The sequence below is a fragment of the Lolium perenne genome, chromosome 5 (assembly GCF_019359855.2).
Source record: "Lolium perenne isolate Kyuss_39 chromosome 5, Kyuss_2.0, whole genome shotgun sequence".
Classification (NCBI taxonomy): domain Eukaryota; kingdom Viridiplantae; phylum Streptophyta; class Magnoliopsida; order Poales; family Poaceae; genus Lolium; species Lolium perenne.
This window is the reverse complement of record NC_067248.2, coordinates 121701031-121845209: the sequence shown is the minus strand read 5'-3', so window position 1 is coordinate 121845209 and position 144179 is coordinate 121701031.

The window sequence follows — 144179 nt, the reverse complement described above, 5'->3', positions numbered from 1 at the left end:
TAACGGACCTTCTCCTGGTCATTGCAACCAACCGTGTTGAGCTTTCGCTCAGTGTCCATAAGCCAATCTTTTGCGTCCATTGGCTCGGGCGCGTATGCGAAAGATATAGGCTTGGTGTTCTGGAAGTCTGCTAAGGTGACTCCCGGATTCTCGGGTCTCTCCACCCTGTTCTGTTGCAGCAACTCTTGGAAGAATTTATTCTGCTGCTCCAACGTAATACGTTGCCTCTCCTCCACCAATTGCATGTACTGGACGAAATTCTGCTGCGTCATGGGTGGTGGTGGTGGAAACTGATTCCTGGCTGCTTCATCAGCCTCTTCCTTTTGCTTTGCTTCGCGCTCCATGCGCTGCGCTTCGGTCTCCTCTCCTAACGCTCCCGACATAACCCCCTAGTTCTGCAACACAAGATGATACTCATAATTACTCCATGCGCAAGTTTTCTGAGCTCAACCTTGTGCACAGAACTAGTCACGCAATGGAAATCAAGAAGCAAATCCAAATCATACAAAACATATACCATGTATATACATACTTAAGTGGTCTTATTACAATACTCAAGTCGATGTGAGTATGCAAACTCACTTATTAAAGTATATGTACAAATTTCTACAAATATTACACACTACAATACACGTGGTACTTGTGTATTGTAGTCCAGCCTTCCTTGGTGGACTCTAGTCGATCTTCACTCCCGGTACATCCCAGGCTTCCATCCGGTCGAACGAGTCGTCCTCCTGATAGACTCTGGAACATAAGGTCTCCCCGTCGGCTGGTAGTCAGAATCAGATGATGATCCTAGGGAGAAATCAGTGTTCACAAACTGATCGTTGAGTGCATCATAGTCCACCCATCGGGTGTACTCCCCTGTAGCTCCACCATAGGTATTTCCATCATTCGTATCCGACTCAACCTGTGTCGGATACCCTCCATCAACTCCTCCATTACTGGGATAACTCTGGTTCTGGGTCGTGGCGTCATCATTCATCTCCCCATCATAATACACTGAAGTACTATGAGTTCCAGTATCAGATCCCCAACGCCAACCCGTGGAGTTCTCTATAGGAGTCTCGGAACGCTGATTGTTTCCGGATTCCTCTCCACCCTCATATCCCCCATAGGAACTACCAAGATAGTTCCCAGGTGTAACGGGTGTAGTTTCCCGCTCAAGAGGATCAATACTAATGTAGTCACCAGCTGAGTAAACTGGTGTGTGCACCACATTCTCCATGGGTTCTTTCCCCCCAGTCTCCTCCTTGGGTTCAGTAAACTCCTCTAACATCGTATCAATTGCTCCCGTCAAATGATGGTTCAACTGAAAGAGAAATGATATTAAGTTGCGGCTATTGTCCATGTATTTTGCAGCTGCTATTGGTTTGCGTTTAGCATATTTGTAGTGGTTAAGCATGGGATCCTCTTCCTCCTGATTATGAGGAATGTGGGTGAATTCGGAACCCATAAGCTCTTTCGTCTTATGCTCCCGAATATCTGTGATGGCTCTCATAACGGCTATATGATAGGCTGTGTTGATAGTTCTGGCTTCACCTGCTGGCATTACTACGCTCATTCCCAAAGATTCGGGAAGTCGCAGTCCTACCCTACACTTGGCCAATACAGTACCATCGTAGTACATGTATTTCCTTACTTGGATCTGGGGATCACACCCAAATTCAAGTAACATGGCACGTAGAATATCTGCAAGTCCTCCTTCATATTCGCTCAGTGTGGAATCCATCACTTTCACGTTTCGTCCCGGACGTGAACTTGCCATGTTGGCTGTAGAAATAGGAAGATTATAAGATTAGTAATTGATGCGTGTGGTTGGCACGTCCGTTGGGAACCCCAAGAGGAAGGTGTGATGCGCACAGCGGCAAGTTTCCCTCAGTAAGAAACCAAAGTTTAATCGGACCAGTAGGAGTCAAGAAGCACGTTGAAGGTTGATGGCGGCGGGATGTAGTGCGGCGCAACACCAGTGATTCCGGCGCCAACGTGGAACCTGCACAACACAACCAAAGTACTTTGCCCCAACGAAACAGTGAGGTTGTCAATCTCACCGGCTTGCTGTAACAAAGAGTTAACCGTATTGTGTGGAAGATGATTGTTTGCAGAAAACAGTAGAACAAGTATTGCAGTAGATTGTATTTCAGTAAAGAGAATTGGACCGGGGTCCACAGTTCACTAGAGGTGTCTCTCCCATAAGACGAACAGCATGTTGGGTGAACAAATTACAGTTGGGCAATTGACAAATAAAGAGAGCATAACCATGCACATACATATCATGATGAGTATAGTGAGATTTAATTGGGCATTACGACAAAGTACATAGACCACCATCCAACTGCATCTATGCCTAAAAAGTCCACCTTCAGGTTATCATCCGAACCCCCTCCAGTATTAAGTTGCTAACAACAGACAATTGCATTAAGTATTGCGCGTAATGTAACTAGTGACTACATCCTTGAACATAGCACTAATGTTTTATCCCTAGTGGCAACAGCACATCCATAACCTTAGAGGTTCTTGTCACCCCTCCAGATTCACGGAGACATGAACCCACTATCGAGCATAAATACTCCCTCTTGGAGTTACAAGCATCTACTTGGCCAGAGCATCTACTAGTAACGGAAAGCATGCAAGATCATAAACAACACGTAGATATAACTTTGATAATCAACATAACAAGTATTCTCTATTCATCGGATCCCAACAAACGCAACATATAGAATTACAGATAGATGATCTTGATCATGTTAGGCAGCTCACAAGATCCGACAATGATAGCACAATGGGGAGAAGACAACCATCTAGCTACTGCTATGGACCCATAGTCCAGGGGTAGACTACTCACACATCACACCGGAGGCGACCATGGCGGCGTAGAGTCCTCCGGGGAGATGATTCCCCTCTCCGGCGGGGGTGCCGGAGGCGATCTCTGGATCCCGAGATGGGATCGGCGTTGGCGGCGTCTCTGGAAGGTTTTCCGTATCGTGGCTCTCGGTACTGGGGGTTTCGTCACGGAGACTTTTTATAGGCGGAAGGGCAGGTCAAGAGGCGGCACAGGGGCCCCACACCACAGGCCGGCGCGGCCAAGGGGGGGCCGCGCCGCCCTATGGTGTGGCCCCTCCGTGGCCCCTCTTCGTCTCTCCTTCGGACTTCTGGAAGCTTCGTGAGAAAATAGGCCCCTGGGCTTTGATTTCGTCCAATTCCGAGAATATTTCCTTACTAGGATTTCTGAAACCAAAAATAGCAGAAACAAAGCAATCGGCACTTCGGCATCTTGTTAATAGGTTAGTTCCGTAAAATGCACGAATATGACATAAAGTGTGCATAAAACATGTAGATAACATCAATAATGTGGCATGGAACATAAGAAATTATCGATACGTCGGAGACGTATCAGCATCCCCAAGCTTAGTTCTGCTCGTCCCGAGCAGGTAAAATGATAACACAGATAATTTCTGGAGTGACATGCCATCATAATCTTGATCATACTATTTGTAAAGCATATGTAGTGAATGCAGCGATCGAAACAATGTATATGACATGAGTAAACAAGTGAATCATATAGCAAAGACTTTTCATGAATAGCACTTCAAGACAAGCATCAATAAGTCTTGCATAAGAGTTAACTCATAAAGCAATAATTCAAAGTAAAGGCATTGAAGCAACACAAAAGAAGATTAAGTTTCAGCGGTTGCTTTCAACTTGTAACATGTATATCTCATGGATATTGTCAACATAGAGTAATATAATAAGTGCAATAAGCAAATATGTAGGAATCAATGCACAGTTCACACAAGTGTTTGCTTCTTGAGGTGGAGAGAGATAGGTGAACTGACTCAACTTTGAAAGTAAAAGAATAGTCCTCCATAGAGGAAAAGCATCGATTGCTATATTTGTGCTAGAGCTTTGATTTTGAAAACATGAAACAATTTTGTCAACGGTAGTAATAAAGCATATGCATCATGTAAATTATATCTTATAAGTTGCAAGCCTCATGCATAGTGTACTAATAGTGCCCGCACCTTGTCCTAATTAGCTTGGACTACCGGATCATCACAATGCATTGTTTTTACCAAGTGTCACAAAGGGGTACCTCTATGCCGCCTGTACAAAGGTCTAAGGAGAAAGCTCGCATTGGATTTCTCGCTATTGATTATTCTTCAACTTAGACATCCATACCGGGACAACATAGACAACAGATAATGGACTCCTCTTTTATGCATAAGCATATACCAACAATTAATAATTTTCTCATTTGAGATTTGAGGATTGTTGTCCAAAACTGAAACTTCCACCATGGAGCATGGCTTTAGTTAGCGGCCCAATGTTCTTCTCTAACATATGCATGCTTAACCATATGGTGGTAGATCTCTCTTACTTCAGACAAGACGGACATGCATAGCAACTCACATGAAATTCAACAACGAATAGTTGATGGCGTCCCCAGTGAACATGGTTATCGCACAACAAGCAACTTAATAAGAGATAAAGTGCATAATTACATATTCAATACCACAATAGTTTTTAAGCTATTTGTCCCATGAGCTATATATTGCAAAGGTGAATGATGGAATTTTAAAGGTAGCACTCAAGCAATTTACTTTGGAATGGCGGAAAAATACCATGTAGTATAGGTAGGTATGGTGGACACAAATGGCATAGTGGTTGGCTCAAGTATTTTGGATGCATGAGAAGTATTCCCTCTCGATACAAGGTTTAGGCTAGCAAGGCTTATTTGAAACAAACACAAGGATGAACCGGTGCAGCAAAACTCACATAAAAGACATATTGAAAACATTATAAGACTCTACACCGTCTTCCTTGTTGTTCAAACTCAAAACTAGAAATTATCTAGACCTTAGAGAAACCAAATATGCAAACCAAATTTTAGCATGCTCTATGTATTTCTTCATTAATGGGTGCAAAGCATATGATGCAAGAGCTTAATCATGAGCACAACAATTGCCAAGTATCACATTACCCAAGACATTTATAGCAATTACTACATGTATCATTTTCCAATTCCAACCATATAACAATTTAACGAAGGAGAAACTTCGCCATGAATACTATGAGTAGAAACCAAGGACATACTTGTCCATATGCTACAGCGGAGCGTGTCTCTCTCCCATAAAGTGAATGCTAGGATCCATTTTATTCAAACAACACAAAAAACAAAAACAAACCGACGCTCCAAGAAAAAGGCACATAAGATGTGATGGAATAAAAATATAGTTTCAGGGGAGGAACCTGATAATTTGTCGATGAAGAAGGGGATGCCTTGGGCATCCCCAAGCTTAGACGCTTGAGTCTTCTTAATATATGCAGGGGTGAACCACCGGGGCATCCCCAAGCTTAGAGCTTTCACTCTCCTTGATCATGTTGCATCATACTCCTCTCTTGATCCTTGAAAACTTCCTCCACACCAAACTCGAAACAACTCATTAGAGGGTTAGTGCACAATAAAAATTAACATATTCAGAGGTGACACAATCATTCTTAACACTTCTGGACATTGCATAATGCTACTGGACATTAGTGGATCAAAGAAATTCATCCAACATAGCAAAAGAGGCAATGCGAAATAAAAGGCAGAATCTGTCAAAACAGAACAGTTCGTATTGACGAATTTTAAAATGGCACCAGACTTGCTCAAATGAAAATGCTCAAATTGAATGAAAGTTGCGTACATATCTGAGGATCATGCACGTAAATTGGCTTAATTTTATGAGCTACCTACAGGGAGGTGGACCCAGATTCGTGACAGCAAAGAAATCTGGAACTGCGCAGTAATCCAAATCTAGTACTTACTTTTCTATCAACGGCTTTACTTGGCACAACAAAACACAAAACTAAGATAAGGAGAGGTTGCTACAGTAGTAAACAACTTCCAAGACACAAAATAAAAACAAAGTACTGTAGGTAAAAACATGGGTTGTCTCCATAAGCGCTTTTCTTTAACGCCTTTCAGCTAGGCGCAGAAAGTGTGTATCAAGTATTATCAAGAGACGAAGTGTCAACATCATAATTTGTTCTCATAATAGAATCAAAAGGGTACTTCATTCTCTTTCTAGGGAAGTGTTCCATACCTTTCTTGAGAGGAAATTGATATTTTATATTACCTTCCTTCATATCAATAATAGCACCAACAGTTCGAAGAAAAGGTCTTCCCAATATAATGGGACAAGATGCATTGCATTCAATATCCAAGACAACAAAATCAACGGGAACAAGATTATTGTTAACGGTAATGTGAACATTATCAACTTTACCCAAAGGTTTCTTTGTAGAATGATCAGCAAGATTAACATCCAAATAACAATTTTTCAGCGGTGGCAAGTCAAGCATATTATAAATTTTCTTAGGCATAACAGAAATACTTGCACCAAGATCACATAAAGCATTACAATCAAAATCTTTAACCTTTATCTTAATGATGGGCTCCCAACCATCCTCTAGCTTTTTAGGAATAGAGGCTTCACGCTCTAGTTTCTCTTCTCTAGCTTTTATGAGAGCATTTATAATATGATGCGTGAAAGCCAAATTTATAGCACTAGTATTAGGACTTTTAGCAAGTTTTTGCAAGAACTTTATAACTTCAGAGATGTGGCAATCATCAAAATTCAAACCATTATAATCTAAAGCAATGGGATCATCATCCCCAATGTTGGAAAAAATTTCAGCAGCTTTATCACAGTGAGTTTCAAAGTAGTTTTAGTAGTTTCAGCAGTTTTTCGCTTTGCATTAGAAGTGGAAACATTGCTAACACCAATTCTTTTATTATTATTAGTAGGAGGTGCAGCAACATGTGTAGCATTAGCATTACTAGTGGTGGTAATAGTCCAAACTTTAGCTACATTCTTCTCTTTAGCTAGTTTTTCATTTTCTTCTCTATCCCACCTAGCACGCAGTTCAGCCATTAATCTTATATTCTCATTAATTCTAACTTGGATGGCATTTGCTGTAGTAACAATTTTATTATGATGATTCTCATTAGGCAAAACTTTTGATTTTAAAAGATCAACATCAGCAGCAAGACTATCGACTTTAGAAGCAAGTATATCAATTTTCCCAAGCTTTTCTTCAACAGATTTGTTAAAAGCAGTTTGTGTACTAATAAATTCTTTAAGCATGGCTTCAAGTCCAGGGGGTGAACTCCTATTATTGTTGTAAGAATTCCCATAAGAATTACCATAGCCGTTGCCATTTTTATAAGGATATGGTCTATAGTTGTTACTAGAATTGTTCCGGTAAGCATTGTTGTTGAAATTATTATTTTTAATGAAGTTTACATCAACATGTTCTTCTTGTGCAACCAATGAAGCTAATGGAACATTATTAGGATCAATATTAGTCCTATCATTCACAAGCATAGACATAATAGCATCAATCTTATCACTCAAGGAAGAGGTTTCTTCGACAGAATTTACCTTCTTACCTTGTGGAGCTCTTTCCGTGTGCCATTCAGAGTAATTGATCATCATATTATCAAGAAGCTTTGTTGCTTCACCAAGAGTGATGGACATAAAGGTACCTCCAGCAGCTGAATCCAATAAATTCCGTGAAGAAAAATTTAGTCCTGCATAGAAGGTTTGGATGATCATCCAAGTAGTCAGTCCATGGGTGGCAATTTTTAACCAAAGATTTCATTCTTTCCCAAGCTTGAGCAACATGTTCAGTATCTAATTGTTTAAAATTCATTATGCTACTCCTCAAAGATATAATTTTAGCAGGGGGATAATATCTACCAATAAAAGCATCCTTGCATTTAGTCCATGAATCAATACTATTCTTAGGCAGAGATAGCAACCAATCTTTAGCTCTTCCTCTTAATGAGAAAGGGAACAATTTTAGTTTAATAATATCACCATCTACATCTTTATATTTTTGCATTTCACATAGTTCAACAAAATTATTAAGATGGGCAGCAGCATCATCAGAACTAACACCAGAAAATTGCTCTCGCATAACAAGATTCAGTAAAGCAGGTTTAATTTCAAAGAATTCTGCTGTAGTAGCAGGTGGAGCAATAGGTGTGCATAAGAAATCATTATTATTTGTGGTTGTGAAGTCACACAACTTAGTATTTTCAGCGTTGGCCATTTTAGCAACAGTAAATAAAGCAAACTAGATAAAGTAAATGCAAGTAACTAATTTTTTTGTGTTTTTGATATAGCAAACAAGATAGCAAATAAAGTAAAACTAGCAACTAATTTTTTTGTATTTTGATTTAGTGCAGCAAACAAAGTAGTAAATAAAACTAAGCAAGACAAAAACAAAGTAAAGAGATTGAGAAGTGGAGACTCCCCTTGCAGCGTGTCTTGATCTCCCCGGCAACGGCGCCAGAAATTTGCTTGATGCATGTGGTTGGCACGTCCGTTGGGAACCCCAAGAGGATGGTGTGATGCGCACAACGGCAAGTTTCCCTCAGTAAGAAACCAAGGTTTAATCGGACCAGTAGGAGTCAAGAAGCACGTTGAAGGTTGATGGCGGCGGGATGTAGTGCGGCGCAACACCAGTGATTCCGGCGCCAACGTGGAACCTGTACAACACAACCAAAGTACTTTGCCCCAACGAAACAGTGAGGTTGTCAATCTCACCGGCTTGCTGTAACAAAGAGTTAACCGTATTGTGTGGAAGATGATTGTTTGCAGAAAACAGTAGAACAAGTATTGCAGTAGATTGTATTTCAGTAAAGAGAATTGGACCGAGGTCCACAGTTCACTAGAGGTGTCTCTCCCATAAGACGAACAGCATGTTGGGTGAACAAATTACAGTTGGGCAATTGACAAATAAAGAGAGCATAACCATGCACATACATATCATGATGAGTATAGTGAGATTTAATTGGGCGTTACGACAAAGTACATAGACCGCCATCCAACTGCATCTATGCCTAAAAAGTCCACCTTCAGGTTATCATCCGAACCCCCTCCAGTATTAAGTTGCTAACAACAGACAATTGCATTAAGTATTGCGCGTAATGTAACTAGTGACTACATCCTTGAACATAGCACTAATGTTTTATCCCTAGTGGCAACAGCACATCCATAACCTTAGAGGTTCTTGTCACCCCTCCAGATTCACGGAGACATGAACCCACTATCGAGCATAAATACTCCCTCTTGGAGTTACAAGCATCTACTTGGCCAGAGCATCTACTAGTAACGGAAAGCATGCAAGATCATAAACAACACGTAGATATAACTTTGATAATCAACATAACAAGTATTCTCTATTCATCGGATCCCAACAAACGCAACATATAGAATTACAGATAGATGATCTTGATCATGTTAGGCAGCTCACAAGATCCGACAATGATAGCACAATGGGGAGAAGACAACCATCTAGCTACTGCTATGGACCCATAGTCCAGGGGTAGACTACTCACACATCACACCGGAGGCGACCATGGCGGCGTAGAGTCCTCCGGGAGATGATTCCCCTCTCCGGCAGGGTGCCGGAGGCGATCTCCTGGATCCCCCGAGATGGGATCGGCGTTGGCGGCGTCTCTGGAAGGTTTTCCGTATCGTGGCTCTCGGTACTGGGGGTTTCGTCACGGAGACTTTTTATAGGCGGAAGGGCAGGTCAAGAGGCGGCACGGGGGCCCCACACCACAGGCCGGCGCGGCCAAGGGGGGGCCGCGCCGCCCTATGGTGTGGCCCCTCCGTGGCCCCTCTTCGTCTCTCCTTCGGACTTCTGGAAGCTTCGTGAGAAAATAGGCCCCTGGGCTTTGATTTCGTCCAATTCCGAGAATATTTCCTTACTAGGATTTCTGAAACCAAAAACAGCAGAAAACAGCAACTGGCACTTCAGCATCTTGTTAATAGGTTAGTTCCAGAAAATGCACGAATATGACATAAAGTGTGCATAAAACATGTAGATAACATCAATAATGTGGCATGGAACATAAGAAATTATCGATACGTCGGAGACGTATCAGTAATAATGCATCATAATAGAGATAATAAAGAATTATCGCACTAAAACATATGATTGTTGTATTCTCAATTGAATATACACCATATTTTTAGAGAATTCTTTACTAGTCCTATTTGACTCCTAACGTTTGGTCCCATTTACTAGGTTCCAACCTAAGGTCAAAGCTTTTGCTCTGATACCAACTGTGGTGACCCTGCATAGCACTGCATGTTGTAGTATGCCAGTCGTTGATATAACATTCACGAAGTACCATTCCACAAATATTACATCCCTCAGAGTAGTACAACAGAACATAGCAGGTCCATAACTCATTCATTTATTATTACAAATATCATACAGATATCGTCTCGGAGTTCCTCTTGGGTCCTAAGAGGAGTACTCCTGGGTTCGAGGCGAACCCAACTTAGCTTACAATATAGATGTCTCATTAAGTTGTACATTTATTCTCTCGAGCAGCTAAATCCTAAGAGTTCGGGCTGCTCGGCTACTACTACTACTTGATGTTCTAGGCTTGATCTCCTCCGGAAGCCTCCCCGGTTCCGTAGACTATGAGATAGTCTACGACTTCAACACCTCCAGAGAGGTCTGGTTCTTCATAGCCGATGATCTCGGCTCCTTCAGTGTGGTCGTAGTCCTCCTCCAGACGATTCAGACAATCTAAGCAAGGGATTTAAGATTGGGATGAGTACGAGCGTACTCAACAAGTTCATTATAGAGAAGAGGTGTTTAATGCACTAGCTACGATATTAGACCAGAAAGTCTAATACCAATGCAAGTTTTGATAAACATTTTTTCAAGAGATTGCTTCTATTTCCAAGAGCTATGTCCGTCAGCCTTCACCGATTTACTAGAACTTTATGGAGCTCCTTTCCGGCCGCGTTCGCAGTTCCTTATCCCGGAACAGGGAGTGACAGTTCATGGTTCTTTACACTCTGCAGAGGTGTGTTGCTTTACCCATAAGAGATCTTAACCTTGGTGCCAACTGATGCCTACTTTCCCCCTCCTTTCCTGTAGACAGTGTTGGGCTTCCAAGAGCAGAGGTTTGTAGAACAGCAGCAAGTTTTCCCTTAAGTGGATACCCAAGGTTTATCGAACTCAGGGAGGAAGAGGTCAAAGATATCCCTCTCATGCAACCCTGCAACCACAAAGCAAGAAGTCTCTTGTGTCCCCAACACACCAAATAGGTGCACTAGTTCGGCGAAGAGATAGTGAAATACAGGTGGTATGAATATATATGAGCAGTAGCAACGGTGCCAGAAAATAGCTTGCTGGCGTGTAGTTGATGGTGGTAGTATTGCAGCAGTAGTAACGCAGTAAAACAGTAAACACGCAGCGATAGCAGTATTTAGGAACAAGGCCTAGGGATTACACTTTCACTAGTGGACACTCTCAACATTGATCACATAACAGAATAGATAAATGCATACTCTACACTCTTGTTGGATGATGAACACATTGCGTAGGATTACACGAACCCTCAATGCCGGAGTTAACAAGCTCCACAATAATGCTCATATTTTAGTAACCTTTAGTGTAAGATAGATCAAAAGACTAAACCAAGTACTAGCATAGCATGCACACTGTCACCTTCATGCATATGTAGGAGGAATAGATCACATCAATATTATCATAGCAATAGTTAACTTCGCAATCTACAAGAGATCATGATCATAGCATAAACCAAGTACTAACACGGTGCACACACTGTCACCTTTACACACGTGCAGGAGGAATAGAACTACTTTAATAACTTTGCTAGAGTAGCACATAGATGAATTGTGATACAAAACTCATATGAATCTCAATCATGTAAAGCAGCTCATGAGATCATTGTATTGAAGTACATGGAGAGAGATTAACCACATAGCTACCGGTACAGCCCCGAGCCTCGATGGAGAACTACTCCCTCCTCATGGGAGTAGCAGCGGTGATGAAGATGGCGGTGGAGATGGCAGCGGTGTCGATGGAGAAGCCTTCCGGGGCACTTCCCCGTTCGGCGGCGTGTCGGAACAGAGACTCCTGTCCCCGGATCTTGGCCTCGCGATGGCGGCGGCTCTGGAAGGTTTCTGTGGTTTCGTCGAACGCCTCGGGGTTTTCGATCCAGGGGCTTTATATAGGCGAAGAGGCGGCGCAGAGGGCTTTCGGGGGCCACACCATAGGGCGGCGCGGCCCCCTCGGCCGCGCCCAGGTGTGGTGTGGGGCCCCAGGGCTCCCCTCTGGCGGCTCTCGGGTGTTCTGGATGGTTACGGGAAAAATAGGAACCTGGGCGTTGATTTCGTCCGATTCCGAGAATATTTCGTTACTAGGATTTCTGAAACCAAAAACAGCAGAAAACAGGAACTGGCACTTCGGCATCTTGTTAATAGGTTAGTTCCAGAAAATGCACGAATATGACATAAAGTGTGCATAAAACATGTAGATAACATCAATAATGTGGCATGGAACATAAGAAATTATCGATACGTCGGAGACGTATCAGCATCCCCAAGCTTAGTTCTGCTCGTCCCGAGCAGGTAAAACGATAACGCAGATAATTTCTGGAGTGACATGCCATCATAAACTTGATCATACTATTTGTAAAGCATATGTAGTGAATGCAGCGATCAAAACAATGTATATGACATGAGTAAACAACTGAATCATAAAGCAAAGACTTTTCATGAATAGCACTTCAAGACAAGCATCAATAAGTCTTGCATAAGAGTTAACTCATAAAGCAATAATTCAAAGTAAAGGCATTGAAGCAACACAAAAGAAGATTAAGTTTCAGCGGTTGCTTTCAACTTGTAACATATATATCTCATGGATATTGTCAACATAGAGTAACATAATAAGTGCAATAAGCAAGTATGTAGGAATCAATGCACAGTTCACACAAGTGTTTGCTTCTTGAGGTGGAGAGAAATAGGTGAACTGACTCAACATTGAAAAGTAGAAGAATGGTCCTCCATAGAGGAAAAGCATCGATTGCTATATTTGTGCTAGAGCTTTGATTTTGAAAACATGAAACAATTTTGTCAACGGTAGTAATAAAGCATATGCATCATGTAAATTATATCTTATAAGTTGCAAGCCTCATGCATAGTGTACTAATAGTGCCCGCACCTTGTCCTAATTAGCTTGGACTACCGGATCATCACAATGCACATGTTTTAACCAAGTGTCACAAAGGGGTACCTCTATGCCACTTTGTACAAAGGTCTAAGGAGAAAGCTCGCATTGGATTTCTCGCTATTGATTATTCTCAACTTAGACATCCATACCGGGACAACATAGACAACAGATAATGGACTCCTCTTTTATGCATAAGCATGTAACAACAATTAATAATTTTCTCATATGAGATTGAGGATATATGTCCAAAACTGAAACTTCCACCATGGATCATGGCTTTAGTTAGCGGCCCAATGTTCTTCTCTAACAATATGCATGCTTAACCATAGGGTGGTAGATCTCTCTTACTTCAGACAAGACGGACATGCATAGCAACTCACATGAAATTCAACAATGAATAGTTGATGGCGTCCCCAGTGAACATGGTTATCGCACAACAAGCAACTTAATAAGAGATAAAGTGCATAATTACATATTCAATACCACAATAGTTTTTAAGCTATTTGTCCCATGAGCTATATATTGCAAAGGTGAATGATGGAATTTTAAAGGTAGCACTCAAGCAATTTACTTTGGAATGGCGGAAAATACCATGTAGTAGGTAGGTATGGTGGACACAAATGGCATAGTGTTGTTTGGCTCAAGGATTTGGATGCATGAGAAGTATTCCCTCTCGATACAAGGTTTAGGCTAGCAAGGTTGTTTGAAGCAAACACAAGCACGAACTAGTACAGCAAAACTCACATAAAAGACATATTACAAGCATTATAAAACTATACATCGTCTTCCTTGTTGTTCAAACATCTTACTAGAAAATATCTAGACTCTAGAGAAACCACTCATGCAAACCCAAATTTTAACAAGCTCTATGTATTTCTTCATTAATGGGTGCAAAGTATATGATGCAAGAGCTTAAACAAGAGCACAACAATTGCCAAGTATCACATTACCCAAGACATTATACCAATTACTACATGTAGCATTTTCCAATTCCAACCATATAACAATTAACGAAGCAGTTTCAACCTTCGCCATGAACATTAAAAGCTAAGAACACATGTGTTCATACGAACCAGCGAAGCGTGTCTCTCTCCCACACGAGCATTTATTCAAACAAAAACAAAAACAAGAAACATACAGACGCTCCAAGTAAAGCACATAAGATGTGACCGAATAAAAATATAGTTTCAAGAGAAGGAACCTGATAATTTGTCGATGAAGAAGGGGATGCCTTGGGCATCCCCAAGCTTAGACGCTTGAGTCTTCTTGAAATATGCAGGGATGAACCACCGGGGCATCCCCAAGCTTAAACTCTTCACTCTTCTTGATCATAGTATATCATCCTCCTCTCTTGACCCTTGAAAACTTCCTCCACACCAAACTCGAAACAACTCATTAGAGGGTTAGTGCACAATAAAAATTAACATATTCAGAGGTGACACAATCATTCTTAACACTTCTGGACATTGCATAATTCTACTGGACATTAGTGGATCAAAGAAATTCATCCAACATAGCAAAAGAGGCAATGCGAAATAAAAGGCAGAATCTGTCAAAACAGAACAGTTCGTATTGACGAATTTTAAAATGGCACCAGACTTGCTCAAATGAAAATGCTCAAATTGAATGAAAGTTGCGTACATATCTGAGGATCATGCACGTAAATTGGCTTAATTTTCTGAGCTACCTACAGGGAGGTAGACCCAGATTCGTGACAGCAAAGAAATCTGGAACTGCGCAGTAATCCAAATCTAGTACTTACTTTACTATCAAAGACTTTACTTGGCACAACAAAACACAAAACTAAGATAAGGAGAGGTTGCTACAGTAGTAAACAACTTCCAAGATACAAATATAAAATAAAGTACTGTAGCAAAATAACACATGGGTTATCTCCCAAGAAGTTCTTTCTTTATAGCCATTAAGATGGGCTCAGTAGTTTTAATGATGCACTCGCAAGAAATAGTATTTGAAGCAAAAAGAGAGCATCAAAAGGCAAGTATGAAACAAATTTAAGCCTAACATGCTTCCTATGCATAGGAATCTTGTAAATAAACAAGTTCAAGAAGCATAACGCAACAAGCATAGAAAGATAAAACAAGTATAGCTTCAAAAATTTCAGCACATAGATAGGTGTTTTAGTAACATGAAAATTTCTACAACCATATTTTCCTCTCTCATAATAACTTTCAGTAGCAACATGAGCAAACTCAACAATATAACTATCACATAAAGCATTCTTATCATGAGTCTCATGCATAAAATTATTACTCTCCACATAGGCATAATCAATTTTATTAGTAATAGTGGGAGCAAATTCAACAAAGTAGCTATCATTATTATTCTCATCAAGTGTTGGAGGCATAGTATAATCACAACAAAATTTACTCTCCATAGTAGGTGGTACCAAAAGACTACTATCATTATAATCATCATAAATAGGAGGCAAAGTATCATCAAAGAAAACTTTCTCCTCAATGCTTGGGGGACTAAAAATATCATGCTCATCAAAGCCAGCTTCCCCAAGCTTAGAATTTTCCATATCATTAGCAACAATGGTGTTCAAAGTGTTCATACTAATATCATTGCTACTAGCATGCAAATAAGGTTCCATAGGTTTTTTAATTTTCGCATTAAACCATTCATGTCTTGACTCAGGAAATAGTACAAAGAGCTCACAGATGTTTTCCATTATGCCTTACTAGTGTAAAACAAGAAACAAAAAGTTGCAATTGTAGGATCTAAAGGAAATAGCTTCGAGCACAAACACAATGGCGCCAGAAAAGTACTTTACCTGGAACCGAAGTATGAGTGCCTTTTACCTTTCCTCCCCGGCAACGGCGCCAGAAAAGTGCTTGATGCCTACTTTCCCCCTCCTTTCCTGTAGACAGTGTTGGGCCTCCAAGAGCAGAGGTTTGTAGAACAGCAGCAAGTTTTCCCTTAAGTGGATACCCAAGGTTTATCGAACTCAGGGAGGAAGAGGTCAAAGATATCCCTCTCATGCAACCCTGCAACCACAAAGCAAGAAGTCTCTTGTGTCCCCAACACACCAAATAGGTGCACTAGTTCGGCGAAGAGATAGTGAAATACAGGTGGTATGAATATATATGAGCAGTAGCAACGGTGCCAGAAAATAGCTTGCTGGCGTGTAGTTGATGGTGGTAGTATTGCAGCAGTAGTAACGCAGTAAAACAGTAAACACGCAGCGATAGCAGTATTTAGGAACAAGGCCTAGGGATTACACTTTCACTAGTGGACACTCTCAACATTGATCACATAACAGAATAGATAAATGCATACTCTACACTCTTGTTGGATGATGAACACATTGCGTAGGATTACACGAACCCTCAATGCCGGAGTTAACAAGCTCCACAATAATGCTCATATTTTAGTAACCTTTAGTGTAAGATAGATCAAAAGACTAAACCAAGTACTAGCATAGCATGCACACTGTCACCTTCATGCATATGTAGGAGGAATAGATCACATCAATATTATCATAGCAATAGTTAACTTCGCAATCTACAAGAGATCATGATCATAGCATAAACCAAGTACTAACACGGTGCACACACTGTCACCTTTACACACGTGCAGGAGGAATAGAACTACTTTAATAACTTTGCTAGAGTAGCACATAGATGAATTGTGATACAAAACTCATATGAATCTCAATCATGTAAAGCAGCTCATGAGATCATTGTATTGAAGTACATGGAGAGAGATTAACCACATAGCTACCGGTACAGCCCCGAGCCTCGATGGAGAACTACTCCCTCCTCATGGGAGTAGCAGCGGTGATGAAGATGGCGGTGGAGATGGCAGCGGTGTCGATGGAGAAGCCTTCCGGGGGCACTTCCCCGTTCCGGCGGCGTGCCGGAACAGAGACTCCTGTCCCCCAGATCTTGGCCTCGCGATGGCGGCGGCTCTGGAAGGTTTCTGTGGTTTTCGTCGAACGCCTCAGGGTTTTCGATCCAGGGGCTTTATATAGGCGAAGAGGCGGCGCAGGAGGGCTTCTGGGGGGCCCACACCATAGGGCGGCGCGGCCCCCCCTCTGGCCGCGCCAGGGTGTGGTGTGGGGCCCCCAGGGCTCCCCTCTGGCGGCTCTCGGGTGTTCTGGATGGTTCCGGGAAAAATAGGAACCTGGGCGTTGATTTCGTCCGATTCCGAGAATATTTCGTTACTAGGATTTCTGAAACCAAAAACAGCAGAAAACAGGAACTGGCACTTCGGCATCTTGTTAATAGGTTAGTTCCAGAAAATGCACGAATATGACATAAAGTGTGCATAAAACATGTAGATAACATCAATAATGTGGCATGGAACATAAGAAATTATCGATACGTCGGAGACGTATCAGCAACCGGGCAGCTTTACCGTCCACACTTCCTTCGGTGTGAGGCCCGATATAAGGTCTAGCCAATCATGTTCCTCCGCTACCTCGAACACCCACCCTTTGTTGCATGCCCCGACCCTGGGTCCACGCCGGTCCCATTATTCCTGTAGATTTCAAGGTGGACCCCGACCACGACGACAGTGCTGGGCTCTACCATACACTCCTACGCCGGTAGCTGCAACCCATCATAGACCGCAATACCGTGGGGACTTAGGACTCCCCAACCTCACCGCTTGCTCCTTCGGGCGACAAGTGTACTACGGACTATGCCGTGGGGACTTAGGACTCCCCAGCCTCACCGCTTGCCCCCTTGGATTACAAGTGTACTACGGTAGAGCGCATCCATTGATGAACGAGAGGTGGAAACACTTTTGACTATTCCGTCCCACTCCGGATCTTATGGTTAACACGGGTATTACGACACAAGAATCACTGGCGACATTTGTTGTTTAATCCTAGATGGATATAAACCCTTGCAATGGAACCTCCACCATATCAACACAATCCATGGTTCCATTGCCCACCACATAGTCATATTCATAGTTATGAAAGTAGTGGTTTTGGTTTTTATGCAATAGTGATAATAATAGTACTTTGCAAGTAATTTGATAGAAATACTCAAATGACATGAGCAAGTGATGAACTTGCCTGAACACTGCAAAGTTTTGCAGTTGGATGGTGTGGACTGACCCTTGTCCTCTGTCTCTGAAAAATAGCATCATTGTCCGATAAAGGGCAATGGTTAAAGAAGCAATTATGCATGCTTTCCATTTTTAGGGTTTGTTTCCCCCCTTTCCGATGTCTTATCATTTTATGTGAGAGGTATTTACTAAGAATAATTTGGAGGTTCTCTATTTAGGGTAAATACAACCTTGAAATATTGTCAAGGTGTTTTTATAGTCCAATTACATTAATGGACTTATTTTCTTTATTGAAAATAATATGTGTGATTTAAATCATTATTTAATTCATCAAATTAAGACTTATTCTTAATTATCTTCAAAAATTCTCTTTGATTTTTTATTTGGATAGAGAATTTTATGCTGATTGATTTTCATATTTTTAATTATTTTTTTAGAGCCATATTCTATTTTCTAAAATTCTTTGAAATACTCACTTAAATGGTATTTTGGAAAATGCCCAAATTGCCCTCGGGCCCACCTGTCAGGGTGAACCCGAGTGGGTTGGGCTCAACCCAGTTGGCCTGGTCCAGCCCACTCGGTCGCCCTCCCTTCCCCTCTCTCTCCCTCACGAACCCTAATCCTTGGGCTCTGGCGAAGCGCGCGTCGCCGCCCCTTCGCCGAATTTTTCCGGCCGACTCCGGCCATCGCCGCCGGCGAGATGGGGTGCGTCTGTACCGCCGTTCTACGGTGCTTCAGATCCACCGCGCCGATTTGCTCTTCGTCGCCTCTTCGTGTCGCCCCCAACCCTTCTGCTCGTCTGGCCGTGGAGATCCACGGCGATCTCGTCGCCGCCGACGTTCCTGAAGCCGTGGCGCCGCCGTGGCTTCGCCATCGTGTGCGCGAGCTGCCGCGGCATTGCCATGGCCTGGCTTGGCCTGGCGCCGTCGTGCTTCGGCGCGTGCTGCCGTGGCCTCCATGGTTGCCCGCTTGCTCGACCCTGGTACGTTCGCCATCACTCCCTCTCTCTTGTGTGCTTGTTCTTCTTCCTCCTTCCTTAGCTCTGGTCACAGCTTCTCCTCCTCGTGGAGAGGATAGCCGTGCTCATGCTGCTCTGTGGCCGTGCTTACTGCTGCTGCGCTGCTGCTGTGCTGCGTGTGCTGCTGTGCTGCTTATGCTGATATGCTGCTTGTGCTGCTGTGCAAGATTGCTAAGCTATGTGCCTGTGAAAGCTTGCTTTACTTGCTAGAATTCTTCCCTGTGCCTCTGTTCTTGTTTCTATGCTTGCCTGACACTCATGTGTATTCATATATGCTTCAATGGCTTAATTGCAGTATGCAATTCTTGCAAATTTGCAAGTGCCTGAGCTTCTGTGGCTAGTTCTTGTGCTCAAATTCATGAGCATGCTCATCTGAGCATTACTGTTGGCTTATTGTTATGATTTAGTGATGAGCACTAAGTGCTTTACTTGTTTATCATGATCCAGTGGTACATCATGTATTTGATGTGCTTCTGGATACAATTATAAGTTATCCATTTGATTATCTGTGAAGCAATTGTTGGTTATGTGTAGCTATTCAATTATCTGGTTCATGCTCTGCTGCTCAGTGATGCTCTAACATGTATTGGCATGCTATAGCAAGCCCTGATGATCATATGATCATTTCTTGTGTGTGAATTAGTGGGTGCCCCTCTCTGTGACTCACTGGTGCTCATTCAGTGCTATATGTGCTTCCTACAGACTTAGTCTGGGTGTGCTGGTGCTTGTCCAAGCCTCAGTGACTGTGTGCAATGATCCTTTGGATCATCTGCAAGACCCTGCATCGCAGCTTATCCTGTTTCATTTATCTGCTTAATTTGCTTTGTTATTTGGATAAATGATGTGAATGTAACACGCTGATGATCATATCAATTGATTTACTTGGGCTAGAGGGATGCCAACAATTGTTGGGGACCCTAGCCCATTCTGAACCCACTTGGGTGATGATGCATGTGTAAGGCTTAACTGTTTGGATTGGTTGTGTGGTTGAGGTAACCCTGACAGTAGGTTCTTGCTATTAGGGTGGCTCCCACCAGTGTTGGCTTTCTTTGATGAATAAGTGCTCACTGACTATTCACTTGGTGATTTATCAGTGGTTTTGGTGTTGATAAACAAGATAGGAACATGTTGCCTATCGGTCTGATGGTTTAGCTAGACTGTTAGGTGCTTGGTGAATCTGGATGGCTACATAGGATTAAATCCATGCTGGATTTCTCTGGTTGTGACACTGTGTTGTCACAACCAGTGTTCCCTGGTTTGATTTCCTTCTAGCCTTAGTTGTATTTGCTGGCACCAATTGGTTTAGCAACCAAGTGATGATACATCCAGGGTTTCATACCCTTTTTGCTTATGTGATGCATGAGTATGCTTAATTATGAGCAAAACCATGGTTTGCTCATGATGCTTGGTATACCTCACTCCAGCTCCTAGAATTTGGTGTTGGTGTAGAGGGTTTGCTTCTGTGTTGATCTTATGGTTGATTTGCTTGCCCTGCTCCTCCTGGTGAGCTTGATGCTTGATTTAATTCAGTGGTGTGATGGAGCAGGTTGAACAGTGAAGCTGTTCTTCCTGTTCTAGCTGTTCTTGGTGTTCTTGGTGGCTTACCAGTGCAGTTCTGTCGATGGCAATGGTTAGGGTTTACTGTGGAGACTTTATATGATCTCCACCTCCATCTCTGGTCGACAACAAGGCCTGGCAGCCTGTTGTGACTCACCAGCTGTGTGTGTGTGGTGTGCTGCATGCACACTGCTGTGTGAGCAGCCTAGCTGTGTGTGTGTGCTAGTGCTGTGCACTTGGACTTGGTTCTGTCTGTGGCATGGATCTGCTCGGCAGAGACTTGATCATATCCTCTTCATTTCAATTGTTTGCTAACCTGCCAAGTGGCTTTGCCACTTGGCTTAATACTTTGATTGTTGTGTATGTGTGCAGGAATCAAGAAGATGCTCAAGATGGACTCAAGATCATCTTGATCAAAGAATTCATGAAGATCACAATGTAGTTTAGGACATTTAAATAACTTGTAATTTTCCTTTTTCAATTTCTATTTCATCAATTCTTGTAATGTGTTGTAAATTTCTTTATCTATTCAGGATATTGTAATGACAATGTAATATGTGTGTGATTATCAATAAAGCTCAAGTTTTCCTTAATGAGCTTAATGTATTTGTTGTATTACTTATATTCTGGCTTAATGATAATTGTTTGTTAAATTATCTCAAATTTGAATTATGTGATAACCATTTGATGTTTGAATTTGAAATTCAAATTCAAATTTGGTTTGAATTCATTCAAACAACTTAACTTGTAATTCAATCCTGCAACTTATGATTTCAATGCAATTTCACTTCTCTCTTCTCAAAACCCTAATTTAGACAAGTAGGAACAAGTTCTTCGCACTCTCGGAACCCTAACCCTGTAGGATGTCGAGAGAGAGAAACCTATCCCCCTTCAATGCAATTTTCTTTAAAAAGCGCGAAATTTCCTCGGAATTTACCATGCAATGCACATCCCTTTCTAAAATCTACCCCTCGATCGCCTCTAAACCTGGGACATTACACCGTCGTACCCCTCCTGGAACTTGGGGGTGCCTGTGAGTATCTTCCAACAATGAGGGAAGGCAAAGGTCTTTTCTCCATTGACCGATTTGTACCAATCCAAAGCTTGCCACGCCTAGAGCAAAGCGAGACAAGAACGATAAACATATGTGCAAACACCGAATGAACGAGTTGAGGTTAAGAATCATACCAAGTCCTTCATGCCCATGCCGCTAACGGGTAGCCGCTTCACGTGATCATACGCCGCCTGGAATTTGTTGCATTCCGTTTGAATTGCTCCCCACCTCTTCTGGAGCGATATGTCGCTGCGGTCGCTCTCAAATGGCTCCTGTCCGTATTTGCGATGCTCATGAAAGTATTCATAGATCCGGCACCAGAATGCGGTCCCCTTCTGCTCGGCACCCGTCAATGCATCTTGCCCGATGGTCAACCATCCTTCGACCAGCACCTTGTCCTCCTTCTCCGTGTAGTTCCTGGTTCGTTTGCTTACGCGGCGAGCTCGAGCTTGTGCAGCTGCGGCTTGCGTCAACTCCTGAGCGAACAACGGCTCCTCCTCGATGTTAATGCTGCCGGGACAGGCAGTGCTGTCCTGATGTGTGTCAACGGCAGGCGGCTGGGGAGCCTGCTCGGTCGAAGCAGAGGGCATGGTGGTCGGCATTGGCTGCGTGTACACCGGAGGGGCCTGCACGGTGGACAAATCGTCGAGCAGGTTCCGTGCGCCGGCCATCGCTGCTGCTCCCATGTTCTTGGGGCCTTTGGAGTTCGCCGGCGCACGGTTCAGGTCAATGGACGAAGGAGACGGCCCCGTGAACGACTCGCCCACCTCCGGTGACCCATCCCGTGAAGGGTACGCGTACCGCGCCGACTGCGTCCCCAATTCGTGCGCGCCGGGCGTGTACCCAAACGGGGCTACCGGCAGCGATGTTGACCTTGGAGGAAGGGGCCGGGTCACGGACGAGGACGAGCTCCCCCCCGAGGCCGTGCCGGCGGCAGGGAGGATCAAGTGCTGAGCGAGCGCATGGTGGCCATAAAAGAGCATGGCATGCTCTTGCAAGACGTCTGCCTTGGCCTCCGTCTTGAGTTGGAGAAGTTGCTCCGCCGCCCGCTGCCGCTCCTCCGCGGCAGCGATATCCCTCTTCCTTTGGTCGAGCGCCCTGCGGCGGTCGGCCCTCTTCTTGCTCTCGATCTTCCTCTGCTCCGCGGTGAGGTCGGGCTTCGCCTTCTTCGTCGCCGGCCCGGGCTCCACGACCACCGGAGCGTCCAGTTGAGGAGCCTCCGCCAAGGGAGGAGCGGCAACGGCCGCGAGCTCTGCCTCGTCTCCGATGGTGGCGGTGGCAGCGGCTGTCGCTTCGTCGACCATCTCTAGGTTTTGGGAGTGGAGTGGACTGGGTGTGTTTTGGGAGACAGACAGGCGGGCCAGGGGCGGACAAGGGGAGGACGCGAGCGACCAGCATCCGACGTCCGCGGCCACGCAAACTCGTCCCAGATTTGGGCCGGGTTTGGGTCGTCCCGGACGCGGCGGCCATCCGTTTTAGGGATAGGTCCGCGCGCTGGGCCGCGTTTTTGTCCGGCTCGACCCAAACGGACGCGCGGGCACGGTTTGGGTCGCGCGGTTGGAGATACCCTAAGAAGACTTCCATGACATAAAAAGCATCCTTTTTTCACTGGTCCCTGGTCATGCTGCGACCAACACGAAACGCTAGCAGCGGACCGTGCTCAGACGGAAGGCCTCCATGACAGCAGCGACATCCCTGCCCATCTCGACCGTGATGCAAATTACAGCTCGGTCGGTGGTGACCCAGCAACACCACAAGCCTACTAGCGGGCACTCCCATGGCTTGTCTGTTGTCGTGGGCTAGTTTGCGACTGATCCAGCGACAACCACTTCCTTTTTTCCTTGTTGTTGTGTTGGATTTATTGGTTAACAAAACATTTGATTCGATGTTGTTTTCCTTTGTCCAATTGATAGATGACAATTAGACACACTACCCCTGATTTTTTTCCTTCTTTTTTTGGCATGTGAAATTGTAAGGGCGTCTATCTCTTTATTTAGGAAAGTTATTCTAAGTTAGTCACTAGTGGTAGATTGGCATGACAAACTGCAAGAGAGTGGTATTTTGGCACTTTGGTTTTCAAGTGTGGTATTTTGGCACTTTCGGTTTTCATGTGTGGTATTTGGCTATTCTATCCAAGTTAATTGACTTAACTTTGTAATTTATCTAGACTAGATACATTTATATTTAGATAAAATTGAGTTAATTAATATGAATCGAAAGAAGTACCTGTAAGTTATCCAAGATTGGCTCATAAAATGAAGCCAAGAACTAAATTTTAGGCTAACCAAGAACTAGATTAGCATTCTGTCGATCCCTTTCCCATCACCGTTAGATCTTGTGTCAATATTGTGTGAATAGACCCCGCCTTATGCTTACCTGCTCCCTAGTTCCATACAGAACTAATCATGAGAGAGAGGGAGAGGGAAAATACAGCGAGTCGACGATGACAACGGGATGATGCGGCTGGCGGTGATGATGAGGAATATAGTGAGTCACCCGTGATGCGGCTGACCATGACAGAGACGATGAAGGAGAGAAAGAAAGTTAGGGTAGATTGGTGGTGTTCTAATGTTGGAGAAGATGTGGCCCCTCACCGGACTTAGAAGAATAGCAGGGTGACAGTTGACCGGTGGAGTTGGGGGTGGCGGTGGGTCACGAAAGAGGATCTTGGGGGCGGGGTGGGGCGACGAGGTAACGCACCATCCGCGGGAAGGGAGGGCGATATGGTTGATACATCTCTAGCCGGCCTCCAAATAGCCACCCCCAATAGGGCGCCGGAAAAGAATTTTCGCCCAACGGGACTCTCAATACGTCCAATTGCTTGGCTTTTGGCCTAATAAGTTGACCGAAAAACGGCGGTCGGCAGGCAGGGTTGACGTGGCAGCAACACGAAGCGCCAATCAACTTATTAAATGTGTGGCGATGTTGCGTCTTCCGCACGTTGCGATGGCTTGCCTCCCAAAAGCTGGTGTAAATGCCTCTACCGACCACCTATAACCACCCCGGCTAGTATATAGACACAATGGATGGCCGCACACAATACCTCCACTCCCCCTCTTTCGTCATCGCCCACAAACCAGCGCACCAGCACCCATTAATCACAACGACGAGGCTGGAGGCATCGGTGGCTTCAAGCCATGAGGCCTCATTATCGAGGGGCAACAGTGCTCGCCAAGAATGGTGTGCTCGTGTTGCCGAACATGCACCTCCACTTTGGCTGGAATATCGGCATGATGGAACTCTTCGTGTCGCCTAGGTAGAAGGAGGCCAATTGGAGGTGTTGATCCACAAGAGACACGCTGCTCTCAGCGAGGCGGGGAGGGTGGACCCTAATTTGACGACCAATGGTGCCCTTCGACCAATGCTATTCCACCAAGAATGTGAAATGGTGTGCTACGATGACCTCGCTCCTACTAACCAGTTCAACCACAGGCGAAAGGAGGGAGTGGTGGAGAAAACATCAAGGGTGTCCTCACCTTCTACGGTTACAAGGCCTTGCGAATCGTTGGCGGTGCACCACTGTCGTGATCCTTGTCATCATGCACACCACCAAAGATTGAACCATCGTTGCCACGACCGTCAATGCACTAGGCATCGACATCTTGCCATCATCGTTGCAGCACTTCACCCCTCATCCAGAAGCAGGAGTGGATGTTGCATCGGCCGTAAATTCTCCTCAAGGCGTAGAAACCTCGGGACACTATCGCTTCCATGCAGCGGATGCATTGGCTTCTGGATATCAAAGTTGAAGATGTTGTTACCTTATCACGGTGGCAACATTGCCTTCATCACTTCGAAGTCATAGCTGCACTCACTATCGCATGCCCCCTCTTCCTTCGATGCCTGAAGAATACACCTTTCTCGCCGCTAAACAAGGTGAAGGGATAGCCGACGTCATGACTCTTGAATTACAGGGTGGTGAAGATTACAGTGATGACAACAGCGAAGATGACTAGGGCCACGACGCGCTGGACTACAACACGTTCCATTGGTAGTTCAGCTAGATTAAGTTTTATATTAGGTTTTAGTAATATAAAATAATTGTTCAAATATGTAAAAGATCTTTAATAGGAATGAAATTAGGTGCTTTTTGAAATCTTTCTTTCTAAACATTTAGGAACAATTTATTGGAGGCGTGACCAGGTGCAACCGCTCCCTATACACCAATTTATGTGTGGGTTCTCCCGATAGGCCGAGCCCGAGAAACATGTTGGGAGGCCGGTTGGAGATGCTCTCCATCTGAAGGAGTAAACTCACTCACAATCCCCAATTACTGCCACCACCCCAAAACTCGGCTAAAACAGCCTCCAGTGGAATCCCAAAACTGCTCCCAGTCCATAAATTATTTTGGGAGGAGAAAAACAGATCCCCATTTCACTAGATATACTTTCCCATTCCCCACTCTCGGGCCAAAGTCCGTGCATGGGAAATTGTGGTTGCCACGCTTAAACTTCCATGCCGTCCGTCGCGCCAATGTCTACCTCATCTTGTTGTCGTCCTTCCCCCACCCACCCGTCGCGCGTCTCCCGCCAATATATATTGGTGCTTCGCACCTTCGGCCCTATTCGGTCGGAGAGGGGCCGCCACATTGGATCGACACTATCATCATTTGAGGTGAGCGGAGCTTCGCAAGACCTCTTCAGTGGTCGTGTGGCCTCCTAGGAGCGCTAGTCTATGTCCCAAGCCCCTCCACCGCACCCACGTCCACTACTAGAAAAGAACTCATATGTAGTGTGCTTTTGGGGGGTTAGTAGCGTGTTTCCCCCATGCTAGAGCTATCACACCAGTGGTACTATGTAGTTGTAGCGTGTATGTCCCACGCTACAGGTAAGAGCCTATATCTACAACGTGCCCCCACCCCATGCTACTGTTATGTGATACGTCTCAAACGTATCTATAATTTCTTATGTTCCATGCTAGTTTTATGGCAATACTCACATGTTTTATATACACTTTATATCATGATTACGCATTTTCCGGCACTAACCTATTAACAAGATGCCGAAGCGCCAGTTCCTATTTTCTGTTGTTTTTGGTTTCAGAAATCTTACACAGGAAATATTCTCGGAATTGGACGAAACAAAAGCCTACGGTCTTATTTTGCACGGAGCCTTCCAGAAGTCCGAAGGGGAGACGAAGAAGGGACGCGAGGCGCCCACACCCTAGGGCGGCGCGGTGGGGCCTCTGGCCGCGCCGGCCTGTGGGGTGGGGCCCTCGAGACTCCCCCGACTCTGCCCCTTCGCATACTTAAACTCTCCGTCGCGAAAACCCTATTACCGAGAGCCACGATACGAGAAAAGTTCCAGAGACGCCGCCGCCGCCAATCCCATCTCGGGGGATTCAGGAGATCGCCTCCGGCACCCTGCCGGAGAGGGGAATCATCACTCGGAGGACTCTACATCACCATGATCACCTCCGGACTGATGTGTGCGTAGTTCATCCTTGGACTATGGGTCCATAGCAGTAGCTAGATGGTTGTCTTCTCCTCTTGTGCTATCATGTTTAGATCTTGTGAGCTGCCTATCATGATCAAGATCATCTATTTGTAATGCTACATGTTGTGTTTGTTGGGATCCGATGAATATGGAATACTATGTCAAGTTGATTATCAATCTATCATATATGTGTTGTTTATGATCTTGCATGCTCTCTGTTGCTAGTAGAGGCTCTGGCCAAGTTGATACTTGTGACTCCAAGAGGGAGTATTTATGCTCGATAGTGGGTTCATGCCTCCATTGAATCTGGGACAGTGACAGAAAGTTCTAAGGTTGTGGATGTGCTGTTGCTACTAGGGATAAAACAACAATGATTTGTCTAAGGATATATTAACCCGAAGGTGGACTTTTTAGGCATAGATGCATGCTGGATAGCGGTCTATGTTATTTGTCGTAATGCCCTAAGTAAATCTCATATTAGTCATCATGATATGTATGTGCATTGTTATGCCCCCTCTATTTGTCAATTGCCCAACTGTAATTTGTTCACCCAACATGCTATTTATCTTATTGGAGAGACACCACTAGTGAACTGTGGACCCCGGTCCATTCTTTTACATCTGAATACAATCTACTGTAATCATTGTTCTCTGCTGTTCTTTGCAAACAAACATCATTCTCCACACCCATACGTTTAATCCTTTGTTTACAACAAGCCAGTGAGATTGACAACCTCACTGTTAAGTTGGCGCAAAGTATTTTGATTGTATTGTGCAGGTTCCACATTGGCGCCAGAATCCCTGGTGTTGCGCCGCACTACACTCCTTCACCAACAACCTTCACGTGGCCTTCATCTCCTACTGGTTCGATAACCTTGGTTTCTTACTGAGGGAAAACTTGCTGCTGTATGCATCACACCTTCCTCTTGGGGTTCCCAACGGACGCGTGCTTCACGCGTTATCAAGCTCTTTTTCTGGCGCCGTTGCCGGGGAGATCAAGACACGCTGCAAGGGGAGTCTCTCACATCCAATCTCTTTACTTTGTTTATTGTCTTGTTTTACTTTATTTTATTTTCTGTTTTATTTGCTTTCTTTATATCAAAAACACAAAAAATTAGTTACTTGCATTTACTTTACTTAATTTAGTTTACTTTACTTATTTTTATTTTTGCTAAAATGAGTAATCCTGAAGTTGAAGTTCATTCATTTAAGCAACAAGGGGGAGAAATTTTTAAAGATGCTTGGTATATAATTAGTGATGCTCATCATAGGTGCACTAAGAAACACTCCACAATTATCCTCCTTAGGAACTTTTATGTTGGTATCTCTAGCTGGAATAGGTATGTTCTTGATACTCTTGGGGGAGGTAATTTCCTAGGCACTCCTGCTTTAGAAGCTAGTTGCATTATTGAGAGTCTAGTTGGAATACCACCTGTTAATGAAGATAAAATTGAAATCTCTTTTGAGGATGTCATGAAAAAGTTGGAGGCCATAGAGAAAAATCTTCCAAGTGTTGATACTAAATTGGGAATATTACTTGATAACACTGATAAATTTGATAAATCTCTAGGAGGAATTAATGAAAGAATTGCTGTCTTAGAAACTTGTGCTACTCATGATAATCAAACCCATAGGATTGGTGAACTTGAAGAAGCTATGAGAACCTTGGGTTCAACTTTTTCTTCTCTTAAGTTTAAGGAGAAAGCTTATGTGGGTAAGGAGCAAAAGTTCATGTATGTTTTTTAGTTGCCTAAGCCAAAAAACTATTATAAGCCTAAAATTGATAAAGCCCTTAGTACCACTATGGGAAATTTAGATAATGGAGCATCTAAGATACCTATTGTGAAAAGTTGTGTTGTTAATGCTTCATCTCTTGATAATAATTGATTTACACTTTTTGCGCCTAGCTGAAAGGCGTTAAAGAAAAGCGCTTATGGGAGACAACCCATTATTTTACTTCTGCAATTTTTGTTTTATATTTGTGTCTTGGAAGTTGTTACTAATGTAGCAACCTCTCCTTATCTTTACCTTATTGCATTGTTGTGCCAAGTAAAGACTTTGATACTAAGGTTGATACTAGATTTGGATTTCTGCGCAGAAACAGATTTCTTGCTGTCACGAATTTGAGTAGATCTCTCTGTAGGAAACTCAGAAAAATCTGCGACAAATCATGAGTAATCCTCAGTTATGTACGCAACTTTCATTCAATTTGAGCTTCTTCATATGAGCATGTTAAGTGCCTCTAAAAAATTCGTCTTTACGAACTGTTCTGTTTTGACAGATTCTGCCTTTTATTTCACATTGCCTCTTTTACTGTGTTGAGTGGATTTCTTTGCTCCATTAACTTTCAGTAGCTTTGGGTAATGTCCAAAAGTGTTAGGAATGATTGTGTTACCTCTGAACATATGAATTTTTGATTATGCACTAACCCTCTAATAAGATTGTTTTGAGTTTGGTGTGGAGGAAGTTTTCAAGGGTCAAGAGAGGAGGATGATACAATATGATCAAGAAGAGTGAAAAGTCTAAGCTTGGGGATGCCCCCGTGGTTCATCCCTGCATATTTCAAGAAGACTCAAGCATCTAAGCTTGGGGATGTCCAAGGCATCCCCTTCTTCATCGACAACTTATCAGGTCACCTCTAGTGAAACTATATTTTTATTCCGTCACATCTTATGTGCTTTACTTGGAGCGTCTGTATGTATTTATTTTTGTTTGTGTTTGAATAAAATCGGATCCTAGCATTCCTTGTGTGGGAGAAAGACACGCTCCGCTTGTTCATATGAACACTGGTGTTCTTAGCTTTACTTTTAATGTTCATGGCGAAGGTTGAAAACTGCTTCGTTCATTGCTATTTGGTTGGAAACAGAAAATGCTTCATGTGGTAATTGGTATATGGTCTTGAATAATTTGATACTTGGCAATTGTTTTGAACTCTCAAATAGATCATGTTTAAGCTCTTGCATCATGTAGATTGCACCTATTAGTGGAGAATTACTGTAGAGCTTGTTGAAATTTGGTTTGCATGATTGGTCTCTCTAAAAGTCTAGATATTTTCTGGTAAAAATGTTTGAACAACAAGGAAGACAGTGTCGAGTCTTATAATGCTTGCAATATGTTCTTATGTAAGTTTTGCTGTACCGGTTCATACTTGTGTTTGCTTCAAACAACCTTGCTAGCCAAAGCCTTGTACTGAGAGGGAATGCTTCTCGTGCATCCAAAACCTTGAGCCAAAAACTATGCCATTTGTGTCCACCATACCTACTGTCAACACCCGGATTTTTAAGTCCGAATGCCTATTATGTCATACATCGCAATCCCAGGAATATTGTTGTTGCGAGGCATAATAGTTAAGTATCACAGTCATCATTCATTACAAACCATAAGTCTTACAATTTGGAATCACATGATCCATATTACACAAATAGTTGATCTATTGATCAACGAACAAACACAAGTTCATAGTTCATAGCGGAAGCGTAAGATACAAGGACTCTCTAGTCCACAGGCCAACGCTTGACGTCGGAAGGCGCTTAGTTGTCGTAGGCGTCCTGCTGGTCGTCTCCTTATTCATCTTCATACTCTGGCCATTTGAATAGCCAGGGACAAAGCCGTGAGTACTTTAAGTACTCGCAAACTAATACTAATGTAAGTGCTAGACATTCTAGTATGGTTGGCTAAGCTCTAGTTTATTTGCATAAAGCTAGTTTTAGTTCACAATATTTGAGAAAAGCTTATTCAAGAGCTAACTAACTCAAGTGGGAACATTAGTGTCATTCCCACCATTTAAGTGGTGATTTCAATTCAATTCACCACAAGTCATTTCGCCATCATCTTTCAACATCATTTTCAAAGATATGACATCGGAAACTGTATGGCCTTTCCAACCGTCCGTAACCGTGGACGTGGCTATTCGAATAGATTGACACTCTGCAGAGGTTGCACACTTGTGCCACAACATTTGATTTCATCCGTCGGGATTACCCCGAATCATCATAACACAGTACGCGGATCATCAACCATAACCTTTCACTTACAAGTCCTAGTATGAGCACCTCTCCCCATGAGCTTGGCCTCCCAGTGAAGACCAACTGTCAACCTGGGAACTGCACATGGCTTGGCCGTACAATTCACCTCAACTTCACATCATTTCTCAACAACGGAGGCAGCCTCAAGCGTAACCCCTATGACGTGTGTTCAGAGGGAACCCATACTAAGACACATAAACTTCCAGTTAAGCCCTACCCATAATCAGGTATTGTGGGGGTACTTAATAATTGGAAAGGTATCGCATTCAAACCAACATCATTGTTTATCAAAAATCACCATCTTCTCTTGTTCATATTCACCTTCAAAAATCATTCAATGGAATGTATCATCATTCCAAGGTTTCAAAATTCATTTCAAATTCACATTGTTCCCATCTAGAGTAGTCAAGTTTTATTTCATTAGCACTAGCTCTAAATCATGAGGGGTGCTATCTTGCTTGCTTGAGGGAGACTAACTTCACTACTCTAGTAACCAACTTGTACTTTGACCAAAGTTAACTATAAAAGTAACTTATTGAGGAAACAAGTAAAAACTTGTAATGTAAAAACTTGGGATAGGCTTATGTAAGAAAAGGTAAGAATCATGGTTCCTTGCCCCAAAGGGGCTTTGAACTTTGCAAGAATATTAGCTTGCCTTGGTAGTTCTCAAACTGTTCCTCCTCCTCCTCTTGGTAGCAACCTTCTTCTTCGGCGTACTCTCCGGTGCTACCGTCTAAATTTGAATACGAGTATAATTACTCACTAATTCAATGGCTATTCCATGTATCACATATAAACACACAAACTATTCTATGCACACAAATAAGCTACTTAGGGTGCATGGGTTATGTTGTTTGAATAGAATTCACTTCTTTGTATTTCATATGTAAATGATAGTTTCCATAGGGTTCTTGAGGAATAATTTCCTCTCATTGAAATCTTCTTAAGATTTAATTTCTCAAACAATCATGAATGAACTCATATTGACCTAAGTCAAATGTTCATCATCATCATTTGTGAAAATGATTTAAATGGGGTAGATCACCTCATATCATTTAATAACACTACATATGATTTAAATCTCTAAGTAATTCATATAAGAGAGTTGGGACCAGGGGTCCAAACATCCCATGAATTCATGTGAGACCAGATTTAAATGAAGTTTAAGACTTCATAAGAATTACATAATAGTTTTGGACAATATCAACTAGTTAAACTAGCCATAATATCCATTAATTAAACTATGGCATGATCATGCAAAGTGACCACACCATTTTATTGCATAAACAATTATTGTAAGTCAAATGTGAGCTATTAGAGTTGGAATTAACTTAATATCTATTTTGGTTGATTTTTAATAATTATTTGAATAGGGAAAAGTCCCTGCCTTGTTATTTTTATCACATTAATTCTACAAAGAATCTGGCCATGGGACCAGTGGCATGTGATAGATTTTTTTCTTAGCTTTCCAACAATATAAAGTTCATTGAATTTGGTTTAGCCAATTTAAATCTATTGATTTTCAAATTGGAGGCAGTATTGGAAAATGTTTGAATTTGTTTAAATAACATTTGAACTAAAAGGGCCGGCGGGAAAAACTACTGGGACAAATCATTTAAACAGGCCCAAGGCCAGCCCAGCCACGGTCCAGTGCCGCGCGGGCTGCCTGACAGCGGGGGCCACTCGTCAGCGGGTGTTTAAACCCGAAACGGTATGGGCGAGCCAGGGACGTAGGATTAGATGGCGATCGAACGGCCGTGGTTCATCGTCTCGCCGGCGAGAGAGAAGTTCGCCGGCGGCTCAGGTAGGGGGTCGGAGGGCTTACGGTGGCTCCAGCTAGGGTTGGCAATATGCGTGACGAAGTTGTGGATGACGGCGAAGCGGCTGGTAGCAGTGGCGTCGCCTGAGGTGGCCTGGTTCGCCGGCGATTGCTGCAGGGCTTCCGCGGCGGCAATCTTGCAATTGAGCTTGCTCCGGCGAGGATTCGATGGGTGGAGTGGTGGTTGAGAAGCTGTGAGAGGTGGGGAGTCTGGTGGTGTGCTTGGATTGCTCAGGGGAGCTCTCCTTTTATAGCAGCGCTTGAGTGCTGCGGGGCAGGGTGGTGGTCGACCATGGCGCGGCGCTTCCGGTGGCTGGTCGAGCTAGGCGAGGGTGTAGCGATGCTCTACGTGTCCAGGCGAGGCGAATGGCGGCGACAGCTTGGTCGGGGAGGGCCTGGTTGTGTCGCGTTGCTTCCATGTCTGCCGCGCCCGCGGCGGACCAGGGTTTCCTTCTCCGGCGGCGGTGGGCGCGGGTCGTGGTCGAGCGAGTGTCTGGCGGCGTCCAGGTGTCGTGGTGATGCTCAAGGCGTCGAGAGCGGGTCCAGGGCGAGAGTGAGGTGGTGGCGCGGCGCGTGTACTGAGCGCGTCCATGGCGTGCATGCGCGACGCGAGCGGCGTCCAGGGCGTGTGCTGGGCGCGCGTCGTTCAGCCAGTGTCGTCGTTCTCGTCGACCATGGCGATGCTAGGCGAGGCTAGGTGATGCGGTGGCGCGCTGTGGCGAGGTGGCCAGGGCAGGGATGCAAGGGGAGAGAGGGGAGGTCGTCGGGCTCGGCGACATGGCCGGCATGGCCATGCCCTAGCTGCCCTCCTCCTCTCCTTAGCATTACTATGCATCATTTAGGGTTAGAGGGGACCAGGGGACACAATGGTGTAGGTTAGGGTAGTTTAGGTGGAGTAGATCACTATTTGCAATAGTTGCAAATAGTGCCCGAATTTGGAATTTGCAAATTTGTCTAAATTTTAAATAATTCAAAAGGTGAATCTATTTGAAAAGTATTTGTTTAGATAAGTTGTATTTGACCAGAGGTGATTAGAGGTGGTGGTGGAAAAGTTTAATTCCAAGTTTTGCCAAAATTGGCTAAGTGGAGATTGTTGCATGTGTTATAAAGTTGAGACTTTGGATGAGCATTGCTCATGATCAAAGATGATTTTGGCATGGTGATCTTTACAAAAGTTGTTCACCTTGATGTTGAATTTGAAATGGTGCAAAGAGTTAGCAAGATTTGGTTTGAGAAAATTGAATGGCAATGACTCAAAGTAGTGATCAGACTATAATTGTCACTTTTGACCATTATCATATGTGAGCTAGATTTGTGTTTGAATTTCATTTGAATTATGATTCTTTGATTCCAAAAGTTGTAATAATTGTTTGATAACATTATTCAACTAATGGTGAAGACCAATTAGGTCTAGGGTCAAAATTTATAAAAATGCCATAAGGCATATGTTAGGGTTTTAGGGTTTTTCAAATAATGGATTTTCTTCCTCTTTGCTTTATTTGGTTGGTGATCTTAATATGATCACATTAGGGTTTTATAGCATATCAAATACAAGTAATAACAATCATCATGGCATATCAATCAAATGCACAAGTCCTATGCATGGTACTATATGCAATTTAAAAAGTTTTTGTTGGTTTGAAGATTTGCTCTCTGGAATTCTCTAACTTTCTTTTTATTGAAAATTGGGATGTTACAAACCCTTCCCCCTTACAAAAGATCTCGTCCCGAGATCGAAAAGAAAGTTAGGTACTAAAGAGATCTGGGTACTCCTTCTTCATGAAGTCTTCGCGTTCCCATGTGGCTTCATCCTCGGTATGATTGCTCCATTGTATCTTCAGAAACTTGATGCTTCGGGTGCGGGTGGTTCGGTAAGCTTCTTCCAGGATGCGAATCGGCACTTCGCGGTAAGTCAGATCCTTGTTGATATCCACCGATCGGTGATCGATGTTCTTGAACACTTCGGTCTTCTCCGGGACTTCAAGGCACTTCCGGAGGAGTGAGATATGAAACACGTCGTGCACAGCCGACATTTCTTCGGGTAGCTCCAATTGATAAGATACTTCTCCTCGGCGGCTGAGGACTTTGAAAGGTCCGACATATCGGGGTGCGAGCTTTCCCTTCTGCTGGAATCTCTGCATTCCTTTCAAGGGGGATACCTTGAGATAGACGAAGTCTCCGATCTCGAAGGTCATCTCCCGACGTCTCTTGTCGGTGTAGCTCTTCTGTCTAGATTGCGCTGTCTTGAGGTACTCTCGGATTTTGTGGACTTTCTCTTCGGCTTCACGAAGAACATCTGGGCCAAAAACTTGGCTTTCTCCTACTTCCGACCAGTTCAGGGGGGTACGGCACTTCCTTCCGTACAAGGCTTCAAAGGGGGCCATCTGTAGGCTGGCTTGATAGCTATTGTTGTAAGAGAATTCTGCGTAAGGTAAGCAGTCTTCCCACTTGGATCCGTATTCCAGTATGCATGCTCTCAGCATGTCCTCCAGTATCTGGTTGACTCTCTCAGTCTGTCCGTCGGTCTGGGGGTGATAGGCGGTGCTGAAATTCAGGCGGGTGCCTAGTCCTTCATGCACTTTCTGCCAGAACCTTGAGGTGAACTGTGATCCTCTATCTGACACTATCGATTTCGGTGTTCCGTGCAGGGCGACTATTCTGGAGATGTATAGTTCAGCTAACCTTGGGCCTTGGTATGTGGTTTTGACGGCGATGAAATGGGCGACTTTCGTCAATCTATCGACAACTACCCATATTGAATCATTGCCTTTGCTGGATTTGGGCAGTCCGGTGATAAAGTCCATTCCTACGGAGTCCCATTTCCATTCTGGAATCTGGAGGGGTTGTAACAGTCCGGCGGGTCGTTGATGTTCTGCCTTGACTCTCTGACAGATGTCACACTTGGCGATATAGCTACCGATTTCTCTCTTCATTCCGTGCCACCAAAATTGTTCTTTCAGGTCTTGGTACATCTTGGTACCTCCGGGGTGGATTGAATAAAGGGTGTCATGGGCTTCTTGCAGGATGACTTGTTTCAAGTCAGAGTCCGATGGTACGCAGAGACGTTCTTTGTACCAAAGAACTCCGGCTTCGTCTACGGTGAATCCGGGGGCTTTTCCTGCGGCTATCTGCTTCTTGATTCCGTCAATGCTAGCGTTGTCTTTCTGGGCTTCCTTGATCTGGCTAACCAAGGTGGGTTGCAGTTCTATGCTGGCTAGGAATCCTTCACTAACAAGTTCAAGTCTGAACTGTTCAAACTCTTGATGCAAGCTGGGCTGTTCAGTTGCGAGCATGGAGTTCAACTGCACGACGATCGACTCAAAGCATCCGCTACCACATTGGCCTTGCCGGGGTGGTAATGAATCTCCATGTCGTAATCCTTGATCAATTCGATCCATCGGCGTTGTCTCATGTTTAGCTCCTTCTGGGTGAATATATATTTGAGGCTTTTGTGGTCGGAGTAGATCTCGCATCGGTTACCCATGAGGTAATGACGCCAAACTTTCAAGGCTAAGACCACGGCTGCAAGCTCGAGGTCGTGGGTTGGGTAGTTCTGTTCATGTTGCTTGAGTTGTCTTGAAAGGTAGGATACAACCTTGCCTTCTTGCATAAGCACGCATCCAAGTCCAGTCTTGGAGGCGTCGCAATATACGTCAAAGGGCTTTGCGATATCTGGCATGATCAGGATGGGGGCTGTTGTCAGTCTACTCTTGAGCTGTTGAAAGCTCTCTTCGCATTTATCAGTCCATTCAAACTTTCTGTCCTTCTTCAACAGTTGGGTCATTGGTCGAGCGATGCTCGAAAAACCTTCTACAAATCTGCGGTAGTATCCGGCTAATCCAAGAAAAGCACGGACCTCGGTTTGTGTGGTTGGGGCTTGCCATTCCATAACAGTTTTGATTTTGGCGGGATCTACGGCAATTCCTCCTGCAGACAAGATGTGTCCCAGGAATCCAACTTCTTCCAACCAAAACTCACACTTGCTAAACTTGGCATACAACTTGTGCTGTCTAAGGGTTTCTAGGACGATCTCCAAATGCTGTTCATGTTCCTCTTCGGACTTGGAGTAGATAAGAATGTCGTCGATGAAGACAACGACAAACTTGTCCAAAAAGTTCATGAAGATCTTATTCATGAGATTCATGAAATAAGCGGGGGCATTGGTCAGTCCAAATGACATGACGTTGTACTCATACAACCCATATCTGGTGGTAAAGGCTGTTTTCGGAATGTCGGTGGCTCGGATCTTCAGTTGGTGGTATCCAGTTCTAAGGTCGATCTTGGAGAAAACTTTGGATCCGGTGAGTTGATCAAACAAGTCTTCTATCTTGGGTAGGGGGTATTTGTTTTTGATGGTAACATCGTTAAGCTTACGATAGTCCGTGCATAAACGATTTGCACCATCCTTCTTGTCCACAAACAAGACCGGTGATCTCCAGGGGGATGCACTTGGTCTAATCAGACCTTTGGCCAACATATCATCTATTTGCTTCTTCAGCTCCACAAGCTCGGTTGCGTTCATGCTGTAGGCCCTCTGAGCTATGGGTCCAGTTCCGGGGATTAACTCGATGATAAACTCGATATCCCTATCCGGGGGCATACCGGGTAGATCATCCGGAAACACATCAGGGTAGCGACAAACGACCCTGATTTGATCCAGAGTTGGCTTGGATACACTTTGGTTGCAGGTAAATTTTCTGGGTAGTTTTTCAGAGATGTGCTCAACTACGATACCGGTGCTGCTAGTCATGGTTATGGCTTTCTTGGCACAGTCTATCAATCCATTGTGTTTTGACATCCAGTCCATTCCTAGGAGAACTTCCAAACCTTTGGTTCCAAGTATGATTAGATTGGCATAGAAATCTACATCATGGATTTTGATTGGTACATTCTTGCAAAATTTTCTGGCTTTGGTGGTTGATCCGGGAATTTGAACTATCATAACATGCTTCAAACTGAGGGGTTGAATTTTACTTGTTGATGCAAAGTCTTCGGTGACAAAAGAATGAGATGCTCCGGAATCAAACAACACTCTGGCAGGGATGTGGTTGACAGAAAACATACCCAGTACAACATCTGGTGCTTCCTGGGCTTCTTCAGCGTTCATGTGGTAGAGGCGGCCATTGCGGTTATTGGGGTTGTTGGGGGCGAACTTCTTGCCGGTGGAGACACGGCGTTGCTGCTGAGCAGGTGTAGCGGTGTTGCCGGCGAGCTTGGCAAGACGCTTGGGACACTCGTTGGAGTAGTGCCCCACTACACCACACTCATAACAAGTGATGGTGGTCTTGTCTTGCTTGTTCGCAACGGGAACGGCATTGCTTCCGGTTCTGGGAGCGGTGTTGGTGTTGTTGTTGTTGTTGTTAGGGGCTCGGGGTGGAGCGCGGTTGTAGGTGTTGTTGTTGTTGTAGTTGTTGTGGTTGTAGCCTCCTGGCTTGGAGTTTCCTCCACTCCGGTTCTGATAACCGGGGCGCGAGTTCTGCATCGGTGGCTTATTGTTTCTCGGAGTGAAACCTCCGCTTGAGCTAGGGCGATACTTTTGGGGGTGGCTTGATCCACTTTGATTCGCCATGCGGCGCTTGTGGTTCTCATTGGCTTGGTTTAACTTGCCCTCCATCTGGATGGCGGAGTCGACAAGGGCTTCAAGGTCGGCGAAGGGGATGTTGACGAGGACAGTCTGCATCTCATCATGCAGTCCGTTCAGGAATCTCTCCTTCCTCTTCTCAACAGTGTCGGTCTCATCAGGGGCATACCTTGACAATGTGAGAAACTTGTCGCGGTATTCAACCACCGTCATGCGGCCTTGCTTCAGTTCACGGAACTCATCCCTCATCTTCTTGATAAGACCCGGGGGTACATGGTACTTGCTGAACTTGAGCTTGAAATCCTCCCAAGTCATGAACTGACCTCCGTTCATGGCACGGGTGCTTGTCCACCAAGCGCGGGCTGGTCCAGCGAGATAGTGGGTGGCGAACAAAACTTTCTCGTTGGCCTCCACTCCGGCTACCTCCAGATTGTTCTCCATAGTCTGGAGCCAATCGTCGGCGTCGAGAGGTTCCTCGGTCTTGCTAAACACCGGGGGATTGGTGTTTTGGAAGTTCTTGAGCTTGGACCCCGGGTGGTCATGATTTCCATGGCCTTGGTTGGCGATGTTCTGCAAGGCGACGAGGTTGGCTTGGCGTTCGGCTCTTTCGGTTTCCCTGTCGGCCAGCATGGTTTGCAGCAGTTGCAACATCGCGTCGTTGGTGCGATTGGGAGGGGCCATCTGAAGATATAGAAGATCATGAGATAAGAGGGAACATTCTATGGTTCATTTTGGTTAAGTTTGAAAAACATTTGAAAACTGGTAATCTTTTCATGACAACATAACATTCATTCATTCATTCAACACATAGTACAAACTAACACACATACTCCAATGGTTTTAAGAACCATTCTCATGCTACGATACAAGGGACGGGATACAACTCACACCTACTATAAGTGGAACTAGTGCAACTACTCCTCATCCTCGACATCGATCGGGACGTAGTCGTCGGGTCCTGCCTCCAGGAACTCGTAGTCCTCCTCCTCGGTGTTCTCGTCCTCCTCAAAGTCGTTGTCGTCGCTCAGGAAGGCGTCTCCTCCCTGAATGTCGATGCCTCCATCGTCATCCTCCAGCTGACGAATCTGATCCTCCTGGGCCTCGACAGTGGCCTCAAGTGACGCGATCCTGGTGCGAAGGCGACGAATCGTAGCGTCCTTCTTGGCACGCTGCTGGCGAAGGCTCTTGCGGTCGTTGTTGAGTAGCTTGATCGCCTCACCCTGCTCGGTGATGTGAGCATGGGTCTGGTTCGCGTAAGCGCGAGTGGTGTCGAGGTCCCTCTGAGTCTGGTAGAGCATGAAGTCCAGGTGCTCAGCATGGTGCCTCAACTCTGGGTGCGGCTGCAGCTCCATGGGCACTCCCGCAGCATCACGCCTCACAAGGTGGGCGTAGCGAGATGCAAGGATGCGCACCACGTTCTGTCCACAGAGGCGCGCAAGTGCCTCCTGAAGGCCACGTGCGAGTCCGTCGAGCCAGTTGCTCTCGCGGAAGGAGAAGAGGATCCTCTCCGAGGTGGGAGGCTCCATCTTGCCCCTCAAGTCGGCAGTGATCACCCACTGCAATTCTCCTCCGGGCGTGTCGTCCAGCTGAACCCCGTGGAACTCGGGGTGTGGGCGCCCAAGGAAGTCAGAGACGACGTTGAGGTCGTGCTCGAAGATCAAGCTCCCTCCGTTCCCAAGCCGATAAAACTTGGTGTTGATGGGTTCATTCGGCTCCATCTGAAAGAGAATTGGATGAGTAAGTTAGAGAGTGCAAAGTGTGGCAAAATTTTAAGTTGATTCAAATAAGATAGAACATGATTCATCAAATTTTGGCAAAGTATCAAAGACAAGAGTGTAGTAAATTTTCACAAATATTTTCTTTCATTTGATTTCAAACTTAAGTTTTTCAGAACGCCCATTCTAACTAAGGTCTTCTAAGGTCAAACAATGGCTCTGATACCAACTTGTCAACACCCGGATTTTTAAGTCCGAATGCCTATTATGTCATACATCGCAATCCCAGGAATATTGTTGTTGCGAGGCATAATAGTTAAGTATCACAGTCATCATTCATTACAAACCATAAGTCTTACAATTTGGAATCTGATGCGGGCTAAGCCCGTGTGGGTTGCCTGATCTCACGAATTGACCCGGGTGAGTGTGATTGCGGAGGGGGATTCGCGGGGGAAGTGGATGAACGCGAAGAACACGATACAAACACACGCACACACACAAATCGGTTATCCTCGTTGGCCCGAACCACCAACCGATAGAATCGCGAGAGAAAGTCCAAAGGTAGAATCTCTTGCAAAAGATCGACAAATCCAAATAGAATTCCCAAAGAGCAAAAGACCAACTAAGAATAGAGTTGCAAAGCAAGAGATTCTCAATTGATAGAATTACTAGAATGGGAAAAGATCCGGATAAGGAGGGATACAATAGATGGATAATCTAAGGTGGGGGTTTCCCAAATCCACTAAGGGATAATAGAGGCATAAGCCAATTCATCTAAACATCATCTCTCCCTCATGAAGGTGGGGGTGGAGGTCTATTTATAGGGAACCACTAAGGAGGGGTAGTTTGGGAAAACTAAGATACAAGCACAGCCATACATGTGGCAACTTAGGGTTAGGTTTGGGACTGGTCACGACCTCGGCGGCAGTGCCGGCGTGGGGAGGGCGGCAGTGCCGACCTGTGTAGGGCGGCAGTGCCGGCCCTTGAGCTTCTAGCTCCTCTTCCTCCTTCTCTTCCAAGCTTCCGTGACATCGGCCTTGCGTCCTCGGGTCTCCGTGGCGTCCTCTCTTCCCTCCGTACTTGTCGTCGAGTTCCTATCATCAAGATGTGACGGAGTATGAAGTAGTATATCGTTCCAAGTAGGCGATTCGAGGCACGCGTAAAGGAGAAGATTCACCTTAGCGTGCCGTCTTGTCGATGAAGCATATGATGTGGCGAAGACCGAAGGTCGGGCTACATCATCTCCCCCCACTTGAAAAAGAGTCGTCCTCGACGATAAATCTTCATGAATGTGTAGAGGAGGTAGATGACACCAACGCTTGAATGTCGCTTCACTTGTCAAGAGCCCTATCAATAGCACAAGAAAAGCCAAACAACACTCAAAGCATAGCCAATGTTCCACGGGTTTAGCAAGAGAGCGCAAGTAGAAGGAGGTCACCTTAGCAAGATGTCGGTGTGCTCTCATTGAGAGATCTTGTGTAGTCGAAGTGTGGGGTTGAACCCATTTGTTGATGCTTATGCATATGTCACCTTTACCTTCACACAACAAAGACCAAGCAAAGTATGTTTGTGTGTGATATTGGAGCACATCATCGATGACATGTCCTTTCATGTTCACAACACCGTTAGCACAACACAAATTTATCAAGAATAATGCATGTGCAAGGTCAATGTGTAAGAAATCCGTATGAACATCTTCCAAATGCGGGAACACAAAAACTCCAAGATGTGAGACGACTATGATGTCCATCTCATGTAGAAACTCATGTGCATTGTTGCACTCAAGGCATCGGAAAGAGAAATTGTTCAACATCCTTGATGCAACAAGAGGAGGATTTGGCCAAAACACATAAGTGGAAGTGTCCAAAATATCATCAACATATGTGCACACAAACCATTGTAAAGAGAAATTGGTCCTCATATTTGGTGCAACACACAACATATCTTCCAAAAAGTTCATCAAGAAAATATTTGCACAACCGTGCGTGCCAACAAACCAAATGAAAGAGAAATTGGTCAACTTGTTTGAGGCAACACCAACGGTAAGAATCACATCATCATGCTTGCAAAAGAACCATGAGAAAGAGAAATTGTTCGGCATGTTCAATGCAAAGCATGGGAAAGGTATTAGAGCCGGGTTCGATCTTGAACTTACGTGTATTATGCTCTCTAGAGCTCTCTTTGTCAACTCGTGCTCAATCGAGGTTGACATTGGCATTCTTGTACCTACACACACAATAGGCAAAGCAAAGAACGTGTGTGCATGGTATATGAACACATCATCCATCATGATGGTCCATCTCTTTTGCACATCACCATTAGCGTTAAGCAAAGCATCATAATAGATATGGTGAATATGCGGGGTAAACACGTGAACATGCTCATCATGGATATAGGCAAAGTCTCCAAAATTTGAGAGAGCTATGGGGGCAATCTCATTTACAAGCATATTAACATCATTGCAAACCAAGCATTGGAAAGAGCAAGTATTCAACATTTTGGTTGCATTGATGGGAGAGTATTGCAAGCATCTAGCACAAAACATGTTCAACATTGTATCATGGTTGTCGACAAACCTAGGGAAAGAGCAATTGTTCATCAAGGTTGTCACAACACAAGAATTAGCATCATCATCTTCATTGCAAGCAATACATGGGAAAGAGCAATTGTTCAACATATTGCAAGCAATAGGATAGAAATCGAAACACTCATAGCATGGCATGGACATATTATCATAAGCAACTACTTCCACATGATCAACAATGGTGGTATCACAAGTATCACAAGGGAAAGTGAAAGAAGCATATGACATGGCAATAGGATCATCTAACTCATGCATGCACTCACAAATCATCATGTCCACTAGTGGGATCATGGCATCATCAACACCCATATAGGTACCTTTGTAGTCCGACTCATTTGAAGTGGGTGTTGTGGAAGAGGTAGGCTCCATATGGCCTCCATGTTCATCTTCAATCAAGCATGGTGTAATAGCATCATCTTCATGCACCATGTACATCTTCTTTTCCATGATCGGGAACTCGTCATCCATGGGACCTAATGAGACACAAGGAAACACACTAGAGGTAGAGGGTAAGTTGTTAGAATTCGAAATGGCCTCATATGACCTATCAACTACCACTCTCATCTCACTCGGTGTATCACTCATATCCTCAATGTGGAGGCACTCAAGCTCATGTATAGTGGATTCACTCATCTCACATATAGTGGAGTCGCTCATCTCACATATAGTGGAGTCGCTCATCTCACATATAGTGGAGTCGCTCATCTCACATATAGTGGAGTCGCTCATCTCACATATAGTGGAGTCCATCATCTCCATGGCAATGACGTCGTCGATGTCCGAGCAACCTAGCAAAGAGGAAGACAACACAAGAGGAGTAGAGGTTAATGTGTTAGAAATCAAAGCGTCCTCACTCAACTCATGTGGTGTGGCACTCTTGCTCTCAAGGTGTTTGAAGTAGGATTTGCACTCGGCTTTATCTTGGGTGGTCATATTGGCTTCAAGAGCTTCTAGCTCGGCAAAGTAGGATCTCATCTCGGCCTTTTCTTGTGGGGTCATTTTGGGTGGCTCTCACTAGGAAGGGTGTATGTATGTGGTGGAAGGAAAACTACCAAAAGGTCAAAACTCGTAAACCAAAATCGAGAAAATGGTTCAAGTTAGAGAATAACCGATATGTACTCACACACACACTCAAAGCACACGCAAAAGGCTAAGAACTCTATATGGTGGTAGGTGAGGAAGTGGATAGAAAACGAAAAGAACCAAAGAAAATGTCTATTGTCAAATGTGGGTAAGATCCAAAGTCAAATGTCAAAAGCGGTGATCTATGTCGAGGAAACACGGAAACACACACAAGGAAGAATAATGGGGTTAGCGCGACCAAGGAAGTGAGCAAGTAACAAAGATGGTCCTAACGAAGACTATTAGCTCGATGTCGCGCCAACACAAGAGAGACCGTAGCTTGGTTGCATATGAGAGAAGCAACTAGATTTGCACAAATGCCACTCTTCTCTTTTCTCTCTTAGTGCTTACAAGCTTTGCACTCTTTTGTATCGGTGGACACACACTCTTTTTCTATTTCTTTTTCTTTTTCTCTTTTTTTTTGTATGCTTAGAAGCTTTCTTTTTCTCTATATATATGTCACACTCTTTCTTCTTTTGTGTATCTTTCTCACCGAGCTTGCTTCGGAGCTTTGCTCAACACAACGCACACACCCTCTCACGGTCGTGACACTTGTGCAATGCTTCGCAACACTCGGAAAGCCACTCTCAATGGGATAGGTACACAAAGAAAGAAACGGGGCTACAAGGGGAGGCAAGTTATACCTATTGATGTTAGGCGGTGTCAAGTACACGAACTTGCGATGACGAAGTGGTGGTGTTGATGACGATGGCGAAGTTGCGCCGGAATCCGGGGTGCCAACGGTGTCGTCACGGTGTTGACGTAGGCGCGGACGCGGGATATACAACCGATGCACTCCAAATCGGAAACCGAGCAAAATATGTCAATGCCCGAAAAGTTGGGTCAAAACGAGCGGTCAAAAGTTGGGCTCCAAAAATCGTCAAAAATTAGAGGTGGGCTATGTGGAGTATTTGGGGATTGATGTTAAAATTTGGGGTCAAACGGGCGCCGGAAAGTTGTCAAAATTTGGAGGAAAAAGATGGGTCGGAATTAGGCGACTGCCGGTTGGAAATGGGCGGCACTGCTGGGGTGGGTCGGACGGCACTGCCGGGGTCGTCTTAGCGGCACTGCCGGTCGATTTTTCTCGGAAATTTCTTGCGTGGAAAGGAGCAGTGCTGGTTGTTGAGCTGGGTGTATTGCAATGCGAAATCGAGGAATAGAAGGATTGGGCAGCGCGTGCGCGAGATATTTGCTATGGAGACCTGCGGCTGTGCTGTGCTGGGAGATGGGCTGATGCGTGCGGGGTGATGCGAGCTGGGTGGCCTGGGGAGGTTGCGCGCGGCGGGGCGTGGCCTGGACTCGCTGGCGAGCGTGGCCTGCAGCGTGGAGGCGGCCGGGTCGGGCAAGGGCGAGCGGCGTGCGCTGGTGGCGGCTTGGCAGTGCCCGCGCGTGCGGCGCGGCTTGGGGCGGAGCAGGATGCAGCGAGGTGGCCGGGCGGTTGGCAGCTTGGCGCGGGCAAGGGCGCGGACGTGGGGGCGTATCTGCCGCGGATCGAGGCACAGCGAGGAGCGGCGCGGTGGCTTGAGCTGCTGATGCTATGGGGAAGAAGATGTTGGGAGGCCGGCAGTGCCGGTGGGAATCGGCCGGCAGTGCCGGTGGACCCAAAATCGGGGATGAACTGGATGAACTGCAGCGGAAATTGGCTCACAAAATCGTCGATTCTGAGCGAAATACAAGGAATTTGACCGTGAAATTTGGAGGAGATGTAGATCAACACTAGAGACAATAGATCTGTGGACCAAAACCACAAACAACTCAACAAATCCAGAGATCCAAATTCGAGCTATTTTTTGGGGCAAAATTTGGAAATTTTTTGGGCGAAACTGGTGAAATTGGAGGGTCAAATTCGTGGCAACCTTTGCTCTGATACCATATGATGCGGGCTAAGCCCGTGTGGGTTGCCCGATCTCACGAATTGACCCGGGTGAGTGTGATTGCGGAGGGGGATTCGCGGGGAAGTGGATGAACGCGAAGAACACGATACAAACACACGCACACACACAAATCGGTTATCCTCGTTGGCCCGAACCACCAACCGATAGAATCGCGAGAGAAAGACCAAAGGTAGAATCTCTTGCAAAAGATCGACAAATCCAAATAGAATTCCCAAAGAGCAAAAGACCAACTAAGAATAGAGTTGCAAAGCAAGAGATTCTCAATTGATAGAATTACTAGAATGGGAAAAGATCCGGATAAGGAGGGATACAATAGATGGATAATCTAAGGTGGGGGTTTCCCAAATCCACTAAGGGATAATAGAGGCATAAGCCAATTCATCTAAACATCATCTCTCCCTCATGAAGGTGGGGGTGGAGGTCTATTTATAGGGAACCACTAAGGAGGGGTAGTTTGGGGAAACTAAGATACAAGCACAGCCATACATGTGGCAACTTAGGGTTAGGTTTGGGACTGGTCACGACCTCGGCGGCAGTGCCGGCGTGGGGAGGACGGCAGTGCCGGCCCAGGCGGCAGTGCCGGCCTGTGTAGGGCGGCAGTGCCGGCCCTGGAGCTTCTAGCTCCTCTTCCTCCTTCTCTTCCAAGCTTCTGTGACATCGGCCTTGCGTCCTCGGGTCTCCGTGGCGTCCTCTCTTCCCTCCGTACTTGTCGTCGAGTTCCTATCATCAAGATGTGACGGAGTATGAAGTAGTATATCGTTCCAAGTAGGCGATTCGAGGCACGCGTAAAGGAAAAGATTCACCTTAGCGTGCCGTCTTGTCGATGAAGCATATGATGTGACGAAGACCGAAGGTCGGGCTACATCAGAATCACATGATCCATATTACACGAATAGTTGATCTATTGATCAACGAACAAACACAAGTTCATAGTTCATAGCGGAAGCGTAAGATACAAGGACTCTCTAGTCCACAGGCCAACGCTTGACGTCGGAAGGCGCTTAGTTGTCGTAGGCGTCCTGCTGGTCGTCTCCTTGTTCATCTTCATACTCTGGCCATTTGAATAGCCAGGTACAAAGCCGTGAGTACTTTAAGTACTCGCAAACTAATACTAATGTAAGTGCTAGACATTCTAGTATGGTTGGCTAAGCTCTAGTTTATTTGCATAAAGCTAGTTTTAGTTCACAATATTTGAGAAAAGCTTATTCAAGAGCTAACTAACTCAAGTGGGAACATTAGTGTCATTCCCACCATTCAAGTGGTGATTTCAATTCAATTCACCACAAGTCATTTCACCATCATCTTTCAACATCATTTTCAAAGATATGACATCGGAAACTGTATGGCCTTTCCAACCGTCCGTAACCGTGGACGCGGCTATTCGAATAGATTGACACTCTGTAGAGGTTGCACACTTGTGCCACAACATTTGATTTCATCCGTCGGGATTACCCCGAATCATCGTAACACAGTACGCGGATCATCAACCATAACCTTTCACTTACAAGTCCTAGTATGAGCACCTCTCCCCATGAGCTTGGCCTCCCAGTGAAGAACAACTGTCAACCTGGGAACTGCACAGGGCTTGGCCGTACAATTCACCTTAACTTCACATCATTTCTCAACAACGGAGGCAGCCTCAAGCGTAACCCCTATGACGTGTGTTCAGAGGGAACCCATACTAAGACACATAAACTTCCAGTTAAGCCCTACCCATAATCAGGTATTGTGGGGGTACTTAATAATTGGAAAGGTATCGCATTCAAACCAACATCATTGTTTATCAAAAATCACCATCTTCTCTTGTTCATATTCACCTTCAAAAATCATTCAATGGAATGTATCATCATTCCAAGGTTTCAAAATTCATTTCAAATTCACATTGTTCCCATCTAGAGTAGTCAAGTTTTATTTCATTAGCACTAGCTCTAAATCATGAGGGGTGCTATCTTGCTTGCTTGAGGGAGACTAACTTCACTACTCTAGTAACCAACTTGTACTTTGACCAAAGTTAACTATAAAAGTAACTTATTGAGGAAACAAGTAAAAACTTGTAATGTAAAAACTTGGGATAGGCTTATGTAAGAAAAGGTAAGAATCATGGTGCCTTGCCCCAAAGGGGCTTTGCACTTTGCAAGAATATTAGCTTGCCTTGGTAGTTCTCAAACTGTTCCTCCTCCTTCTCTTGGTAGCAACCTTCTTCTTCGGCGTACTCTCCGGTGCTACCGTCTAAATTTGAATACGAGTATAATTACTCACTAATTCAATGGCTATTCCATGTATCACATATAAACACACAAACTATTCTATGCACACAAATAAGCTACTTAGGGTGCATGGGTTATGTTGTTTGAATAGAATTCACTTCTTTGTATTTCATATGTAAATGATAGTTTTCATAGGGTTCTTGAGAAATAATTTTCTCTCATTGAAATCTTCTTAAGATTTAATTTCTCAAACAATCATGAATGAACTCATATTGACCTAAGTCAAATGTTCATCATCATCATTTGTGAAAATGATTTAAATGGGGTAGATCACCTCATATCATTTAATAACACTACATATGATTTAAATCTCTAAGTAATTCATATAAGAGAGTTGGGACCAGGGGTCCAAACATCCCATGAATTCATGTGAGACCAGATTTAAATGAAGTTTAAGACTTCATAAGAATTACATAATAGTTTTGGACAATATCAACTAGTTAAACTAGCCATAATATCCATTAATTAAACTATGGCATGATCATGCAAAGTGACCACACCATTTTATTGCATAAACAATTAGTGTAAGTCAAATGTGAGCTATTAGAGCTGGAATTAACTTAATATCTATTTTGGTTGATTTTTAATAATTATTTGAATAGGGAAAAGTCCCTGCCTTGTTATTTTTATCACATTAATTCTACAAAGAATCTGGCCATGGGACCAGTGGCATGTGATAGATCTTTTTCTTAGCTTTCCAACAATATAAAGTTCATTGAATTTGGTTTAGCCAATTTAAATCTATTGATTTTCAAAGTGGAGGCAGTATTGGAAAATGTTTGAATTTGTTTAAATAACATTTGAACTAAAAGGGCCGGCGGGAAAAACTACTGGGACAAATCATTTAAACAGGCCCAAGGCCAGCCCAGCCACGGTCCAGTGCCGCGCGGGCTGCCTGACAGCGGGGGCCACTCGTCAGCGGGTGTTTAAACCCGAAACGGTATGGGCGAGCCAGGGACGTAGGATTAGATGGCGATCGAACGGCCGTGGTTCATCATCTCGCCGGCGAGAGAGAAGTTCGCCGGCGGCTCAGGTAGGGGGTCGGAGGGCTTACGGTGGCTCCAGCTAGGGTTGGCAATATGCGTGACGAAGTTGTGGACGACGGCGAAGCGGCTGGTAGCAGTGGCGTCGCCTGAGGTGGCCTGGTTCGCCGGTGATTGCTGCAGGGCTTCCGCGGCGGCGATCTTGCAATTGAGCTTGCTCCGGCGAGGATTCGATGGGTGGAGTGGTGGTTGAGAAGCTGTGAGAGGTGGGGAGTCTGGTGGTGTGCTTGGATTGCTCAGGGGAGCTCTCCTTTTATAGCAGCGCTTGAGTGCTGCGGGGCAGGGTGGTGGTCGACCATGGCGCGGCGCTTCCGGTGGCTGGTCGAGCTAGGCGAGGGTGTAGCGATGCTCTACGTGCCCAGGCGAGGCGAATGGCGGCGACAGCTTGGTCGGGGAGGGCCTGGTTGTGTCGCGTTGCTTCCATGTCTGCCGCGCCCGCGGCGGACCAGGGTTTCCTTCTCCGGTGGCGGTGGGCGTGGGTCGTGGTCGAGCGAGTGTCTGGCGGCGTCCAGGTGTCGTGGTGATGCTCAAGGCGTCGAGAGCGGGTCCAGGGCGAGAGTGAGGTGGTGGCGCGGCGCGTGTACTGAGCGCGTCCATGGCGTGCATACGCGACGCGAGCGGCGTCCAAGGCGTGTGCTGGGTGCGCGTCGTCCGGCCAGTGTCGTCGTTCTCGTCGACCATGGCGATGCTAGGCGAGGCTAGGTGATGCGGTGGCGCGCTGTGGCGAGGTGGCCAGGGCAGGGATGCAAGGGGAGAGAGGGGAGGTCGTCGGGCTCGGCGACATGGCCAGCATGGCCATGCCCTAGCTGCCCTCCTCCTCTCCTTAGCATTACTATGCATCATTTAGGGTTAGAGGGGACCAGGGGACACAATGGTGTAGGTTAGGGTAGTTTAGGTGGAGTAGATCACTATTTGCAATAGTTGCAAATACTGCCCGAATTTGGAATTTGCAAATTTGTCTAAATTTGAAATAATTCAAAAGGTGAATCTATTTGAAAAGTATTTGTTTAGATAAGTTGTATTTGACCAGAGGTGATTAGAGGTGGTGGTGGAAAAGTTTAATTCCAAGTTTTGCCAAAATTGGCTAAGTGGAGATTGTTGCATGTGTTATAAAGTTGAGACTTTGGATGAGCATTGCTCATGATCAAAGATGATTTTGGCATGGTGATCTTTACAAAAGTTGTTCACCTTGATGTTGACTTTGAAATGGTGCAAAGAGTTAGCAAGATTTGGTTTGAGAAAATTGAATGGCAATGGCTCAAAGTAGTGATCAGACTATAATTGTCACTTTTGACCATTATCATATGTGAGCTAGATTTGTGTTTGAATTTCATTTGAATTATGATTCTTTGATTCCAAAAGTTGTAATAAGTGTTTGATAACATTATTCAACTAATGGTGAAGACCAATTAGGTCTAGGGTCAAAATTTATAAAAATGCCATAAGGCATATGTTAGGGTTTTAGGGTTTTTCAAATAATGGATTTTCTTCCTCTTTGCTTTATTTGGTTGGTGATCCAAATGTGATCACATTAGGGTTTTATAGCATATCAAATACAAGTAATAACAATCATCATGGCATATCAATCAAATGCACAAGTCCTATGTATGGTACTATATGCAATTTAAAAAGTTTTTGTTGGTTTGAAGATTTGCTCTCTGGAATTCTCTAACTTTCTTTTTATTGAAAATTGGGATGTTACACCTACCTACTATGTGGTATTTATCTGCCATTCCAAAGTAAATTGCTTGTGTGCTACCTTTAAAACTTCATTTCTTGTCTTTGCAATACATAGCTCATGGGAAAGTAGCCTTAAAAACTATTGTGGTAAAGAATATGTAGCTTATGTATCTTATTTCTTATAAGTTGCTTGTTGAGCGGTAACCATGTTTCTGGAGATGCCATCAACTATTACACTTTTGTTGAATATCATGTGAGTTGCTATGCATGTTCGTCTTGTCTGAAGTAAGGGTGATTTATCATGATTAAATGGTTTGAGTATGCATATTGTTAGAGAAGAACATTGGACCGCTAACCAAAGCCATGTATCATGGTGGAAGTTTCAGTTTGGACATTAATCCTCAATCTCTTATGAGAATATTACCTGTTGTTGAATTCTTAAGCATTAAAGAGGAGTCCATTATCTGTTTTCTATGTTGTCCCGGTATGGATGTCCTCGAGTTGAGATCTATCAAAAACGAGAAATCAAATGTGATCTATGTCCTTGGACCTTTGTACAGGCGGCATAGAGGTACCCCTTTGTGACACTTGGTTGAAACATATGCAATGCAATGATAATCCATGGAAATCCAAGCTAATTAGGACAAGGTGCGAGCACTATTGGTATTCGATGCATGAGGCTTGCAACTTATAGGATGTCTTATGCATAACACATATGAATTATTACTACCGTTGACAAAATTGTTTCTATGTTTTCAAAATAAAAAGCTCTAGCACAAAGAGTAATCCCTGCTTCCCTCTGCGAAGGGCCTTTCTTTTACTTTATGTTGAGTCAGTTTACCTACTTCTTTCTATCTTAGAAGCAAACACTTGTGTCAACTGTGTGCATTGATTCCTACATACTTGCTTATTTGCATTCATCGTATTACTCTGTGTTGACAATTATCCATGAGATATACATGTTGAAGTTGAAGGCAACTGCTGAAACTTATATCTTCATTTGTATTGCTTCAAAACGTTCTATTAAGAATTTATTGCTTTATGCGTTAACTCCTATGCAAGTCTTATTGATGCTTGTCTTGAAAGTACTATTCATGAAAAGTCTTTGCTATATGATTCAGTTGTTTAGTCATTGTCTTTACTATTGCTTCGAATCACTTCATTCATTTCATATGCTTTACAATAGTATTGATCAAGATTATGATAGTAGCATGTCACTTCAGAAATTATCCTTGTTATCGTTTACCTACTCGAGGGCGAGTAGGAACTAAGCTTGGGGATGCTTGATACATCTCAAACGTATCTATAATTTCTTATGTTCCATGCTACTTTTATGACAATACTCACATGTTTTATATACACTTTATATCATTATTACTCATTTTCCGGCACTAACCTATTAACAAGATGCCGAAGCGCCAGTTCCTGTTTTCTGCTGTTTTTGGTTTCAGAAATCTTACACAGGAAATATTCTCGGAATTGGACGAAACAAAAGCCCACGGTCTTATTTTGCACGGAGCCTTCCAGAAGTCCGAAGGGGAGACGAAGAAGGGACACGAGGCGCCCACACCCTAGGGCGGCGTGGTGGGGCCCCTGGCCGCGCCAGCCTGTGGGGTGGGGCCCTCGAGCCTGTCACATCCCGAAATTTCTAAATTTTGAAATGTAAAATAAAAATAAATTTAATGCTGATTGTTTGAACTTGATTGAATTTTTTTCACAAGGAATTAAAATTTTTGTGTTTATTTAAAAGGTATTTGCGAAAATATAGAGTTACATAAATCGGTTTTCAAAATATTTACCAACAATACTCTATTTTGTTCGGAGGTTTTGAAACTTATAAAATTATTATTTTTAAGAAAATATTAAACCCAAAAAAAGGCACTATAGCCACATAGACATGTATGTCAAATTTTGGTTTTATAAAGTTTATATTTTTATCACAAATTAGGTCTCATATTAAAGTATTTTTCATGACGAATCCAACGGTATCTTATTTGCCTTTTTCTGATTAATTTTGATCCTTCAAAAGTGTATTTTAAATTTCAAGATTTATGAAAAAACAAATAAATCGAACTAACCGGGCCGACCAGCCTAGACAGCCCATCAACCAACCCCTGGCCTCCTCTCCACTTTATTTTTATCTCCATCTATATTTTTTCTTTGGGCCATATCCCCTGGCCCATTTGGACGACGGAGCTGAACGCTGGCTCGTCTTCCTCCTCCGCACCCGCACGTACATAGGCTGCACGTTAAAAACAATGGCTGCTGCAATCTCAAGTCTCATTATCTCATCAATTCTGTGGCCGTTTCCTCTAAACTTAAACACGGAAATTACTCAATACTTGATGGAGATTCAATTCAGGGAATTACTTCTCCTTTTTATGGTCTTTATTGGCCAAATCAAACCGGCGCCCCGAATGCCAGCCGTCGACATACACCTCTCGATCTCCCACCTAAGTTCATCTCCGGAAGATCTGAGCGCGTCACTTTGAGCCTCTGCTCCTCCTCCCTCATTTTCGTTCTCAAAGTTTCTTGAGAGGAGATTTGTACAACCCATGACGACCATGCCCATCGCAGCCCAAAACTCGAGTTCATCGCTAGGTTGCGTCGCTCTCGATGGTAATCTTCTCAAATCCTTTCACCAGAAGATGATCCTCGTCGAGGGCTACCTCCAGGACATAGTCGGGCATGATGTTATCGTTGTTGGCCGCGACGCCTCCGGAGTTCGTCGGATTGGTACGTCACGTGCGTTCATCCTTTCTTCTATTCCTTTTTTCTGATGGACTCCCCTCACCTTCGCCTTACTCCAGGACATGGTGGTGCACGATGTTGTCCCAGTTGGCCGCGTCGTCGTTGCTTCAATCGCCCGACGTTGTTCAACCGTGATTTCATTGTCGAACTCCGACGGTACAGGGCAACGAGGCCTCATTTCTTTTCCCAGATTAATCATGTTTGTCGTGAGCATCTTCTCAAGCCTTCGCCATGTTCTGTTTCGCAGCCGAATGCATTCTCCGACGATGTCCGTTGCCGTCCAAGCCAAATATCAACTCAGCCGTTGGAGACGAACGAGTTGTCCTTTACGTCCATAACTACCAGCTTGACCTCGAGCTCGACGTTCAGCACTCCTGGTGCCTTTCCATTGATCCGAAGTTTATCCACGATGAGCACCCGATGGCTCCGACGTTTTCCTGTGCCTAGGCCGTCGTCGACTACGTGCAAGATCGCTGGTATGACCTTGGTCTTTTTTTTTTTGTCTGGAACGTCCCTGTTTACCATACAACCTGAACATATAAATGTAGCACTTGTTTTGCTACCAGATATATCAAGATCGTAAAGCCATCCAATTGAAATGGTACAGTTCAAAAGAATAAGACCACGTCTCTACTAGCTAGGCGTAGATGTCTACGTGAATAGAAGTCTTAGCCCTGAGACAACTTTGACTCTCCCAAAATAAATACCCTAACTGTTTTGCTACACTGATCAATCTGCATACACATATATCTAAGTTACTCTTTTCTTTGCTATCTTTTCCAAGTATAATCTTGCTCCAATCATCTGATCGATCTTGTTCTTCTGGCCACATAAGCTGCTACAACAGAATTTTGCCACGTAAATATATTTCCTATACAAGTGATCGATTGGTTCAGCTTTGCCTTGTACTGTACTAACTCATACCATGGTGACTTGTAAGTCTGAAGTAACTACATCAAGTTCAGTCCTAGACGGTTAGATTCACATCTAATGGTCCACACTCATCCTGTTAACTGAACACATCAATCGATCGATGGATAGTGCTAGCTCACCTCATATCATCAACATTTAAAATCTATTTTTTTCGGGATCTAGAGCTCCATTTTAGATGATATCTCTGACGTTGAATTCATAATCAAATTCTCTACAACTTTCATGTAGAAAGTTTTCCCATCCGAGAAGCTTTCTCGGACAACTTTTCGGACACCACTAGAATTCTAACCACGTATTGTAAAATTCATACCTTGAGTTCTACACGTCGGTTTTCGACAAACTTTATACCGTTGGAATCAGTAAAATGCCTAGATCATTCTGGACATTTATCATGTCGGATTCGCCTACTTTGTTTCCGCGGCATTTGTGTGGTCCGCAATATCGTTCTTCCACTATGCAAATCATTTAGACACATTCACCATGTTCCATCACATCTCTCCACAACATATTATCCTAGTTCATATTATTCAAATAAAAACTGAGTTATTTGAGTAAAGTGTGACATGTCCTATTTTAGACTTGCACCTTGCTCCGGTGAGGTCGAGAAACCCTACTACCTATCCCATGTGTTAAACCCTTGTTATCCATTAGGATCCACGAACCAAATCCCGACACCTATCATACACATTCAATCTTATGCCCACTTAATCTTAATGGCTTATATTGAACTATTCAATTTACAAATGAGTTAATTGAGTAATTCAATATATCACAAATCCATACCCAAGCCTATGTGTAGTTCATACTATTTTGAGTAATTGTTGTCACACTTATTCAGTAGTATTGTTGTTGCACTATTTGTCACTTATGTGGTTCAACTCACATAAGTCATTTCAAATTCCCTTCATGCTTTTGTAAAGCATAAAGATTCTTCAATTATATCTTGGATAATTCATCTCTTCCTAATCATATGATTAGCCATTCCAACACCCCAAGGCCATATCTTGCAAGCCAAACCTCATGCCACACCTTAGTACCATAGAGCGATTTCTGATTGTTGTCTTGTTTGATTTTGTTGTTGTTGAATAGTGTGTTTATGTTGTGCTATATTTTATATTATAGTTCGTACGGAGAGGCACGTATTTTGATTAAGAGAAGTGAACGCGCTTCGACTACCAAAAAGGCAAGTGACATTCAAATCCTACTTATTTTATATATGCATTATTGTCTTGAAACTAGTATGCATGATAGGATTTTGATTTCAAAAGCAAAGTATTATGTTATGCTTAGCAAACCCTAGTAGTGTGTAGCTACTCCTGAACCTATTGATAGGATACTTTATTTCTGCTCTGCAACATCAAATGCCAAATGATGTTTCATTGTTTTGATTTTGATGGTTTGAAAAGTGAAAATTAACAACCTTAATGAAACACCTGGGTGGATTTGGAATTGCTTGGTGGGCGGCTACTCAGGGCCACCTTGTGGTTGTCGTCGCCTAAGGGTACGTGGCTACTCAGGGCCACATTGTGGTTGTCGTCGCCTGAGGGTACGTGGCTACTCAGGGCCACATTGTGGTTGTCTTCGCCTGAGGGTGCGCAAATGTTGAGTGGCTACTCAGGGCCACATGACTCCTGTCTAGTACTTGTCATGTGGTTGTCGTCGCCTCAGAGTGCACTTGTGGTTGGCCACTCAGGATTAAAGAGATTACTATGTCGTCCATGTTTTAGATAGCTTCCAGTGCAGCCTTATGGTATTATGGGCTCTGCCGGGATTAAGTATGTTGTGAGGTCCAACTTGTTTGCTAGACATGAGGATGTGGCTGCGGCCAAGTGGGAACGGGTCTAGCTAGTATGGTTGAAACCTTCTTCTGAAAGATCTTGTCTCATTCTTCTCTTGGGAAGGGTGGGTCGTAAGGTGAAAGTGCACAACCTCTCGAGAGTTAAACCTAAGATCTTAGCCGTGTTCCCGGATATGGACAATTTGAGCTTCTAGGCAAGGAATGTACGGAAGAATCTCATCACCTTTTCTGAATGTAATTAAAATCTGATCAACCTTGAAAAACTCATGGGAGATGTAACCATGTGATTATTCTAAAACCCATGGAGGATTTAACCATGGTGTGATTTCATAATGTCATTCAAAGATTTTTCAAAATGTTTTGTTTTAAATAAAATATAGGATAAAATTGGCTTTATGCAAATTAGTCTAAGACTCCACCAGCCAAATATCATGTAGATAGTCATGCCCAAAACTGCCACCATATAAATGTCATTTGCCAGTACATCATTGTACTGACCTCCATTCGTGGGGCTGCATATTCAAACGTGCAGGATTTTCCGAGGAGAAGTACATGGTAGGATCTCGAGTCTACATTCCAACATGTTTGCACATGCTTTATAAAGATGATGATGAAGGCTCATTGATGATTTACTTTCCGCTGTGTTTGTTCTGAACATGTTGTTGAGCTAGTCCATGTGACTATGCAAGTTGTAAGGTTTTACTTCCCCCTTTGGATCAACGATGTAGTAAATTGATACTATTGCAATGATTACTACATTTTGTAATGTGTGTGCTATCAGTGATCCCGGGAATAGCACTATACACAGGTATCTTGCCTTTATTAAAAGGTAGGGTGCTACAGAATGGTATCATTGAGCATAGTGTTGCCTGTAGGATCGAGACCCTAGGTTTGGATTAGAAATAGGAAGACCCTAGGATGAAAAATTTGTCTAATCCTATTTCAATCAAAAAGTGTGCTTTGTGAACTTCTAGTACTCTCATCTATTCCATCTTTAAAAAAATGTTTTCCTCTTGCCTTAGATGACCCACCTTATGAAACCATCAAGGAAGTAGAGATGATGACCTTGTACCTGAAGTGAGGGCTGATGCTTCATGTGATATTTCTTCGGCTCCGCAAGAAGTATTTTATGGAAGACCAATGAAGAACTTGAAGACTTCGATGCAAATGGCACAACACACGAAGATATACCGAAGGAGTAGAATATAAACTTGAATCATCCAAAGAAGAAATAGACCAGACCACCATTAGTTATCTTTCATCATACCAACGATATAGTAATAACACATTGATCATACCAAATTGTGGTATGACCATACTATTTTGTTTGTGTTTGAACCATGCTGCTTGATGCTTGATAGATGATTGTTGTTTGCCGAATTGCTTTGATCTACGGTGTTTGGGTAGGAATCTTCTTTAGAATCTTTCTATCTATTCTCATCTATACCCAACCCAGAGAATGTTTTCTCGGCAAGTCACCATGAAGACAACTTTAGCAAAACCAACCTTGATATTTCCTATCAAGATGAAGAAGCGTAGAATGGGAGATACGCAAAACCCTAGTTAAGGATCGATAGAAGTGTTTTCAAAAAAAAATCAATAATGGGGATTGAAACATTGATTCAATTACTCCATGGAAGTTTTTGTCAAATTTGTGAGCTTGACCAAGATTTAGAATACGAGATGTACCAAACTGAATACAAGGTAATGATTGGGTGCGACATGGATTGGCCCCCATGACGACTACTCATATTGTTCGCTCTTGTTATGAGGAATGGTAAATCTAGAGAGACGTACCTACAAGAGAGGTGTCGATGATAAGCCTGAACCATAGGGTGAATAGATATTATGCCCTTATAGTATGGCAAGTGTTACCAAGCGTAGGACTACGGTGAGTTTGAAGAACCAACCAATAGATGGAAAATAGTGGAAGACCTTGAAGTAAGAAGATGAAGGATGCCTTGAAGTACTCTCATATTGGTTTTCCGTTTTACCCAAGGAGTGACCCATCATTATCAAAAGTAGTTCAACAACCAACCATTTGGATTAGAAGCCCTTCTATGAGGGAAACCTATTCGACCTTCGAGAGATATGTTGTTCACTATATGTGAATAAACATTTGCCTAGTGGACATTAACTCAGAAGCCATAAGCCATAGGTGTTTCAAACCATGACCCAGTGCCAAGTCATATCCAAGATAAGCTTAGCATAAACCCAAGACCTAATACTACCTGCAAACGTTTCTTTTAAGGGTTGTAGAAGCCATACCCTTATATTGTGGATGTAAACCAGATGCCGCATGAGATGGTGTTTGGATAAGGTATCATAATGAGTTCCTCATGATCGAGTATACTCAAGTACAAGATAATACCCATGGGATGAGTACCCTCATAAGAATGGATACCGTTGAGGGTATAACTGCATATGGTTTAGTGTGAAGTTTTCAAAGCTCAAGGTTAACTTCTGAAATCTCCTCAGAGATGTTCGAAAAAGAAGCAATAGTGGGGATGAACCTACTAGAAGACCTGAACCCAAACTTTTCTTTCTAGCCTCTTCAAATCTTGGGGACGAGATTTCTTTTAAGGGTGGTAGTCTGTCACATCCCGAAATTTCTAAATTTTGAAATGTAAAATAAAAATAAATTTAATGCTGATTGTTTGAACTTGATTGAATTTTTTTCACAAGGAATTAAATTTTTTGTGTTTATTTAAAAGGTATTTGCAAAAATATAGAGTTACATAAATCGGTTTTCAAAATATTTACCAAAAATACTCTATTTTGTTCGGAGGTTTTGAAACTTATAAAATTATTATTTTGAGAAAATATTAAACCCAAAAAAAAGCACTATAGCCACATAGACATATATGTCAAATTTTGGTTTTATAAAGTTTATATTTTTATCACAAATTAGGTCTCATATTAAAGTATTTTTCATGACGAATCCAACGGTATCTTATTTGCCTTTTTCTGATTAATTTTGATCCTTCAAAAGTGTATTTTAAATTTCAAGATTTATGAAAAAACAAATAAATCGAACTAACCGGGCCGACCAGCCTAGACAGCCCATCAACCAACCCCTGGCCTCCTCTCCACTTTATTTTTATCTCCATCTATATTTTTTCTTTGGGCCATATCCCCTGGCCCATTTGGACGACGGAGCTGAACGCTGGCTCGTCTTCCTCCTCCGCACCCGCACGTACATAGGCTGCACGTTAAAAACAATGGCTGCTGCAATCTCAAGTCTCATTATCTCATCAATTCTGTGGCCGTTTCCTCTAAACTTAAACACGGAAATTACTCAATACTTGATGGAGATTCAATTCAGGGAATTACTTCTCCTTTTTATGGTCTTTATTGGCCAAATCAAACCGGCGCCCCGAATGCCAGCCGTCGACATACACCTCTCGATCTCCCACCTAAGTTCATCTCCGGAAGATCTGAGCGCGTCACTTTGAGCCTCTGCTCCTCCTCCCTCATTTTCGTTCTCAAAGTTTCTTGAGAGGAGATTTGTACAACCCATGACGACCATGCCCATCGCAGCCCAAAACTCGAGTTCATCGCTAGGTTGCGTCGCTCTCGATGGTAATCTTCTCAAATCCTTTCACCAGAAGATGATCCTCGTCGAGGGCTACCTCCAGGACATAGTCGGGCATGATGTTATCGTTGTTGGCCGCGACGCCTCCGGAGTTCGTCGGATTGGTACGTCACGTGCGTTCATCCTTTCTTCTATTCCTTTTTTCTGATGGACTCCCCTCACCTTCGCCTTACTCCAGGACATGGTGGTGCACGATGTTGTCCCAGTTGGCCGCGTCGTCGTTGCTTCAATCGCCCGACGTTGTTCAACCGTGATTTCATTGTCGAACTCCGACGGTACAGGGCAACGAGGCCTCATTTCTTTTCCCAGATTAATCATGTTTGTCGTGAGCGTCTTCTAAAGCCTTCGCCATGTTCTGTTTCGCAGCCGAATGCATTCTCCGACGATGTCCGTTGCCGTCCAAGCCAAATATCAACTGAGCCGTTGGAGACGAACGAGTTGTCCTTTACGTCCATAACTACCAGCTTGACCTCGAGCTCGACGTTCAGCACTCCTGGTGCCTTTCCATTGATCCGAAGTTTATCCACGATGAGCACCCGATGGCTCCGACGTTTTCCTGTGCCTAGGCCGTCGTCGACTACGTGCAAGATCGCTGGTATGACCTTGGTCTTTTTTTTTTTTGTCTGGAACGTCCCTGTTTACCATACAACCTGAACATATAAATGTAGCACTTGTTTTGCTACCAGATATGTCAAGATCGTAAAGCCATCCAATTGAAATGGTACAGTTCAAAAGAATAAGACCACGTCTCTACTAGCTAGGCGTAGATGTCTACGTGAATAGAAGTCTTAGCCCTGAGACAACTTTGACTCTCCCAAAATAAATACCCTAACTGTTTTGCTACACTGATCAATCTGCATACACATATATCTAAGTTACTCTTTTCTTTGCTATCTTTTCCAAGTATAATCTTGCTCCAATCATCTGATCGATCTTGTTCTTCTGGCCACATAAGCTGCTACAACAGAATTTTGCCACGTAAATATATTTCCTATACAAGTGATCGATTGGTTCAGCTTTGCCTTGTACTGTACTAACTCATACCATGGTGACTTGTAAGTCTGAAGTAATTACATCAAGTTCAGTCCTAGACGGTTAGATTCACATCTAATGGTCCACACTCATCCTGTTAACTGAACACATCAATCGATCGATGGATAGTGCTAGCTCACCTCATATCATCAACATTTAAAATCTATTTTTTTCGGGATCTAGAGCTCCATTTTAGATGATATCTCTGACGTTGAATTCATAATAAAATTCTCTACAACTTTCATGTAGAAAGTTTTCCCATCCGAGAAGCTTTCTCGGACAACTTTTCGGACACCACTAGAATTCTAACCGCGTATTGTAAAATTCATACCTTGAGTTCTACACGTCGGTTTTCGACAAACTTTATACCGTTGGAATCAGTAAAATGCCTAGATCATTCTGGACATTTATCATGTCGGATTCGCCTACTTTGTTTCCGTGGCATTTGTGTGGTCCGCAATATCGTTCTTCCACTATGCAAATCATTTAGACACATTCACCATGTTCCATTACATCTCTCCACAACATATTATCCTAGTTCATATTATTCAAATAAAAACTGAGTTATTTGAGTAAAGTGTGACATGTCCTATTTTAGACTTGCACCTTGCTCCGGTGAGGTCGAGAAACCCTACTACCTATCCCATGTGTTAAACCCTTGTTATCCATTAGGATCCACGAACCAAATCCCGACACCTATCATACATATTCAATCTTATGCCCACTTAATCTTAATGGCTTATATTGAACTATTCAATTTACAAATGAGTTAATTGAGTAATTCAATATATCACAAATCCATACCCAAGCCTATGTGTAGTTCATACTATTTTGAGTAATTGTTGTCACACTTATTCAGTAGTATTGTTGTTGCACTATTTGTCACTTATGTGGTTCAACTCACATAAGTCATTTCAAATTCCCTTCATGCTTTTGTAAAGCATAAAGATTCTTCAATTATATCTTGGATAATTCATCTCTTCCTAATCATATGATTAGCCATTCCAACACCCCAAGGCCATATCTTGCAAGCCAAACCTCATGCCACACCTTAGTACCATAGAGCGATTTCTGATTGTTGTCTTGTTTGATTTTGTTGTTGTTGAATAGTGTGTTTATGTTGTGCTATATTTTATATTATAGTTCGTACGGAGAGGCACGTATTTTGATTAAGAGAAGTGAACGCGCTTCGACTACCAAAAAGGCAAGTGACATTCAAATCCTACTTATTTTATATATGCATTATTGTCTTGAAACTAGTATGCATGATAGGATTTTGATTTCAAAAGCAAAGTATTATGCTATGCTTAGCAAACCCTAGTAGTGTGTAGCTACTCCTGAACCTATTGATAGGATACTTTATTTACTGCTGCAACATCAAATGCCAAATGATGTTTCATTGTTTTGATTTTGATGGTTTGAAAAGTGAAAATTAACAACCTTAATGAAACACCTGGGTGGATTTGGAATTGCTTGGTGGGCGGCTACTCAGGGCCACCTTGTGGTTGTCGTCGCCTAAGGGTACGTGGCTACTCAGGGCCACATTGTGGTTGTCGTCGCCTGAGGGTACGTGGCTACTCAGGGCCACATTGTGGTTGTCTTCGCCTGAGGGTGCGCAAATGTTGAGTGGCTACTCAGGGCCACATGACTCCTGTCTAGTACTTGTCATGTGGTTGTCGTCGCCTCAGAGTGCACTTGTGGTTGGCCACTCAGGATTAAAGAGATTACTATGTCGTCCATGTTTTAGATAGCTTCCAGTGCAGCCTTATGGTATTATGGGCTCTGCCGGGATTAAGTATGTTGTGAGGTCCAACTTGTTTGCTAGACATGAGGATGTGGCTGCGGCCAAGTGGGAACGGGTCTAGCTAGTATGGTTGAAACCTTCTTCTGAAAGATCTTGTCTCATTCTTCTCTTGGGAAGGGTGGGTCGTAAGGTGAAAGTGCACAACCTCTCGAGAGTTAAACCTAAGATCTTAGCCGTGTCCCCGGATATGGACAATTTGAGCTTCTAGGCAAGGAATGTACGGAAGAATCTCATCACCTTTTCTGAATGTAATTAAAATCTGATCAACCTTGAAAAACTCATGGGAGATGTAACCATGTGATTATTCTAAAACCCATGGAGGATTTAACCATGGTGTGATTTCATAATGTCATTCAAAGATTTTTCAAAATGTTTTGTTTTAAATAAAATATAGGATAAAATTGGCTTTATGCAAATTAGTCTAAGACTCCACCAGCCAAATATCATGTAGATAGTCATGCCCAAAACTGCCACCATATAAGTGTCATTTGCCAGTACATCATTGTACTGACCTCCATTCGTGGGGCTGCATATTCAAACGTGCAGGATTTTCCGAGGAGAAGTACATGGTAGGATCTCGAGTCTACATTCCAACATGACTGCCTGTGGCACATAAAGATGATGATGAAGGCTCATTGATGATTTACTTTCCGCTGTGTTTGTTCTGAACATGTTGTTGAGCTAGTCCATGTGACTATGCAAGTTGTAAGGTTTTACTTCCCCCTTTGGATCAACGATGTAGTAAATTGATACTATTGCAATGATTACTACATTTTGTAATGTGTGTGCTATCAGTGATCCCGGGAATAGCACTATACACAGGTATCTTGCCTTTATTAAAAGGTAGGGTGCTACAGAATGGTATCAGAGAGTATAGTGTTGCCTGTAGGATCGAGACCCTAGGTTTGGATTAGAAATAGGAAGACCCTAGGATGAAAAATTTGTCTAATCCTATTTCAATCAAAAAGTGTGCTTTGTGAACTTCTAGTACTCTCATCTATTCCATCTTAAAAAAATGTTTTCCTCTTGCCTTAGATGACCCACCTTATGAAACCATCAAGGAAGTAGAGATGATGACCTTGTACCTGAAGTGAGGGGCTGATGCTTCATGTGATATTTCTTTGGCTCCGCAAGAAGTATTTTATGGAAGACCAATGAAGAACTTGAAGACTTCGATGCAAATGGCACAACACACGAAGATATACCGAAGGAGTAGAATATAAACTTGAATCATCCAAAGAAGAAATAGACCAGACCACCATTAGTTATCTTTCATCATACCAACGATATAGTAATAACACATTGATCATACCAAATTGTGGTATGACCATACTATTTTGTTTGTGTTTGAACCATGCTGCTTGATGCTTGATAGATGATTGTTGTTTGCCGAATTGCTTTGATCTACGGTGTTTGGGTAGGAATCTTCTTTAGAATCTTTCTATCTCCATCTATACCCAACCCAGAGAATATTTTCTCGGCAAGTCACCATGAAGAAAACTTTAGCAAAACCAACCTTGATATTTCCTATCAAGATGAAGAAGCGTAGAATGGGAGATACGCAAAACCCTAGTTAAGGATCGATAGAAGTGTTTTCAAAAAAATTCAATAATGGGGATTGAAACATTGATTCAATTACTCCATGGAAGTTTTTGTCAAATTTGTGAGCTTGACCAAGATTTAGAATACGAGATGTACCAAACTGAATACAAGGTAATGATTGGGTGCGACATGGATTGGCCCCCATGACGACTACTCATATTGTTCGCTCTTGTTATGAGGAATGGTAAATCTAGAGAGACGTACCTACAAGAGAGGTGTCGATGATAAGCCTGAACCATAGGGTGAATAGATATTATGCCCTTATAGTATGGCAAGTGTTACCAAGCGTTGCATGTGTTATAAAGTTGAGACTTTGGATGAGCATTGCTCATGATCAAAGATGATTTTGGCATGGTGATCTTTACAAAAGTTGTTCACCTTGATGTTGAATTTGAAATGGTGCAAAGAGTTAGCAAGATTTGGTTTGAGAAAATTGAATGGCAATGGCTCAAAGTAGTGATCAGACTATAATTGTCACTTTTGACCATTATCATATGTGAGCTAGATTTGTGTTTGAATTTCATTTGAATTATGATTCTTTGATTCCAAAAGTTGTAATAAGTGTTTGATAACATTATTCAACTAATGGTGAAGACCAAATAGGTCTAGGGTCAAAATTTATAAAAATGCCATAAGGCATATGTTAGGGTTTTAGGGTTTTTCAAATAATGGATTTTCTTCCTCTTTGCTTTATTTGGTTGGTGATCTTAATATGATCACATTAGGGTTTTATAGCATATCAAATACAAGTAATAACAATCATCATGGCATATCAATCAAATGCACAAGTCCTATGCATGGTACTATATGCAATTTAAAAAGTTTTTGTTGGTTTGAAGATTTGCTCTCTGGAATTCTCTAACTTTCTTTTTATTGAAAATTGGGATGTTACACCTACCTACTATGTGGTATTTCTCTGCCATTCCAAAGTAAATTGCTTGTGTGCTACCTTTAAAACTTCATTCCTTGTCTTTGCAATACATAGCTCATGGGAAAGTAGCCTTAAAAACTATCGTGGTAAAGAATATGTAGCTTATGTATCTTATTTCTTATAAGTTGCTTGTTGAGCGGTAACCATGTTTCTGGAGACGCCATCAACTATTACACTTTTGTTGAATATCATGTGAGTTGCTATGCATGTTCGTCTTGTCTGAAGTAAGGGTGATTTATCATGATTAAATGGTTTGAGTATGCATATTGTTAGAGAAGAACATTGGGCCGCTAACCAAAGCCATGTATCATGGTGGAAGTTTCAGTTTGGACATTAATCCTCAATCTCTTATGAGAATATTACCTGTTGTTGAATTCTTAAGCATTAAAGAGGAGTCCATTATCTGTTTTCTATGTTGTCCCGGTATGGATGTCCTCGAGTTGAGATCTATCAAAAACGAGAAATCAAATGTGATCTATGTCCTTGGACCTTTGTACAGGCGGCATAGAGGTACCCCTTTGTGACACTTGGTTGAAACATATGCAATGCAATGATAATCCATGGAAATCCAAGCTAATTAGGACAAGGTGCGAGCACTATTGGTATTCGATGCATGAGGCTTGCAACTTATAGGATGTATTATGCATAACACATATGAATTATTACTACCGTTGACAAAATTGTTTCTATGTTTTCAAAATAAAAAGCTCTAGCACAAAGAGTAATCCCTGCTTCCCTCTGCGAAGGGCCTTTCTTTTACTTTATGTTGAGTCAGTTTACCTACTTCTTTCTATCTTAGAAGCAAACACTTGTGTCAACTGTGTGCATTGATTCCTACATACTTGCTTATTTGCATTCATCGTATTACTCTGTGTTGACAATTATCCATGAGATATACATGTTGAAGTTGAAGGCAACTGCTGAAACTTATATCTTCCTTTGTATTGCTTCAAAACGTTCTATTAAGAATTTATTGCTTTATGCGTTAACTCCTATGCAAGTCTTATTGATGCTTGTCTTGAAAGTACTATTCATGAAAAGTCTTTGCTATATGATTCAGCTGTTTAGTCATTGTCTTTACTATTGCTTCGTATCACTTCATTCATTTCATATGCTTTACAATAGTATTGATCAAGATTATGATAATAGCATGTCACTTCAGAAATTATCCTTGTTATCGTTTACCTACTCGAGGGCGAGTAGGAACTAAGCTTGGGGATGCTTGATACATCTCAAACGTATCTATAATTTCTTATGTTCCATGCTACTTTTATGACAATACTCACATGTTTTATATACACTTTATATTATTATTACTCATTTTCCGGCACTAACCTATTAACAAGATGCCGAAGCGCCAGTTCCTGTTTTCTGCTATTTTTGGTTTCAGAAATCTTACACAGGAAATATTCTCGGAATTGGACGAAACAAAAGCCCACGGTCTTATTTTGCACGGAGCCTTCCAGAAGTCCGAAGGGGAGACGAAGAAGGGACACGAGGCGCCCACACCCTAGGGCGGCGTGGTGGGGCCCCTGGCCGCGCCAGCCTGTGGGGTGGGGCCCTCGAGCCTCCCCCGACTCTGCCCCTTCGCCTACTTAAACTCTCCGTCGCGAAAACCCTATTACCGAGAGCCACGATACGAGAAAAGTTCCAGAGACGCCGCCGCCAATCCCATCTCGGGGGATTCAGGAGATCGCCTCCGGCACCCTGCCGGAGAGGGGAATCATCACCCGGAGGACTCTACATCACCATGATCGCCTACTGACTGATGTGTGAGTAGTTCATCCTTGGACTATGGGTCCATAGCAGTAGCTAGATGGTTGTCTTCTCCTCTTGTGCTGTCATGTTTAGATCTTGTGAGCTGCCTATCATGATCAAGATCATCTATTTGTAATGCTACATGTTGTGTTTGTTGGGATTCGATGAATATGGAATACTATGTCAAGTTGATTATCAATCTATCATATATGTGTTGTTTATGATCTTGCATGCTCTCCGTTGCTAGTAGAGGCTCTGGCCAAGTTGATACTTGTGACTCCAAGAGGGAGTATTTATGCTCGATAGTGGGTTCATGCCTCCATTGAATCTGGGACAGTGACAGAAAGTTCTAAGGTTGTGGATGTGCTGTTGCTACTAGGGGATAAAACAACAATGCTTTGTCTGAGGATATTTGTATTGTTTACATTACGCACCATACTTAATGCAATTGTCTGTTGTTTGAAACTTAATACTGGAAGGGGTGCAGATGCTAACCCGAAGGTGGACTTTTTAGGCATAGATGCATGCTGGATAGCGGTCTATGTTATTTGTCATAATGCCCTAAGTAAATCTCATATTAGTCATCATGATATGTATGTGCATTGTTATGCCCTCTCTATTTGTCAATTGCCCAACTGTAATTTGTTCACCCAACATGCTATTTATCTTATTGGAGAGACACCACTATTGAACTGTGGACCCCGGTCCATTCTTTTACATCTGAATACAATCTACTGCAATCATTGTTCTCTGCTGTTCTTTGCAAACAAACATCATTCTCCACACCATAGGTTTAATCCTTTGTTTACAGCAAGCCGGTGAGATTGACAACCTCACTGTTAAGTTGGGGCAAAGTATTTTGATTGTGTTGTGCAGGTTCCACGTTGGCGCCGGAATCCCTGGTGTTGCGCCGCACTACACTCCTTCACCAACAACCTTCACGTGGCCTTCATCTCCTACTGGTTCGATAACCTTGGTTTCTTACTGAGGGAAAACTTGCTGTTGTACGCATCACACCTTCCTCTTGGGGTTCCCAACGGACGTGTGTTTCACGCGTTATCAGTATGACTTGTATCAATATTTAAAAAAAATGCCCTACGGTCCGCGGTCGACCATGCCCAGGACCATCGCTCGCCTCTGCTCCAGCCGGTCGTCGATGTTGCCATCCTCCATCAAGCTTTGTCCCGGGGGCACCTTTCTACCATCATCTACTTGTGGTGTAATTCGTCATCTCGCGGGCGGGAGATCAAGATCGGAAGTCGACCAGCACGGGCGAGGTCCTCAAAATCATGGCGATGTCAGACGAGCAGAGGGCCGCCTCTCCTCACCGTCAGCGTAGAAGGGTCGCTCGAGTGGTGGGCCGAGTTGCCGGAGTGGAGGTAGGCGATGCACATGCCTCTCGTTCCCATACCTCATTCAAGTGGGGCGTTCGCCACCGATGAAGAGGGAAACTCCGGTCACGCCTCTTCCCAAGAACTGGCCGGTGAACCTCCATCTCAAAGTGTGCGCGGAAGGGAATCATAGAGGCGATGCAAGTGGAAGGGAAGATGGGGGGCTTGCAGGACCATGTTCTTGCCAATCTTTATGGGGAGGAGAGAGGATACGACCAGATATGGAGGAGAGAAAAATAAGGGGAGAGAGAAAGATGAAAGACCCACTTAGTTGTAGCGTGCCACCACAAGCACACGCTACATGTATCATTACCTGTAGCGTGCCACCAAGAGAGCAAGCTGCAGATATTGCCAACCCCTTGATGTCCTCGTGGCATGGTGCATGACACATAGCATGTCGTGATTCTAGGCTTCCTTGCGTGCGTCGGAGAGCACATCGCAGATGTCGGCGTTGCCATACCGCCATCGCGCTGACCAAGATGACACCCAGAGGGACATGATGTTGAAGCATTGGTTGACGCAAGATGTCATCTTCGTCTACGTGCCCTCCGACAGCGAGGAGGACTAGGTTTACTTTAATTTAAATCATTCATTCCCTTGTAAAATTTTAAAACTAAAATGAGGATTGAGTCATTTTCTCAAATTTGTAAGTTCTAAATTTCAAATGCAATTTATTGGGGTGGGGGAGGGTCCATCCACATAAGTTTGGGCACGTGTGCTGCAACCATATGTGTTCAAGCGCCCCCATAGAGGCCAATGTTGGAGATATGCCCAAGAGGCAATAATAAAGTGGTTATTATATATCTTTATGTTTATGATAAATGTTTACATACCATGCTATAATTGTATTAACCGAAACATTGATACATGTGTGTTATGTGAACAACAAGGAGTCCCTAGTAAGCCTCTTGTATAACTAGCTTGTTGATTAATAGATGATCATCGTTTCATGATCATGAACATTGGATGTTATTAATAACAAGGTTATGTCATTGATGAATGATGTAATGGACACACCCAATTAAGCGTAGCATAAGATCACGTCATTAAGTTCATTTGCTATAAGCTTTCGATACATAGTTACCTAGTCCTTCGACCATGAGATCACGTAAATCACTTATGCCAGAAGGGTACTTTGATTACATCAAACGCCACTGCGTAAATGGGTGGTTATAAAGGTGGGGTTAAGTATTCGAAAGTATGAGTTGAGGCATATGGATCAAGAGTGGGATATTGTCCATCCCGATGATGGATAGATATACTCTGGGCCCTCACGGTGGAATGTTGTCTAATTAGCTTGCAAGCATATGAATGGTTCATAAGAGACCACATACCACGGTACGAGTAAAGAGTACTTGTCGGAGAGGAGGTTGAACGAGGTATAGAGATACCGATGATCAAACCTCCGACAAGTAAAATATCGCATGACAAAGGGAATCGGTATTGTATGTAAATGGTTCATTCGATCACTAAGTCATGGTTGAATATGTGGGAGCCATTATGGATCTCCAGATCCCGCTATTGGTTATTGGTCAGAGAGAAGTCTCAGCCATGTCTGCATAGTTCGCGAACCGTAGGGTGACACACTTAAGGTTTGATGTCGTTTAAGTAGATATGGAATTTGGAATGGAGTTCGAAGTTTTGTTCGGAGTCTCGGATGGGATCCAGGACATCACGAGGAGTTCCGGAATGGTCCGTAGAATAAGATTCATATATAGGAAGTCATTTTATAAGTTTGAAAATTATCTGGTGCATTTATGGAAGGTTCTAGAAGGTTCTAGAAAAGTCCAAAAGAAATCAATATGGAAGGCGGAGTCCCGAAGGGACTCCACCTAGCACGGCCGGCCAACCCTAAGGGGGAGGAGTCCCAGGTGGACTCCACCATGGTGGCCGGCCACCCCCCTCCAAGGAAAGGTGGGAGTCCCACCTTGAGTTGGAGTCCCATCTTGAGTAGGATTCGTCCTGATGGCAAGTTTTGGTTTCGGGTCTTATTCGAAGACTTGTAGTCTAACTCTTGGGGGTTTCCACCTATATAATGAGGAGCAAGGGGAGGGGGCCGGACACACCAAAGCCCTCTTGGCCGCAGCCCCCAAGTGGCCGGCGCCCAAGACCCCCCTCTCCCCAAACCCTAGCGCCCCTCCTCCACATACTACTCCTGCAGTGCATAGGCGAAGCCCTGCCGGAGTTCTCCACCACCACCGCCACCACGCCGTCATGCTGCCGGGATTCCGAGGAGGATCTACTACTTCCGCTGCCCGCTGGAACGGGGAGGAGGACGTCGTCTTCATCAACACCGAACGTGTGACCGAGTACGGAGGTGCTGCCCGATTGTGGCACCGTCAAGATCTTCTACGCGCTTTTGCAAGCGGCAAGTGATCATCTTTTGCAACAACGAGATCTAATCTCGTAGGCTGTAGAAATCTTCAAGGGTTAGTCTCGTGATCCCCTCGTTGCTACCATCTTCTAGATTGCATCTTGGCTTGGTTTTCGTTCTTGCGGTAGGAATTTTTTTTGTTTTCTATGCTACGAATCCCATCAGTGGTATCAGAGCCGTGTCTATGCATAGATTGGTTGCACGAGTAGAACACAATTTTTTGTGGGCGTTGATGCTTTGTTGTCTTTAGTTCGTGTACTTTGCATCTTTGTGGCATAGTGGGATGAAGCGGCTCGGGCTAACTTTACATGACCGCGTTCATGAGATTTGCTCCACGCTCGACATGCAACTTGTATTGCATAAGTGGCTTTGCGGGTGTCTGTCTCTCCCACTATAGTGAAGATCCAATTTACTCTTTCTATTGACAACACTAGTATCACCGTTGTGGTTCATGTTCGTAAGTAGATTGGATCTTACTCGAAAATCCTAAACCACGTAAAATATGCAAACCAAATTAGAGACGTCTAACTTGTTTTTGCAGGGTTTGGTGATGTGATATGGCCATGATGTTATGATGAATATGTATGAGATGATCATTATTGTATTGTGGCAACCGACAGGAGCCTTTGGTTGTCTTTAAATTTCATGTTGAGTAGTATTTCAAAGAAGTTGTAATAGTTTCTACATGGGAGAACAATCATGAAGACGACGCCATTGACCTTGACGCTACGCCGACGATGATGGAGATCATGCCCGTTGATGATGGAGATCATGTCCGTGCTTTGGAGATGAAGATCAAAGGCGCAAAGACAAAGGGGCCATATCATATCACATATGAATTGCATGTGATGTTAATCCTTTTATGCATCTTATTTTGCTTAGATCACGACGGTAGCATTATAAGATGATCCCTCTCACTAAATATCAGGATAATAAAGTGTTCATCCTTAGTATGCACCGTTGCTAAGACTTGTCGTTTCGAAGCATCACGTGATGGTCGGGTGTGATAGATTCTACATGTGCATACAACGGGTGCAAGCCAGATTTGCACACGCGGATACTAAGGTTGCCTTGACGAGCCTAGCATGTACAAACATGGTCTCGGAACACGGGATACCGAAAGGTAGAGCATGAGTCATATGATTGATATGATGAACACTTTGAGTGTTCGCCAATGAAGTTACATCTTGTCTCGTGATGATCGAACTTGGTGTAGTGGATTTGGTTCGTGTGATCACTAAGACAATGCGAGGGATATTGTTTTGAGTGGGAGTTCACTTAGTTTTTAATTTTGTTGAACTAAAATTTGAACTCAGTTTTTCATAAACTTAGTCTAAACTATTGCAAATATATGTTGTAGATCATGGCGTCCCCATCAATCAATTTTAACCAGTTCCTAGAGAAAGAAAAGCTTAAAAGCAATAGTTCACCGACTGGTTCCGTCATGTGAGGATCTTCCTCAATGGCGGAAATCTGCAATATGTGCTTGATGCACCGCTAGGTCCCCCACCACCCCTGCAGTATTCGAGGAAGAAAAGAATGTTTACGAGACTCGGGTGATTCAGTACTCTCAAGTTCAGTGTGCCATCCTATGCAGCCTAGAGGTGGAGCTCCAAAAGCGTTTTGAGCACCACGACCCTTATGAGCTGGTCAATGAGCTGAAAACAATATTTCAGACTCATGCGGCGTGGAAAGCTATGAGGCTTCGAAGCACTTCTTTGGCTGTATGATGGAAGAGGGCAGCTTCATTAGTGAGCACGTGCTCGCTATGTCCGGGCATGCGAAGAAGCTTAGTGACTTGGGGATAGTGATTCCTAACCAGCTGGGTATTCATCGTGTCGTCCAATCACTGCCACCAAGTTACAAGAACTTCGTGATGAACTACAACATGCAGAACATGAACAAGGAGTTACCTGAACTCTTCTCCATGTTAAAGTCTGCTGAGATTGAGATACAGAAAGAACATCAAGTGTTGATGGTCAATAAGACCACCAGTTTCAAGAAGCAAGGCAAACCTAAGAAGGGCAACGTCAAGAAGGGCGGCAAGAAAGCTGCCGTGCCTCCTGAGAAGCCTAAGGGCGACCCTAAACCTGATACTGAGTGCTATTACTGCAATGGGAAGGGGCAATGGAAGCGTAATTGCCCCAAGTACTTGGCTGATCTGAAGAGCGGCCATGTCAAGAAGAAGAAAGGTATATCTGATATACATGTTATAGATGTCTATCTTACTGGCTCTTGTACTAGTGCCTGGGTATTTGATACTGGTTCGGTTGCTCACATTTGTAACTCGAAACAAGAACTACGGAATAAATGAAGCCTGACGAGGGACAAAGTGACGATTGTTGATGCGTAAAGCACACGCCCGTTGGGAACCCCAAGTGGAAGGTGTGATGTGTACAGCAGCAAGTTTCCCTCAGTAAGAAACCAAGGTTATCGAACCAGTAGGAGTGAAGAAGCACGTTGAAGGTTGATGGTGACGGAGTGTAGTGCGGCGCAACACCAGGGATTCCGGCGCCAACGTGGAACCTGCACAACACAACCAAAATACTTTGCCCCAACTTAACAGTGAGGTTGTCAATCTCACCAGCTTGCTGTAACAAAGGATTAGATGTATAGTGTGGATGATGATGTTTGCAGAGAACAGTAATAACAAGTATTGCAGTAGATTGTATTCGATGTAAAAGAATGGACCGGGGTCCACAGTTCACTAGTGATGTCTCTCCGATAAGAAATAGCATGTTGGGTGAACAAATTACAGTTGGGCAATTGACAAATAAAGATGGCATGACAATGCACATACATATTATGATGAGTAGTGTGAAATTCAATTGGGCATTACGACAAAGTACATAGACCGCTATCCAGCATGCATCTATGCCTAAAAAGTCCACCTTCGGGTTAGCATCCGCACCCCTTCCAGTATTATGTTGCAAGCAACAGACAATTGCATTAAGTATGGTGCGTAATGTAATCAACACAAATATCCTTAGACAAAGCATTGATGTTTTATCCCTAGTGGCAACAGCACATCCACAACCTTAGAACTTTCTGTCACTGTCCGAGATTTAATGGAGGCATGAACCCACTATCGAGCATAAATACTCCCTCTTGGAGTTACAAGTATCAACTTGGCCAGAGCCTCTACTAGCAACGGAGAGCATGCAAGATCATAAACAACACATAGATGATAGATTGATAATCAACATAACATAGTACTCCATATTCATCGGATCCCAACAAACGCAACATGTAGCATTACAAATAGATGATCTTGATCATGATAGGCAGCTCACAAGATCCGACAATGATAGCACAATGAGGAGAAGACAACCATCTAGCTACTGCTATGGACCCATAGTCCAGGGGTGAACTACTCACACATCACTCCGGAGGCGATCATGGTGATGAAGAGTCCTCCGGGAGATGATTCCCCTCTCCGGCAGGGTGCCGGAGGCGATCTCCTGAATCCCCCGAGATGGGATTGGCGGCAGCGGCGTCTCTGGAAGGTTTTCCGTATCGTGGCTCTCGGTACTGGGGTTTTCTCGACGAAGGCTTTAAGTAGGCAGAAGGGCAAAGTCGGGGGGCTGACGTGGGCCCCACACGCTAGGGCGGCGCAGGCCCTAGCCTGGCCGCGCGACCCTAGTGTGGCGGCGCCTCGTCGCCCCACTTCGTATCACTTTCGGTCTTCTGGAAGCTTCGTGGAAAAATAAGACCCTGGGCGTTGATTTCGTCCAATTCCGAGAATATTTCCTTTGTAGGATTTCTGAAACCAAAAAACAGCAGAAAACAACAACTGGCTCTTCGGCATCTTGTTAATAGGTTAGTGCCGGAAAATGCATAAATATGACATAAAGTGTGTATAAAACATGTGAGTATCATCATAAAAGTAGCATGGAACATAAGAAATTATAGATACGTTTGAGACGTATCAAGCATCCCCAAGCTTAGTTCCTACTCGTCCTCGAGTAGGTAAATGATAACAAAGATAATTTCTGAAGTTACATGCTATCATAATCTTGATCAATACTATTGTAAGCATATGTAATGAATGCAGCGATTCGAAGCAATGGTAAAGACAATGATTAAACAACTGAATAACATAGCAAAGACTTTTCATGAATAGTACTTTCAAGACAAGAATCAATAAGTCTTGCATAAGAGTTAACTCATAAAGCAATAGATTCAAAGTAAAGGCATTAAAGCAACACAAAGGAAGATATAAGTTTCAGCGGTTGCTTTCAACTTGTAACATGTATATCTCATGGATAGTTGTCAATACAAAGTAATATGATGAATGCAAATATGCAAGTATGTAAGAATCAATGCACAGTTAACACAAGTGTTTGCTTCTAAGATGGAAGGAAGTGGGTAAACTGACTCAACATAAAAGTAGAAGAATGGCCCTTCGAAGAGGGAAGCATGGATTGCTATATTTGTGCTAGAGCTTTTATTTTGAAAACAAAAAGAGAGCATAAAAGTAAAATTTTGAGAGGTGTTTGTTGTTGTCAACGAATGGTAGTGGGTACTCTAACCCCCTTGCCAGACAGATTTTCAAAGAGCGGTTCCCATGAAATTTTTTATTTTTGGGTGACACTCCTTCCAACCTTTGCTTTCACAAACCATGGCTAACCGAATCCTCGGGTGCCTTCCAACAATCTCATACCATGAAGGAGTGTCTTTTATTTTAGTTTTATTTAGATGATAATCCTCCCCACCTTTGCTTTCTCAAGCCATGGCTAACCGAATCCTCGGGTGCCGTCCAACAATCACATACCATGGAGGAGTGTCTATTTGTAAAATTATGAAAGTTAATTAATTGGGGCCGGGAACCCCATTGCCAGCTCTTTTTGCAAAATTATTGGATAAGCGGATGAAGCCACTAGTCCATTGGTGAAAGTTGCCCAACAAGATTGAAAGATAAACACCACATACTTCCTCATGAGCTATAAAACATTGACACAAATAAGAGATAGTAAATTTTGAATTGTTTAAAGGTAGTAGTCAAGCAATTTACTTTGGAATGGCAGAAAATACCATGTAGTAGGTAGGTATGGTGGACACAAATGGCATAGTTTTTGGCTCAAGGATTTTGGATGCATGAGAAGTATTCCCTCTCAACATAAGGCTTAGGCTAGCAAGGTTGTTTGAAGCAAACACAAGTATGAACCGGTACAGCAAAACTTACATAAGAACATATTGCAAGCATTATAAGACTCTACACTGTCTTCCTTGTTGTTCAAACCCTTACCAGAAAATATCTAGACTTTAGAGAGACCAATCATGCAAACCAAATGTCAACAAGCTCTACAGTATTTCTTCACTAATAGGTGCAAAGTACATGATGCAAGAGCTTAAACATGATCTATATGAGTACAACAATTGCCAAGTATCAAATTATTCAAGACATTATACCAATTACCACATGTAGCATTTTCTGTTTCCAACCATATAACAATTAACGAAGCAGTTTCAACCTTCGCCATGAACATTAAGAATAACGCTAAGAACATATATGTTCATATGCAACAGCGGAGCGTGTCTCTCTCCCACACAATGAATGCTAGGATCCAATTTTATTCAAACAAAACAAAAGCAAGAACATAAAGACGCTCCAAGTAAAGCACATAAGATGTGATGGAATAAAAATATAGTTTCACTAGAGGTGACCTGATAATTTGTCGATGAAGAAGGGGATGCCTTAGGCATCCCCAAGCTTAGATGCTTGAGTCTTCTTGAAATATGCAGGGATGAACCATGGGGGCATCCCCAAGCTTAGAGCTTTCACTCTCCTTGATCATATTGTATCATCCTCCTCTCTTGATCCTTGAAAACTTCCTCCACACCAAACTCAAAACAACTCATTAGAGGGTTAGTGCATAATCAAAAATTCACATGTTCAGAGGTGACATAATCATTCTTAAAACTTCTGGACATTGCACAAAGCTACTTAAAGTTAATGGAACAAAGAAATCCATCAAGCATAGCAAAACAGGCAATGCGAAATAAAAGGCAGAATCTGTCAAAACAGAACAGTCCGTAAAGACGAATTTTTCTGGGGCACTTAACTTGCTCAGATGAAAATGCTCAAATTGAATGAAAGTTGCGTACATATCTGAGAATTACTCATGTAAATTGGCAGATTTTTCTGAGTTACCTACAGAGAATACTACTCAAATTCGTGACAGCAAGAAATCTGTTTCTGCGCAGTAATCCAAATCTAGTATGAACCTTACTATCAAAGACTTTACTTGGCACAACAATGCAATAAAATAAAGATAAGGAGAGGTTGCTACAGTAGTAACAACTTCCAAGACTCAAATATAAAACAAAAGTGCAGAAGTAAAATCGTGGGTTGTCTCCCATAAGCGCTTTTCTTTAACGCCTTTCAGCTAGGCGCAGAAAGTGTGTATCAAGTATTATCAAGATATGAAGCGTTAACATTCTTACCAGGGGCTTTGCGCCTACCCTTCTTACTCTTATTCTTACTCTTGGGTTGAGGGAATATATGACCACATCCAGGTATAGAGGAATTTAGAGTGCCTTTCCCCACATCTATGGTTGCTCCCAAGAGTTTCAGCAGAGATCTTCCAAGCGTGATTTGTCCTGTCCCTACACATTCAATAACGAGATAATCAGTGGATACCGTTCTTCCAAGAAGGGTTGTGAATACTCCTTCAGCTATTCCCTTAGGAATTATAACAGAGTTATCAGTAAGAGTTATTCCTTCTCCACCTTCAGTAAGTCCCCAGAGTGTCAAAGATTCATAAATACTTTCAGGCATAAGGCAAAATACAGTCATAATATCACAACGAGCATTAAAAAATTTACCATCAATAGTAACTTTAATAGTAGGGTCCCACATTGAAGTTTCAGAGTTTATTGGAACATAATCAAAATGCTCACGAATCCGACCAATCCTTTATTTTAAGCAAGATACACTTGTCTCAAGAGTGTTCAATCTATTATAAATACTAACAAGAGATGGATCAAAATTATTAGCGGAGCTAGATGATGTAACCAATTTTTTTATGGCATTAAAAGCTTGATCCCCATCACAGTGAAGGAAATCTCCTCCCACTACAGCATCTAAGGCATATCTATAACGAAGAATAAGCCCAAAATAAAAATTACTAAGAAGCAAACTTAGCGTCATTTTAGGTTCAGTTTTACTATAAGAATCAAAAACTCTAGACCAGGCTTCTTTAAAACTCTCCTCACCCCCTTGTTTAAAAGTAAAGATTGATTCCTCAGGTGATAGAGTAACAACTACGGGACTAGTCATGATAACAAAAATAAGGTAAATGCAAATAACTAATTTTTTTTGTATTTTTAATATAGAGAACGCAAACAAGATAATAAAATAAAGTAAATGCAAGTAACTATTTTTTTTTTGTGTTTTTTGATATAAGAAAGCAAACAAAGAAGTAAACAAAGTAAAGCAAGACAAAAACAAAGTAAAGAGATTGGAAGTGGAAGACTCCCCTTGCAGCGTGTCTTGATCTCCCCGGCAACGGCGCCAGAAATTTAGCTTGCTGTCCACAACTGGCGCGTGGTTGACGTGGGAGGTAGAAATCTCTGTGGTGTAGGTTTTCTTCGTTCCCTGGCAACGACACCAGAAATTTAGCTTGTTGACGCGTAAAGCACATGCCCGTTGGGAACCCCAAGTGGAAGCTGTGATGCGTACAGCAGCAAATTTCCCTCAGTAAGAAACCAAGGTTATCAAACCAATAGGAGTCAAGAAGCACGTTGAAGGTTGATGGTGGCGGAGTGTAGTGCGGCGCAACACCAGGGATTCCGGCGCCAACGTGGAACCTGCACAACACAACCAAAATACTTTGCCCCAACTTAACAGTGAAGTTGTCAATCTCACTGGCTTGCTGTAACAAAGGATTAGATGTATAGTGTGGATGATGATGTTTGCAGAGAACAGTAAGAACAAGTATTGCAGTAGATTGTATTCGATGTAAAAGAATGGACTGGGGTCCACAGTTCACTAGTGGTGTCTCTCTGATAAGAAATAGCATGTTGGGTGAACAAATTAAAGTTGGGCAATTGACAAATAAAGATGGATGACAATGCACATACATATTATGATGAGTAGTGTGAAATTCAATTGGGCATTACGACAAAGTACATAGACCGCTATCCAGCATGCATCTATGCCTAAAAAGTCCACCTTCGGGTTAGCATCCGCACCCCTTCCAGTATGAAGTTGCAAACAACATACAATTGCATTAAGTATGGTGCGTAATATAATCAACACAAATATCCTTAGACAAAGCATTGATGTTTTATCCCTAGTGGCAACAGCACATCCACAACCTTAGAACTTTCTGTCACTGTCCCAGATTTAATGGAGGCATGAACCCACTATCGAGCATAAATACTCCCTCTTGGAGTTACAAGTATCAACTTGGCCAGAGCCTCTACTAGCAACGGAGAGCATGCAAGATCATAAACAACACATAGATGATAGATTGATAATCAACATAACATAGTATTCCATATTCATCGGATCCCAACAAACGCAACATGTAGCATTACAAATAGATGATCTTGATCATGATAGGCAGCTCACAAGATCCGACAATGATAGCACAATGAGGAGAAGACAACCATCTAGCTACTGCTATGGACCCATAGTCCAGGGGTGAACTACTCACACATCACTCCGGAGGCGATCATGGTGATGAAGAGTCCTCCGGGAGATGATTCCCCTCTCCGGCAGGGTGCCGGAGGCGATCTCCTGAATCCCCCGAGATGGGATTGGCGGCGGCGGCGTCTCTGGAAGGTTTTCCGTATCGTGGCTCTCGGTACTGGGGTTTCTCGACGAAGGCTTTAAGTAGGCGGAAGGGCAGAGTCGGGGGGGCTGACGTGGGCCCCACACGCTAGGGCGGCGCGGGCCCCAGCCTGGCCGCGCGGCCCTAGTGTGGTGGCGCCTCATCGCCCCACTTCGTATCACTTTCGGTCTTCTGGAAGCTTCGTGGAAAAATAAGACCCTGGGCGTTGATTTCGTCCAATTTCGAGAATATTTCCTTTGTAGGATTTCTGAAACCAAAAACAGCAGAAAACAGCAACTGGCTCTTCGGCATCTTGTTAATAGGTTAGTGCTGGAAAATGCATAAATATGACATAAAGTGTGTATAAAACATGCATGTGAGTATCATCATAAAAGTAGCATGGAACATAAGAAATTATAGATACGTTTGAGACGTATCAACGATGCGCGTTGGAAATGGATCCAAGGTCGATGTGATCGCTGTCGGCACGCTCCCTCTACATCTACCTTCGGGATTAGTTTTAAACCTCAATAATTGTTATTTGGTGCCTGTGTTGAGCATGAACATTATATCTGGATCTTGTTTAATGCAAGATGGTTATTCATTTAAGTTTGAGAATAATGGTTGTTCTATTTTTATGAATAATATATTTTATGGTCATGCGCCTGAGATGAATGGTTTACTCTTGTTAAATCTCGATAGTAGTGATACACATGTTCATAACATTGATGCTAAGCGAATTAAATTGAATGATAATTCTACTTATATGTGGCACTGTCATCTTGGTCATATTGGAGTGAAACACATGAAGAAACTCCATTTCGATGGACTACTTGAGTCACTTGACTTTGAGTCACTTGATAGATGCGAAGCATGTCTAATGGGAAAAATGACTAAGACTCCATTCTCTGGTATAATGGAGCGAGCTACAGACTTATTGGAAATCATACATACCGATGTGTGCGGAACAATGAGTGTAGCCTCGCGCGGTGGTTATCGTTATGTTCTAACCTTCACAGATGATGTGAGTAGATATGGGTATATCTATTTCATGAAACATAAATCCGAAACTATCGAGAAGTTTAAGGAATTCGAAAGTGGAGTAGAAAATTAACGTAACAAGAAGATTAAGTTTCTGTGTTCTGATCGCGGAGGCGAATATCTGAGTTATGAGTTTGGCATGCATTTAAAGAAATGCGGAATACTTTCGCAGTTGACACCGCCAGGAACACCACAGCGCAATGGTGTGTCCGAACGTCGTAATCGAACTCTCTTAGATATGGTTCGTTCTATGATGTCTCTTACTGATTTGCCGTTATCATTTTGGGGTTATGCATTAGAGACAGCTGCATTCACTTTAAACAGGGCACCATCTAAATCCGTTGAAACGACACCGTATGAATTATGGTTTAATAAGAAACCTAAGCTGTCATTCCTTAAAGTTTGGAGTTGCGAAGCCTATGTAAAAAATTTACAACCGGACAAGCTAGAACCCAAAGCGGAGAAATGTGTCTTCATAGGATACCCTAAGGAAACTATTGGGTATACTTTCTATCACAGATCCGAAGGGAAAATCTTTGTTGCTAAGAACGGAACCTTTCTTGAGAAGGAGTTTCTCACTAAAGAAGTGACTGGAAGAAAAGTAGAACTTGACGAGGTTATTGAACCTTCTCTCGAAGATCAGAGTAGCGCTGTTCCGGAAGATGTTCATGTGCAGCCTACACCGATTAGAGAGGAAGCTAATGATAATGATCATGAAACTTCGAACAAAGTAGCTACTGAACCTCACAGATCGACAAGGGAGCGTACCACTCCTGATTGGTATGATCCTTGTCTAAATGTCATGATTGTGGACAACAATGATGAAGACCCTGCGACGTATGAAGAAGCGATGATGAGCCCAGATTCCAACAAATGGCAAGAAGACATGAAATCCGAAATGGGATCCATGTATGATAACAAAGTGTGGACTTTGGTAGACTTACCTGATGCCGCAAGGCTGTCGAGAATAAATGGATCTTCAAGAGAAAAACAGATGCTGATGGTAATGTTACTGTCTATAAACCTCGACTTATCGCAAAGGGTTTCCGAAAAATTCAAGGAGTTGACTATGATGAGAGTTTCTCACCTGTAGCGAAGCTAAAGCCTGTGAGGATTTTGTTAGCAATAGCTGCATTTTTCGATTATGAGATTTGGCAAATGGATGTCAAAACGGCGTTCCTTAATGGTGACATTGAGGAAGAGTTGTATATGGTACAACCCAAAGGTTTTGTCGATCCTGAAAATGCTGACAAGGTATGCAAACTTCAGCGTTCCATTTATGGACTGAAGCAAGCATCCAGGAGTTGGAACCGACGCTTTGATAAGGTGATCAAAGACTTCGGGTTTATACAGTGTCATGGAGAGGCCTGTATTTACAAGAAAGTGAGTGGGAGAGCTGTAGCGTTCCTGATATTATATGTAGATGACATATTATTGATTGGGAATGATATATAACTAAATATTAAGTATTGTAAAAGGTTATTTGAATAAGTGTTTTTCAATGAAGGACCTTGGTGAAGCAGCGTACATTTTAGGCATCAAGATTTATAGAGATAGATCAAGACGCCTAATAGGACTTTCACAGAGTACATACCTGGACAAGATTCTAAAGAAGTTTAGAATGGATGAAATTAAGAAAGGATTCTTACTGATGTTGCCAGGTAAGGTCTTGAGTAAGACTCAAGGTCCGGCTACGGCAGAAGAAAGAGAGAGGATGAACAAGATCCCCTATGCCTCGGCAGTAGGCTCTATCATGTATACCATGTTGTGTACTAGACCAGATATAGCACATGTTGTTAGTTTGACTAGCAGATATCAAAGTGATCCAGGAATGGAACACTGGACAGCGGTCAAGAATATCCTGAAGTACTTGAAAAGGACTAAGGATATGTTTCTTTGTTATGGTGGTGACCAAGAGCTCATTGCAACTAGTTACACCGATGCAAGTTGGAACACTGATCCTGATGACTCTAAGTCTCAGTCTGGGTACATGTTTATATTGAATGGTGTTGCAGTAAGCTGGTGCAGCTCGAAGCAGTGCACGATGGCGAAGTCTTCAACAGAATCGGAATACATAGCGGCTTCGGAGGCTTCATCGGAAGCGGTATGGATGAAGAGGTTCATTGTTGAGCTTGGTGTGGTTCCTAGTGCATTGGACCCACTAGTCATCTATTGTGACAACATGGGTGCCATCGCCAATGCACAAGAACCAAGGTCACACAAGAAGCTGAAGCATATCAAGCTGCGTTTTCATTCGATTGGCGAGTACATCGAAGATGGAGAAGTAAAGATTTGCAAAGTACACACTGATCTGAATGTTGCAGATCCGTTGACTAAAGCTCTCCCTAGGGCAAAGCATGACCAACACCAGAATGCCATGGGTGTTAGGTACCTTACAATGTAATCTAGATTATTGACTCTAGTGCAAGTGGGAGACTGTTGGAGATATGCCCAAGAGGCAATAATAAAGTGGTTATTATATATCTTTATGTTTATGATAAATGTTTACATACCATGCTATAATTGTATTAACTGAAACATTGATACATGTGTGTTATGTGAACAACAAGGAGTCCCTAGTAAGCCTCTTGTATAACTAGCTTGTTGATTAATAGATGATCATCGTTTCATGATCATGAACATTGGATGTTATTAATAACAAGGTTATGTCATTGATGAATGATGTAATGGACACACCCAATTAAGCGTAGCATAAGATCACGTCATTAAGTTCATTTGCTATAAGCTTTTGATACATAGTTACCTAATCCTTCGACCATGAGATCATGTAAATCACTTATGCCGGAAGGGTACTTTGATTACATCAAACGCCACTATGTAAATGGGTGGTTATAAAGGTGGGATTAAGTATTCGGAAAGTATGAGTTGAGGCATATGGATCAAGAGTGGGATAGTGTCAATCCCGATGACGGATAGATATACTCTGGGCCCTCTCGGTGGAATGTCGTCTAATTAGCTTGCAAGCATATGAATGGTTCATAAGAGACCACATACCACGGTACGAGTAAAGAGTACTTGTCGGGGACGAGGTTGAACGAGGTATAGAGATACTGATGATCAAACCTCGGACAAGTAAAATATCGCGTGACAAAGGGAATCAGTATTGTATGTAAATGGTTCATTCGATCACTAAGTCATGGTTGAATATGTGGGAGCCATTATGGATCTCCAGATCCCGCTATTGGTTATTGGTCAGAGAGAAGTCTCAACCATGTCTGCATAGTTCGTGAACAGTAGGGTGACACACTTAAGGTTTGATGTCGTTTAGGTAGATATGGAATTTGGAATGGAGTTCGAAGTTTTGTTCGGAGTCTCGGATGGGATCCAGGACATCACGAGGAGTTCTGGAATGGTCCGAAGAATAAGATTCATATATAGGAAGTCATTTTATAAGTGTGAAAATGATCCGGTGCATTTATGGAAGGTTCTAGAAGGTTCTAGAAAAGTCCGGAAGAAATCACTATGGAAGGCGGAGTCCCGAAGGGACTCCACCTAGCATGGCCGGCCAACCCTAAGGGGGAGGAGTCCCAGGTGGACTCCACCATGGTGGCTGGTGTAATGTCCCAGGTTTAGAGACGATCGAGGGGGAGATTTTAGAAAGGAATGTGCATTGTATCGTAAATTCTGGGGAAATTTCGCGCTTTTAAAAGAAAACTACATCGAAGGAGGACAAGTTTCTCTCTCGACACCTTACAGGTTTAGGGTTTCGAGAGTGCGACAAATTTGGACCTCACTTAACTAAACTAGAGTTTTCGAGAAGAGAGGGGAATAGTGCATCTCAAAATTTAAGTTGCATGATTGAATTCAACTTAGTATGTTTGAATTTCAAATTCAAACATCACATGAATATTTCATATTCCAAATGGAAGTAATTCATTAAACAAATATAAATAATCAAGGATATTAAATTATACAACATATAATTAAAAGCTCATTAGAGAAACTTTGAGCTTTATTGATAATCACACAGGATACAAAGTCATTTACAATATTCTTGAGAATTATGAAATTACAACCTATTACAAGAATTGAAGAAATAGAAAAAGAAAAGGAAAATTACAAGAAAATGAAATGCCCTAAACTACATAAGTTGATCATCATGAAATTCTTGCTTAAGATGATCTTGATCTTCTTCTTGATCAATTCTTGATCCCTGCACACACATAAGCAAGAAAATGGGGTTATGCCAAGTGGCATTGCCACTTGGCAGGTTGGCAAAAGAATGAAATTGAGAGGATATGACCAGGAACAGCCGAGCTGATCCACTCAGCTGCACAAGTCCCACACACACACACACATAAGCAGCTCACATAGCTTGTGTGCATGCTCAACAGCAAGCCAGGGAGTGCTGCATGCACAACAGCACACACTAGCCAGGGGAGGGTCACCAAAGTGACCAGGATAATGTTGTCGACCAAGAGAGGCATGGAGAGGGCCAGTATAAAATGTATTCACAGCAAACCCTAGCCAGTTCATCGACAACAGCTGCACCAGGGTAAGAACACAAGAACAACAATAACAGGAAGAACAGCCACAGCTGTTCACCCTATTCCAGTAACCACAGAAACTAACCAAGCATCACAAGCTTGCAAGGAGGAGCAGGGCAAGCAAACCAACCAAACCAGAAGCAATCCTCTACACCAACAACTTTTCTAGGAGCTGGAGTGAGGTATACACAGAGAATCATGAGCAAGCATCTGTTTTGCTCATAAATAAGCATGTGCATCAATCACACACAAGCCATAGGGTGTAAGTACCCTGTTTGAGTCATCATCTGGCTACCTAGTCAGTTGGTGCAAGTAAATATGAGAGAAACCAATAGGAAATCACCCAGGGAACATTGGTTATGCCAAACTAGTGGCATAACCAAAGACATCCAGCAAGGAGATGATCCTATCTAGCTAGCCAAGTTCACTTAGCACCTATGACTACTACACCATCAGATAGATAGACAATATGTGTCTATTCATGTTTGTCAACATCAAAGACCACTGGAAATCCAACAAGGGATTAGCCAGTAATGCATTCACCAACCACAGCAAGCCACAGAGAAGGGGAGCTACCCTTGGACAGCACCAAAAGGCTGTCAGGGCCACCTCGAACCCACAAGACCACACACCAAGCCACTGCATCATTACCCAGATGGGTTCAGAGTGAGCTAGGGTCCCCAACAATTGTTGGCATCCCTCTAGCTTCACTAAATCAATCTATATGATCATTACTGCTCAACAGTTCACATCAATTATCCATTAATCAACTAAGGCAACACAAATAAATGATATCAATAAGTAAATTATGAACCAGACACTTGCAAATGATCCATTGGATCACTGCAAGCATCAGTAGCTGCTTAAGCAAGCACCATCACACACCAACACAAGCCTGTGTGACACACACACATCACAGAATGAGCAAAAGTGAGGCACTAACTCAAAACAGTAGCTTTTACAAGCAACTGATGATCATCTGATCATCAGGAGCTTGCTAAAGCATGACAGAGCAGGTTACAGCTCAGCCCAGCAACAATACCTTAACAATATGAATTAATCAGCCACAAGACATGAACAAATATATCACAGATAATTAAATCAGTCTTATAAAGGAGCAAACCATCCAAGGATGGTGATATCTTGTAGCAAGCATGCTCAACAGGGCATCAATATGAACAACAACACAAGGGTTAGCCCATCAGAAGCATTGGCACTTGCATAATGCAAGGATTATGCATAATAATCAAGCCAGGGGCAAGGAAATGCACACACATGAGAGGCATGATACATATAGCAATAGCAGGAACAACTTAATAGAGCATAAGCATCACAATATGCTCTTGAGCAAGGGCTCATGAGTTACAACAGCAAGGTATAGAGAAGAGCAGCACACATAGAAGCAGCATATGCGCAGCAGCAGCACAAGCACAGCAGCTAGAATCCATGGTGCATATAGCAGCAGCAACTAGCACATCAAGGCAGCACCAGAGCAAGCATGGCGCAGAGCACATAGGCGTAGCAGAAGCAGCACAACAAGTTGTATGCCAGGGCATCCAGAGGAAGGAGAAGAGGTAGAACAAGACAGAGAGAGAAGGAGGCGAACGCACCTGGAGCAGAGCAGCAGCGTCACATGGCGGCACGGCGGCACGGGCCGACCACGGCAGCGCCAGGCCGCAGCCAGGCCAGGCGTTGCGGGCGCAAACGCCCCAGCACCACCACGGCGAGGCACACGGCCGCGCCACGGCGCCAGGATCGCCGGTGGGCGACGAATCGTCGCGGATCACCACGGCCCTGCGAGCAGTCGAATTGGGGGCGAGAAGGGGAAGCGACGAGGACCAGATCGACGCGGTGGATCTGATGCGCCGTCGAGAGGCGGTTCAGATGCGCCCCATCTCACCGCCGGCGATGGCCGGAGGCGGCCGGAGAAATTCGGCAAAGGCGACGGCGACGCGAGTCGCCAGAGCTCAGGGAGTTAGGATTTGCGCGAGCGAGCGAGGAAGGGGACGAGTGAGTCCGACCGAGCCGGACAGGCGGCTCGGGTTCGACCTAACCCGCTGGGCCACCCTGACAGGTGGGTCCAGGGGCACTTTGGTCATTTCACAAATCCATTTAAACCAGAAACTTTGAAATTAAATAGAAAATGGATAAAAGCTCTAAAAATAATTAAAAATATGAAAACTGCTCAGCATAAAATTCTCTATTAGAATAAAATATAAAAAGGAATTTTTGAAGACAGCTAAGATTAAGTCCTAATTTGATGATCATAATAATCATTTAAATCACACTTTATATTTTCAATAATGAAAATAAGTCCATAAATTCTTTTGGACTTTATAAACACCTTGACAACATTTCAAGGTAGTATTTTACCCTAAACAGAGTATCCCTAAATCATTCTTAGTATTCAGCTCTTACATGAAATAACAAACACCGGAAGGGGGGAAACAAACCCTAAAAGCTGAATCATGCATAATTGCTTCTTTAACCATTGCCCTTATCGGACAATGATGCTATTTTTCAGCAACAGAGGACAAGGGTCAGTCCACACCATCCAACTGCAACACTTTGCAGTGTTCAGGCAAGTTCATCACTTGCTCATGTCATTTGAGTATTTTTACCAAATTATTTGCGAAGTACTATGTTTATCACTATTGCATAAAAAACAAAACCACTATTTTCATAACTATGAATATGACTGAGTGGTGGGCAATGGAACCATGGATTGTGTTGATATGGTGGAGGTTCCATTGCAAGGGTTTATATCCATCTAGGATTAGACAACAAATGTCGTCCAGTGATTCTTGTGCCGTAATACCCGTGTTAACCATAAGATCTGGAGTGGGACGGAATAGTCAATCGTATTTCCACCTCTTGTACATCAACGAATGCGCTTGCCGTAGACACTTGTATCCTGAGGGACAAGCGGTGGGCTGGGGAAGCCTAAAGTCCCCACGGTAATGCGGTCTATGATGGATTGTAAGATGTCCGGAACGGTCTATCTATGGTTGATAGGGCAGGGCATACATATTGTTCGGAACGGTCTACCTTATTGGTATAGGGGAGAACAAATGCCTGGTCGGTCTCTCCATAGATATAGGGGAAGACAATCTTACAAAAGGGTGGGTGTGCGAGGTAGCGGAGGAATATGATTGGCTATGACCTTATACCAGGCCTCACACCAAAGGAAGTGTGGACGGGAGAGCTGCCCGGTTGGCACCAAGGTTAAGATCTCTTATGGGTAAAGCAACACACCTCTGCAGAGTGTAATGAATCGTGACCTGTCACTCCCTGTTGTTGCGCTTGTCCTAGGATCATTGTAGGATCACCGCTATCGCTAAAGTTCTCACCTTTACCTTCCGTTGCACTAAAAATTGAAAAAGACTAAAACTTCCCGTAGCGCCATTCACCCCCCTCTTGTTCGCTACGATCCATTCAAGTGGTATCAGAGCGAGGTTTTCTTGCTCGGGCTTTACCGCCTAAGAAATGGCCAAACAAGAGGCGGCTAAGAATGGGTCACCTTCCCTTGTGCCACCCGCTTCATCATCTCCCGTCGATACCACAACGGCTACGTTGGATGACCTCAAGAAATTGGAGTCATCCATCGTTAACCAAATGAAGGCGATGATGATGGAGTTGGTTGCTCAAAAACCGAACCCTATCGTTGATCCTAAAGCAAGTGCCGAGGATCCCCCACCAAAAGCTAACCCCTTTCCTCTTGTTGATTTTGTCGCGCAAACGACAAATGATCCACAAAAGGAAGGGCTTGGGGAGACCGGCACTTCAACAAAAGGGAACGATGAGACACCGGTTGCGGGACGCCTAGGGAGTAATCATGATGTGCCACCACCAAATGATTACACCATAAACGTTCCAATACCTATGCCACATATCTTGTCGCGTGGTTCACCACCGTTACTTGAGTCAAACAACTTTGAAAATTGGCAATTCTTAATGCGTTCTCATGTGCGCAGTGCATCTACCGAGCTTTGGCGTATCATCGAGGAGGGCTATTCACCACGAGATCCAAAGAGCTTGACAAGAAGAGATGTGGTGGATGACCAACTCAACGCCACCGCCATCAACATGATTCACATGGCCATCACACCCAAGGACCATGCTCATATCCGGTCGCTCAAGACCGCCAAGGAAGCATGGGATAAACTTGAGAAGCTCTTCCTCGGAAATGCAAGCATCCAAAGCTCTCGCTTTGATGAAGTGAACAATATGGCCGACAACTTCATCATTATTGAAGGAGAGTCCGCCGAAGAAATGTATCGGCGCCTCATCGCTCCTGCCGTACAAATGGAAGATCTTGGAGCGATGTTTCTGGATGACCATTGGATTAAGCGCAAGTTCTACAACGCTCTCCTCCCTTATGAGGAAGTGAAGTTGATGGACATCCGCCAAAACGCCTCCTTCCGTGCTATAACATCCGATGAAGTTCTTAGCGAAGTCATCGCTTTGGAAATCTCCAAGAAGAATGCGGAGGATCTTGTTGCTCGCGCCCACAACTCCCGCAAGCCCAACCTTTCATTGAAGATGAAGGTACATGAAGCTGGTGAAAGCGATGAGGATCCCGTTGAGTGGGGACCGGATGATCTCAAGGCCAACTATCATGAGCACATGGCTCTCGCCGCCAAGAAATATTGGGATGGAAACATGTCTCGAAGCACAAGACCAAGAAGATCACGTGTGAATGTTCTAGGACGTCGCCTAGAGGGGGGATGAATAGGCGGTGTATAAAAACTTCTACTTGAGAGCTAAACTAGGCGGAATAAAACTACACAAGTGTTTACTAGTTTAGCTCAAGGCCTATCAACTAGGGGTTTGCCTAAGAGCACCAACAACCTATGCTAGCATGATGAGCACAATGTGATAACAAGCTAGGTAAAGCACATCAAGCAAGGTAGATATAACAAGGTAAAGCACATAGGTTAAGGAGCTCGGGTTGAGAAGTAACCGGTGCACGAGGAGACGACAATGTATCCCGAAGTTCACACTCTAAGGTGCTACGTCTCCGTCTGGAGCGGTGTGGAGGCACGTGGCACTCCAATGAGCCACTAGGGCCACCGTATTCTCCTCGAGCCTTTCCACCAAAGGAAAACCTCGATCCACTAAGGAACCTTGGGGTGGTCACCGAACCCTTACACGCTTGGGCAAACGCCAAGTATCGGCTAGAGGCAACTCCACAATGAGGAGGCTCTCAAGTACACGGCCACAAGAGGCTTACAACACACCACCAAGAAAACCAACTCCACCAAGGATGTTATGCGCCACAAGAGGCTAACATACTCCACAAAGGCCACATCGCCACAAAGACCACCACGCCACTAAGACGATGGGATCACTAAGGCTATAAGGCCACAAAGGAGACACGGTGCCACAAGAGGCAACACGGCCACTAAAGGCAAGATGGCCACTTAGGCAAGATGGCCACTAAGGCAAGAATACCACTAAGGATGAACACACACTCTACGAGATCGAAACCCCGGAGAGAACACAAACCGATGCACCTAATGCAATGGCTAAGAACACCACTAGGATGCCCAAGTTCTTCTCTCCCAAATTCCAACAAAGCTAGAAGAAGCTATTGGGGGGATAAGGGAGGAAGAACAAAGTGAGGAGAAACACCAAGAAACTCCAAGATCTAGATCTAGCAAGATCCCCTCACTTAGAGAGGGATTCAATTGGTGAAGCACTAGATCTGGATCTCCTCTCTCCTTTCCCCCAAAAATATGCAACAAATAGTGGGGGGATCAAGAGGAGGAAGCAAGAACCCAAGGTCAACAATGGAGGAGAGAGAATGGAGGGGAAGGGTTAGTGGGGTCGGAGGAGGAAGAGAGGTATAAATAGGGGCTGCAAAATATAGCTGTTGGGGCTGAGAAAACGGTCAGATTCGCGCAAAAGCGGTACTACCGCTGGGCAAAGAGGTACTACCGTTTTGCCCAAAAACCAGATCTGAAAGTCGGCCCAAAACTGGTAGTACCGCTCAGCGGAGCGGTACTACCGCTTGTGCAAAATATCACATCAAACTGAGTGAGAGAGAGAGAGAAAGCAGGGCAGAGAGCAGAGCATGCAATGGCAGGGTAGAGCAGTGGTAGGCAACGCGTGGGGGACAGCGAGGGGCCAAGCAGCAGCAGCGTGGGGCCGGGAGATGCTCTCCCGCGCGCGGGATCGAGCTGGCCTTGCGGGTCAACGCCCTGCGTCCCGATCGGCAGCGTGAGCGGGCGGGCGAGCGGCGAGGCAGGCTGGCGAGCGCGTGCGTGGCGCGCGGTGGTGGGCCAAGGCGCGGGGCGGCCCAGGCGGAGAGAAAGTGGTGCGGGCTGAGGAAGGAAGAAGAAAAGCTGGGTCGGTAGTACCGGGCCTGGTACCGGCCTGGTACCATAATTGGGTTACGGTACTACCGGGCCGGTACCGGCCTGGTACCGCTTGCGATCCAGTAAGCCAAAACGCGCGTGCGGTATTTAGGCCGGTACCGCCCGCGGTAGTACCGCCCGGCCCATATGCTGTTTTCTTTTCTTTTTCAAATAGAGCAAACGGAAAACGCAATATCTTGAGCTAGGAAGATCGGAATGACATGAAACCAATTTCGTTGGAAAGAGGGCGACAAGAGCTACATCTTTACAAGGTGAAAACATGCAAAGGAGTGAGTGATGACTTTCTCATGGTCATAGAGTTGTAACCTCTCAATACGGTATATCGGGAAAATCATCACCCTCGCATATGCAACATGCGATGCAACCGAAATCCGTTTCATGCATAAGAACCAAGAAGAACCAAGAACACGATGCAATGCATGCAAGGTTTGAGCTCTCTCCGATGATGCGACTCACTATCCTATCGAGCACAAACCTAGTCCTTGCTCATTTTTCTCGAGTCGGCAAGCTCCGTCTTCATACTCTTCATGATTGTACATGTCACCGTCTTCCTTCAACATACACGCCACCGTCTTCTTCCATCTTGTACGCACACCACCGTCTTCATCCATCTTCAACGCTGTCTTCTCTCTTCATCTTCTACGCCGTCTTCTCTCTTGATCTTCAACACCGTCCTCGTCTCTCTTCGACACCATCTTTATCATTGTACTCCGTCTTCTCCATCTTACAACCTTGAGTCCAACACATAGCTATGGACTTGACCTAAGATCGATTCTCAATGCAACCGTTAGTCCATAGGGATTGTCATCAATTACCAATACCACACATGGGGTAATGGACATGTTCTTACAATCTCCCCCATTTTGGTAATTGATGACAATCTCTTTGAGAGGGTTTAGATATGGAATTTAGCGAACAACCCAAGTTGAATATTTAGAACAAACTCCCCCATAATATATGCATGTGTGAATGAACTTGAATTTCATTGCATATACCGGCAATTAAAGCCTAGCGGAGTATCCTCTAAATATTCAACCATGCAAAGCAACAAATGCAAGGCATGAAAGGTAAATGCTTAAGAACCAACAAAAGCAAATTCCCTTAAACCCTCCAAACTTCTCCCCCATTGGCATCGATTGCCAAAATGGACGAAAGGTTTGGAAGGCCAATATAGTGAGCGTTCCTCCATAAGTTGTGCATTTCTCATAATTGTGAGTGAAATCAAATGCACATATTCAATGACGAATATTCGGAGGAAATCAAACTATATTGAGGATCAAAGATTGCAAGAGGATGTGAAGGTGAGAAAGCTTCGACAAATGAAGCAAGCAATCAATGAACCAACAATATGCTCTAAATAATATGTGGAAGCTCGCCAAAGTTTGTGCACAAGATAAACAATTTGCATTGAAGAATAAGGTGCACAAGCATGGCATCATCACTCCCACAAGACCACTCAAAGCATGTGCCAAAATCAACTATGAGTGCTTAAAGATGCAAATAGTATAAAACGAGTTCTCATAGCCAAGTTCTTTGTGGAGTCATCAAGGAGTCAAATAAGAATAAAGGAATGGACTCCAACAAAGAGGGATATCAAAAGATATGCACCATCTCCTATGTGTATAAGTTTCTCTAAGTGGACAACATCACGAAGACATTTATTCACAAAGAAACATGCACACACAAGATAGGTACAAGCGAGATAGAGCAAGATATCCAAAACAAACATGCTCAAGGACTTATCTCATTATAGAAAAGTAAAACCAAAAATCAAGTAATGAGATAACCAACTCCCAAAGAAGGCAAGGTTCCAAATGAAGACCCTCAACGCTTTTCATGATGGCACAAAAGTACCGAAAAGAAAAGGTTTGTCTTCCAAGGTCAAATTCTTGAAACAAGGGAGTGTTCTAGCAAACATAGGAGAGCTCCCCCAAGATTAGTGCACTATTTAGAATTTTGCATTTGAATACAAAATGTACAAATGCAGGATTATTGCTCAAGCATGTTTAACAAAACACTAACAAGGTTCAAGTGAAATAAGGAGATCCAAAAGAAGCAAGGAAGACAAATGGGAGTCTAACCCACAAGGACAAATTCTTGGCAAGAAATGAAGCAATTGAGCACATGAGCCAAGTGTGAGGATGATTCGGAACAATACCACACAATTTATTACCAATTGTCCAAGAACAAGAGGTATTTAGGAAATATCCATATTGTAGTTTTGTGAGTATGTCCAAGATTATCTTCACAACAAGAAAGCATATGGTAAAGTGGGATTTGTTTGAGCAAACATGTCACATAGGAGCAAGATAAACTATAATATCAACACTATGTGACACAACCTCAAATGTTCACATTTTCTAGGCTTGTAAAATGCACAAGGCACCATACTCCCCCATAATGTGATAAAGTCATTTTTCGTGCAAGAGGCAAATAAGAACCAAGTGAGATAATTAATGGACATTATAGAATTTTAATTCATCATGTCGCACATTTTAGGATTGTGAAATGCACAAAGCATATCACTCCCCCAAAATGGGATAGTCCATTAATTTCTCACACGAGCCAACAAATAAGATATGAACAAGATTCAATAGGCTCAACAAAGAGCAATTGTACATGATGTGCCACCCAACATATATAAGAAGCAAGCAAGATAAGCAAGTAGGAAGCACAACATTCACAATCACATACAAGGTACAAAACCAACACATGTAAAAGGGGAGCGAGTAACTTTTCAATATAAAGGAGTTGAGGACTCGTTACCGCAAGGAGGTGCATGGGTAAAGGATGAAAGGAATACAACTTGACTTGAGGAAGTGAGAATGATGAAGATCCCCTAAGTCTTCATGAGCTAGTCAAGCCTCCATGCCCTCCACATGTACATATTGATCAAATTTTGGCTTGTTGGTCCCCAACCAAGTTGGGTCCTAAGAAGTTAGTCACAATAGGCTTGGCAACCCAAATGGTTCTTTTTGCGAAACCACTTTGAGTGCCAACATATTTGGCAAACACATCGCCAACCTTATCCTTATGTAGAGAATAAGCACCATTGATCAAGATAGGGTTGGATGAGTTACCACTAGTGCAAAAGGAGGAGATGTGGCCCTTCTCACGGCATATGTAGCATCTTCTTCTCTTCCCCTTCTTCTCACTTGATTTCTCCACAACGGGAGCCTTGGCTTGATCCTTCTTGGGTAGCGGCCCTTCTTCAAGTTGAGGTAGACCTTGAGCTTGGCCTTGAGGTAGACCATGAGCTCCATCTTGAGGCCGCTTCCCTTGTTTCTTCACGCCAAGTGGCTTCTTCTTCAAGGGGCACAATCTAACATGATGCCCTTCAATCTTGCACTTGAAGCACACAATCTTGGCGGGGTCCTTCACATGTCCTTGGCCCTTCTTCCGCTTGTGCGAGGTGGACTTGTTCTTGTTGTTGGAGTTGAATCCAAGTCCACTCTTGTCATTTGGGAATATCTTCCCTTCATGACCCTTTACCAAGTCCTTCTTCAAAGAAGTGACTTGGGCCTCGAGCTCTTCGATTTCCCTTACATGGTTAGTAACAACACAAGTACTAGAGGAAGTGGAAGCTTTATTGTTAGAGCAACAAGGCAAGGTAGGTAATTCACCACAAGATGTAGCAATAGCATGGGTGGGTGAATTACTAGCACTAGCACATGGAATTGTAGAACAAGGCATAGAAGGTAGTTCACCACAAGATAAGTCAATAGCATGAGTGGGTGAACTAAAAGCACTAGCACATGGCAAAATAACATTTTGAGATGTAGTGCTAGTGCTCACATGAGGCTCACAAGATTTTACCTTTGACACGGTAGCCTCATGGGCTAACTTTAGCAAATCATGAGAGACTAGAAGATCATCATGGGAGCCAGAAAGCTTTCCATAATTTTCTTCCAATTTCTCATAATTGCTTGTTAGCAAAGCAAGTTGAGCCCTTAGCTCAACATTCTCCTTCAAGATGGAGGCTTCACAAGAGATAGAGTTAGTAGCACAAGCATTATCAATCATGGCACAAGGAGAAGGCAACTTAGCAAGCTCTATTAGGTTCAGAGCCTTAAATTGCTCATGTGACTCGGTGAGTTTGATGAGCTCACTCTCAATAGCCCTAGAGCTACTTTTGAGAAGCTCAAAATCCTCAAGGAGTTTATCACGAGCACTTTCTAGCTCAACATTTTTAGTTTGAAAATCATGTGCCACCTCTAAAGCTCTATCACGAGATTCCCTTTCCATAAGTATCCTTAGAGCAAGGTTCTCTTCAAGAGTTTCATTGGTGACTTTTTGTTCTTTAAGAGCTTCACTAAGAGTTGCAATCTCGTTTGCATACTCGCGCTCATGCTCTTCCATTTTCTCAATACATTTTGTGCTCTCAATGGCAAAATCGAAGATTTTCATGAAGTTAGAGCAAGCAAATTTCTTCTTACGAAGAGCATGAAAAACCGACTCTTTCAACTTGTTTAAGGAAGCAACATTAAGTCCTTCCATATCATCATCCTCATCATCACTAGATAGATAGGGTTCCAAGGAACGAGATACCTTAGAAGCCTTAGCCATAAGGCAAGTGTAGGAACCGTGCGATGATGAAGAAGATGAACTACTTGAAGCTCCATCCAAGATCTTGTCTTGGCCCATAGTATCTTTGGTTTCCTCTACATTGTTAGTCACACAAATACTAGAGGAAAGCATAGTATCTTCATTATGACAACAAGACAAGAGAAGCATATCATCATGGAACGAAGATATGCAAGGACTGTCAACACTAGCATGTAAAGCATTTATAGTGCTACAAGTGTTAAAGTCAAAAGATGAGACATTGCAATGGGATAGGGATGAAGAATCATCAAGAGAAAGCTCACCATCAACAATGCAATGTTCATCACCACTCACCATATCATTACCTTGTGTCTTACCACACATTGGTGAAGTGGAAGGAGTGTGATCATCCTCAATGGTCTTGGATCCACCATATGTATCTCGAAGCTTTGTCCAAACCTCATGAGCACTCTGGAAAGGCGCAATGGAGGAAATCACTACATGACTCACAACATGGCAAAGCACTTTAGTAGCTTGAGCATCTAGATAAGAGTTTTTCTTCTCTTCAAAAGTTGGATTTTGTGGATCCATAGGAGGAGAAAAACCCATATCAAGAATTCGCTCCACATGTGGGTGCATGCCCCTAAAATAATCAAGCATGTAGAATTTCCAAGCATCATAATTAGTGCCATCAAATGTAAAGGTGGAAATGTGCACTAATCCTCTAGCCGACGTCATACTCTCTAGGCGGTGAAGCCCAACAAGATAAGAGAGCCCTAGCTCTGATACCAATTGAATGTTCTAGGACGTCGCCTAGAGGGGGGGGGGGTGAATAGGCGGTGTATAAAAACTACTACTTGAGAGCTAAACTAGGCGGAATAAAACTACACAAGTGTTTACTAGTTTAGCTCAAGGCCTATCAACTAGGGGTTTGCCTAAGAGCACCAACAACCTATGCTAGCATGATGAGCACAATGTGATAACAAGCTAGGTAAAGCACATCAAGCAAGGTAGATATAACAAGGTAAAGCACATAGGTTAAGGAGCTCGGGTTGAGAAGTAACCGGTGCACGAGGAGACGACGATGTATCCCGAAGTTCACACTCTAAGGTGCTACGTCTCCGTCTGGAGCGGTGTGGAGGCACGTGGCACTCCAACGAGCCACTAGGGCCACCGTATTCTCCTCGAGCATTTCCACCAAAGGAAAGCCTCGATCCACTAAGGAACCTTAGGGTGGTCACCGAACCCTTACACGCTTGGGCAAACGCCAAGTATCGGCTTGAGGAAACTTCACAATGAGGAGGCTCTCAAGTACACGGCCACAAGAGGCTTACAACACACCACCAAGAAAACCAACTCCACCAAGGATGCTATGCGCCACAAGAGGCTAACATACTCCACAAAGGCCACATCGCCACAAAGACCACCACGCCACTAAGACGATGGGATCACTAAGGCTATAAGGCCAGAAAGGAGACACGGTGCCACAAGAGGCAACACGGCCACTAAAGGCAAGATGGCCACTTAGGCAAGATGGCCACTAAGGAAAGAATACCACTAAGGATGAACACACACTCTACGAGATCGAAACCCCGGAGAGAACACAAACCGATGCACCTAATGCAATGGCTAAGAACACCACTAGGATGCCCAAGTTCTTCTCTCCCAAATTCCAACAAAGCTAGAAGAAGCTATTGGGGGAATAAGGGAGGAAGAGCAAAGTGAGGAGAAACACCAAGAAACTCCAAGATATAGATCTAGCAAGATCCCCTCACATAGAGAGAGGGATTCAATTGGTGAAGCACTAGATCTAGATCTCCTCTCTCCTTTCCCCCAAAATATGCATCAAATAGTGGGGGGATCAAGAGGAGGAAGCAAGAACCCAAGGTCAACAATGGAGGAGAGAGAATGGAGGGGAAGGGTTAGTTGGGTCGGAGGTGGAAGAGAGGTATAAATAGGGGCTGCAAAATATAGCTGTTGGGGCTGAGAAAACGGTCAGATTCGCGCAAAAGCGGTACTACCGCTGTGCAAAGCGGTACTACCGTTTTGCCCAAAAACCAGATCTGAAAGTCGGCCCAAAACCGGTAGTACCGCCCAGCGGAGCGGTACTACCGCTTGTGCAAAATATCACAGCAAACTGAGTGAGAGAGAGAGAGAAAGCAGGGCAGAGAACAGAGTGATACGTCTCAAACGTATCTATAATTTCTTATGTTCCATGCTACTTTTATGATGATACTCACATGTTTTATACACACTTTATGCCATATTTATGCATTTTCTGGGACTAACCTATTGACAAGATGCCGAAGAGCCAGTTGTTGTTTTCTGCTGTTTTTGGTTTCAGAAATCCTGCAAAGGAAATATTCTCGGAATTGGACGAAATCAACGCCCAGGGTCTTATTTTTCCACGAAGCTTCCAGAAGACCGAAAGCGATACGAAGTGGGGCCACGAGGTGGCGACACGCTAAGGCGGCGCGACCAAGGAGAGGCCCGCGCCGCCCTAGTGTGTGGGCCCCTCGTGACGCCCGTAAACCTACCCTTCCGCCTATAAGAAGCCTTCATCGAGAAAACCCCAGTACCGAGAGCCACGATACGGAAAACCTTCCAGAGACGCCGCCGCCAATCCCATCTCAGGGGATTCAGGAGATCGCCTCCGGCACCCTGCCGGAGAGGGGAATCATCTCCCGGAGGACTCTTCATCACCATGATCGCCTCCGGAGTGATGTGTGAGTAGCTCACCCCTGGACTATGGGTCCATAGCAGTAGCTAGATGGTGTCTTCTCCTCATTGTGCTATTATTGTCGGATCTTGTGAGCTGCCTATCATGATCAAGATCATCTATTTGTAATGCTACATGTTGCATTTGTTGGGATCCGATGAATATGGAATATTATGTTATGTTGATTATCAATCTATCATCTATGTGTTGTTTATGATCTTGCATACTCTCCGTTGCTAGTAGAGGCCCTAGCCAAGTTGATACTTGTAACTCCAAGAGGGAGTATTTATGCTCGACAGTGGGTTCATGCCTTCATTAAATCTGGGACAGTGACAGAAAGTTCTAAGGTTGTGGATGTGTTGTTGCCACTAGGGATAAAACATCAATGCTTTGTCTAAGGATATTTGTGTTGATTACGTTATGCACCATACTTAATGCAATTGTCTGTTGTTTGCAACTTAATACTGGAATGGGTGCGGATGCTAACCCGAAGGTGGACTTTTTAGGCATAGATGCATGCTGGATAGCGGTCTATGTACTTTGTCGTAATGCCCAATTGAATTTCACACTACTCATCATAATATGTATGTGCATTGTCATGCCATCTTTATTTGTCAATTGCCCAACTGTAATTTGTTCACCCAACATGCTATTTCTTATCGGAGAGACACCACTAGTGAATTGTGGACCCCGGTCCATTCTTTTACATCGAATACAATCTACTGCAATACTTGTTCTTACTGTTCTCTGCAAACATCATCATCCACACTATACATCTAATCCTTTGTTACAACAAGCCGGTGAGATTGACAACCTCACTGTTAAGTTGGGGCAAAGTATTTTGGTTGTGTCGTGCAGGTTCCACGTTGGCACCGGAATCCCTGGTGTTGCGCCGCACTACACTCCGCCACCATCAACCTTCAAAGTGCTTCTTGACTCCTACTGGTTCGATAACCTTGGTTTCTTACTGAGGGAAACTTGCTGCCGTACGCATCACACCTTCCACTTGGGGTTCCCAACGGGCGTGTGCTTTACGCGTCAACACAGAGCATGCAATGGCAGGGTAGAGCAGCGGCAGGCAGCGCGTGGGGGACATCGAGGGGCCAAGCAGCAGCAGCGTGGGGCCGGGAGATGCTATCCCGCGCGCGGGATCGAGCTGGCCTCGCGGGTCAACGCCCTGCGTCCCGATCGGCAGCGTGAGCGGGCGGGCGAGCGGCGAGGCAGGCTGGCGAACGCGTGCGTGCATGGCGCGCGGTGGTGGGCCAAGGCGCGGGGCAGCCCAGGCGGAGAGAAAGTGGTGCGGGCTGAGGAAGGAAGAAGAAAAGCTGGGCCGGTAGTACCGGGCCCGGTACCGGCCTGGTACCGTAATTGGGTTACGGTACTACCGGGCCGGTACCGGCCTGGTACCGCTTGCGATCTAGTAAGCCAAAACGCGCGTGCGGTATTTAGGCCGGTACCGCCCGGCCCATATGCTGTTTTCTTTTCTTTTTCAAATAGAGCAAACGGAAAACGCAATATCTTGAGCTAGGAAGATCGGAATGACATGAAACCAATTTCGTTGGAAAGAGGGCGACAAGAGCTACATCTTTACAAGGTGAAAACATGCAAAGGAGTGAGTGATGATTTTCTCATGGTCATAGAGGTGTAACCTCTCAATACGGTATATCGGGAAAATCATCACCCTCGCATATGCAACATGCGATGCAACCGAAATCTGTTTCATGCATAAGAACCAAGAAGAACCAAGAACACGATGCAATGCATGCAAGGTTTGAGCTCTCTCCGATGATGTGACTCACTATCCTATCGAGCACAAACCTAGTCCTTGCACGTTCTTCTCGAGTCGGCAAGCTCCGTCTTCATACTCTTCATGATTGTACATGTCACCGTCTTCCTTCGACATACACACCACCGTCTTCTTCCATCTTGTACGCACACCACCGTCTTCATCCATCTTCAACGCCGTCTTCTCGCTTCATCTTCTACGCCGTCTTCTCTCTTCATCTTCAACACCATCCTCGTCTCTCTTCGACACCATCTTCATCATTGTACTCTGTCTTCTCCATCTTACAACCTTGAGTCCAACACATAGCTATGGACTTTACCTAAGATCGATTCTCAATGCAACAGTTAGTCCATAGGGATTGTCATCAATTACCAAAACCACACATGGGGTAATGGACATGTTCTTACAACGTGATTCTCCAAGAAGTTTCTCCAAGAGCCCAAAGGAGGGGCAAAGGGGAAGAACATGCTACAATTGCGGCGACAAGAATCATTTTGTCACGGATTGTATGTTTGAGAGAAGAGAAGATCATGGTGGAAGCCTTATCCGCAAGGAAAAGTTCAAGTCACTCTCCAAAGGATTCTCCAAGTTCTCCCCCAAGTCCGATGACGACAAGGTCTCTTACACCAAGAAGCCTAGAGCCTTCATCATTCGAGAAGAGTACTCCTCCGATGAGGGCGAAGAACATGAGGACAAGCGCTCCAACAAGGAAGGAGAGGGAGTGCCGCCATCGCCATTTCCACTCCCTCTATCTCCCTCTTCGACTCTCCTAATGAGAACCTCATCACCAACAATGCTCGTTGCCTTATGGAAAAGGTATCCACGGAGGTAAAATCTCCTTCCAAACCATCATCTTCGACTAATGCTTTATATATTGATGATGCCACTTGTCTCACCGTTAAACGTGAGATTATGGGTTTGATTCTTTTCTCACTAACATGCGAGGGGATACCAAGACTCATGTTGGGGCTCTCTTGAGCCAACTTGGTGCGGCACAAGACCTTATAGAGGAGAAGTAGAGGTTGGAAAGGGAAGCGGCAAATGAGATTGCCTCTCTCAAAGAGGAGCTTGATGATGAACGAAATCTGCGCATGTCTCTTGAAGCTAGTGTCATCGTCCTTGAAGACACCAACGAAGCTATTGTTTCTCGACTCACCAAGGATCGAGACCATGCTCTTGAGTTGATTGGTGAGCTCAAAAAGAAGATGCTCTCTCTTGAGGAAGCCAACAAAGAGAAAAATGATGAAGACCCCAACCCTTGTCATGATGAGCTTGTTGATCAAGTTACTTCCTTGAGGAGGCACAATGCTCTTCTCTTGGAGGTCAATGCTCTTCAAGAAGAAGCCTTGGATGAATATTACCGCTTGTTCAAAGAGAAGACCTCATGTTGCAACCATGAAGAAGAAATTGCCGCTCTTGAGACCACCAAGGCCAAGCTAGTAAGTTTGAGTAGCAAGCAAGAAGAGTCCTTGGTGGAATGTCTCCGCATGAGCAAGGAGAAGGACACTTGTTGTGATCATGAGGAGGAAATAGCCGCCTTGAAGAGAAGGGAAGCCAAGCTCATGGAGGTCAATTCCATGCAAGAGGAAGCATTGAAGGAGTACTTTCCTTTGAGCAAGGACCGTGCGTGTTGCACTCATGAAAGTGACATTGCCAAGTGGAGAGTGACAAGCGCATGCTCATGAAGATGAACGCTCTCCAAGAAGAAGCTTTGATGGAACACTTCCGGGTGAACAAGGCAAAGGAAGTCCAAGTGTTTGATATTTGCCATCCTCACCCAGAGCATGAAGATGAAGTCAATCGTTTGAAGGCCAAAGTTGATAGACTCCAAGTTCAAGCCAAGTACTTGGAAGGAGTCATTGAAGCTAAAGATGGAGCCAAAGAGGGCTCTTGCAATGAAGGAGGAGTGGCTACCAAGCCAAAGAGGAAGAGGAATAAGAGGACCAAGAAGAAGAAGAACAAGGAGAACATGGAGATCAACCTTGAAGAGAGCAATGCTAGCTCAAGAAGGGATGGAGTACTCAACTCCACCTCGACGGGTTTCGCTGGCTCTAACAACCCTTCTCATGTTCTTTTTGTTGATTACTATGGACATATTCGTGCTCGCTTTATTGGTCCTCAAAAAGACAATGTTGATTGGACTATTTGGGTTCCCAAACCCCTTGTTACTAACATGCTAGGACCCATTGAAAAATGGGTACCTAAATCCAAGACTTGATTCCTTGTAGGACTATGCTTCTGGTGGCGCTAAATGGGTGGTTGATAGTGGAGCCACAAGTCATATGACCGGAAGCAAGAATATTGTTGTCGACCTCGAGCCTTCTCACTCTACCGTATCATATGGCGACAACACGTGCTCTAAGGTATTGGGTCTTGGCAAGGTGGTGGTGACACCCGACATCTCACTTGTGAATGTCCTCCTTGTCGAGACCCTTGGTTACAATTTACTCTCCGTTCATCAAATTGCTCGCATGGGTCTATGTACTTTCTTTGATGAACATATGGTGGTCCTCTTGTGGAGCAAGACACTCAATGTAGCTTTTGTTGGATATGTAGAGAACGGATTGTATGTTGTCGATTTCTCCGGAAAGACAACATCTTCCGCTCTTTGCCTATTCGCCAAAGGTGACAAGGGTTGGTTATGGCATCGCCGACTAGCCCATGTCAACATGAGGACTTTGCAAAGTCTCCACAAGGGTGGCCACATTATCGGACTAAAAGAAGATGTCTCTTTTTGTAAGGATCGTGTTTGTAGGGCTTGCGTACAAAGAAAAATGCATGGAGCTCCTCACAAGGCCAAGACTATCATCTCTACCACAAGATGCTTGGAGCTCTTACATGTTTATCTCTTCGGTCCACCGTCTCATGAAAGTCTTGGAGGAAAGAAGTATTGCCTCGTCATTGTTGATGACTATTCACGCTATTGTTGGGTATTCTTCTTCAAGTACAAGAGTGAGACTCAACGGACCATGATGGAGTTTGCCAACCAAGTTCAACGCAAGTACGACAACAAGATCCTCGCAATAAGGAGCGACAATGGAACGAAGTTCAAGAACTACACCTTGGATGACTTCCTCGGTGAATAAGGAATCCAACACCAATACTCCACTCCATATACTCCCCAACAAAATGGGGTCGCCGAAAGGAAGAATCGAACCTTGACCGAAGCCGCTCGAACCATGATGATGGAATACAAGTCTAACTACAATTTTTGGGCGGAAGCTATCTCTACCGCATGCCACGCTACTAATCATCTCTACTTTCGCAAAGGTCTTGAGAAGACACCATATGAGATCCTCACCGGCAACAAGCCAAATGTGTCATACTTCAAGGTCTTCGGATGCAAATGCTATGTGCTTGTCAAAGACACACGCCTATCTAAGTTTGATTCAAGAGCTCAAGAAGGAATTTTTGTTGGCTATGCTATGGATTCTCACGCCTATAGAGTCTTCAACAAGTCAAGTGGGCGAGTTGTAGAATCTTGTGATGTGACATTCGATGAAGATGATAGATCTTTGGAGGAGCGAAGTGCTTCTTGTGAGAAAGGAGATGCAATTCCCCCGGATACCATAGGAAGGATGGGTGTTGGCATTCGCCGACCTCAAGAGCTACCTTGTATGAGTATCGGGGAAGGACCAAGTTCCACCCAAGTGGAGCCATCTACACCACAAGGCCAAGCTTTTTTCCATTGATCTTACAAATGCAAGTCAACCTCTACAACAACCTCAAGTTCAACCTCAACCTCTACAACAACCTCAAGTTCAACCTCGACAACTACAACAACAATCAAGTCCAAGTTCACCCCAACAAGCTCAAGAACAACATTCACCGCAAGCTCATCTACCACAACAACCAACATAAAGTGACCAAGGCCAAGCTTCAAGTTCCTCTCCGAGTGGGTCGGGGATAATCTTTATGGACAACACTATTCCTAATACCCCCGAGCCATCCAGCTCTCATATAATGATGCCCCTTTCAACAACAATGGGGGTCAAGGCGAGGACCTAAACCGTGATGAAGGCCAAGAGGACTCACAAGAATCATCTCTTTTAGCTGACACTCGCCGTGAAGACCCTACTACAAGACACTTGCGTCTCAAGTCTCATTCCTTGCATAATATCATTAGTGATCTAAAGAGCAAAGTAACCACCCGGAAGCAATTAGCAAACTTTTGTGAGCACCACGCCTTTGTCTCTATGGAGGAACCACTCAAAGTTAATGAAGCTCTCAAAGATTCCGATTGGTTGAATGCAATGCAAGAGGAACTCAACAACTTCAAGAGGAATGATGTGTAGACTCTCATGAAGCGACCCGATCATTGCCGCAATGTTATCGGCACCAAATGGGTTTTCAAGAACAAGCAAGATAAAAGTGGAATGGTCATCCGCAACAAAGCAAGATTGGTGGCACAAGGCTATTCTCAAGTCGAAGGCGTGGACTTTGGTGAAACCTTTGCACCCGTTGCAAGGCTTGAGTCCATCCGTATCCTTTTGGCCTTTGCCTCACATCATGGCTTTAAGTTGCAACAAATGTATGTTAAGAGTGACTTTCTTAATGGTCCTTTACATGAGGAAGTATATGTGAAGCAACCCCCGGGGTTCGAGGACCCCCATTTCCTAGACCATGTCTTCAAGCTCAAAAAGGCCCTATATGGACTCAAACAAGCTCCTAGAGCTTGGTATGAGCATCTAAAGGAGTTGCTTGAAGACCGTGGTTTCGAAGTGGGGAAAATTGATCCCACTCTTTTTACTAAGAAAGTCAATGGGGAGCTCTTCGTATCCCAACTCTATGTAGATGACATCATATTTGGCTCGACTAACACAAAATTCAATGATGAGTTTGCTATGTTGATGACAAATAGGTTTGAGATGTCAATGATGGGTGAACTCAAATACTTTCTTGGGTTCGAGATCAAGCAAATGCGACAAGGCACCTTCATCAATCAAGCAAAGTACCTCCAAGACATGCTCAAGCGCTTTGATATGAAGGACGCCAAAGGCATTGGAACTCCGATGCATCTCAAGTGTCAACTCTCTCTTGACGAGACCGGCAAGGTGGTGGATCCCAAGCTCTACCGTTCGATGATAGGTTCGCTTCTCTACCTTTGTGCCTCTCGCCCGGATATAATGTTAAGTGTTGGTATGTGTGCACGGTTTCAAGCAAGCCCGAAGGAAAGCCACCTAGTGGCGGTCAAAAGGATCTTTCGATATTTAGTTGATACCCCACACTTCGGATTATGGTACCCAAGGGACACGTACTTTGCTTTGATTGGTTTCACCGACTCCGATTGGGCGGGCGACAAGGTTGATAGGAAGTCTACATCCGGAGCTTGTCACTTCCTTGGAAGATCTTTGGTGTGTTGGTCCTCGAAGAAGCAAAATTGTGTCTCCGTCTCCACCGCGGAAGCCGAGAATATTGCCGCGGCGAGTAGTTGTGCTCAAATCTTGTGGATGAGGCAAACCTTGCGGGATTATGGACTCGAGTATAGCAAGGTGCCTCTTTTGTGTGACAATGAGAGTGCAATCAAGATCGCCTACAATCCGGTTCTCCATGGCAAGATGAAGCACATTGAGATACGGAACCACTTCATCCGAGATCACATTGCTCACGGAGATATTGTACTATTCTACATTGGCACAAAGGAGCAATTGGCGGACATCTTCACGAAGCCCTTGGATGAGAAGCGTTTCATTGAGTTGAGGCATGAGATAAATATCATTGATCCATCGAACTTTGCTTGACCGTCGTGCGCACATACCACTCCTAACCTTTATATCTAGATGAAAGGCACGCATGAACATAGGGGGAGTGCGGTTTAAATCTGTTGAGCTATCCCTCCCCCCATAATGCATAAAGAAATCCAAAACATATGCTATTTTTCAATTGAGTGACTTATGAGCTTCATGTTGAGTTGTAGTCCGTGAGTCCTAGATACATCTACGTGACCTCACACTACTATACTCTTACACGGTGGCTTCGGCATGAGAGGGGTTTTTCGGTTCTGTGTGTTTCTTTGTGACCTTTCTTTTGTCTTTCTTCTTCTTTCTTTTTCTTCGTGTTTTTGGAGAACCTCATTCAAGCTTGTTTTTCCCTCTTTGTTTTTGCAAGCTTGGTTGTATGTTCTTTTTCTCCATCCTTCTAGTTTCTTTACCCTCCTTTTTGGTGTTCTGATGCCAAAGGGGGAGAAGTTCCTATGTGGATGGGGACCTTTGTTGTTTGTAGCCTTTTGGTTCTTGTTGCTTATCCTCTCTTATGGCTACATCAACAACCATATGGAGGCATCTTATGGTGAGTTTGGGTATTCTCAAGACTATGGTATGATAAAACTTCACTCAAATCTCCTTGCATGATATTATGTTGCCTCCATATTGTGCATATGCTACTTGAACATGTCTTTTATCCATGTTGCATATGTGCTTGGTTTGTAGAAACTAGGGGGAGTGATGTCTCTAGAACATGTGTATTTGTATTCAAATACATATTCATGATATGCACATGTGTAGGGGGAGCTCCGTCGAGTTTTTGCAAATCTAAGTATCTCATCATGATATCATATGTTATTGTAAAATCTTGTGTTGTCATCAAACACCAAAAAGGGGGAGATTGTAAGAGCAAAGTTTAAACCCCAAGTTTTGTGTGTTTGATGACAACACTTGAGTAATCTCACCGTGTGCCTTGAGTATCATTGTTAGATTTGCAAGTGCACGGTGACCACGCTGGACACGTCAAGATCGGAAGACTGAAACGTAGTTGATAGGTTTTCTGGTTTTGTGTGTGTATCGCGAGGTGACATGGCTGGAGACAAAAAAGGGAGAAAACCAGTTTTAGCCAGGCCGGTACTACCGGTACCTGTAGCGGTAGTACCGCTACCCCTATAGGTACCGCCCACGGTACCGCTCTGAGTTCTGCGCTGAAATTGTCCCACAGAACGAGTTGCGGTACCCCTGCAGTACCTGGAGCGGTAGTGCCGCTCACGAGCGGTAGTACCGCTCACGGTACCGCCTAGGTACCGTAAACTAGTTACGGCAGTACCGCTCTGGTACCGCTTTGGATCCAGTAATGTTTGGACCCCATTGCGGTACCTCGAGTGGTACCTCTAGCGGTAGTACCGCTCTGCGTCCACGTGGACCAGATCTGGGGAATTCGAACTCGGAGTGGTAGTACCGCTTACCAAAGCGGTAGTACCGCTTAGGCAAAAACTGGACATAACTGTTGGATTTGGAGGAGCCTATTTAAGGGCTCCTTCTTCCCCAACACGATTTTATCTCGTCTCTCTCTCTCCTCCATTGTTGCTGAGCTTAATCCTTGGGGATCTCCCTCACCATCCAACCAATCTTGCCCAAACTTTGAGGAGTGGTGGAGGAGACCCCGATCTATAGTTCTACCAAGAGAGATTTCACCAATACTAGCTATTCCTTAGTGGATCTTGGTGGTAGGGTTCCTATGGTGGAGCATTGGAGATGTGCAGCTATGGAGGCTAGCTTGGTGATGTACTAGCTCCATAGGGTGTTGGGAGCATCCTTGTGTGTGGAGCTCGCCCCAACCTTGTGAAGAAATCACCGCCTCGACCGGTGCCTTAGTGGAAGAGGGAGAGCACATTCGTGGAGCTCTCTCGAGGAAGAAGGTGAGGCCTTCCTTCGTGGTGTGGCCGTCTAGTCTCTTGTGTGAGACTAGCACCTCCTCAACGCAGACGTACTTCCTATTGTGGAAGGAACTGCGGGAAACAAACCTCGCCTCGTCTCCGCGCCCCCGGTTGTCTCGCTCCTTACTCTTACTATCTTGTTGATTCCTTTACTTGTTGCACTTGTCCTAGGATCATTGTAGGATCACCGCTATCGCTAAAGTTCTCACCTTTACCTTCCGTTGCACTAAAAATTGAAAAAGACTAAAACTTGCCGTAGCGCCATTCACCCCCCCTCTTGTTCGCTACGATCCATTCACCGAACATATACGATAAATGCCGACTCAGTTGGAAAATGAGTGATGCATTGAGACGCAAATGAATTTCAAAATACATACGTTTCTGAGCGTGTCAGATCCGTTGACTAAAACCTCTCCCGTGAGCAAAACATGATAAAGCACCAGAAGACCAGGGTGTTATATCTTTACAAATGTAGATTATTGACTCTAGTGCAAGTGGGAGACTATTGGAGATATGCCCAAGAGGCAATAATAAAATGGTTATTATAATATATCTTTGTGTTTATGATAAATGTTTGCATACCATGCTATAATTGTATTAACCACAACATTGATACATGTGTGTTATGTAAACAACAAGGAGTCCCTAGTAGGCCTCTTGTATAACTAGCTTGTTGATTAATAGATGATCATGGTTTCGTGATCATGAACATTTGATGTTATTAATAACAAGGTTATGTCATTAGATGAATGATATAATGGACACACACCCAAATAAGCGTAGCATAAGATCACATCATTAAGTTCAACTTGCTATTAGCTTCCGATACATAGTTACCTAGTCCTTCGACCATGAGATCATGTAAATCACTTATACCGGAAGGGTATTTTGATTACATCAAACGCCACTGTGTAAATGGGTGGTTATAAAGATGGGATTAAGTACTCGGAAAGTGTGAGTTGAGGCATATGGATCTAAAGTGGGATTTGTCCATCCCGATGACGGATAGATATACTCTGGGCCCTCTCGGTGGAATGTCATCTGATTAGCTTGCAAGCATGTGCCTGGTTCACAAGAGATGATATGCCACGGTACGAGTAAAGAGTACTTGTCGGTGATGAGGTTGAACAAGGTATCGTGATACCGATGATCCAACCTCGGACAAGTAGAGTATCGCGTGACAAAGGGAATCGGTATCGTATGTAAATGGTTTAATTGATCACTAAGTTATCATTGAATATGTGGGAGCCATTATGGATCTCCAGATCCCGCTATTGGTTATTGGTCGGAGAGAAGTCTCAACCATGTCTGCATAGGTCACGAACCGTACGGTGACACACTTAAGGTTTGATGTCGTTTTAAGTAGATATGGAATATGGAATGGAGTTCGAATTTGTTCGAAGTCTCGGATGGGATCCAGGAAATCACGAGGAGGTCCGGAATAGTCCGGAGAATAAGATTCATATATAGGAAGTCACTTTCCAAGTTTGGAAATGATCCGGTGCATTTATGGAAGTCGCTAGAATGTTCTAGAACTTTCTGGAAGAAATCATCATGGAAGGTGGAGTCCCGGTTGGGCTCCACCAACCCTAACCAGCCAACCAAGTGGGAGGGTGGAGTCCATGGTGGACTCCACCTCCTTAGCCGGCCAAGAAAGGGGGAAGGGGAGAGTCCCTGTCCCTCTAGGTTTCGTCCATATGGCAGTTTTTTGAATTGGGGTCTTATTCGAAGACTTTGGGCAAACCCTAGGGATTCCACCTATATAATGACGGAGAGAGGGAGGGGGCCAGCCCCCAAGTTGGCCGCACCACCAAGGCCCCCCCAGGCTGGCGCGCAAGCAGCCCCCCTCTCCCAAACCCTAGCCTCTCTCCTCCTCCATCTTCTCCCACAGCGCTTAGGCGAAGCCCTGCCGGAGATCTCCACCACCACCGACACCATGCCGCCGTGCTATCGGGATTCCGAGGAGGATCTACTACTTCCACTGCCCGCTGGAACGGGGAGAAGGACGTCGTCATCAACACCGAACGTGTGACCGAGTACAGAGGTGCTGCCCGACTGTGGCACCGTCAAGATCTTCTACGCGCTTTTGAAAGCGGCAAGTGATCGACTACAGCAACAACGAGATCTAATCTCGTAGGCTTTGGAAATCTTCGAGGGTTAGTCTCATGATCTTCTCATTGCTACCATATTGTAGATTGGATCTTGGCTTGTTATTCGTTCTTGCGGTAGCAAATTTTTTGTTTTCTATGCTACGAATCCCATCAGTTACCTGGAGCAAAAGAGTGTTCTGGACGCAAGGATCTACATAGCGTTGAGCTAAGATCTATTTTTCGTCGTTTATATTTTGGCGAGGCACTTCCGGAATTACTTGTTTCACAATCAACATGGGAAGGACCCTTCATTGTGAGCAAGGCTCTACACAATGATGCCTACTACTTGATCGATGCACAGGAATCAAAGAAGGGAAAGGCGGACAGGTCCGGAGAGGAAACTAAGCGCCCATGGAACATAGCTCTGCTGCGTCCTTTCTATTCCTGAAGATGTGCTGTAAGGAGTTCCTTTTTTGTACCTTATTTGTTATGAATAAAAGATGTCGGCACCTCGAATGAATCTCGGGGACTACTCCTATTGAAATTGCATGTAATATGTTTATTTTTTCAGTTTACCGGTTGCTTGGTGAACGTTTTTTCTTTCCAGTTTAGTAACGTGCTAAACTTACCGGAGTCTTCGACTTTGCTACTATCCGCAACCCGGCTTCATGGCAAGCAAGATAAACCGGTTGGAACTAAGCACGTGAAACACGAAAAGAGGGAGTGGGAGCAAACAATCCGGAAAAGTTTAACTAACCCCGGTCATACAGGTTTTTGTGCAAAATTTTGAGTTATTTCTAAGTTCAAGAAAGTGCTTGCTTGGCAAAAGAACTTTGTGACTCATATGCCAAAACACCCAAAGAGGTAGGCAGAGCCAAAGCAAAAGAACCAAGTGTGCATCGGATTGAATGCCGAAACAATTCCGGAATCTTCACAGTGCAAGATAAAAGCAAACAATAAGCAAAATGCTAAGATAGCATACAAACTTAACTTGATAAGTTACCGGTATAACATACCGGCATGGAATGTTGTAGCACAACCAAAAGAACGGCAGAGTATTATCTTACATCATAAACCCCGGCATACCGGGGTAGAATTTAACGAGCATTGTTTTTGAGGCAACCAGGTGTAACACATAAACTGAGAGATATTCAGACAACGGGAGGCTGCGCGCCGGCTTCAGGAGCTTCCGGAGGAGCATCGCCTTCTTTCGGAGGGGCGTCACCTTCTCCGGCTTATTCATCCTCCTCGTCCTCAACGTCTTCTTCCTCGTCGTCGGAGATTGCGTCTCTGACGTCGGGAGGAGGAGGGATGAAAGTGTGGAGGTGGGCGAACTCCGCAATCCGGTAGGCGCGGTCCTGGCGCTTGGCGGTTAAGACCGGATCCTTATCTGTGGGCGCATCGCCGCGAAGGCTGTGGAAAGCGTCCAGATCCAAGTCTTCGTACCAAGAGCAGGCGATGCGTAGCGCCGCATCTACTCTGGCACGAGCTGATGAGCACTTCCATTCACGGATCCTCCGGCCAGCATCCTTCAGGCGGTCGGAGGTGAGCGTTATGTTGGCTGGCACGGCTTCACCAGGCCACAGCACTTTGAAGATCTGAATGGCCACATCCGGCAGATCGACAAGATGCCGGTCCACAGCGCACATGTGCTGGACCCGGGCGGAAAGCGCGACCAAGTGGTCATAAGCGTCCCAGGGTGCCTCCGGGTTGCTCATGGCGTGCTCAGCCCTCCGCTCTGTAACCTTCTTGTGTGCATGCGGCTGGGAATCCGGAAAGAGCCCTGCAAGAAAAGGGAGAAGAAAAGATAAGGACATGTTGCCAGAAAATATAAGCTTATAAGCAAAAGAGGGAAAGAGCAAAGGCTTACTGAGGGCCAACGCATCGGTTTGCACGACCAACCGGTCATACTCAGCCTGATCCGTGGTCAGGGTGGCGATCCGGTCTTGCGCCGCTTTCCGCGCCACGGTCTCTTCCTCTAGCTCCGCTCGCAGCAATGCGCTGTTGTTGGTGAACTCATTTAAGGATTCATCCAACTTGGCCTCAGCTGCAGCGTTGGCCTCCTTCAGCTCCCGGGCATGCCGGAGCTCAGCCTGCGTGAGCTGCTCCTTCAGCTTAGCGGAGATAGTCTCCTGAGCATCCAGAGCTTTGCGGTGCTCCAGGACAAGCTGCTCTTTTTCAGCTGGAGTCCGGAAAAGAAATGTTAACAGAAAGGTAACCGGTAGATCAAAGAGAGGAAAGTCAACCGAAAAAGAAAATGGTACCTTTAAGCGCAGAGAGCTGAGCGTTGAGGTCCTCGAAGGAGGCTTCCGGAAGAGCTGATGTGCAAAGAATTTTATAAGTGCTGAAAGGAAAAAAAAAGCAACCGGTGAAAAGGAGCCGGAGGCGCAGAAACTAACCTTGGCACTTGCTATGGGCCTCGGAGAGGTAATGGTGCTCCCACAGAAGCTCCTCGAAGAGCTGCTTCCGGGTATCCAACATGCTCTGTTCAAGATAAAAAGGTTTCGGTAAAAAGATGTCGGCATTGAAAAAAGAATTTCGCGCTAAGGGCTCCGCCCTAAACCCGAAACTCGGGGACTGGCTATGCCGGTTTTTTGTGTTTCTAACAAAGTTTCGCGCTAAGAGCTGCGCTCTCAACCCGAAACTCGGGGACTGGGAAGATATATATAATCTTGAAAGATTGAAAACCGGCATGGATGAAAAGAACTTTAAAGTTTTGTGCAACTTACCGCCACATTGTTGTTGGCGTCATGCCACGCGTTGTCAAAATCTTTGAGTGCGCGCCGCAGCCGGACAAAGTGTTGCCCGGTGCTCCGAGGGCCAGCGGGGTCAATCACCGGCAGCTTGTCTTTGCCGAGGCCGCGCGTCGCTAGCGACAGATCTTCCTGATTCCACTTTTCAGCGTAATCAAGCAAATGGCCCAGGTCAGCTCCTCCGCGGTGGAGCTCGGTGATCCGGCCTACATGGGCTGAGGTCGTCTCACTGGCCGCAACGACGGCGCGGCCGGCGTGCAGTACGAGGGACTGCGAGCCGGAGGAAGGAGCGTTGGCCGCCGTAACCACCGCGGCAAGTTCTTGCGCAGTGAGCTTGGCTCCCTCTGGTGGAGTTGGTTTGACAATGGCGGGCTCTCCGGCTGAGGTTGCCGGAGGAGGCGTTGGCGTGGCCTTGATTGGCGCAGGAGCTTCAGGTGCGTCCTTTGCCGGAGCGGAGCTTGCCGGCGTGGAAGGATCCAGCACGGTCTTGGAGGGGGAGGCAGTTGCCTTCTTCTTCTTCTTCGGGGCGGGAGGAACCAGAGGTTCCGCCCTCCCGGCATCTTCTATGTCGGCGCCGGTGTTGCTGGCGCCGATGTCTTGGGCTTCTGGAGGGGAGACGAGTTCCTCCTCCGCGCGGAGATCAGAAGGTTCAGGGGCCGCGCGCCCCGTACTTGTGTTGCCTCCCAGAGGGGAGGCAGAAGAGTTGCCGGCACCATATGGTACCGGGCTTGGTTGAGGAGGAGGTGAGGCCCTGGCGGCATCCTCCGAGCCTTCCGGCCTCATACCGGTGGCGCTCTTGGTGATGCTGAGCGCGGGCCTGAAAAGGGAGAAAGAGAGAGTTGGAAAAAGTAACCAGAAAAAGAAACTTACGGAACAAAAGGAAAAAAGAAACGGAAGCTTACCCGGAAGCAACCGGCATTCCCTTCTTCCGGTAGTGCTTCGTGGTGACCATTTTCCCGCCAACTTCCTGGCGGGAGCGTTTGGCAGGAGGAACGTCACTCGAGCCGGCTTCGGGCGCCGGAGCCTTCTTCTTCTAGCCTCGAGAGGCCAGTTTCTCCAGAAACTCCTGGCCAACCTCGGCCTGAAGCGGAACAGCGCGCTCCACAACCTGTGGGTTGGTGCTGGCTGAGGGGGCGCCTACAGAAAAATGATAGATGAGAAAGCGAAAGAACAAAGTACCTCAAGAACAGTGACCTCATCGTCAGAACCGGAGTCGTTTGTAGAAAAGTTACCGGGGCGCGGAGTGTGGGTGCGGCCCATCTTGTTTTTGGTCCAGACCACGTAAGGGTCCGGGTCCACCTCGTCCAAGTCGCGCTTGCGGCAAGGGCCTCGTGCCTCCGCAGCAATGCGAGGAAAGCGCTCGCAGGCCTGAAAAAGAGAAAAGTCAGTTAGTTACACATTGAAAGGCTACCGGAAAAACAATCCGGATTGCTTAAGTTCTTACTTCAGCAGATGGAGGATTCATGGAGCTGAGGGGAAGATGGCCCCACTCCCAATCCATTGGCATGTCAGTTTGGCAAATTTGCCTAGCCTTGAGGACTACCTCCTCTTTGCTTAGTGCCAAGCCGGTGATTTTGGTGGGATCGCGGGGGCCGCACATCTGGCTCATCTTGTGAGCCCGACGCTGGAGGGGAAGCACCCGACGTGAGATGAACGCGCGCATAATATCATCGGAGCATATGTACGTCTCCTTCTTGAGCTTCTCCAGGAACCGAACAATCTGGTTAGTCTCGATATGGTTAGTTCCCGGATTGTAGCCCCAGTTGGCCTTCGTAGGCGTCTCCGGATTGTAAGCCGGCAGATTGATAAAATCTGAGGAACCCTTATTCCTCACATAAAAGAAGGTCTCTGATACGTCTCCAACGTATCTATAATTTCTTATGTTCCATGCTACTTTTATGATGATACACACATGTTTTATACACACTTTATGTCATTATTATGCATTTTCCGGAACTAACCTATTGACAAGATGCCGAAGTGCCAGTTCCTGTTTTCTGCTGTTTTTGGTTTCAGAAATCCTAGTAAGGAAATATTCTCGGAATTGGACGAAATCAACGCCCAGTATCTTATTTTTCCACGAAGCTTCCAGAACACCGGAGAGAGACCAGAGGGGAGCCAGGGGCCCACACGCCAGGGTGGCGCGGCCAATGGGTGGGGCGCGCCCCCCTATTGTGTGGCCCCACCAGGGCCCCTCCGAGGCTGCCCTTCCGCCTACTTAAGGACTCCGTCGCGAAAACCCTAGACGAATAAGCCACGATACGAGAAAAGTTCCAGAGCCACCGCCATCGCGAAGCCAAGATTCGGGGGACAGAAGTCTCTGTTCCGGCACGCCGCCGGGACGGGGAATTGCCCCCGGAAGGCATCTCCATCGACACCACCGCCATTTTCATCGCCGCTCCTGCTTCCCATGATGAGGAGGGAGTAGTTCTCCCCCGAGGATGAGGGCTCTACCGTAGCTATGTGGTTCATCTCTCTCTTTGTGATCTAGTTGAATATCATCTATGTGCTGCTCTAGTGATGTTATTAAAGTAGTCTATTCCTCCTCCATGATGTAATGTTGACAGTGTGTGCATCCTGTAGTACTTGGTATAAGCTATGATTGTGATCTCTTGTAGATTATGAAGTTAACTATTACTATGATAGTATTGATGCGATCTATTCCCCCTTTCATAGCTGATGTTGACAGTGTGCATGCTATGTTAGTACTCGGTCAAAATTGTAATGGTCTATCATGCACTCTAAGGTTACTTAAATATGAACTCCGGATGTTGTGGAGCTTGTTAACTCCGGCATTGAGGTGCTCTTGTAGCCCTACACAATGAATGGTGTTTGTCATCCAACAAGAGAGTGTAGAGTAGTTTCAGTTATGTGATCAATGTTGAGAGTGTCCACTAGTGAAAGTAGGATCCCTAGGCCTTGTTTCCGAGCATCGAATCTCCGTTTATTTACTGTTCTGTTGCATGTTTACTTGCTGCCATATTTATTTCAGATTGCTATTACCACTCATATTCATCCATACCACTTGTATTTCACTATCTCTTCGCCGAACTAGTGCACCTATACATCTGACAAGTGTATTGGGTGTGTTGGGGACACAAGAGACTTCTTGTATCGTGATTGCAGGGTTGCTTGAGAGGGATATCTTTGACCTCTTCCTCCCTGAGTTCGATAAACCTTGGGTGATTCACTTAAGGGAAACTTGCTGCTGTTCTACAAGCCTCTGCTCTTAGAGGCCCAACACTGTCTACAGAAATAGAAGCGTGCGTAGACATCAAGCTATTTTCTGGCGCCGTTGCCGGGGAGGTAAGGTAAAAGGCACTCACACTCCGGTCCCCGGCAACTAAGGTAAAAGGTTGATACGCGTACAGCACGCGTCCGTTGGGAACCCCAAGAGGAAGGTGTGATGCGTACAGCGGTAAGTTTCCCTCAGTAAGAAACCAAGGTTTATCGAACCAGTAGGAGCCAAGAAGCACGTTGAAGGTTGATGGCGGCGGAGTGTAGTGCGGCGCAACACCAGGGATTCCGGCGCCAACGTGGAACCTGCACAACACAACCAAAATACTTTGCCCCAACGTGACAGTGAGGTTGTCAATCTCACCGGCTTGCTGTAACAAAGGATTAGATGTATAGTGTGGAAGATGATGTTTGCAGAGAACAGTAAGAACAAGTATTGCAGTAGATTGTATTCGATGTAAAGAATGGACTGGGGTCCACAGTTCACTAGTGGTGTCTCTCCAATAAGATATAGCATGCTGGGTGAACAAATTACAGTTGGGCAATTGACAAATAAAGATAGCATGGCAATGCACATACATGTTATGATGAGTAGTGTGAAATTCAATTGGGCATTATGACAAAGTACATAGACCGCTATCCAGCATGCATCTATGCGTAAAAAGTCCACCTTCGGGTTAGCATCCGCACCCCTTCCAGTATTAAGTTGCAAACAACAGACAATTGCATTAAGTATGGTGCGTAATGTAATCAACACAAATATCCTTAGACATAGCATTGATGTTTTATCCCTAGTGGCAACAAAGACATCCACAACCTTAGAACTTTCTCACATCGTCCTGCATTTAATGGAGGCATGAACCCACTATCGAGCATAAATACTTCGTCTTGGAGTTACAAGTAACGACTTGGCCAGAGCCTCTACTAGCAACGGAGAGCATGCAAGATCATAAACAACACATAGATGATAGATTGATAATCAACATAACATAGTATTCCATATTCATCGGATCCCAACAAACGCAACATGTAGCATTACAAATAGATGATCTTGATCATGTTAGGCAGCTCACAAGATCGAACAATGATAGCACAATGAGGAGAAGACAACCATCTAGCTACTGCTATGGACCCATAGTCCAGGGGTGAACTACTCACACATCACTCCGGAGGAGACCATGGCGGTGAAGAGTCCTCCGGGAGATGATTCCCCTCTCCGGCAGGGTGCCGGAGGCGATCTCCTGAATCCCCCGAGATGGGATTGGCGGCGGCGGCGTCTCTGGAAGGTTTGCCATATCGTGGCTCTCGGTACTGGGGTATTCTCGACGAAGGCTATATGTAGGCGGAAGGGTAGGTCAGGGGGCGACGCGAGGGCCCCACACGCTAGGGCCGCGCAGCCAAGGGGTGGGCCGCGCCGCCCTGTTGTGTCGGCGCCTCGTCGCCCCACTTCTTTTCCCTTTCGGACTTCTGGAAGCTTCGTGGAAAAATAAGACCCTGGGCATTGATTTCGTCCAATTCCGAGAATATTTCCTTACTAGGATTTCTGAAACCAAAAACAGCAGAAAACATCAACTGGCTCTTCGGCATCTTGTTAATAGGTTAGTGCCGGAAAATGCATAAATATGACATAAAGTATGTATAAAACATGTAGGTATTGTCATAAAACAAGCATGGAACATAAGAAATTATCGATACGTTGGAGACGTATTAGCATCCCCAAGCTTAGTTCCTACTCGTCCTCGAGTAGGTAAACGATAACAAAGATAATTTCTGAAGTGACATGCTATCATAATCTTGATCAATACTATTGTAAAGCACATGAGCTGAGATCAAATCATTCAAAGCAAATATCTATATTGATATAAGAGATGATAATGCAAGAGTTAAACAAGCTAGAAGTTTTCATGAACTATTGCTTTAAAGACATGAAACCGTACAAAGTTCATTAAGGATGTGTTAAGTATTCAGCGTAGAAGTTCTATCCTTCATTCCAAGCATCAAGTAAATTTTCACAACATAAGAAGGATTCAGTCAAGTAAACATAAACATGAACGTCATGAATCAACTGTTTCGAAGTCTACTCAACCGGTGAGCGTAAGCATTTGGTATTAGCACCAGGATGTTATGGCATAAAGAACATTAATGGGGGTTTGGAAGGCCAAATGGAAGAAAGTCTTACAAAGCTATAAGTGATCATTAGACAAGAGGAAGCCTTATGATCGAAGCTATGCAAGGAGTAGTGATTGCCATGCAACGGATGCACATAGAGCTATATGTGTATGAAAGCTCTCCAATGGAACTAGTGGGGGTGCATCCAACTTGGTTGCTCATGAAGACCTAGAGCACTTTTGAGGAGGCTCATCATTGGAATATACAACCCAAGTTCTATAGTGTAAATTCCCCACATAGTTATACTAGTAAAACATGAAAACTCTCTCATATGGAGTATAGGTGCTAAACATGAGCACCAATGATGACTATGAATAATGCAGGTGCTAAAACATGAGCACAAGTGTGGATAAAAGATAGTAATGCTGCCCCTTTTTCTTTATTCTTTTTTTTCTTTTTCTTTTTTTCTTTTCTATTTTTTTCTTTCTTTTCTTTTTCTCTTTTTGATGGCCTCAATGGCTCTTTTCACTTTTAGGGGCAACATCCTAATATGACAACACACTTTTTGGTACAAATAACTCATAATGAATAAAACACGATGTATAAAACTGTATGCCTCTGCCAGTGTAGCAGGATGTGCAATGATCTAGCATAACATGGGTAAACCTCACATCAGCTGTATAGAATCATGCAAAGAAATATATAAATAATAAATGACACCAAGTCATGTAATGTAAAATGGAAGTTGCATGGCAATATATCTCGGAACAGCTATGGAAAAGCTGTGGTAGGTAGGTATGGTGGCTGTTTTGAGGAAGATGTATGGCTTATGTGTAGGAGGACAAGAGAAAGTCCTCCCACGGGTTTGGATGTACTGGTGAAGTATGCACAATTCTCAATGTGAGCAAAAGGCAATGCACAGTACCGAAGAGGCTAGCAAATTTGGATGGTGGAAGTGCCAAAAACCGTAGCTTAACATTAGTCAAAAAGAACTCACAAGCTTATTGCAAACATCTAGCAGGTTCAACATTAAGAGCATGATTAAAATTTACTCCAAGGAGGGCCGTTCACGGTGGCACAAGTACCCCGCTAGCTCCCTCGACCTTCAGCACAACTTAGTTATTACGATGAACTCTCAGACATGGAAAGCTATCAAGTCCAACTACACCTTCAACTATTTAAATAGAGTTTGTAGTACGGCACAAGCTTAAAGACAACAATCCACTACTAATTTTAACTTATCTATCCAGCAAGCCTCACCATCTAAATACCTCAAAACGTTTGCAAGGAATCAGATCATCAAAGCTCAATGATCCACAAGTATTTTATTATACACTACCACATGCAACATTTCCTGTTTCCAACCATATAACAATTAACTAAGCAGTTTCAACCTTCGCCACGAACATTAAGAATAAAGCTAAGAACATATATGTTCATATGCAACAGCGGAGCGTGTCTCTCTCCCACACAATGAATGCTAGGATCCAATTTTATTCAAAAAAAACAAAAACAAAAACATGCAGACGCTCCAAGTAAAGCACATAAGATGTGATGGAATAAAAATATAGTTTCACTAGAGGAACATGATAATATTGTCGATGAAGAAGGGGATGCCTTGGGCATCCCCAAGCTTAGATGCTTGAGTCTTCTTGAAATATGCAGGGATGAACCACGGGGGCATCCCCAAGCTTAGAGCTTTCACTCTCCTTGATCATATTGTATCATCCTCCTCTCTTGATCCTTGAAAACTTCCTCCACACCAAACTCAAAACAACTCATTAGAGGGTTAGTGCATAATCAAAAATTCACATGTTCAGAGGTGACATAATCATTCTTAACACTTCTGGACATTGCACAAAGCTACTGAAAGTTAATGGAATAAAGAAATCCATCAAGCATAGCAAAACAGGTAATGCGAAATAAAAGGCAGAATCTATCAAAACAGAACAGTCCGTAAAGACGAATTTTTTAGGTGTACCAGACTTGCTCAAATGAAAATGCTCAAATTTATTGAAAGTTGCGTACATATCTGAGGATCACTCACGTAAATTGGCAGGTTTTTCTGAGTTACCTACAGAGAATACTACTCAAATTCGTGACAGCAAGAAATCTGTTTCTGCGCAGTAATCCAAATCTATTATGAACCTTACTATCAAAGACTTTACTTGGCACAACAATGCAATAAAATAAAGATAATGAGAGGTTGCTACAGTAGTAACAACTTCCAATACTCAAATATAAAACAAAAGTGCAGAAGTAAAATCATGGGTTGTCTCCCATAAGCGCTTTTCTTTAACGCCTTTCAGCTAGGCGCAGAAAGTGTGTATCAAGTGTTATCAAGAGACGAAGCATCAACATCATAATTTTCACAACTTGTCACAATAGGTATCTTAGATTCTCCATTATCTATAGTGGTATTAAGAGCTTTATCAATTTTAGGCCTATAATGGTTTTTTGGTTTGGGCACCTTAGAGACATACATGAACTTTTGCTCCTTACCCACATAAGCTTTCTCCTTAAATTTAATAGAAGAAAAAGTTGAACCCAAGGCTCCCATAGCTTCTTCAAGTTCACTAATCCTTTGGGTTTGATTATCATGAATAGCCCAAGCTTCTAAGATGGCAATTCTCTCATTAATTCCACCTAGAGATTTGTCAAGTTTATCAGTGCTATTAAGTAATTCTCCCAATTTAGTCTCAACACTTGGAAGATTTTGCTCTATGGTATCCAACTTTTTCATGACATCTTCAAGAGAGATTTCAATTTTAACTTCATTAACAGGTGGTATTCCAAATAGACTCTCGATAATGCAACTAGCTTCTAAGGCAGGAGTGCCTAGGAAATTACCTCCCGCGAGACAATCAAGAACATTCTTATTCTAGCCAGAGATACCAACATAAAAATTCCTGAGTAGGATAGTAGTGGAGTGTTTCTTAGTGCACCTATTATGAGCATCACTAATTCTATACCAAGCATCTTTTAAACATTCTCCCCCTTGTTGCTTAAACGAACGAACTTCAACTTCAGGATTACTCATTTTAGCAATAGTAAATAAAGCAAACTAGACAAAATAAATGCAAGTAACTATTTTTTTTGTGTTTTTAATATGGAGAACGCAAACAAGATAGTAAATAAATTAAAGCAAGTAACTAATTTTTTGTATTTTGATATAGTGCAGCAAACAAAGTAGTAAATAAAAATAAAGCAAGACAAAAACAAAGTAAAGAGATTGGAAGTGGAGACTCCCCTTGCAGCGTGTCTTGATCTCCCCGCCAACGACGCCAGAAATTTAGCCTTGATACGCGTACAACACGCGTCTGTTGGGAACCCCAAGAGGAAGGTTGATGCGTACAGCGGCAAGTTTCACTCAGAAAGAAACCAAGGTTTATCGAACCAGTAGGAGCCAAGAAGCACGTTGAAGGTGTATGGCGGCGGAGTGTAGTGCGGCGCAACACCAGGGATTCCAGCGCCAACGTGGAACCTGCACAACACAACCAAAATACTTTGCCCCAACGTGACAGTGAGGTTGTCAATCTCACTGGCTTGCTGTAACAAAGGATTAGATGTATAGTGTGGAAGATGATGTTTGCAGAGAACAGTAAGAACAAGTATTGCAGTAGATTGTATTCGATGTAAAGAATGGACCGGGGTCCATAGTTCACTAGTGGTGTCTCTCCAATAAGATATAGCATGTTGGGTGAACAAATTACAGTTGGGCAATTGACAAATAAAGATGGCATGACAATACACATACATGTTATGATGAGTAGTGTGAAATTCAATTGGGCATTACGACAAAGTACATAGACCGCTATCCAGCATGCATCTATGCCTAAAAAGTCCACCTTCGGGTTAGCATCCGCACCCCTTCCAGTATTAAGTTGCAAACAACAGACAATTGCATTAAGTATGGTGCGTAATATAATCAATACAAATATCCTTAGACATAGCATTGATGTTTTATCCCTAGTGGCAACATCACATCCACAACCTTAGAACTTTCTGTCACTGTCCCAGATTTAATGGAGGCATGAACCCACTATCGAGCATAAATACTCCCTCTTGGAGTTACAAGTAACGACTTGGCTAGAGCCTCTACTAGCAACGGAGAGCATGCAAGATCATAAACAACACATAGATGATAGATTGATAATCAACATAACATAGTATTCCATATTCATCGGTTCCCAACAAACGCAACATGTAGCATTACAAATAGATGATCTTGATCATGTTAGGCAGCTCACAAGATCGAACAATGATAGCACAATGAGGAGAAGACAACCATCTAGCTACTGCTATGGACCCATAGTCCAGGGGTGAACTACTCACACATCAATCCGGAGGCGACCATGGCGGTGAAGAGTCCTCCGGGAGATGATTCCCCTCTCTGGCAGGGTGCCGGAGGCGATCTCCTGAATCCCCCAAGATGGTATTGGCGGCGGCGTCTCTGGAAGGTTTTCCGTATCGTGGCTCTCGGTACTGGGGTATTCTCGACGAAGGCTATATGTAGGCGGAAGGGTAGGTCAGGGGGCGACACGAGGGCCCCACATGCCAGGGCCGCGCGGCCAAGGGGTGGGCCTCGCCGCCCTGTTGTGTCGGCGCCTCGTCGCTCCACTTCGTTTCCCTTTCGGACTTCTAGAAGCTTCGTGGAAAAATAAGACCCTGGGCATTGATTTCGTCCAATTCCGAGAATATTTCCTTACTAGGATTTCTGAAACCAAAAACAGCAGAAAATAGCAACTGGCTCTTCGGCATCTTGTTAATAGGTTAGTGCCGGAAAATGCATAAATATGACATAAAGTATGTATAAAACATGTAGGTATTGTCATAAAACAAGCATGGAACATAAGAAATTATCGATACGTTGGAGACGTATCAAAGGTATTCACATCCTCCGACTACTAAGCTATTTCCTAGCATTGTTGCCGGTGTGTGAGTGCTCGAAGTTATTTCCTTTAGATCCTGCAATTGCATCTTTTTGTTTCTTGTTTTTCACTAGTTAGGCATAATGAAGAACAACTGTGAGCTTTTTAATCTATTTCCTGAGTTAAGACATGGATTGTTTGATGCGAAAATTAAAAAACCTATTTTGCATGCTAGTAGCAATGACATTAGTATGAACCCTTTGAACACCATTGTTGCTAATACTATGGAAAATTCTAAGCTTGGGGAAGCTGGTTTTGATGAGCATGATATTTTAGTCCCCCAAGCATTGAGGGGAAAATTTTCTTTGATGATACTTTGCCTCCTATTTATGATGATTATAATGATAGTGGTATTTTGGTGCCGCCTACTATGGAGGATAAATTTTATTATGATTATACTATGCCTCCTACACTTGCTGAGAATAATAATGATAGCTACTTTATTGAATTTGCTCCCACTACAATTAATAAGAATGACTATGCTTATGTTGGGAGTAGTAATAATTTTATGCATGTAGCTCATGATAAGAATGTTTCATTTGATAGTTATATTGTTGAGTTTGTTCATGATGCTACTGAAAATCTTTATGAGAGAGGAAAATATGGTTGTACAAATTTCCATGTTACTAAAACACCTCTCTATATGCTGAAATTTTTGAAGTTACACTTGTTTTATCTTTCTATGCTTGTTGCATTATGCTTCATGAATTTGTTTATTTACAAGATTCCTTTTCATATGAAGTGGGTTAGACTTAAAAGTGTATCTTATTTACTTTTGATGCTCTCTTTTGCTTCAATTCTTATTTCTTGCGAGTGCATCATTGAAATTACTGAGCCCATCTTAATGGCTATAAAGAAAGCACTTCTTGGGAGATAACCCATGTTTTTATTTTACTACAGCACTTTTGTTTTATATTTGAGTCTTGGAAGTTGTTACTACTGTAGCAACCTCTCCTTATCTTTATTTTATTGCATTGTTGTGCCAAGTAAAGTCTTTAATAGTAAGGTTGATACTAGATTTGGATTACTGCGCAGAAACAGATTTCTTGCTATCACGAATTTGGGCAGGGTTCTCTGTAGGTAACTCAGAAAAATCTGCCAATTTATGTGCGTGATCCTCAAATATTACGCAACTTTCATTCAATTTGAGCATTTTCATCTGAGCAAGTTTAGTGCCCCAGAAAAATTCGTCTTTACGAACTGTTCCGTTTTGACAGATTCTGCCTTTTATTTCGCATTGCCTCTTTTGCTGTGTTGGATGGATTTCTTTGTTCCATTAACTTTCAGTAGCCTTGGGCAATGTCCAGAAGTGTTAAGAATGATTGTGTCACCTCTGAACATGAGAATTTTTGATTATGTACTAACCCTCTAATGAGTTTGTTTTGAGTTTGGTGTGGAGGAAGTTTTCAAGGGTCAAGAGAGGAGGATGATATATGATTAAGAAGAGTGAAAAGTCTAAGCTTGGGGATGCCCCCGTGGTTCATCCCTGCATATTTCAAGAAGACTCAAGCGTCTAAGCTTGGGGATGCCCAAGACATCCCCTTCTTCATCAACAATTTATCAGGTTTCTTCTATTGAAACTATATTTTTATTCTGTCACATCTTATGTACTTTACTTGGAGCGTCTGTGTGCTTTTATTTTCATTTTGTTATTTTCATTCTCTGAATAAATTCACGTTTCTGTGGGAGAGAGACACACTCCGCTTTTTCATATGAACACTTGTGTTCTTAGCTTTACTTTTAATGTTCATGGCGAAGGTTGAAACTGCTTCGTTAATTGCTATATGGTTGGAAACAGAAAAGGCTACATGTGGTAATTGGTATAATGTCTTGAATAATTTGATACTTGGCAATTGTTGTGCTCATGTTTAAGCTCTTGCATCATGTACTTTGCACCAATTAGTGAAGAAATACCGTAGAGCTTGTTGACATTTGGTTTGCATGATTGGTCTCTCTAAAGTCTAGATATTTTATGGTGAGGGTTTGAACAACAAGGAAGACAGTGTAGAGTCTTATAATGCTTGCAATATGTTCTTATGTAAGTTTTGCTGTACCGGTTCATACTTGTGTTTGCTTCAAACAACCTTGCTAGCCTAAGCCTTGTATTGAGAGGGAATACTTCTCGTGCATCCAAAATCCTTGAGCCAAAAACTATGCCATTTGTGTCCACCATACCTACCTACTACATGGTATTTTTCTGCCATTCCAAAGTAAATTGCTTGAGTGCTACCTTTAAAATTTCATTCCTTTGTCTTTGCAATATATAGCTCATGGGAAAAATAGCTTAAAAACTATTGTGGTATTGAATATGTACTTATGTATCTTATTCCTTAATAAGTTGCTTGTTGAGCGATAACCATGTTCCTGGGGACGCCATCAACTATTTCACCTTTGTTGAATATCATGTGAGTTGCTATGCACGTTCGTCTTGTCTGAAGTAAGGGTGATTTATCATGAGTTGAATGGTTTGAGTATGCATATTGTTAGAGAAGAACATTGGGCCGCTAACTAAAGCCATGATCCATGGTGGAAGTTTCAGTTTGGACAACAATCCTCAATCTCTTATGAGAATATTATCTGTTGTTGAATGCTTATGCATTAAAGAGGAGTCCATTATCTGTTGTCTATGTTGTCCCGGTATGGATGTCTAAGTTGAGAATAATCAAAAGCGAGAAATCCAATGCGAGCTTTCTCCTTAGACCTTTGTACAGGCGGCATAGAGGTACCCCTTTGTGACACTTGGTTAAAACATATGTTATGCAATGATAATCCATGTAAATCCAAGCTAATTAGGACAAGGTGTGGGCACTATTGGTAATCTATGCACGAGACTTGCAACTTATAGGATATCTTATACATAACACATATGCTTGATACGTCTCCGACGTATCGATAATTTCTTATGTTCCATGCCACATTATTGATGTTATCTACATGTTTTATGCACACTTTATGTCATATTCGTGCATTTTCTGGAACTAACCTATTAACAAGATGCCGAAGTGCCGATTCTTGTTCTGCTGTTTTTGGTTTCAGAAATCCTAGTAAGGAAATATTCTCGGAATTGGACGAAATCAAAGCCCAGGGGCCTATTTTTCCACGAAGCTTCCAGAAGTCCGAAGGAGAGACGAAGAGGGGCGACGAGGGGGCCACACCCTAGGCGGGGCCCCCCCCTTGGCCGCGCGGCCCTGTGGTGTGGGGCCCCCGTGCCGCCTCTTGACCTGCCCTTCCGCCTACAAATAGCCTCCGTGACGAAACCCCCAGTACCGAGAGCCACGATACGGAAAACCTTCTAGAGATGCCGCCGCCGCCGATCCCATCTCGGGGGATCCAGGAGATCGCCTCCGGCACCCTGCCGGAGAGGGGAATCATCTCCCGGAGGACTCTACGCCGCCATGGTCGCCTCCGGTGTGATGTGTGAGTAGTCTACCCCTGGACTATGGGTCCATAGCAGTAGCTAGATGGTTGTCTTCTCCCCATTGTGCTATCATTGTCGGATCTTGTGAGCTGCCTAACATGATCAAGATCGTCTATCTGTAATTCTATATGTTGCGTTTGTTGGGATCCGATGAATAGAGAATACTTGTTATGTTGATTATCAAAGTTATATCTATGTGTTGTTTATGATCTTGCATGCTCTCCGTTATTAGTAGATGCTCTGGCCAAGTTGATGCTAGTAACTCCAAGAGGGAGTATTTATGCTCGATAGTGGGTTCATGTCTCCGTGAATCTGGAGGGGTGACAAGAACCTCTAAGGTTATGGATGTGCTGTTGCCACTAGGGATAAAACATTAGTGCTATGTTCAAGGATGTAGTCACTAGTTACATTACGCGCAATACTTAATGCAATTGTCTCGTTGTTAGCAACTTAATACCGGAGGGGTTCGATGATAACCTCGAAGGTGGACTTTTTAGGCATAGATGCATCTTTGGATGGCGGTCTATGTACTTTGTCGTAATGCCCAATTAAATCTCACTATACTCATCATGATATGTATGTGCATTGTCATGCTCTCTTTATTTGTCAATTGCCCAACTGTAATTTGTTCACCCAACATGCTTGTTCGTCTTATGGGAGAGACACCTCTAGTGAACTGTGGACCCCGGTCCAATTCTCTTTACTGAAATACAATCCCATCGCAATACTGTTCTCTTGTTTTCTGCAAACAATCATCTTCCACACAATACGGTTAATCCTTTGTTACAGCAAGCCGGTGAGATTGACAACCTCACTGCATTTCGTTGGGGCAAAGTACTTTGGTTGTGTTGTGCAGGTTCCACGTTGGCGCCGGAATCCCTCGGTGTTGCGCCGCACTACATCTCGCCGCCATCAACCTTCAATGTGCTTCTTGACTCCTACTGGTCCGATTAAACCTTGGTTTCTTACTGAGGGAAACTTGCCGCTGTGCGCATCACACCTTCCTCTTGGGGTTCCCAACGGACGTGCCAACCACACGCATCAAGCAAATTTCTGGCGCCGTTGCCGGGGAGATCAAGACACGCTGCAAGGGGAGTCTCCACTTCTCAATCTCTTTACTTTGTTTTTGTCTTGCTTAGTTTTATTTACTACTTTGTTTGCTGCACTAAATCAAAATACAAAAAAATTAGTTGCTAGTTTTACTTTATTTGCTATCTTGTTTGCTATATCAAAAACACAAAAAAATTAGTTTACTTGCATTTACTTTATCTAGTTTGCTTTATTTACTGTTGCTAAAATGGCCAACCCTGAAAATACTAAGTTGTGTGACTTCACAACCACAAATAATAATGATTTCTTATGCACACCTATTGCTCCACCTGCTACTACAGCAGAATTCTTTGAAATTAAACCTGCTTTCTTGAATCTTGTTATGCGAGAGCAATTTTCTCGGTGTTAGTTCCGATGATGCTGCTGCCCATCTTAATAATTTTGTTGAATTATGTGAAATGCAAAAATATAAAGATGTAGATGGTGATATTATTAAACTAAAATTGTTCCCTTTCTCATTAAGAGGAAGAGCTAAAGATTGGTTGCTATCTCTCGCCTAAGAATAGTATTGATTCCTGGACTAAATGCAAGGATGCTTTTATTGGTAGATATTATCCCCCTGCTAAAATTATATCTTTGAGGAGTAGCATAATGAATTTTAAACAATTAGATACTGAACATGTTGCTCAAGCTTGGGAAAGAATGAAATCTCTCGGTTAAAAATTGCCCAACCCATGGATCGACTACTTGGATGATCATCCAAACCTTCTATGCAGGACTAAATTTTTCTTCACGGAATTTATTGGATTCAGCTGCTGGAGGTACCTTTATGTCCATCACTCTTGGTGAAGCAACAAGGCTTCTTGATAATATGATGATCAACTACTCTGAATGGCACACGGAAAGAGCTCCACAAGGTAAGAAGGTAAATTCTGTCGAAGAAACCTCTTCCTTGAGTGATAAGATTGATGCTATTATGTCTATGCTTGTGAATGATAGGACTAATATTGATCCTAACAATGTTCCGTTAGCTTCATTGGTTGCACAAGAAGAACATGTTGATGTAAACTTCATTAAAAATAATAATTTCAACAACAATGCTTACCGGAACAATTCTAGTAACAACTATAGGCCATATCCTTATAATAATGGCAACGGCTATGGTAATTCTTATGGGAATTCTTACAACAATAATAGGAGTTCACCCCCTGGACTTGAAGCCATGCTTAAAGAATTTATTAGTACACAAACTGCTTTTAACAAATCTGTTGAAGAAAAGCTTGGGAAAATTGATATACTTGCTTCTAAAGTCGATAGTCTTGCTGCTGATGTTGATCTTTTGAAATCCAAAGTTTTGTCTAATGAGAATCATCATAATAAAATTACTACTACAGCAAATGCCATTCAAGTTAGAATTAATGAGAATATAAGATTAATGGCTGAACTGCGTGCTAGGTGGGATAGAGAAGAAAATGAAAAACTAGCTAAAGAGAAGAATATAGCTAAAGTTTGGACTATCACCACCACTAGTAATGCTAATGCTACACATGTTGCTGCACCCCCTACTAATACTAATAAAAGAATTGGTGTTAGCAATGTTTCCACTTCTAATGCAAAGCGCGAAAAACTGCCTGAAACTGCTAAAACTGCTTAAAACCGCTACTGTGATAAAGCTGCTGAAATTTTTTCCAACATTGGGGATGATGATCCCATTGCTTTAGATTATAATGGTTTGAATTTTGATGATTGCCACATCTCTGAAGTTATAACGTTCTTGCAAAAACTTGCTAAAAGTCCTAATGCTAGTGCTATAAATTTGGCTTTCACGCATCATATTACAAATGCTCTCATAAAAGCTAGAGAAGAGAAATTAGAGCGCGAAACCTCAATTCCTAAAAAGCTAGAGGATGGTTGGGAGCCCATCATTAAGATGAAGGTTAAAGATTTTGATTGTAATGCTTTATGTGATCTTGGTGCAAGTATTTCTGTTATGCCTAAGAAAATTTATAATATGCTTGACTTGCCACCGCTGAAAATTTGTTATTTGGATGTTAATCTTGCTGATCATTCTACAAAGAAACCTTTGGGGAAGGTTGATAATGTTCGCATTACCGTTAACAATAACCTTGTCCCCGTTGATTTTGTTGTCTTGGATATTGAATGCAATGCATCTTGTCCCATTATATTGGGAAGACCTTTTCTTCGAACTGTTGGTGCTATCATTGATATGAAGGAAGGTAATATAAAATATCAATTTCCCCTCAAGAAAGGTATGGAACACTTCCCTAGAAAGAGAATGAAGGTACCTTTTGATTCTATTATGAGAACAAATTATGATGTTGACACTTCGTCTCTTGATAATACTTGATACACACTTTCTGCGCCTAGCTGAAAGGCGTTAAAGAAAAGCGCTTATGAGAGACAACCCATGTTTTTACCTACAGTACTTTGTTTTTATTTTGTGTCTTGGAAGTTGTTTACTACTGTAGCAACCTCTCCTTATCTTAGTTTTGTGTTTTGTTGTGCCAAGTTAAGCCGTTGATAGAAAAGTAAGTACTAGATTTGGATTACTGCACAGTTCCAGATTTCTTTGCTGTCACGAATCTGGGTCCACCTCCCTGTAGGTAGCTCAGAAAATTAAGCCAATTTACGTGCATGATCCTCAGATATGTACGCAACTTTCATTCAATTTGAGCATTTTCATTTGAGCAAGTCTGGTGCCATTTTAAAATTCGTCAATACGAACTGTTCTGTTTTGACAGATTCTGCCTTTTATTTCGCATTGCCCCTTTTGCTATGTTGGATGAATTTCTTTGATCCACTAATGTCCAGTAGCATTATGCAATGTCCAGAAGTGTTAAGAATGATTGTGTCACCTCTGAATATGTCAATTTATATTGTGCACTAACCCTCTAATGAGTTGTTTCGAGTTTGGTGTGGAGGAAGTTTTCAAGGATCAAGAGAGGAGTATGATGCAACATGATCAAGGAGAGTGAAAGCTCTAAGCTTGGGGATGCCCCGGTGGTTCACCCCTGCATATATCAAGAAGACTCAAGCGTCTAAGCTTGGGGATGCCCAAGGCATCCCCTTCTTCATCGACAACATTATCAGGTTCCTCCCCTGAAACTATATTTTTATTCCATCACATCTTATGTGCTTTTTCTTGGAGCGTCGGTTTGTTTTTGTTTTTTGTTTTCTTTGAATAAAATGGATCCTAGCATTCACTTTATGGGAGAGAGACACGCTCCGCTGTAGCATATGGACAAGTATGTCCTTGGTTTCTACTCATAGTATTCATGGCGAAGTTTCTCCTTCGTTAAATTGTTATATGGTTGGAATTGGAAAATGATACATGTAGTAATTGCTATAAATGTCTTGGGTAATGTGATACTTGGCAATTGTTGTGCTCATGATTAAGCTCTTGCATCATATGCTTTGCACCCATTAATGAAGAAATACATAGAGCATGCTAAAATTTGGTTTGCATATTTGGTTTCTCTAAGGTCTAGATAATTTCTAGTATTGAGTTTGAACAACAAGGAAGACGGTGTAGAGTCTTATAATGTTTTCAATATGTATTTTATGTGAGTTTTGCTGCACCAGTTCATCCTTGTGTTTGTTTCAAATAAGCCTTGCTAGCCTAAACCTTGTATCGAGAGGGAATACTTCTCATGCATCCAAAATACTTGAGCCAACCACTATGCCATTTGTGTCCACCATACCTACCTACTACATGGTATTTTCCGCCATTCCAAAGTAAATTGCTTGAGTGCTACCTTTAAAAAAATTCCATCATTCACCTTTGCAATATATAGCTCATGGGACAAATAGCTTAAAAACTATTGTGGTATTGAATATGTAATTATGCACTTTATCTCTTATTAAGTTGCTTGTTGTGCGATAACCATGTTCACTGGGGACGCCATCAACTTTTCATTGTTGAATTTCATGTGAGTTGCTATGCATGTCCGTCTTGTCTGAAGTAAGAGAGATCTACCACCTTATGGTTAAGCATGCATATGTTAGAGAAGAACATTGGGCCGCTAACTAAAGCCATGATCCATGGTGGAAGTTTCAGTTTTGGACAACAATCCTCAAATCTCAAATGAGAAAATTTATTAATTGTTGTTATATGCTTATGGATAAAAGAGGAGTCCATTATCTGTTGTCTATGTTGTCCCGGTATGGATGTCTAAGTTGAAGAATAATCAATAGCGAGAAATCCAATGCGAGCTTTCTCCTTAGACCTTTGTACAGGCGGCATAGAGGTACCCCTTTGTGACACTTGGTAAAAACAATGCATTGTGATGATCCGGTAGTCCAAGCTAATTAGGACAAGGTGCGGGCACTATTAGTACACTATGCATGAGGCTTGCAACTTATAAGATATAATTTACATGATGCATATGCTTTATTACTACCGTTGACAAAATTGTTTCATGTTTTCAAAATCAAAGCTCTAGCACAAATATAGCAATCGATGCTTTTCCTCTATGGAGGACCATTCTTTTATTTTCAATGTTGAGTCAGTTCACCTATTTCTCTCCACCTCAAGAAGCAAACACTTGTGTGAACTGTGCATTGATTCCTACATACTTGCTTATTGCACTTATTATATTACTCTATGTTGACAATATCCATGAGATATACATGTTACAAGTTGAAAGCAACCGCTGAAACTTAATCTTCTTTTGTGTTGCTTCAATGCCTTTACTTTGAATTATTGCTTTATGAGTTAACTCTTATGCAAGACTTATTGATGCTTGTCTTGAAGTGCTATTCATGAAAAGTCTTTGCTTTATGGTTCACTTGTTTACTCATGTCATATACATTGTTTTGATCGCTGCATTCACTACATATGCTTTACAAATAGTATGATCAAGATTATGATGGCATGTCACTCCAGAAATTATACGTGTTTATCGTTTTACCTGCTTCGGGACGAGCAGAACTAAGCTTGGGGATGCTGATACGTCTCCGACGTATCGATAATTTCTTATGTTCCATGCCACATTATTGATGTTATCTACATGTTTTATGCACACTTTATGTCATATTCGTGCATTTTCTGGAACTAACCTATTAACAAGATGCCGAAGTGCCAGTTGCTGTTTTCTGCTGTTTTTGGTTTCAGAAATCCTAGTAAGGAAATATTCTCGGAATTGGACGAAATCAAAGCCCAGGGGCCTATTTTTCCACGAAGCTTCCAGAAGTCCGAAGGAGAGACGAAGAGGGGCGACGAGGGGGCCACACCCTAGGGCGGCGCAGCCCCCCCTTGGCCGCGCGGCCCTGTGGTGTGGGGCCCCCGTGCCGCCTCTTGACCTGCCCTTCCGCCTACAAATAGCCTCCGTGACGAAACCCCCAGTACCGAGAGCCACGATACGGAAAACCTTCCAGAGACGCCGCCGCCGCCGATCCCATCTCGGGGGATCCAGGAGATCGCCTCCGGCACCCCCGCCGAGAGGGGAATCATCTCCCGGAGGACTCTACGCCGCCATGGTCGCCTCCGGTGTGATGTGTGAGTAGTCTACCCCTGGACTATGGGTCCATAGCAGTAGCTAGATGGTTGTCTTCTCCCCATTGTGCTATCATTGTCGGATCTTGTGAGCTGCCTAACATGATCAAGATTGTCTATCTGTAATTCTATATGTTGCGTTTGTTGGGATCCGATGAATAGAGAATACTTGTTATGTTGATTATAAAAGTTATATCTATGTGTTGTTTATGATCTTGCATGCTCTCCGTTATTAGTAGATGCTCTGGCCAAGTTGATGCTAGTAACTCCAAGAGGGAGTATTTATGCTCGATAGTGGGTTCATGTCTCCGTGAATCTGGAGGGGTGACAAGAACCTCTAAGGTTATGGATGTGCTGTTGCCACTAGGGATAAAACATTAGTGCTATGTTCAAGGATGTAGTCACTAGTTACATTACGCGCAATACTTAATGCAATTGTCTGTTGTTAGCAACTTAATACTGGAGGGGGTTCGGATGATAACCTGAAGGTGGACTTTTTAGGCATAGATGCATGCTGGATGGCGGTCTATGTACTTTGTCGTAATGCCCAATTAAATCTCACTATACTCATCATGATATGTATGTGCATTGTCATGCTCTCTTTATTTGTCAATTGCCCAACTGTAATTTGTTCACCCAACATGCTGTTCGTCTTATGGGAGAGACACCTCTAGTGAACTGTGGACCCCGGTCCAATTCTCTTTACTGAAATACAATCTACTGCAATACTGTTCTACTGTTTTCTGCAAACAATCATCTTCCACACAATACGGTTAATCCTTTGTTACAGCAAGCCGGTGAGATTGACAACCTCACTGTTTCGTTGGGGCAAAGTACTTTGGTTGTGTTGTGCAGGTTCCACGTTGGCGCCGGAATCCCTGGTGTTGCGCCGCACTACATCTCGCCGCCATCAACCTTCAACGTGCTTCTTGACTCCTACTGGTCCGATTAAACCTTGGTTTCTTACTGAGGGAAACTTGCCGCTGTGCGCATCACACCTTCCTCTTGGGGTTCCCAACGGACGTGCCAACCACACGCATCAATGCTTTATTACTACCGTTGACAAAATTGTTTCTATGTTTTCAAAATAAAAGCTCTTGCACAAATATAGCAATCCATGCTTCCCTCTTCGAAGGGCCTTTCTTCTACTTTTGTGTTGAGTCAGTTTACCTATTTCTTTCTATCTTACAAGCAAACACTTGTGTCAACTGTGCATTGATTCTTACATGTTTACCTATTGCACTTGTTATATTGATTTATGATGACAACTATCCATGAGATATACATGTTACAAGTTGAAAGCAACTGCTGAAACTTAAATCTTCCTTTGTGTTGCTTCAATGCCTTTACTTTGAATCTATTGCTTTATGAGTTAACTCTTATGCAAGACTTATTGATGCTTGTCTTGAAAGTACTATTCATGAAAAGTCTTTGCTATATGATTCAGTTGTTTAGTCATTGTCTTTATCATTGCTTTGAATCACTTCATTCATCTCATATGCTTTACAATAGTATGATCAAGATTATGATAGCATGTCACTTAAGAAATTATCTTTGTTATCGTTTACCTACTCGGGGCAGTAGGAACTAAGCTTGGGGATGCTGATACGTCTCCAACGTATCTATAATTTCTTATGTTCCATGCTACTTTTATGATGATACACACATGTTTTATACACACTTTATGTCATTATTATGCATTTTCCGGAACTAACCTATTGACAAGATGCCGAAGTGCCAGTTCCTGTTTTCTGCTGTTTTTGGTTTCAGAAATCCTAGTAAGGAAATATTCTCAGAATTGGACGAAATCAACGCCCAGTATCTTATTTTTCCACGAAGCTTCCAGAACATCGGAGAGAGACCAGAGGGGAGCCAGGGGGCCCCACACGTTAGGGCGGCGCGGCCAATGGGTGGGGCGCGCCCCCTATTGTGTGGCCCCACCAGGGCCCCTCTGAGGCTACCCTTCCGCCTACTTAAGGACTCCGTCGCGAAAACCCTAGACGAATAAGCCACGATACGAGAAAAGTTCCAGAGCCGCCGCCATCGCGTAGCCAAGATTCGGGGGATAGAAGTCTCTGTTTCGGCACACCACCGGGACGGGGAATTGCCCCCGGAAGGCATCTCCATCGACACCACCGCCATCTTCATTGACGCTGCTGCTTCCCATGATGAGGAGGGAGTAGTTCTCCCCCGAGGCTGAGGGCTCTACCGTAGCTATGTGGTTCATCTCTCTCTTTGTGATCTAGTTGAATATCATCTATGTGCTACTCTAGTGATGTTATTAAAGTAGTCTATTCCTCCTCCATGATGTAATGTTGACAGTGTGTGCATCATGTAGTACTTGGTATAAGCTATGATTGTGATCTCTTGTAGATTATGAAGTTAACTATTACTATGATAGTATTGATGCGATCTATTCCCCCTTTCATAGCTGATGTTGACAGTGTGCATGCTATGTTAGTAGTCGGTCTAAATTGCAATGGTCTATCATGCACTCTAAGGTTACTTAAATATGAACTCCGGATGTTGTGGAGCTTGTTAACTCCGGCATTGAGGTGCTCTTGTAGCCCTACACAATGAATGGTGTTTGTCATCCAACAAGAGAGTGTAGAGTAGTTTCAGTTATGTGATCAATGTTGAGAGTGTCCACTAGTGAAAGTAGGATCCCTAGGCCTTGTTTCCGAGCATCGAATCTCCGTTTATTTACTGTTCTGTTGCATGTTTACTTGCTGCCATATTTATTTCAGATTTCTATTACCACTCATACTCATCCATACCACTTGTATTTCACTATCTCTTCGCCGAACTAGTGCACCTATACATCTGACAAGTGTATTAGGTGTGTTGGGGACACAAGAGACTTCTTGTATCGTGATTGCAGGGTTGCTTGAGAGGGATATCTTTGACCTCTTCCTCCCTGAGTTCGATAAACCTTGGGTGATTCACTTAAGGGAAACTTGCTGCTGTTCTACAAACCTCTGCTCTTGGAGGCCCAACACTGTCTACAGGAATAGAAGCGTGCGTAGACATCAGTCTCTTGCCATGCCCGGCATGAATCCAGACCGGAGAATTTGAAGAAAGGGCTCCCCTGGCGGGAGCCCACGATGCAGGATCCGCATCGCACCGGAGGTTTGGGCTTGGGGATATCTTTGCCTTGGACCGAGTTGATCCGAAGGCAGAAGAAGCGAGCGAAAGCTTCGCGAGTGGGGAGAAGACCAACGTAGGCCTCCATGAAAGAAACAAAACAAGAAAGATAGAAAATGGCATTGCCAGGAAGGTGATGGGGGTGGAGTTGGTAAAAATCAAGAAATTGGCGGAAGAAATCGGAGGCCGGAAGGCCGAAGCCGCGCTCGAAGTGAGCAAGGAAAACTACGAACTCTCCGGGTTCAGGCGTGGGTTCCACCTCGTCGCGTGGAATCCGGCAAGACACCTGTGCCGGTATCCTCCGGGAGCGGTACAGCCAATCGATATCCGGCTGCGTCACGTCTGAGCCCTTCCAAGCTCCGCGGGTGATGTTAGCCAAGTCCACTCCGGAACCTTGGCCGGAGCTGCTGGCCTCCTGGCCCCTTCCGGAACCGGCTTCCGGAGCGGATGAGGAAGCTTCCATCCGGGCAAGTTCAGCCTCGAGCCCGTCAGAGGCCTCGCTGTGATGGCTGCTGGCGGCTGGTTCGGAAAGATTTTCTTCGGTAGACATTCAAGTCTAAAGATACCGGAATCTACCTAAAAACAGGTTTCCCAAGATCTAGCCACGCGCGAAGATCTACGAGTAAGAGAAAAACCAAAAGAAAAAGGGAAGGTAAATCCCCAACCGACCAAAGAACTAGAAAGCAAAAAAGAAGAGAGCAAAGAGGCATTGAGGCTAACCTGAGGCGGCGGAAGACATTGAGGACGGCGGTCTCCGGAGATGGGGCGAACTCGCAGTCATCGACGAGGACTGGCGAGGAATAAGAGCAGAGGTTGCAAGGGGCACTCGATGCAGCAACAGCGGAAGCGCGGCGGAGACTCTCTGCGTAGCGGAAGTTGCTGCGGAAGTTCGTTGAGGATCAACGCTCTGGCAGCGAACGGCGACGGTGGGAGCGCAAGGGGCGAGGAGCTCAGAGCGCGTGAGAAGTGGTGACTGCGGAGAAGAAGAGGAGAAGGAACAGCTCCGCCCTCAAATAGGGAGGAAAAGTAGTGGGCTGGCAACCGCTGGGCCGCGGCGGTTCATTTCGTGGGCCGCCACGTGGCACAACGATACACGCGCAGAAAACATAAAGACACAGGGAGGCCACACAGATCCGGAACGGCAGCGAGGATCCAGTGCGGCGCCATAAATGCTAGCGCAGAAGTCGAAGGGAAGTGACCCCTGACACTGTCGTGCCAGGCACAGTGCGCATGTCACTGATACGCATTGTACCCGAGATATTCTCGACTTCGTCGAGGAAGGTCTTAATGACAAAGATACCGGAAAGGTTCGGTGTTAACATAAGTTCGGCATAGACGCCGGTAGGCTTGAACCAGGTGCCGGAAGGATTAAACCGGTACCTTGAGTAATGAGAACCTGGCATGGTCCGTTGGATAGGATCCACCGGACTATACCAGCTTCGGGGACTAATGTTGAGGGGATGACCCCCGGTATGCCAAAGGCATGGCAAACCGGATGGTTTGAGCCATCAAAGTACCAGTTTAAAGGTTATTCCGGATAACAAGGGTTGGTTCTATGCAAAGTGAATCATACCGGTATCCCAGGAGGGGTATACCGGAACCGGCTAAGAAGGTACCGGAGAACCGGTACAGGCTACACTGTAGCACGTCGGCAAGACTGGTCAAAGATTCTCTCAGGAGATAGAGGACAAGGATGAGTGATACGTCTCCAACGTATCGATAATTTCTTATGTTCCATGCTTGTTTTATGACAATACCTACATGTTTTGTTCACACTTTATGATGATTTTATGCGTTTTCCGGAACTAACCTATTGACGAGATGCCGAAGTGCCAGTTCCTGTTTTCTGCTGTTTTTGGTTTCAGAAATCCTCGTAAGGAAATATTCTCGGAATTGGACGAAATCAACGCCCAGCATCTTAGAATTGCATGAAGCTTCCAGAACACCCGAGAGCCACCAGAGGGGAGCCCTAGGGGCCCCACACACCAGGCTGGCGCGGCCAGGGTGTGGGTCGCACCCCCTACTGTGTCGTCGCCTCGTCAGCCCTCCGACTCCGCCTCTTCGCCTATTTAAAGGTTCCTGACCTAAATCTTCGATACGGAAAAGCCACGGTACGAGAAACCTTCCAGAGCCGCCGCCATCGCGAAGCCAAGATCTGGGGGACAGGAGTCTCTGTTCCGGCACGTCGCCGGGACGGGGAAGTGCCCCCGGAAGGCTTCTCCATCGACACCGCTGCCATCTCCACCGCCATCTTCATCAACACTGTTGTCTCCCATGAGGAGGGAGTAGTTCTCCATCGAGGCTAAGGGCTGTACCGGTAGCTATGTGGTTCATCTCTCTCCTATGTACTTCAATACAATAATCTCATGAGCTGCCTTACATGATTGAGATTCATATGATGATGCTTGTAATCTAGATGTCATTATGCTAGTCAAGTGGATTTTACTTATGTGATCTCCGGAGACTCCTTGTCCCACGTGTGTAAAGGTGACAGTGTGTGCACCGTGTGGGTCTCTTAGGCTATATTTCACAGAATACTTATTCAGTGTTATGAATAGCATAGTGAAGTGCTTATTTATATCCCTTTATGATTGCAATGTGTTTTGTATCACTATTCATTTATGTGCTACTCTAGTGATGTTATTAAAGTACTCTATTCCTCCTGCACGGTGTAATGGTGACAGTGTGTGCATCGTGTAGTACTTGGCGTAGGTTATGATTGTGATCTCTTGTAGATTATGAAGTTAACTATTGCTATGATAGTATTGATGTGATCTATGCCTCCTTCATAGTGTGATGGTGACAGTGTGCATGATATGTTAGTACTTGGTTTAGTTGTGTTGATCTATCATGCACTCTAAGGTTATTTAAACATGAATATCGAATATTGTGGAGCTTGTTAACTCCGGCATTGAGGGTTCGTGTAATCCTACACAATTAGTGGTGTTCATCATCCAACAAGAGAGTGTAGAGTGGTTCTATTATGTGATCATTGTTGAGAGTGTCCACTAGTGAAAGCAGGATCCCTAGGCCTTGCTTCCAAGCATCGAATCTCCGTTTGTTTACTGTTTTGTTGCATGTTTACTCGCTGCCATATTTTATTCAGACTGCTATTACCACTCATATTCATTCATACCACCTGTATTTCACTATCTCTTCGCCGAACTAGTGCACCTATACACCTGACAAGTGTATTAGGTATGTTGGGGACACAAGAGACTTCTTGCTTTGTGGTTGCAGGGTTGCTTGAGAGGGATATCTTTGACCTCTTCCTCCCTGAGTTCGATAAACCTTGGGTGATCCACTTCAGGGAAACTTGCTGCTGTTCTACAAACCTCTAGTCTTGGAGGCCCAACACTGTCTTCAAGAATAGAAGCACCCGTAGACATCAAGCACTTTTCTGGCGCCGTTGCCGGGGAGGAAAGGTAAAAGGTACTCACACTCCGGATCTCGGCTACTAAGCTATTTTCCGGCACCGTTGTAAGTACTCGAAGCTATTTCCTTTAGATCCTGCAATTGCATCTTTTTGTTTCTTGTTTATCACTAGTTTGTCATAATGGAAAGCAACAGTGATCTTTTAAAATTATTTCCTGGGTTAAGACATGGATGGTTTGATGCGAAAATTAAAAAACCCATGGAACATATTAGTATGAACGCTTTGAACATATTGTTGCTAATGATATGGAAAATTCTAAGCTTGGGGAAGCTGGTTTTGATGAGCATGATATTTTTTGTCCCCCAAGCATTGAGGAGAAAATTTTCTTTGCTGATACTTTGCCTCCTACTTATGATGATTATAATGATAGTGGTCTTTTGGTGCCACCTACTATGGAGAGTAAATTTTGTTATGATGATACTATGCCTCCTACACTTGATGAGAATAATAATGATAGCTACTTTGTTGAATTTGCTCCCACAACAATTAATAAGAATGACTATGCTTATGTTGGGAGTAATAATAATTTTATGCATGAGACTCATGATAAGAATGTTTCATTTGATAGTTATATTGTTGAGTTTGTTCATGATGATACTGAAAATCTTTATGAGAGAGGAAAATATGGTTGTAGAAATTTTCATGTTACTAAAACACCTCTCTTTTTGCTGAAAATCCTGAAGCTGCACTTGTTTTATCTTTCTATGCTTGTTGCATTATGCTTCATGAATTTGTTTATTTACAAGATTCCTTTTCATAGGAAGTGGGTTAGACTTAAATTTGTTTTGAATTTGCTTTTTGATGCTCTCTTTTGCTTCAACTCTTATTTCTTGCGACTGCATCATTAAAATTAGTGAGCCCATCTTAATGGCTATAAAGAAAGCACTTCTTGGGAGATAACCCATGTGTTATTTTACTACAGTACTTTTGTTTTATATTTGAGTCTTGGAAGTTGTTACTACTGTAGCAACCTCTCCTTATCTTTATTTTGTTGCATTGTTGTGCCAAGTAAAGTCTTTGATCGAAAGGTTGATACTAGATTTGGATTACTGCGCAGAAAAAGATTTCTTGCTGTCACGAATCTGGGCCTAATTCTCTGTAGGTAACTCAGAAAATTCTGCCAATTTAAGTGAGTGATCCTCAGATATGTACGCAACTTTCATTCAATTTGAGAATTTTCATTTGAGCAAGTCTGGTGCCTCTTAGAAATTCGTCTTTACGGACTGTTCTGTTTTGACAGATTCTGCCTTTTATTTCGCATTGCTTCTTTTGCTATGTTGGATGGATTTATTTGTTCCATTGACTTCCAGTGGCTTTGTGCAATGTCCAGAAGTGTTAAGAATGATTATGTCACCTCTGAACATGTGAATTTTGATTATGCACTAACCCTCTAATGAGTTTGTTTCGAGTTTGGTGTGGAGGAAGTTTTCAAGGATCAAGAGAGGAGGATGATATACTATGATCAAGGAGAGTTAAAGCTCTAAGCTTGGGGATGCCCCGGTGGTTCATCCCTGCATATTTCAAGAAGACTCAAGCATCTAAGCTTGGGGATGCCCAAGGCATCCCCTTCTTCATCGACAAATTATCAGGTTCCTTCTCTTGAAACTATATTTTTATTCGGTCACATCTTATGTACTTTACTTGGAGCGTCTGTTTGCTTTCGTTTTTGTTTTTGTTTGAATAAATGCATGCTTGTGTGGGAGAGAGACACGCTCCGCTGGTTCGTATGAACACATGTGTTCTTAGCTTTTAATTTTCATGGCGAAGGTTGAAACTGCTTCGTTAATTGTTATATGGTTGGAAACGGGAAATGCTACATGTAGTAATTGGTATGATGTCTTGAACAATGTGATACTTGGCAATTGTTGTGCTCATTATTAAGCTCTTGCATCATATACTTTGCACCTATTAGTGAAGAAATACATAGAGTTGGTTAAAATTTGGTTTGCATGATTGGTCTCTCTAAGGTCTAGATATTTTCTAGTAAAGTGTTTGAACAACAAGGAAGATAATGTAGAGTATTATAATGCTTGCAATATGTTCTTATGTAAGTTTTGCTGTACTAGTTCATACTTGTGTTTGCTTCAAATAACCTTGCTAGCCTAAGCCTTGTATTGAGAAGGATTACTTCTCGTGCATCCAAATCCTTGAGTCAATAACTATGCCATTTGTGTCCACCATACCTACCTACTACATGGTATTTCTCCGCCATTCCAAAGTAAATTGCTTGAGTGCTACCTTTAAATTTCTATTCTTAGTCTTTGCAATATATAGCTCATGGGACAAATAGCCTAAAAACTATTGTGGTATTGAATATGTACTTATGTATCTTATTTCTTATTAAGTTGCTTGCTGTGCGATAACCATGTTCCTGGGGACGCCATCAACTACTCTTTGTTGAATATCATGTGAGTTGCTATGCATGTTCGTCTTGTCTGAAGTAAGGGCGATTTACCATGAGTTGAATGGTTTGAGCATGCATACTGTTAGAGAAGAACATTGGGCCGCTAACTAAAGCCATGATTCATGGTGGAAGTTTCAGTTTTGGACAACAATCCTCAATCTCTAATGAGAATATTAATTGTTGTTGAATGCTTAAGCATTAAAGAGGAGTCCATTATCTGTTGTCTATGTTGTCCCGGTATGGATGTCTAAGTTGAGAATAATCAAAAGCGAGAAATCCAATGCGAGCTTTCTCCTTAGACCTTTGTACAGGCGGCATAGAGGTACCCCTTTGTGATACTTGGTTAAAACATATGTATTGCGGTGATAATCCAGGTAATCCGAGCTAATTAGGACAAGGTGCGGGCACTATTGGTATACTATGCATGAGGCTTGCAACTTGTAGGATATAATTTACATAACACATATGCTTTATTACTACCGTTGACAAAATTGTTTCTTGTTTTCAAAATAAAAGCTCTAGCACAAATATAGCAATCGATGCTTCCCTCTTTGAAGGGCCTTTCTTCTACTCTTATGTTGAGTCAGTTTACCTATTTCCTCCCATCTCAAGAAGCAGACACTTGTGTTAACTGTGCATTGATTCTTACATACTTGCATATTTGCATTCATCATATTACTTTATGTTGACAACTATCCATGAGATATACATGTTACAAGTTGAAAGCAACCGCTGAAACTAAATCTTCTTTTGTGTTGCTTCAACACCTTTACTGTGAATTTATTGCTTTATGAGTTAACTCTTATGGAAAACTTGTTGATGCTTATCTTGAAAGTACTATTCATGAAAAGTCTTTGCTATATGATTAAATTGTTTACTCATCGTCTTTACCATTGCTTTGAATCGCTGCATTCATCTCATATGATTTGAAATAGTATTATTAAGATCATGTTGGTAGCATGTCACTTCAGAAATTATCTTTGTTATCGTTTACCTACTCAGGACGAGTAGGAACTAAGCTTGGGGATGCTGATAGGTCTCCAACGTATCGATAATTTCTTATGTTCCATGCTTGTTTTATGACAATACCTACATGTTTTGTTCACACTTTATGATGATTCTATGCGTTTTCCGGAACTAACCTATTGACGAGATGCCGAAGTGCCAGTTCCTGTTTTCTGCTGTTTTTGGTTTCAGAAATCCTAGTAAGGAAATATTCTCGGAATTGGACGAAATCAACGCCCAGCATCTTAGAATTGCATGAAGCTTCCAGAACACCCGAGAGCCACCAGAGGGGAGCCCTGGGGCCCCACACACCAGGCTGGCGCGGCCAGGGTGTGGGCCGCGCCCCCCTACTGTGCCGTCGCCTCGTCAGCCCTCCGACTCCGCCTCTTCGCCTATTTAAAGGTCCCTGACCTAAATCTTCGATACGGAAAAGCCACGGTACGAGAAACCTTCCAGAGCCGCCGCCATCGCGAAGCCAAGATCTGGGGGACAGGAGTCTCTGTTCCGGCACGCCGCCGGGACGGGGAAGTGCCCCCGGAAGGCTTCTCCATTGACACCGCTGCCATCTCCACCGCCATCTTCATCAACACTGTTGTCTCCCATGAGGAGGGAGTAATTCTCCATCGAGGCTAAGGGCTGTACCGGTAGCTATGTGGTTCATCTCTCTCCTATGTACTTCAATACAATAATCTCATGAGCTGCCTTAGATGATTGAGATTCATATGATGATGCTTGTAATCTAGATGTCATTATGCTAGTCAAGTGGATTTTACTTATATGATCTCCGGAGACTCCTTGTCCCACGTGTGTAAAGGTGACAGTGT